The 119,517-nt window shown below is 54.4% G+C and overlaps 3 protein-coding genes across 11 annotated transcripts; 1 reads left to right on the forward strand and 2 right to left on the reverse strand.

Annotated features, from left to right (window-relative positions):
• Positions 1 to 14,263: 14,263 nt before the first annotated feature.
• Positions 14,264 to 63,425, forward strand: KIF21B (kinesin family member 21B). 7 transcript variants are annotated; one of them, XM_054689991.1, is made up of 35 exons: positions 14,264 to 14,395; positions 29,834 to 30,056; positions 30,330 to 30,512; positions 32,584 to 32,733; positions 32,811 to 32,945; positions 33,283 to 33,450; positions 33,765 to 33,880; positions 34,359 to 34,554; positions 35,604 to 35,793; positions 36,759 to 36,822; positions 36,921 to 37,139; positions 37,469 to 37,550; positions 37,928 to 38,045; positions 38,692 to 38,883; positions 40,396 to 40,595; positions 43,103 to 43,210; positions 43,715 to 43,783; positions 44,068 to 44,300; positions 44,445 to 44,592; positions 44,821 to 45,015; positions 45,106 to 45,207; positions 46,304 to 46,469; positions 46,655 to 46,706; positions 46,835 to 46,892; positions 47,639 to 47,859; positions 47,937 to 48,011; positions 49,592 to 49,705; positions 51,352 to 51,390; positions 53,267 to 53,403; positions 54,444 to 54,624; positions 56,412 to 56,576; positions 56,874 to 56,991; positions 57,646 to 57,816; positions 58,268 to 58,467; positions 58,897 to 59,020. In XM_054689991.1, the coding sequence occupies exons 1-35, from the start codon at positions 14,355 to 14,357 to the stop codon at positions 58,994 to 58,996; spliced, it is 4,929 nt and encodes a 1,642-aa protein (XP_054545966.1). In that variant the 5' UTR covers positions 14,264 to 14,354; the 3' UTR covers positions 58,997 to 59,020. The 7 variants fall into 7 exon arrangements, with proteins under 7 accessions (XP_054545966.1, XP_054545967.1, XP_054545968.1 ...); XM_054689992.1 differs by having other exon boundaries at positions 47,654 to 47,859; XM_054689994.1 differs by lacking the exon at positions 58,897 to 59,020 and adding an exon at positions 59,472 to 63,425 and having other exon boundaries at positions 14,265 to 14,395.
• A 1,689-nt stretch (positions 63,426 to 65,114) lies between these two features.
• On the reverse strand, positions 65,115 to 95,286 carry LOC119234710 (maestro heat-like repeat-containing protein family member 7). Its single transcript, XM_037497728.2, has 21 exons — positions 95,130 to 95,286; positions 92,424 to 92,488; positions 91,899 to 92,021; positions 91,700 to 91,779; positions 91,184 to 91,313; positions 90,472 to 90,558; positions 86,404 to 86,511; positions 85,009 to 85,131; positions 83,387 to 83,536; positions 82,483 to 82,637; positions 78,726 to 78,870; positions 78,096 to 78,271; positions 76,265 to 76,402; positions 76,061 to 76,175; positions 72,303 to 72,443; positions 71,613 to 71,789; positions 71,127 to 71,285; positions 70,083 to 70,184; positions 66,553 to 66,655; positions 66,056 to 66,115; positions 65,115 to 65,374 (listed from the first exon to the last, which is right to left on the reverse strand). The coding sequence occupies exons 1-21, from the start codon at positions 95,215 to 95,217 to the stop codon at positions 65,226 to 65,228; spliced, it is 2,574 nt and encodes an 857-aa protein (XP_037353625.1). The 5' UTR covers positions 95,218 to 95,286; the 3' UTR covers positions 65,115 to 65,225.
• Positions 95,287 to 96,847: 1,561 nt separating this feature from the next.
• On the reverse strand, positions 96,848 to 118,588 carry INAVA (innate immunity activator). Of its 3 annotated transcripts, none has more exons than XM_037496607.2 (10): positions 118,560 to 118,588; positions 111,284 to 111,432; positions 110,493 to 110,617; positions 109,951 to 110,067; positions 109,137 to 109,359; positions 104,770 to 104,823; positions 103,199 to 103,409; positions 102,767 to 102,940; positions 100,014 to 100,683; positions 96,848 to 98,563 (listed from the first exon to the last, which is right to left on the reverse strand). In XM_037496607.2, exons 2-10 carry the CDS (start codon positions 111,336 to 111,338, stop codon positions 98,471 to 98,473), a joined length of 1,722 nt encoding a protein of 573 aa, XP_037352504.1. In that variant the 5' UTR covers positions 111,339 to 111,432; positions 118,560 to 118,588; the 3' UTR covers positions 96,848 to 98,470. The 3 variants fall into 3 exon arrangements, with proteins under 3 accessions (XP_037352504.1, XP_037352502.1, XP_054546276.1); XM_037496605.2 differs by lacking the exon at positions 118,560 to 118,588 and adding an exon at positions 117,699 to 117,944; XM_054690301.1 differs by lacking the exon at positions 118,560 to 118,588 and adding an exon at positions 114,125 to 114,308.
• Positions 118,589 to 119,517: the final 929 nt, after the last annotated feature.

Consider the following 119,517-nt stretch of genomic DNA (forward strand, 5'->3'; position numbering starts at 1 on the left):
CAGCTACAGACCTATCTGATGCCAGGGGTCTTAGTACATTCTATTCCCAAAGCACGTTTACACACAATATCCATTTCGTTCTTACCACAGCTTCGCGAGGCTGGTGTCGATTCATTTACCAGATGCTGCAGTGGAGGCGCAGAGAAGTGACGTGGGCGGCCTGGGGTCCCACAGTCACAGAGAGACAAAGTTAGGATGCCCCACCCCACTGATCCCAGAGGTACCCTTCCCACCCACGGCCATTTCTTCACTAAGCCTTTGCCGAAGTCCAGCTTTCTGGCCGTTGCTGTGGAAACCACATGAGTCTCCCTGCAGCTGACTGCTAGACCCCAGGCAGGCTCCCCAGGAGGCCCCAGACCATGCACCTCACACTCTGTGCCCTGAAAACCCACAGCCCAGGTCTTCACTAGTGTTGCCACCGTCCCCCCACCCCCCCATCTCCCCACACAATATCAAGAGCCTGGTTTCTTCTAGAGAAATAGAAGCCACCGGAAGTTTCCTCCCTCGGCTCCTGTCACCAAACTGACAGATTTACCTGAGTTTGTCTCTCCTCCTCCTTCCTGGCAACCCAATGGAAGCCCAGTGTCTCCTCCAGCCAACTTCCCTGATTCTACCCCAGACATTACCCCCCTCCCTCCCACGCACTCCTGGCTCCGCCTGCACGTACACAGTCAAGGTGTTTCCTTCCTAACAGCGAGGTCCTGCAGCAGTCCTGTCTGTCACCTGTCTACCATCTAGCATCTGTCTGTCTGTCTGTCTATCTCTCAATCACCAAGTCTGTTAGTGAACACCAAACTTCTTTTTTTTTTTTTTGAAAGATTTATTTATTTATGCATACAAGAACTGGGGTCCCAGCCAGAGGTGGGGGAGGGGTGAGAAGATTCACCAGAGACAGAGTGGGGAGCAGAACAGGGGGATGGACTGAAACACACTGCTGAGGGGAGCAGGGGGTGAGTCAGGAGAGGTCTGCTGCTCCATGTGGGTGGCTCCCTGGCCGGGGATGGAACTCGTGCTGCAGAGGCTGCGGACAGCTTCATAGGCTGCATCTTAACCCCTTGCACCACCAGGGAGGCCCCTACGAGTGAACACCAAACTTCTTACTTGCTTGTCTCTTTGCTGGCATTGTTATTTCTACTTCCCATTTCTCACCCAGGCAGTCTGCCTTTGGCCTCACCCCATCCCTGAAGCCATGTGCACCAATGTCACTACCAACCTTGTTGCTGCTCCAGGGGAACCCCTTTACGTCCTCATCTTGATCTCTAGGCAGCAACAGCATCCTCCCTCAAATGCCTGCTCCTCTCAGCTCTCCTGTCTCCCTTCTGTTTCCGAGTGCTCCACCATGAAGCTTTCTTGTGTGTTCTCCCCTGGCGTCCTCCCTCTGGGGTTTGGGACTCTTCTTTGATCTTTCTTCCTCCCTCAATCCCTTTCCATCTTCCGGGATGATGCCACCCATTCATACCCGAGTTGCATCTATGTGTTAAAAATCCCCAAATCCGCATTGCCAGTCCAAATCTCTTCTAAACTCCTGATCTCTGTATCCTGCTGCTTCGGGCCCACTCCACTTATATCTCTGACTGATGCCTAAAACTTAGCTTGTCCACAGCCCGCTATGCCTTGCTGCTGCTGAGCTTGGGAACCCCAGGCCTTACTTAAACCCGAAGTCGTGGAGTTCTCCAGGACTCCTACTTCTCCCTCCACTGAGTAGTTCTCAAACCCGTTTCCCCTTGACCCTCATACCTACTTTCCCCGCTAGGTTGGACCTCATTTTTGAGCCTCCAAGCTGGCCTCCCAACCTCCTCTCTTCTCTTCCTTCCAGTGTGTCTCTGACCTTTCTAAAAGAGAAACCTATTTTCTTAGTCCCTCACTTAAAGTCTTCTAAGGCACCCCCAAGCCTTTGGAATATTGTAGAAAAGCCTTGCGCTGCTTATAAACCTGCCCCACCTCCAGCCCTGGAGCTGCTCCCCTATTATGCCCCTCAATCCTGCAGCCCCAGTCAGAGGAGGCTGCTCCCGCCTCCAGAGGTGCTGTTCTCACTCTTTACTCCACCTGACCCAGCTCCAGCCATCTTTGCAATCAGAGCTTTGCTGTTACTCCCTGCAGGGCACCTTTCCTGAAAGCACCCCCAGTGCTGGCCGGCCCAGCAACCTGGTACTCTGTGTATGACCATCACAGTGGGGAGCACAGCCACATTGTAACTGCTTATTTATTTTTGCCTTCACCACATGCTCAGCTCTGTGGAACAGGAGCAAGTCCACCTTGTTTGAAGTTACCCTTGCGATCCAAGCACTGTTCAGCACAGAGTAGTGGTTTGAGAACTGGTAAATAAATGCAACAAATGCTAAGTGTGAGCCCTGCTGTTGGCCCAGGCCAGAGGAGAAGAGGGGGGCAGGTAGAAGGGGGGAGCACTCCAGACAGAACAAGCACGAACTCCACACCTCTGCCCACACATAGCTGCCTCATCTGTCTCCAAATCAATGAACTCATCTTTAAGGGCCTATAAAAGTATTCATCCCATCGGGTGACTGGGAAGATCAAATAGAGTGGCCCATGTGTGAATGTCTGTAAACCGGGGTGTTCGTTTACAAGGGGGACGTGAGCATGTTATATTAATACCTGCCCCGTGAAGATGGCCAGTTGCTGCAGGTCTGTCACAAGTCGCCTACGTGCCTGGGGGCTGACCACGTATATTAGTTATTTAACTCTCTTAAAAAGGCTCATCCTTATTGTGCAAAGATGACTAAAGGACGGTGGGTAACCTGCCTGGGGCCAGACGGCAGTTCCCCAGCTAGTGAGCTTGGCGTCCACATCCTCAGGTCCCACACTGTTTGGGCCTGTGTCTGTCTGCCCAGCAGACTGACACAAGCACACGGATACCAGGCACTTTCCTACCTAGTAATGCTCACCCTTTTGACAACTTTGGGCCATTTGCTGTGCAGCACGGAAGATGTGATTTCTCCCAGTGCACAAAATCTTGCTTCTATCCCTACTGAGCAGAGGTAACGGCTGGGTTTCTCCATAGAGGCTGCAGACCACTCAGATAAAGCCTGTGGAAGGCTTCCGGCCCAGGTGGGAGGGAGGGGACTAGGTGACAGGCCCTTCTCAGCAGGACCAGCTGACGACTGTGTCCCGGTAGGGGTTGGGGGAGCCGCCTTCTGTAGCCTGGGGGCACTGGCCAAGGACAGTGTCTCCTGGTCCCCTTTCTTCTCCCTGCCAGTTCCCTACAGATTTGGGGCCCAGCTGCTGGGTGGAGGATCTGCCAGAAGGGGCTGGGTGTCTCTGGTGGGAGGCAGTGGGCACAAAGCCATATGTCAGGCCTTGGGACTAAGGAAGCCCTCCCAGCAGGAAGGTGTGGAGCAGGGAGGAGCATTTTGGACCATAGAAGAGGGTGGGGCCCATTCCTGCTGAGCCTTCCCAGATGGGCTGAGGGGTCGCTGAAGGAGGGGCGTGGTGCTCTCTGTAAGGGTTTCAGAGCTCAGCAGCCTCTGAACCCCATCCCCCTACCTTTCCGCTGTGACACCAGGCAGTTCACAAAATCATCTTAAGCTTTGGCTTTTCCTTCTGTACATTTGAAACTGTAAAACCTGGGGAAAATCACAGTTCGTGGGTCCACACCTGTGTGCCTACAATTGCAAGACAGGACTCAGACTCAGCGTAACAACAAAAGGGCTTATTTACAAGGGGGTGGGAGAGATAAGGAAAAAGAAAAGCTTGTATGGTCACGAATGGCCGTCTGTCTGACCCAGCATGTCCGCAGTGTCCAGTAGTCCAAACCAAAGCCTCCACTGACAGCCATGTACGTCGAGGCCAGCTCCTTCCCCAGGTCACCGCAGAGGCACTGCCAACGTGGAGCGGCCCTTGACCCCCAAGACTTGTTTCACAGTCTTGCCCCTGTTCTTCTAGCATCTGATCTGGGCAACATGTCACGCCTGACTGGGGGCTGACCACTATGGGACCGGCCACCAGTCCTACTGCTGCAGCCAGTTGGTGACTGGCCCTAGGATGCGTCCCCAAGCTTCTCCCGCCATTGCTTCTTCCTCCTCTGCCATCCAAGTGTGCCCCTAAGTGGAACTTAAATTCCAGCTTAGAAAACCAGGCACAGAAGTGCTTCAAAGGGAAATTTGCTCTCAACACATGGAGCAACATCAGAATCCTGGTATTGAACACCAACGGAAAAGACAAAGCAGTACTTTGGGGTACAGACACTGGAATTGGAAGGCTCAGAGGAGGGGGGACTGACCCCCCAATGGTGACAAAGGAAGTCAAGATCCAGGGCCACAGCCTTCCAAGGTCACTGAGTCACTGAAGGGAGCCAGGAGGAAACCTAGTTTCTCTCAGTCAATCTTCACAAAGGCTACGTGGTGTGTGTGGCAAGGGAAGTGTCTCTGTGCTGCTGTCCTCTCCTGTGGGACAGTGGTAGCTAAAATGCCTGCAGTCCAGTCAAGTCCATTGGAGGCCTGAACGGCATGCCTCATCAGGCCCTGTGCACCATGTATAAAAGAGGTGGCACTTTCACCCCAGTCCTTGATGAGAACACGGGCTCAGAAAGGATAAGTGGATCAGCCAACATCACGGGGAGTGAGCCAGGTGGCCAGCCAAAGCCCCGACACGCCTCCTAGCTTATTTCTTCCTCTGTTGTGAGATCACATGACAATGCCCCTGTGCGCAATCCCCATCCCACTGATAGGGGGGCCCTTCCACACCCTGCCAAGGTCTAGCCCAGCCACACGCAACTCAACAACCCCCTTTTCCTTCACAGCCTCCCCTCACCCCTGCAGTGCCTCTGTCCAACCCAGCAACTTGTCCCTTCTCAGCCAGCTGGTACCCCAGAAGTCTTCTGTGAAGGCCCAGTAAAGGGACATGCTCCTTCCTTCCACTCGTGTGTCCTGACATTTGTCACACTGCGTCATAATTAAGAGCTTACAATTTGTTTTTTCCAAGAATGCACTGAGTGTCTGAAGGGCACGCAGGGACAGATCTTTATCACCTTTGCACCCCCAGCAAGGAAGGAAGAAAGGGAAAGAGGGAGGGAGAGTAGGAAAGAAGGAGGTGATTTCTGGAGACTAAACCTAGTAAACCAATAAGCAATGAGTATTAGCTGACTCATTTGAGATTGCCCCATCCTACCCCTTTCGTCTACAAAATGGCAATTTTGTAACATTTAACCATTTACTATTATAATCTACTCTAACAGGGATCCCCACTGACCCTGGCACCCAAGGGCCACTCTTGCCCCCACCAGCCACTCTCAGAGGCTGATGGTCTCTCCACGGCATCCCATGTCTGGTTCCGTCATCTTGGGGTTTGATCTCCTCCAAGGCCTGGGGGCCCTTGTCTCTCTCTTCTGCCAGCCTAAGGGCTGCCCTCAGTCTGGGGGTGGGGCAGACAGTGGGGGAGGGAGATGGAGGATGGATGGATTATGGGCCTCTCCCTCTCTTCTAATTTTGGTTATGACTTAAAATTCTTTGCTCCACCCGGTTCTGACCTTTTTTTTGGATCCTCCAACTTAGTCTGGAAATTAAAAAGAAAAAGAAAGTTCTTTTCATGCTTCTCAGCATCTTCACCAATCCCATCCAAATTCTCCTCAAGGCAAATGTCCCCTTTGTCAACTCATACAAGTGACAGGAAATTTGAGGGTGGGGAAAGGATACAGATTAAATATGTCAGAGATTATTTCACCTCAGGCCAATGCATAAACTGTCATTTGTCAAAGGGCCTTTGAAGCCCTCCTGAGCCCACCCACAAGATCCCACACACACTGCCTGGCATTACTTACTGTGCCACAAAATCCTCAATCTGGTGGCATTTCTGAATTGCTGGCACTTTCGAGGTTAATCTTGTGTGATTCTCACCACCACCACCACCTCCCTCTCTAGTCTCCAATCCGCACCCCCTCCCCCATCTCCTATTTTTAAAGTGTTAAAAGCTCATTTGCCAGCAGTTTGCTAGGCAGGGTCTGGCTGAGGCAAATAGCTATTAAAATCCCAGGAAATGATGCATCCTTGGGGACTGGAAATCAATAGCTCTAGGCAGGGTGGGGCTGATTTGTTAACTTAATCGGGGAAAGTAAAACTGTGCAAACCTGGGGACGTCATGGTTCGTGGGTCCTCACCAGTGCACTCACAATCACGAGAGGACTCACTCAGAGTGTAACAGCAACAGGTTTTACTTACAAGGGGGAAATTGGGAGAGATAAAAAATGGAAAGCTTCTAAGACCACAAATGGCTGTCCATCCTACTCCAGATAGAGTCTGCAGTGTACAGTTATCCAAACCAAAATCTGCTTGGGAAAGATGGTGCTGTCCCTTCAGTGAGAGCCTGGAGCTGGTGGCACAATGTAAATGGTGGGCCAGGACCGAACTCACGGTGGCACCTGGAAGTGATCACAGGTGGTGTGCGGAGGGAGCCCTGCAGCAGCCAGCAGCCAGGATGTAGAGGTCAGGCTGGGCAGTGGAGGCAAAAGCAACAGGAGACAGGTCCAGAGGTGGTGCAGGCAAAGGCCAGTGGCACGCTGATCAGGAGGCAGTGCCAGAGGATCAGGTAGCGGCAGACAGGAGGCAGTGCCAAGGATCAGGCGGGGTGGACAGCTCTTAGCAACAACACTGGCACAGACCATCGGTGCCAATTAGGAGGTGGTGCTAGAGACAAGCAGTGGCAGACCGATCTTAAAGGCAGCCTTGCTGGAGGCAGGAGCGGCGATCAGGAGGTGGCATAGTCAGGCCAGAGCAGGAGCAGTAATCAACAATCTGAAGCTACAAAGTAGAGATTAGAAGTGAAGCTCTTCCCAGGTGAGACCATCTGCTGCCCCATCTTTCATGACTTGCAGGGTCCCTTCGCTCCTCTGCTTGCTCCCAACGGCAGTGTGGGGTTCAGTTCTCATTGGAATGTTTTCAAAACTGGCACATGTTTCAAAACCCAAACCCCACCAGCTTGTGAAACCTGACCTGCGCCAGAGTGGGCCATTTCACTCAAGGTATGGTGGTGGGGGTAGGGGGGTGGCAGAGCCAGGCACGCTCCACTGTGCCACTGACCTAGGAGCTGTGGAACTCCTCTTAAGGAAGGACTGGGCAGGGTAGCCTCTGAAGCAGAGGAGATGGCTTTATGGGGCCCAGGCTAGAACTAGCTGGGAGGCCCCCTGGCCACCAGGTCTCAGCAGGCTCCCTTGCCCTTCTCTCTTCTCTCCCTGCCCCCAGGCCTGGGACTTCATCTCTTTATTCCTCTCTTCTCTGGCTTTTCCAGCCTGGCCCCCTGTTCCCTCCTCTATGACCTCCCCATCCTTTGGTGATATGCCCACTTTTCCCTCTTGTGTTCTCCAGTTCCTGCCTCTGTCCCCCCTCATGGGTCTTATGGGGCAGGGTGAGGGCACAACTGCCCTTCAAGTGGCCAACACTCCAGTTAACTGTCCCTGATAGCCAGGACAAGTCACCTGCACCTGTGTTTAAACAAAGAAGTTAGAGCAAACCATTTTATTGAGGTATAATTAACATACAATAAATCACGTATTGTCAAAGTACACCACTTGCTTCATTTTTAAAGTTATATATCACTCCGCATCTACATACCAACTGCCAAATTACTTCCTGCTTGCTAATTATCCCTTCCTCTCCCCTCCCAACTCTGTTCCCTGCCTTTCCTGCTCGCACCACCCCTACCAGCACTTTCTGCCCCACCAGATAGCCACTGATCTGCTTTCTGACACTGTAGATTGGTTTGCATTTTCTAGGATTTTGTATAAATGAATTAGACAGCATGTGCTGTTTTATCTGGCTTCTTTCACATAGCATAATTATTCTGAGGTTCACCCACATTGTATCATGTATTGATAGTTCATTCTTTTTCATTGCTAAATAGTATTCCATTGTAGGGTAGACTAATTTATCCATTTGTCTTTTACTGGACATCTGGGTTTTTTCCAGGTTGGGGCCACAACAAATAAAGCTGCTGTGAACATTTGTGTGTGAGTGTCTGTGTGGACATTGAAGCAGGTAACTTCTCAGGGCACCTGTTCACTTTCTCATTTCCAAAGAGACCAGGCCCCGGATCAGCCCTTTTCCTTCTCTGTAATCCAACACAGGATGAAACAGGAAATCAGCCTCCTTGTGTTCAAACTGTCCACCTCTTGTAGTGTGACCTTGGGCAACACTTGATCCTCTTTGCTTCATGGGGGATCACTGGGATCACTGGTTCCATCTGGGAGGTGGTTGTGCGCACTCCAGAGTGGTAGCAAGTGGGATCTCTCAGCACAATGTCCAGTGCAGTGCTCACGATGGTATTACCTAGCCTGTAATTCAGATCTACAATCCAAAATGAACTTCCTCTAAGACCTCCAAGTCATAATCCTAAACCATTGTAGTGACTGTTTCTCAGAGCAATAACTGAGCCCCAAGGGAAATGGCAATTTGAATAGGGTCCATCTGTAAGCTGGGGGTACACACAGGTATGTCCTGACCCCCATCCTAGGCAGGTGATGGCATTAGCAGAAAAGACCCTTGGAATTTTTCTAATTACTCTCAGAGTGGCTCCTGAGAAGCCCTGAGGGATAGGACAACACAGCCAGCCAGAAAACACTCAGCCCCCAAATAGTTAATATAAACTCCTGCTTCTTGAGTCAATCCTCAGGACCCAGCAATATGAAAACATGGAAAAATCTTAGTCAAATCACGGGGTGGGGGTGCAGAAGAAGATGCCAGCAGAGAGGCTGCCTACTCCATGGGCCTCCAAGTAGCCCAGGAGATCAGAAACCAACAAGGACTTCTGTGTGTCTGAGAGAGGCAGCTAGAACCCTGGGCTGTGGCATCCTCACAAACCAGGACTATGAATTCTGGCTCCACCCCCTATTCTCGATGTCTACCCAGTGGGTAGACTATGCCATGGTAACATAAAAGCCTCAAATTCCAGTAGCTTGACACAAAAGTTTATTTCTCACTTATGCTCTATAAATAACATGAGGTGTTCAAATGGGGCAAACCTGAGAGAGAGGGTCTGACCCAGTGGAGCCCTCACCTGCACATTTAATGCAGGCCACCACCAAAAACAGACACATGGAGAGAAATAAAAAGGGTTAACTGAGAGAGTGAGAATAGGGAGACTGGAGAGAGAAAATATGCATTGGCCAGCATGTCCTACCCCAGAGGGCATCCACTGTGCAGAGACTGGAGTCCAAGCTGAAGCCACACATGGCAAAATGGTGGCCGTCCACTCAGGGAAGCAAGCAGGAGCCACGCAGCACAAGAGGCTGCTGGCCTGCTCAGCAGAGACTGGAGGACAAGTGGAAGCTGCCATGTAGAAACAGAACCTCGCCTTTTGTTGAAGCTAGAGCCATACACTTGATAGACAAAAGGAGGAGGAAGGACTGGAGCACAGGGGTGGGAGCCACAGACATAGTGAAGAGCAAAAGGAACCAGGCTGACCAGAGTTCCCTCACTGAAAGTCCCATGGTGGCTCCACAATGCCCCTATCTGCCCCCCCTCACACACACACACACAAATCAACCCCCCAGGGCATCAGGCAGTGGAGTCACTGGCTCAGAGTGTTTTTCTCCATCTGTGTAAGGGTGTCAGTGGCTCATAAAGCTTTGTAAAGGTCAGTTGCGCCCACATTTCATTGGTCAAAGGAAGTCACGTGGCCACAGCTGACGAAAGTCATTGGTCAAAGGAAGTCACGTGGCCACTGTTGCATCCACATGAGGACATGCAGTCGGATCTAATGCCAGGGGCAGAGGCGGAAATATCTGCTGAGCAGCACTAATGACCACTCTCCTAGCTAAGTGACCTCTGAGCCTATATCCTTTTCTGCAAAGTGGGGACAATAAATGTATTTACCTCACAGGTTGTTGTGAGGGTTAAATGAGAAAACGTGCATGACGCCATTGGCATAGTGTAGCCCATGGGTGTGTAAAGTGCAAGCCAGCACCCTCTCCGCACAGCCCACAGGGACCGAGGCTAGGGCCAGGAGGCTTGTGTACAAGAGGCACCCAGCAGGCTCCTTCCTGCCCCCACAAACACCCTGGCTCCCAAGGCCCCACCCAACTGGCTCCCCCTCACCTCCGTGCAACACTCAGGCCAGGCAAACTTCACCTCCAACTGCCCTGCACCTCATTCACACTCATCCCCAAGACTTTCTCTCCCTAGCAGTTGGAATGCTTGCCCAGAGTCACATAGCAAGCAAGTGACAGAGCTGGGATTTGAACCTAGGTCCCATATTTGGCCTCTGATTTATCTTTTGTTATTCTGTATAGACTTGACTATAATCTGAATCATATGTTTGCCTTTAGCCCCAACTCAGATGTGTAGTCTTCGGGTTCTATGTGCAGTTGTGGGAGCTGCTCCACTCCAGGGAATAACAGGGACTGAGCTTTTAACCCCTGCTCAGCCCCGAGCTTACCGGCAACTCTGGACAAGCCTCTACTGCTCTGGCCTCTGTGTCTTCACCTTATCTAGCCATTAGACTAGATGATCTTGGGGGGGGGGTCTTTCCAGCTCTCAGATTCTGTGGCATTGAGAACTGCCCACACCTGTCCTGCCTTTGGACCTAATGCTGTATAGAAGGTATTGCACAGTAGAAGGGTAGATCAAGATTCCATGTTTGAAGGTATATGGAGTATTAATTAAACCCTCACTAACATTGGAAACCAAGAATAGTTTACTGGCTTTTATTTTTTTGAGGACTGATGGGGTGTTTATAATCCATAGCAGTTCTCTTTCTTCCTTGCTATTTTTAACAAATTCTGTAACTAAGTCTGTCTTCTCCTGTAACAGAGGAAGTCAGGCTGAGCCGGCATCTGAGCTAAGATCTCCGAGTCTGTATCCCAAGGGACCCTCTCTGGGCGTCTGAGCTCCTGCTGGCAGGAGACCTGGGCTCTGTCTCCAGGCAGGCATTGAAGGCAGTGGCTGGCTCACCTTCTCCCAAGGAACCCAGCACAGCTTTTGGGCTGAGGCTGGGGGTTAAGACTGAGGTCCAGGACTCTGTACCTCCCACCCCCCAGAGTTTTCCGTCACTGTCAGACAGCTTTGGCAAATGCCAATGCCCAGTGCTCACCCTAAAAGGGATAAAAGTGGAAAGGATTCCAGCTCAGGTCATACAGGCACCACTTGGGGGTTTTCTTTCTCAGGGCTGCTACTGTGAACTGGGGTGTGTCTGAGACAGCCTGGCCAGATGGCTATCCCAAGTTGCTGCTGGAGTATTTTAACTACAGTAGTGTGGGAGCTTCCTGCCTTGGAGAGGAGCCCCCCACCACTCCCCCAGGCTCCCATCTGCCCAGACGCCCACAGCGCCTGTCGGGGAGATGATGGAGGACCCAAGATGCCTGGGGTGGGAGGGAGGGCCTTAATCAGGACAAGAGCTGGGCTCAAGCGTCCATGAGGGGGGTCAGGGCTGAATGGGGTAGTGTGTGTGTGTCTGTGTGTGTGCATGCACATTGGGTGGGGGCGGTGTGCATTTTCTATCAGGCAAAGAGGAAAGGTTTGATTATGGGGGAGATAGGCATAGAGGCAGTGCATCAGGAGAAATTCAGGGTTTGGGAAAGAGGGAAGAAAAAAAGAGCAGCTGGGAGAAGGCAGAAGGAGTGGGAACACTCCAGAGAGAGGAAGCAGTGGGTGTGTGGGAGCTGGACAGAGACTACAGCAAGGGCAGGGCTGTCCTAGGCTTCCTCTGACCCAGTAACCCAAATCTTCCCATACTGTGGTTGCGGCCTCTTTCCTCCCCTCTGGACCCTCATCTGACCTCTGTGTCGTACTCCCTCACCACTGGGCAGCACCACCAGGAGTCAGGGTTCAGACACCTCACTGTTCTGCTGCTCTCTGGCCCAGGAGGGAGTTGCTGAGGTGCTGGCGTAGGGGACCAGCCCAAGGGTCTCCCTGCTCCTCCTGGCTTGACACCCTGGCACAGGGGGCAGGTAGCGCTCTGGTACCACTTCCCAGCAGGAAGTCAGGCCGGTTACATATTCTCAGAAGTCAGAGGGGATCTGAGAGTCGGGGGACCCAGAGAAGTTCAGTGTGGTGGCGGGAAAGCAACTTTGCGGAAAGCATTATATCTGGGCGGGCTGGGCCAGTCCAGCTCCCTCCTGGGCAGTGGCTTGGAAGTGACCTGGGGAACCTGGGACCAGACTCTTCCAATCCTGTGTCTGTGGCTTATATGCTTACATGCAGAGTGAAACTCAGCTTCCCCATGTGAAAAACTAAAGCAATATCAAGAAGCTTAACTCAGCAGGTTATGAGAATGAAGGAGAACAGGCAAATAAAGTACCTTGTTCATGCAGATGGTCCGTAAATGTGAGTTTCCTCCCTCTGGGGAGAGAATGTCGGTGATCTAAGTCAACACTCTTATGACCTTCTGCTCTGGGAGGGTCCCCACTGGCCCCAGAGAGCATCCTCATGGTTCACATGCTAGTAAAAGGTGTGGGATTCCACCAGGACCTCCTCCTTCCACAACCCTACCCTTGGGGCACTGCTGGTGGTGCTCCAGTTTTCAATTAGGATGGGGAGGAGGGAGGTGTTGATGTGCCCTTGAAATTATCTTTGTTTTTGGTTCGATCTTAACAGATAGGGATCTGGGCAGCTGGACAACTGGACAGGGCTGTTAAGTGTGGAGTGGGGGAGGAAAGGGTGGAAGATGGCATCAGCAGATGCATCCCCAGGCCCTATCCCATACCCTTGCCAAAATCTCTGACATGGTTTCATCATCTGAGGGTGATGCAAGAGGATTGGAGTCAGACTCCCCTTCCTCCCTTCCCCCAGAGAGTGTTATCCACATCTGGGGCTCTTTCCAGGGAAGGGAGCTGGTGGAAGTGAGGGAGGGGACAGCATCTGGTGAGGGGCCTGCAAAGGACACCAATGATGGGGATTGGAGGGGTAAGGAGTAGGCATCTGGGTTCAGAGGAGGGGAGATTGACTAGGAAGGGATTGGTGACTTTCCAGTCAGTCTCCCCCATCACTACCCTGTGTTTAAAGTCTCCAGGGCTCCCCTGGTCCTTTACATCCAGATAAATCTGCTGCACTCCTCTCCCCTGTCCACCCAACTCATCCCCAGCCTCTACCCAGGGGCTAAGACCAGTGCCCCCTTTGTTCCCTCCTCTTGGGACAGCTCAGGCCACCCACACTGACCCTCTGCCCCCAAGTCCACAACAAGCAAAGTAAGAGCCAGGCCTAGCAGAGGGTCTTCGTTGGGTCATAAAGGTCAGTGGGGCCACAGTGGTCTAGCAGAAGGGAGGGGCGAGTCTGAAAGGACTGGAGCGAGGAACCAACCAAAAGATGGTTTTACAATGCGGCAGGTTGGAGGTGGAGGGATCTGTAGTTCTAGTAAAATCTCCCTCAATTGGGGCCTCCCTGGTGGCACAAGGGTTAAGACGCAACCTATGAAGCTATCCCGGGCCTCTGCAGCACCAGCTCGATTGGCCAGGCAGACCTCTCCTGTCTTGCCCGCTGAGCAATGTATTTCGGTAGATCTGCCCGTTCTGTTCCCCACTCTGTCTCTAGTGAATCCTCTCACCCCAGCGCCCCTGGACGGTACCCCAGCTGTTGTCTGCATAAATCAATCTTTAAAAAAAAAACCAACCTCCCTCAATAAAGGTTGGCAGATCACTGGAATAAACGCAGAAGGGACGTTTTCCAGGCTTTCAAAATGCAAAGCGCTCGTGGCTGTGCGATGCTATGAAGTGAGACCTAGGTTCTCACCCACGGTAGCCACCCGCTCCCCGGGTGACCTTGGGTAGTTCCCCTCTTCCCGTCCCAGCTCCCTCATTTTTGAAAAGGGGTCCCATCGACGCCGAGGCTCTGCGGCTCTGGGGGCCGAGGCTCCGGCACGGTCAGCTCGTGGGTCCGCGACCCTCCTCCGCCCACTCCCCCCATCCCGACAGTGCCCCAGCCAGCGGGTGGACGCGAGCCAAGAGGTCCCTTTAAAGGCTCAAGTCCCGCCCCTGCTGCGGGCTTTGGCCTTCGATTGGGCGATTCCGGGGGGGCGGGGTCCGGCGCGGCTCAGCGGGGCTCGGGGGCGGGCCCTGGGCCGGGCCGGCCCCCGCCCCCTTTGTTCGTGCAGCGGCGGGAGGTGGCGGCGAGGGTGGGAGGTGTGTGCGCGCGTGTGCCGCGCGGTGGGGAGTGGCGGGTCCCGCCGCGTGCTGTCAGAGAGCTCCGCGCCGCCGCCCGATGGCGCGAGGAGGTGCGCGGGCCCAGCCCCGGGGGGCCTCCCCCGACCGCGCGTGAGCCCCTCTGCCTGCCGCCCGCGAGTATGTCACCTACGGTCGCCCTGGCAGCCTCCGCCAGCAGCGCCCGCGTCCCCGCCTCCCGCAGCCGCAGCCGCTGCCCGGGACAGTGGCCCCCAGACCCCCGCCCCTGATCCACGCCCAGACCGAGCGCCCGAGGACCATGGCCGGCCAGGGGGACTGCTGCGTCAAGGTGGCCGTCAGGTAGGGACCGGCGGCCGCGGGTGGGGGTGCGCTCGGAGGGGTCGGGCTTTGTCTCGCGTGGCGCGGGGCCGGGGGCGCTCGAGCCCGCACCCCGCGAGAAGGGCCCGGCGTGGGCTGGCTGGAGGGCGCTGCGCGATGGCCCCGCGGCCGCGGGGAGCGGCGCCCGGAGGGCTACTGGAAGGGGGCTTTGTTTGGGTGGTAATTTCGGGTCCCTCTTGGGAGCCCTTAATGATCAGAAAATCGAATAAACAAGGAAATCCGGTATTTCACACCCAGCCCTGGCCCAGGCTACAGCGTCTGTGCGTTTCCTCTTGCCTCTCCGTGGGGCTACTGTCTCAAAAGGGCAAGTGTGTGTGTGTTGGAGGGCGGGTAATTCCCTCATCTACGCCCCTCAGACTGTCCCGAGCTCGTGGTTCCGAGGGCTAGGAAGGCAGCCCACCCGCTCCAGGGGCCGCTTCTGCAGACAATGATCAGCGCAGAAAGAACTGGGATGGTAGCTTGGCCTTCCCTGGGGAGTCAGAGGCTTCGGCTTTTCGAGAAAACCCTGCGGGCTCTGTCCGGAAAGGAGATGAGGCTCGGGGAGAGGGGGAGGTGTAGGGAGGTTCTCCCGGTGAGCTGGAAGGGTGTGACCTGGGGGCCACCCTTGTCACTCAGATGGAACTGGGCAAGGGAGGGCTGCGTGGTACTTACCTGGGACTTGACATGATATCCTGACAGAACTGAGGTGGGGGAGGACTTGGATGGGGGTTCTGTTGGGTGGGGTACTCAGGTGCGGGGCAGGAAACACTGCGAAGTTGGGTCCTTTGTTGTGGGTAGAGACCCGTGACACCACCTCTCCCTGTGTTGGTTTTGGGTGTTCTCTTTGAGAGGGCCTGTTGGGTCTGTTAGTGGGAACATCTGGGACTGAGGTCACTATCAGGAGCATCCATCTCTGACTCCGCGCTGTGTGATTTGGGGGCGGGGAGATTAGCAGGTATAGGTCCAGGGTAAGGTCCCTGACTGAGTCAGGTCTTTAGACCCCTGGTCACGGATGACCCAAATTCCAGGAGTCCCGAAAAGTCACTCTAGATAAGGTCAAAGATGACTATGGACCAGCTTCTCCAGGGCCACCTGACCAGCCCTCTGCGGGCTGGGGAGGAGGAGTGGACACAGCTTTGGGGTCAAGGGAGAGAGATCGCTGTTCCTCGCACCCATGGCCCCCAGGCTGCACTCAGCATCATAAAACACAGCCTTGCTGGCCCGGAACAGCCTTGAGAGACAAAGAGGAGCCCTGCAGGTGCCTGGTGGGCTGGCTGGGGCGGGGCCAGGCTGCTGCTGGGGCTGACACTGCAGTAGGATCCAGAGGAGGTTGGGAGAGGGAGGTACCGGGGTGGGGGTGGGAGTGTGAAATGTAAATATGACATCTGCAGCAGACTGAGGGAGTCTGAATGCATCATAAAAGGGAAATGAAGCCCTGGCCCCCACCCACTGTGAACCTGGGCTGGGAGGGGAGGCTTGGGGTTCCCCTCCCATGAGGGCCTTCCTTTGGCCTCCATCTTGCTGGGAAAAGCCAAACAAAGCCCCCCACTCCCGGGCTCCCCAAGCTGGGCTGGGGCATGCTGAGGTGTGGGAAAGCCCCGTGGACTGGCACGTTGTATAGAGGAGTGGGGGAAAGCTGGTGTTCCCTGCCACCACCATCAGAAGCTTCCCTTGCATAGAGGGGCCATTGTGACTGCCCACTGCACCCAGCTCTTTGGGATGACAAGACATCATCTCTGCTTCCACTCACATTGCCCTAGGGGGACCCGGCTCCCCCCACTCCTCTCTTGGGAGTTGCTGATCTAGGTGAGGAGTGGGAGATCTGAACCTTAGAATAGCTGAGCTTCCAGGATCTCCTGGCTCTCCCTCCCCACCCCACCCCCGCCCCCCACCGCAGCGTGAGCGCCCAGCCCGGCACACGCCAGACCTCAATGGGCAGCCGGCCGTGGAAGGCAGACAATGCCTGGACAGAACCCAGCTCCTAATCAGAGTGCTGGGCATAGGACTGGCCCAAGACTGGGACTAGGATGGGAACAGATGGTGCCACTGACTGTAGGGGAGAGTTCTTCATGCTCTGGGATCTCCTCCTCCCCCCCTCCCCAACGGTACCCCTAGAAATCACTCATCCCACCTAAAGAATTGGGTGGTGGGCTGGAGTAGAACAGAGCATTGTGGGAAAGGGCCGAGGATTTGGGATGGCTAGGCGCCTAGCCCAGTGTCAGTTACCACGTCTCCGGCCAGGTTCAGCTGTATTTTCTGACTTTCTGGAAGTCCTTTCTGGTATCTAACTGAAGTGCTTTCTAAGTTCCTATTAGAATAACTTGTGGCAAAACCTGAGTTGGGACAAGAAAGCCAGGAATGAGACAGACTGGGTCACATGCGTGCGTGTGTGTGTTCATGCGTGCATGTGGGTGTGTGTGTGTGTAAAAGAGAGAGTGAGAGAGGGAAATAACTGCGACACTAGCTAAGAAGCCTAGCTGCCATCTGCAGAGCTCTGTGGGGAAAGCCAGTGCTCAGGAGTGTCAGAGGAGGAAGCCTCAGGGCCAGGGGCTATGGGATAAGGGAGAAGGTCAAGGTATGAGCAGATCCTAGGCCTCCCTGGAGTCCGGTGTATCTGTCCCTGAATCCAGGTTAGTTGCCTTTGTTCGAGGAGATCCCAGGCTGGCTTTCTAGCCTGCCCTGTGAGTCCTTTATCCATAATGCCCTGCCATCAGGATGCTCAGCTCCCTGGGCCTGGAGCTGGCCTAGAGGCAGCCTCTACCTGGGGGGATTGCTGGAGAGAGGCGAGGCTGAGCTGTGACCTGCTTCAGAAAAAACAGGCCTGATTAATGCAAGGAGAGGGAAGGGGGGCTGCTAATAAACGTAAGCTGGCAAAGTTGAAATTGGGGAAGTCAAGTCACATGGTCCGTTTATTTAAGACCCTTTCAGGCCCCAGCTGAGTCCCTATTTTGAGATGAGCCCTTGGAGTGGCCTAATCCCCTCCCCCCATTATCTCTGCTGGGCCTCCTTAAGCTTCTGTCCTTCAGTCTGCTGGGGAGGGGAGGTGCTCGGCTAGTCCCACATTCCTCTGTGGACACTACGGGGGTATACCTGCCAGGGACCCAAAGGATCATGTTCCGTTGCACCCCTGCCTGCTCCCACTTGGGTTCTCTAGCTGCAGGTGTTTCCCTCCTTCCAGGCTACTCTGAATTCTTCTTGATCAGTATCTTCTGAATTTTGAATCAAGAGAATTGGTGGCTTGGAACAGAGAGACTAAGGAGACAGAAGAAACTGAGTGAGGGTAATGATCAGGGGTGCCTCCAGAGTCCCACCCTCTGGACTGATAGAGCCCAGGGTCAGCAGTGCCATCCTTGCCACGTGTGCCTGATGCTGTCGAGCTTAGAGACAGGGACACTGAGCCCCAGAAGTAACCTCATGTGGAGACCTGAGGAGCTTGGTGGCCTCCTGATGCAGAGAGAGGGCTTATGTCATCACAAGGAAGTGGAGTGGAGTAACCACAGGCCCCCGGAAACCGGCCCCCTCCACCCCCCACCCCCAGCCTGCCTGATTGGTTCTCAGCTTTCGAAAACCTCCAGAGGAGCATTGGGGTGGGGCAGAGCATGGGGAAGTGGCAGAGATGACAGGAGCCTGGGACCCTGACTCTTACAGCACTGGGGGCAGAGCGCAGGGCTGGTGCTGACACTGCTCATGCTCTGGCTGGGCCCAGGGCCCCTTAGCTGTTTGTCCTTTGAGACCTCAGTTTTCCCTCTGCAGAATGGGAGCAGCTGGCTTGCCGAGGTTTGCTTGTTTGTAAAGAGCAGTGGCTTGCATGCACCGGGAGGCATTAATTCTTAAAGGGTTGACTCCTGAGACATGGAGTATGAATGAAATGTCTTAAAAATAAACCCTAACTTAAAGTGTGTCTCTGGCTTAAAGAGGTGTCTCTGGTTTAAACAGCAGTGACTGTTAGGTAAAATGAAGACGGCAGCCCTTGTATGTATGTATCTCATCTCTATTATCTAGCTACCTACCTACATACCACCTATCTATTTCTATCTCAGAAAGCAGTCTGTGTTGGAAAGGAAACTGAGCTAGCAGGCCGCTGTTCACTAAACACCTACTCTGGGTCGGGCATGGTGCCCACACTGCCCTGCTAGACCCACTGCAGCCTCTGGAGGAACTGATGGCTCCCTGGCACAGATGGGTGCATGCTCATGGTCAGTGAATGGAGTTAAATTTGAACCCAGGGCGCTGTAGCTCCCAAACACATGCACCTCACTCTGCTGTAAGTTGCCTCCTGATTCAGCAGCTAAGTAGTTCTTCGCTGAGCTAATGTCTCAGCTACTTCAGTTACTTTCCTGAGTGGCCATGACCTTGAATATGGGAAAGTTCTTGGGAAGACATACGTGGTGCCCTGGGAATGAGCAGTGAGTGTTATAGGACAGGGAGAGGGGTAGCCCAAAAACCGCAAACCTGCCTATTCTACATGGGTTCTGCCATCCGCCGCATCAACACAAAACATAGGAGACTTTAATGGGAAGGAACTTTAATAAAACTAGGAAACAATACAGGTAAGGCAAAGAGTCTAGTTTCTAAATGAAGCACCCAAAGTTACCCATCCCCTCGTGGGTAAAAGTCCATCCATATGGGATTGGCCCAGAGCAAAGCCCCAAAGCCTGCCACAAGTCTAAAGCATCTTCCAGTGGGACCCACAGAAAAGGGTCACAAACAACCAGACAAGCCCGTAAGGAAAAGAGCAAAATCAACATCAAGATAAAAGCTGCCATTGTCCCCTCCCCACGGGTCTCACCCACATCTGTGTCACCCAGTCCACGACCAAAAGACAAGCGCAGTTTCTTCACGTGTCTCTAGGCTCCATGGGCCTCCTCCAGGTCTCCTGGCTCCATCCTGCTTCCTTCCTCAGTCTCTTCTGCTGCTTCTCCTCTTCCTGCTCAGCTCCACCCTCCCTTGGGTGGGGCAGGGAACCTCCCCCTTTCCTGGGGACCACCCTGTTACATGAGGGATGAGGAGTCAGATTCCCCTTTAGGGGGCTACTTGTCCCCACTATGGGGCTAGCCGAGATCTGTGCTGTTGCCCCTGTGTTTTGGGAACTATTTCCTTCCTTGCCTCTCTCTAGGGGAGGAGGTTATGGGGGAAGCTGCCACTGCTCTGGCTCTTACCCCTACTCCCCGATCCCCCAGTTGTAAATGGCAAAATTCCAGATGTCCTGGGTCTCATTTTGCCCTTTAGACACAGCAGCATGTTGAGGAGATGGGGAGGGGGGAGGTTCTAAGGGGGCCGGTCAGTTCCCTGCTGAAAAGAGGGAGCCAAGCTTGGCCTGGCAGGCCTGGGTGTCCCTTCCTTGGGGCTGAGGGCAGTGGGACTTGGCGGGCGGGGCTGTGAAGCGCATGGCAGGCAGCACTGTTGGCTGCAGCGTCCTGGTCTCCAGAGAACCCCTGTCATCTCTGGCAGCCCTGAGGAACGGAAAAGAGGGAGTACGCGGGTCCTTGCCTCTCTGCCTTCCTGAGTGCGTGCTGAGCTAGAGGCCACCACCCTTTCTCTGGACTGGCTGCTCCTACCTGAGACAAGAGTTCAGGTGCACTGAGGAGCGTCTGCAGGGGGAGCTGGGGACAAGGGCCCAGGTGGTAGAGAGGCCCACCGCCCCCACAGCCAGCCCCTCCAGGCCTCAGCCTGTTGCTCTGCGTTCCTCTGCAGGGAGCATCCCCAGGGCCCATCCCACTGAGCTGTCCCTGCCAGATGCAGATGCCGTCACAGCTCTGGGCGCTCCCAGGGTCTCCTGTCTCCTGGGAGGTCATGGGAAACCCCTGCCAGATGCCCTGAGATGGGGGTGGGGGGGGCAGCGATCGTTATGACAGTGACACTGCTGGAGCACAGCTGAGCAGCACATCCCTGAGCCGGGCTCCTCCCTCTTCCCAGGCCGCGATGGAGGAGTCAGGCCAGGGACTCTGGAAGTTCCCAGACCACTCATTGCTGACTGGGGCAGCCTGGGGTGTGCAGCTTGGTACAGGGACTGACCCTCAGCTCCTTCTTGGGATCCTGCTCCCCAGCTTCCAACCTCTCAGCCCCCATCTGCTTGTGCCCTGTGCCTGGTTTCAGCCATTCTGGAAGGTGCCTCTAGAGCAGCTGAGTCCTCATCCCTGGGGGCATGTGCGGCACTGGTCCAGGGGCCCTTTCCTGCTGAGCTGACTTTCCCTGGGCACTACTCCACGCCAGCGCCTAGGACTCTGGCATGGGCTGAAGGAGAGAAATCAAGGATACCCCCTGAAGGGGGGTGTCAGATTCCTGAGCCCCAGATGCCTAGTTGACACCCTGAGTCTTCCAAGGCTTTCAGGAAGTATCTGCAGTCCCTCCCCATGCTCTCTCAGAGCATGTTCTGGGGCAGAAGTCCGGCAGAAAGGACTGACAGACCCCTTTCACCAGGTCTGCCAGGGCCTCAGAAACCCATGGCCTTTGACCCCACCATACAAAGCTTTCTTGTTTGGGGTTCAGAGCCCCCTGAGGGCAGCCTCAGGAGGGTTGGGCTGAGAGAGGGCCTGAGGGCCAGAAGGAGGTCCAGTGGGAGGGTCACAAGACCCTCCCCACACAGTACCCCAGTGGTTAAAAGGGCCATCACCCCAGAATGGATCTCACCCCTCTTTGAGAGAGGTCTGGCCTCTGTGGGAAGATGCCTTCTCTGGGCTAAGTCAGCTCAAAGCCCCCGGGTGTCTGGGAGCCAGACTCCCCTGAGAGGCTAGGATTTTGCTTCCAGCCACCTTCCCCAGCACTGGCGGGCTGCCAGGGGAGGAGGAGAAGAGGATGCTCATTAAAGGGGGGGGCAGACGTCTGCTTCTGCCACAGAGGACAGCCGCCTTCCTGTGCCAGGGGTGTGGCCTCCAGGGTTCTCCGCTCTGCACTGTGCCGGCTCCAGGTCTCAGCTTTAACTACAGAATAGGAAAAAGCCTTCCCCAACAGACAGCTCTGGCCTGCTGGCAGCTGTTGGGGAGATCAGTCTGGGAGATTCGCTGAGGGGATCATTTTTCTCCAGTGTGACCTCTCCTGCCCCTGCAGGGTGGGTTCAGTGGATGAGCAGGGCTGGGCACAGGTTAGGGTTGCATTTCCCCTCCACCATCAGAGGGGGTGTGGGTGGGCAGGTAAGCCTCACCTATCTGAGCCTGGTTAAGTGGGGGAAATCCCCCCTTGTTCCACAGGGCTGTCATAGCACATTACATGTGTTTGTGTATGTAAATGAGCCTGACACAGAGTTTCTCAAAGTTATCCTTATCAGCCGAGGCTTGGGTATGGAGAATGAGCCCCAGGGCCAGAGGTGCTGTGATGACTGACCTCTGAGGAAGAAGACTCCAGCTCCCAGGCTCTCCTCTCTGATTTAACAATCTTTGCAGGCAGGAAGTTCTTTTTGCTAGCTTATCTAAATCCCTCCTGCTGTAGCCGAGTTCACCTTTGATCTGGCTCTATCACTAATGAGGAAGAGCTGGTCCCAGCAGGCAGGTCACAGCCTGATTAAGTGACTCAATGTGCTAAGCTTACTAGAGGTCATAGGGCTTCTCTCTGTGCCCCCCTCCCCCATACCCCCACACACACTTCCAGGCGGAGACTACAACAGCTTTGCCCCAGTCTCTCCAGTCTGGGATGATGTCCTGTGGTTGGAACAGGCATGCCTGCTGTGGACTGGGCACCAGGACAGGGGTATGGATTCTGGACAGCTTGGCTTTCTCTCGCAAGTTTAGATACAGCAACAGAGACAGGGCAATGACCTTCCGCACTGCTCAGTTCCCCCCCCACCAGCCCCGCTCCCCAACCCTGAGCTGTCCCTTGAGTCTCCTTTTCAGGATTCCAGAAGGGTTAGGGAATCCTGGAGAAGAAATAAGCACATATGGCTATGCCCCCGGCTCCTCCCCAGAACGTTTTTTAAAGTTACATTAGTTACATTGGTCACCCTGTTAGGGGGGCACCCCGTCTTGTATCGGGGCTGCCCTATAACAACCTTATTAGTGGACATACTGAGGGGCACCCCAAGACCCCTCCAATTTGCATACTCTAAATGGATTCTGCCATCTGCTGCATAAAGACAAAGCATATTCTTCATGTGTAAGAACTTTAATTCGAATTTGTGTGAATCGCATAGAGCGAGAGAAAATGATAATGGTTTCCATCAGAACACCCAAAGTTATCGAGCCCCTTATGAGCAAATGCCCAGCCAAACAGAGTTAACCCAAAACGAGGCCACTGAGGCCAGACAGCTGGCCACAAGTCTAAGGTACCTTCTGGTGGGGACCCATAGGAAAGGAACAGAAGGGACCAGACAAGTCTGGAAAGAAAGGGGCAAAATCAAAGTACCAGTCAATATATTGGCTGCCATTGTCAGCCTCCTCACGGGTCTCTCACCCACGTCTCTTTCAAGTGTCTCCTTCCGTGTCCCCAGGTCCCTGGTGCAAGTCCGAGGCCAAGAAGCTAGTACAGCTTCTCTACATGTCTCTCTGCTCCACGTGCCTCCAAGTGTTCTCTCCCAAGTCCTTTCAGCGTCCCCTCCCACTCAGCTCCTCCCTTTATTAGGTGGGGCAGGGAACATGGAACCTCCCCGTTGTAGATTACACTAGATTTGAGGGATGATTCTAGCTAGGTGGCTGGTTCTTCTCAAAGCCTTCGAGGTGGGGACTGGTGAGAGGGGCTTTCCCAGCCTGCTGGTCCCCGGGTGCAGACGTATCACAAGCAGGCAGCTGTGCGGGTGCTACTTCTGCTGAGCTCTCCTGGGGGCATTTTCAGGACTGACAGATGGAAAGGTGGTCTTCCTAATACTTACTAGCTGTGTGACCTTGATCTGAGTTACTTGATTTTTCTCTGAGCCCTCATTTTTTAAAAAAAAAAAAGAAGGATTTATTTATTTATTTATTTATTTATGCATATAAGAACTGGGGTACAGGCCAGAGGTGCAGGGGGTGAAAGGATTCACCAGAGACAGACTGGGGAACAGAACAGGCAGATTGACTGAAATACACTGCTGAGGGGAGCAGCGGGCAAGACAGGAGAGGTCTGCTGTGCCATGTGGGCAGCTCCTTGGCCGGCTGGGGATTGAACTGCAGTCACTGTGGATAGCTTCATAGCGCTGCGACTTAACCCCTTGCACCATCAGGGAGGCCCTGAGCCCTCATTTGTAAATTAGGAGCAAAACCACCCACCTTAGAACTAAGTGACACAGCATCATGACCTAACACCGGCAAAGCATCCAGGCACAGAGGGCCATCTTGCTTCACCTCAGTGCAGTGGTTACTAATTGGGGAAGTTGAGTAAGCAGGGTGTGATGGGGCACCAGGTGCCAGCAAAACAAGTCAGGAATCACAGACCATGCACCACAATTGTGCGAATTTTCTAGGATTCTGCAATAGCTCTGGGTTAGTTAATTTAGTATTACAGCCTATTACCTCTGAGTGAGTAGAGGTAATAGATGGGAAGAGCCTGGGACTGTACCCTTAGGAGCTAATAATGGTAAAGATTTGCGGGCCAGGTCATTTAGGAGCTCAGGGATGGGACCAGCTTGCTGATGGGACAGGACTAATTTCATCTGAGATGCTGAGCAACCACACTGTCTTCCCCAAGGTCACTGGGCTGAGCCCCTGCAGGAGGGGAGGGGGATTGGCCAGCTCTGTGTGATGTCACTAAGGATGGTGGGGGTGACTAGTCCCCCCACCCCCTCCTAAGCCTCAGGTCTGGTGCAGAGCTCTGAGCATCTTACCTTTTGCCAAGGGAGTTTTTTCTCCTTGGCAGCCTCTCATCCCCCAGGGCCTGCCTCCTCCCTATGTCCTCTGTCCTCCCTTCCGCCCTGTCCTCCAGGCTCCCCAAAGAGCCGAGGAAGCGCTGAGCTCAGCTCTTCCCGCAGCCCGGGACTGGGGCTGGCGGCCTTTGTCCTGCCCTCACTGCAAGGAGCTGCCGGGGGTCCTCCAGCGCCTGCCGCTCGACCGCGTGCGCATTCTGCCGGAGGAGGGGGACGGATATTAAAATAACTAACCACATCACACCAGCCCCTGCTCAATTGTGAACAGAGGAAGCTCAGTGGCCTCGCGCCTGTGCCAAGATCCTGCTTCTGAAAAGCTCCCCGCTTCTCTCTTCGCTGCCGCGCCGGCTCCCACCACCGCTCAGCCTGCGGGTTGCCAAGTGGCAAATAGACCAGGCTCTGTTCTAGGAGATTCCGGGGGGTTTTCTGAGCTGGGCTGCCCAGTCTGCCTGGACAGCCTGCCTGCCCTTCCTGCCTGTGGGCCCTGGAGAAGGGATAGAGGGAGGTTTTGAAGGGGTGGGGCTTGGGGTGAGATGTCCTGGGGGAGACTCAGGAGGGCCAGGGACAGACATGACATGATGTGTGGACAACAACACTGTGCTGACAAAGGCAGCTGCCCTGCGGCCACAGTTTGCCTTTTTTTTTTAATTCAATTACTGCATTAAATTATTTATTTTGATTACTGATTTTTCTTTAGGTATACTTAAGTTTTGCACTTGAGGCCAGCGCCTCACTCTCCTGACCCTGGGCATGGGTCTAGTCCACAGTTCCCAGGGTCTGTGATTACTTAAAAGACCTTGAAACTGGTTTTCTTCCCTGATCCCCCGCCTATGCCGGGAGGATCAGGGCCCAGGGCTGCAGTCCAGGACACCCCATCTAAATCTAACCAGAAACTTCCTCCTGCCCCTTATCTGGGGTGAGGTGGGGCTGACTGAGGGCCCTTGCAGACCTCAAGCTGGGTGGGACCTTGAGAGGAGGTTGCTGGAGGGGAAGGGGATGGAGTTCTTAGAAAGCCGATCCTGGGAAGAGGGTCGCCAGATGACACAGGAGGAAGCAGCTGGAAGCTGTTGGGCACTGGCTTTGGCAGGGATGGGTGCCTACCACTGGCCCTTGGGACAGGGTTTGAATTCTCCACTGGGCAGGGTGAGGGGGGATGAGCCCAGGACATGAACCACAAGGTCCACCCTGCTGGACTGTGCACCTGGGCCAGCTCCCTGCCCAGGGCAGCATCTGTGTGAAGGGACGAGGCAGGGCCTGGGGGGCCTCCCTGGCTCTGGCGGTGCTGCTGGGGGAGGAAGTTTGTTCTATCAATTTGGATATTGAGTCTCACGGGCAGAGGCAGCTGGAGTGGTGGGAGGGCCTGTAGGCTGCATAGTGAGAGCAGGAACTGATGCTCAACTTCACTGCATTTACAGTGTGTGGCTTAACCACTCGAGCCTTAACTTTCCTCTCGGAAAATGACGTCCCTAGTCCACAGCAGGACTAGGATGAGGTGTGGCCTATGGCATGTGCCTGGCCCAGCGCTGGCACCTGGAAAGTATCTGGGACATCTTAATTCCTTTTTCACATCCATTCCATTGCTCATTCAAGCCCATTCCTGGGAATAGCACTTTCCCTCTTCTAGTATAGTTGCTTGGGAATTAGTGACTGGTGAGGACCCCTGTTTTCTGTCTCCCAGAGGGTGCCCCCTTTCTGGGTAACACTGCTCCCCCAGCTGCACGCTGCAAAGCACTCCAGAGGGGCTGGCTTGTGCTCTCTGACCACAGAGGACGGCCCCCCCCCCCATCAGGACCCTACATCACATGTGCTGGGCCAATGGAGAGTCGCGGTGGGGATTCATGACTGACTCCACAGCTCCAGCACCCTGGAGTTCCCTCTTCTACATCCCTCTCCCCGGCCGCTCTTCTGCCAGCTCTGCTTCCTGGCACCTCACTCCCTGATGGTCTGGGGGCTGGCTGTTGAAGGAGAAGCCCCCCCTTCTCATTGAAGGACTCTGATGAGTGGGGCTGCTGCTCCCCCTCCCCTGCGCCCACTGTCTCCAGGGATCCTGATTCGATTTCCTCCAATCACCAGTATTGCCATCTGCCTGGGGTAATTAAATGGTATTTGAATTGGATCCAGAAATCCTATCGCAAGCAGCCCACGTGGTAGGTGCTCGCCAGCAAAACTGGAGGGTCCTCTGAGGCTGCCTGGGCCAATCCTCAGTTCACCTGGGGTAACCTGGATGCCCTGGGCAGGAAGTGTAACAGGCTGGGGGGCAGAGCCAGAACTGAGGGTGAGTGCTCCAGCTTCCTCTTTAATGCCTGGGGCACAGTACCACATCTCTCTTCTGAGGTCCCTGCCTGCTCTGTCCCCGAGACTTTGAGCCATCTTTACCCATGGCACAATGACTCCTGCCTCAAAGTGACACTATAGCATGGGGCGTTGAGGAGGCAGCCCCCCCACACAGCCTGGTTCAAACCCCCCTATGTCCCTATCTGTCCCTGACAAATGTGCCATCTATAACAGGAGGGGTGGTATCCACTGTGTGGCAATGTCTTGAGAATCACATTAATAGCATGTGGCAGAGCTGTCCGTGGAGACTCCACCCCTATGGCAAGGAAAGTGAAAGCAAAATTAAACATGTGGGACTACCTCAAAAAGTCTTTCCACAATGAAAGGAAATACTACTAGATTAAAAAGCCATCCTACTGATGGGAGACGGTGTTCACACAGCACACAGCTGATAGGATGTTCATATCCAAAGTCTATAAAGAAGTCACCCAGTTTAACAACAAAAGGACAAGCAGCCAAGTTAAAACCTGGGCAGCAGATCTGAAAAGACAGTTACCAAAGGGGACCTGAGAAGGCCAACAGATATGTGAGAAAATGCCCTCATAACTTTTTTTTTTTTTAAAGATTTATTTATTTATTTATACAAGCACTGGGTACAGTCAGAAGCACGGGAGGATGAGAGAATTCGCCAGAGGGGAGAGCAGAACAGGCAGACTGACGAAATACACTGCTGAGAGGAGCAGCGGGCGGCAGGAGAGGTCTGCGGGCCATGTGGGACCCTCACCCGGCGGCCGGGGATCAAACTGGCGCTGCAGAGGCTGCGGGCAGCTTTGCAACCCAGCGCTCAACTGCTGCGCCACTGGGGAGGCCCAGCCCTCATAACTTTTACTAAGGGCAATGCAGGCCAAATCCACCATGAGATGTTACCTCACACCCATGAAAATGGCTTACACACACACACACACACACACACACACATATATATATATATATATTAAAGATTTATTTATTTATGCATACAAGAACTAGGGTGCAGGCCAGAGGTGCGGGGGGTGAGAGGATTCACCAGAGACAGAGCAGGGAGCAGAACAGGCAGATCTACTAAAATACACTGCTGAGGGGAGCAGCGGGTGAGACAGGAGAGGTCTGCTGTGCCATGTGGTTGTTCCCTGGCTGGCAGGATCGAACTCATACTGCAGTGGCTGGTGATAGCTTGATAGTGCTTGTCTTTAATCCTTGTGTCACCAGGGAGGCCCTGAGAATGGCTTATATTGACAAGACCCCAATAACCAGTGCTGGAGAGGATGCAGAGGAGAGGAACATTAGTTGGTGGGAATGTAAACTGATGCAGTCATTTTGGAAAGTGGTCTGGGCCTACCCTAAAAAACCAAAGAGGATCCCATTTTTGGGTACTATATGAAGAACAGGAAATCATCAACTGAAAAAATGATGTGTTCTTCAGTGTTTATTACAACATTATTTATAATAGCTAGGAAATTGAAACAACCTAAGTGCTGTCTGCAGAGGACTGGATAAGGAAGGTGTGGTATGTCCATGCAGTGGAATACTACTCAGCCATAAGCAAGGATGAAATGTTGCCACTTACTGCAAAATAGAAGGAGCTCAAGGGAATTAGGTGAAGCAAAATCAGTTAGAAAGATGAAGACAAATATTGGACTATTTCTCATACATGAATAAAATAAGGACTCAACATGAATGAGCTGACAAAGCAAAATAATTATGAACTATTGAACACTGACAACCAAAAAAGTGAGGATTCTGAGATAAAAGGAAAGGGGAAAGGAGAAAGGGTCAGAGGGGTAGGTGATGGGAAAAAGATACAAATTTTAAAAATAAAATTAACAACAACAATGAAGAGTTATTAAGTCCGAGCTTAGCTGCCTGGCACATCGGGTGTGGCCGAGTTAGATGTGTTGCTGAGGACAGAATTCTACTGGGGGATCACTGAGATGCCAGGTTCTCCTGAAAAGGCTGGATAAAGTTAGTTGCCTCCTCAGGCTTTCATTCCTGTCAGCCTTCATGGAGGAAGTGCCCTTCCTTGTGAGGACCTATTCATGCCTAAGGGAAAACACTGCGTAGGAAAACCCAGAGGAGCAACCCCAGTGTGTGAGCCGGCCTGGTGTGGCTAACCTCCCGCTGACTGCCCCCTCACTGCAAAGCACAGTAACAGGTTTTGCCAAGAGCCTGCCGACCTGCAGCCCTGAGTGGGCTTTAGGAACTGGGGCAGCCCGGACAGGGGCAGGACGGTGATGGGGAGACCCTAACTCTGTGGCAAGGCCCCCTGGACTCTGGCTGGGTGCTGGCCAGGCCCCTCTCATTCTTTTCTTCTCTTGGTAAATGTTGGCTTAGGGAGAGGGAGGCTGACAAGCAACTCATTGTGAGTGCCCACTGACAGGCTGGCTTGTGTGGGCCCATGTGTGGGCACTAACTGCCCCCCCTCCTTTTACTTTAGGGCATTTGGGAGGTGCTTGCTTCCAATCCCTGCTCACGCATGCTCCTTGACTCACACTTGGTTGCCATGGGGACCTGCCCTGGCGATGACTGCTTGGAAGAGGAGGAAGGGTTGGCTGGATGGAGACAGCTCTTCCATGGCTGATTCCCAACTTAACTCTTATGCCACTTTTCTTCCTCTTTACAGTGGAACCCATAAGAATCTAAGCCACCCCTGTGGCTGGCCTGGCATCCTCCTAGAGCAAATTTTTTACTTGACCTGGTCTGTACTTGGTCTGACCCTCTTGTCCCCTGGAAAGGAAAACCCTTGTGCCTGAGAATGTTCTGGCAGGCTGTAGCATCTGGAAAGGGAACTCCTGAGCTCAAGGACCCTTGTAGTCCCTGAATGCCTTGGCAGAGGCTCCGGTCTCTTCCAGAACTTAACCCTGAGGGGAGAGCCCTATCCTGCTCTTTCCCTCTCTGGGAATCTGATTGCTAGGGCTCCCCACTCAGTTTCCATTCAATCAGGAGTGGGTGTCTGAGGTCAGACTGGCTGGTGCTTGACTTGATCGTCTTCAAGTATATAGAACAATTCTCCTGGCTCCAGTTTCCTCCTCTGTAAAGTCAGGCAGATAATACACACCCCACAGACTTATAGTGAAGAATACAAGAATTCATTTATGTAAAAAGACTCCTAACACAGCCCTGATATAGAGAGGGCTCAATAAATGTTAGCAATTGCTGTTTCTGATGGTGTGGATATTATTATTGTTGATGTTGTTATTGTGCTCTACAAAAGCTGTCATTCTCCTGTGGGCCCGGGGAGAGGGGACTCCTAAGCTTCCATCTCCTCCAGCTTTGGCTGGAAATAGAAGCAGGGAGGGGGACTTCCACGTGGGTGTGACCCAGGATTCTCCCCTTCTGGGCAGGATACGGCCCCAGCTGTCAAAGGAGAAGATTGAGGGATGCCACATCTGTACTTCTGTCACCCCGGGGGAGCCCCAGGTCCTTCTGGGGAAGGACAAGGCCTTCACCTATGACTTTGTCTTCGACCTGGACACCTGGCAGGAACAGATCTATTCTACCTGCGTGAGCAAGCTCATCGAGGGCTGCTTTGAGGGCTACAATGCCACAGTGCTGGCCTACGGCCAGGTAAGCTGTCTGCACCCCCACCAGGGCCCCCCCAACACTGGTCTCCCCCACCTGATGGGAGAGACAGCCCCCTTCTGAGCAGTCAAGACACAGTTTCCCCTGTTGTCTGAGGCTGCTGCATCACTGCTAGTTAGCAGAGGGAGGGCTGTCGTTAGAGGCGTCCACAGGGTGTGATTTGGGGACCGGGAGAGGTTGGGGGTCTCAGGTGGGAGGTGGATGGCAAAGGGTCCAAGACTGGCTGGTAACACCCTGCTTCCATCGTTGCCCGTGCAGACAGGGGCCGGGAAGACGTACACTATGGGCACTGGCTTCGACACAGTGACGTCGGAGGAAGAGCAGGGCATCATTCCAAGGGCCATCGCACACCTCTTCGGGGGCATTGCTGAGCGCAAGCGGCGGGCACAGGAGCAGGGCGTGCCTGGGCCTGAGTTCAAAGTCAGCGCTCAGTTCCTGGAGGTACACTGGTCTCATAGGGTGGGCAGGAGGGAGACTTGGGGGACAGCAAGACAGTGGAAGCTGGGCTCTCCTCCAGAGTGTGCACAGGCCTAAGGGAGCCATGGATGCATCTAGAGGTGAGGAGTTCCCTGCTGCAGGAAGTACCAGAGCAAGAGCTGGAAGATCACCTGCGGGGTGCTCTGAAGGGAAGGGAGGGGGTGTCTTGTATCAAGAGTGTGTGATCTATAGAATCTCATGAAACCCGACTGATGCTCACAGCTGTAACCATGACTAGCCCTGTGACCTTGGGCAAGACATTTTACCACTGAGCCTCATCTGCCAAAGGGGCGGATGAAATCTATTATCATAGGGATTTTGTGAGGATGATGTGGAAGCACATGCGTGGCCCCTGGTCCTCCCCGACCTCAGGGCAGCCTGCCCTGTCCCTTCCTGACTGAGGTCCTGCCTAAATCTCTGACTCTCCCAAAGGGAGAATTTGCATCTGGCCCCGCCTGTTGCTGGGAATGTCAGTGCACCGCAGGCAGGAGTTGTGGCCACAGGGACAGTGAGGGTGGGGGTGGGGACATATCAGCTCTTTGACCTCTGCACCTGGGCTGAGTCCCAGCTCAGAAACCCCAGAGGTGGAATTCCTGCCTGCAGAGGGGCCTCTCAGAGGAAGGCAGGTGCACATGAATACTTCTCCCCAGGCCTGACCTGCACGGGCTCTTACGGGACACTTGAACAACTCAGCATCTCCAGGTTCCTAGTGTCTGAAACCCCAACCCGCTGACATTCCCAGGCCATCTGCTGGGCATGAGTCCCCTGGGTACTCACCCACAAGCCCCGTGCTGTTCCTCCAGGCAAGGGTGCAGCCACACCCTCTGTAGGTTTCCCTTGCCTGGCAGTTATTCACACCAGGGTACACGAGGCGCCTGTCCATCCCACCCAGGGGACCTTGTACTTTAGACCTAGAAGGGTTTTTTTTTTTGCCCTATTAGACTTTTGCTTCTGATAAACTGGTTGTGTGTGTGTGTGTGTGTGTCCTGCTTGTGTATCTCTAAGCATTTTTTGCCCCTTTTTTTTCACCCTTTTTCCATACTGTTGCAATGGAGATCCCCAAATAGTGGGCCAGTTCCTAGAAGATCCATACCAGTGGGTGAACCACAAAGGGTTAAATCATGCCTGTGTCTGTCCCAACAGACAGACAGACACTATGGCACCCACATCTGCACCAGTCCCTTTGATTTCCTCTTCCCCTTCCTGCAGGGGTATTTCTGTCCTTGAAGCCCAGCAAAGCCTCGGATGTCCGAGGGCTGTTCTGCAGCCTGCCCCTCCCCCACAGGATCCGTGGCCTCTGACCCTGCTGCCTCCCCCCACCCCCTTCTTCCCCTGCTCCTCAACCTCAGCCCTTAACTGTGCTTAGGGAAAAGATTTCACCTTCCCTGCTAGCGACTCCAAATGTGGAACTTCCAAAGCTGAGCCCACTGAAATGGGTTGACTGCCCTGGCCAGGGCCCCTCCCCATGTGGTCTCACCAGACTCTCTCAGGAGGCCAGGCCACAGTGGCACACTCTCCTGCCAGCTCCCCTCTTGAGCCCGGAACAAGGCACACAGCACGCTCTCCCCCTGGGAGGTGGGAAGCTGTCGGCACCTCACCCAGGACCATGGGGATCAAGGCACTGCTCCCACTGTCCCCACTGGGCTCGGCTGGCCCTCTCTCTTCTGGACCGACACCCCAAGCCCTCTTTCCCAGTCAGTAACATAACAGGATCTGCCCGAATCAGGGGTACATCTGTCGCATAGCCATCTGGGACCTGGGTTCCTTAGTCCCTGCTAGGTCCTTTGTTCCCCACTGAGACTGGGAGCCAGTGAGTGCTGCTTCTTTAGGGAGGGGAGGGCATCCTCAGGGTGGCTCTGCCCAGCGCTGCTGCCCTCCTGCCTCTGTCCAGTAGAAGGATGAGGAATCCAGAACCCAGAGAGGCACCCAGAGCCTCAGCTTCCACATCAGCAAGATAGAGTTGGTTCATAAATGTGACAGGGCCCCAGGCCGCATGCCCAGTAAGCCCAGGAGCTGTGTCCCTCCCTCCCCCCAGCTCTACAATGAGGAGATCCTTGACCTGTTTGACAGCACGCGGGACCCTGACTCCCGCCACCGCAGGTCCAACATCAAGATCCATGAGGACGCCAATGGCAGCATCTACACCACGGGTGTCACTTCCCGCCTCATCAACTCCCAGCAGGAGGTGAGCCTCTGGAGGGCCCAGCTGGCCAGGGCTGGCACCACAGCCACCCGGGTCCTCACCTCCACCTTCTTCCCCAGTTGATCCAGTGCCTGAAGCAGGGGGCCCTGTCGCGCACCACGGCCAGCACCCAGATGAACGTGCAGAGCTCACGCTCACACGCCATCTTCACCATCCACCTGTGTCAGATGCGCGTGTGCACCCAGCCTGACCTGGTGAGCAGCGGGGCCCACTGCATTGCGGGGGTTTTTGGGGGTGAGACAAGGAAGGCGCCATGGCTCCAGAGCCAGAGCACTCGGGTTTGGGGCTTGCCACTGCCACTCGTTGGTTTCCTCTTTTCCTGAGCACGTTACCTGGTCTGCACAATGGGGTGTCGATACCTCTGTGGTGTGAGGATAGCGAGCAGCAGGCGTGCAAATATCGAAGGCTGTCGGATGCTCCGCATGTCCCAGGGGCAAGGTGCCCTGCAGTCTGCCCTGACTCTGCACCCGAGTCCCCCAGGCGGCATGACCACAGGTGGGGCAGGGAGTGAGATGCTGACTTCTGCTGTAGGTGAATGAGGTGGTGACTGGGCTTCCCGAGGGCACTGCTCCTTCGAGTGAGTACGAGACGCTCACCGCTAAGTTTCACTTTGTGGACCTGGCTGGCTCCGAGCGGCTGAAGCGGACGGGGGCCACCGGCGAGCGTGCCAAGGAGGGCATCTCCATCAACTGCGGCCTGGTAGGCAAAGGGTGGGCCACCAGCCCCAGCGGCCAGCGCAGCTCAGCTTACCCTGCCAGGCTACCTCCCCGCATCATCCTCCTTGGGCCTCCTGCTAGCTGCTGGCCAGTCCAGTGTGTCACCATAGTGACACCTTTGACCCTTCACCCTCGCCTCTGCCCCCGACATTCCAATGCCCCCAACCTTAACACACCTACCTAAAAACCCTCACCAGGGGCCTGAGGGTTGCTGGGGCCAGCGAAGTGGGTGCATACGACTTGGGGCTTATGTCGTACCTACTCCCTCCCTCCCTGAGTGTCGGTCTGTTTCCGCAGCTGGCCTTGGGCAATGTGATCAGCGCCCTAGGGGACCAGAGCAAGAAGGTGGTACACGTGCCCTACAGGGATTCCAAGCTCACTCGGCTCCTCCAGGACTCACTGGGGGGCAACAGGTACCCAAGGATTAACATCCAGGGGAGGGAGGAAGTGCAAGTTTGGAAGGTGAGGGCCTCAAGAACAAGAACACTTCCTGCTTGGGCTGCAGGCAGGGGAGATGGGACCTTGCAATGCCCCCCTCAAGCTTCCCAGGTCAGTGGTCAGACCCTACACAACGGGGAGAGAGAACCCTAAAGGACGTGATAGAGCCCAAATGGGATGATTAGCAGGGGAATGCAGGGCTCACCCTGTCGCTGAGCAGAGGACTCGGGTGATAACACAACCTCCCTACCTTGCCAGCTGCTCTCCCTGTGGTCCCACTGTTGGAATGGACACCCTTGGCCAGGTGGCCCAGGTTCTGCCCTGGGAAATGTCCAGGTCCTTGGGGCATTAAGGCAGCAGGGGAATGGGTGGGAGCAGGACTCTGCTCTGGGGTGATGCTTCTGGGGACTGACTACACCTCTTGTCCTCACTCCACCCAACTGCAACCCTCAGCCAGACCATCATGATTGCCTGTGTAAGCCCTTCGGACCGAGACTTCATGGAGACGCTCAACACACTCAAATATGCCAATCGGGCACGCAACATCAAGAACAAGGTGGTGGTGAACCAGGATAAGACCAGCCAGCAGATTAGCGCACTGCGGGCCGAGATTGCACGCCTGCAGATGGAGCTGATGGAGTACAAGGCGGTGAGCACCCCGCACCTCCTCACCCAATCTTCACCCACATCCGGAGTACCAGCTGTGGTCAAGGCATGATGCTCAGTATTAGGCAGTTCACCCAGGTGACAGAATAGTCAGAGCCCTCAGGGTCTTAAATACTAAGTGAGGGGCAGCATGCTCAACTGCTATTACATAGCCCTTTCACGCAGGAAGATGCTCTGCTGGGTGTTTTTGTGTCTGCTGAATGTGCTGTGTTGGACCAGATGTGATATAGAATAAGAGTTGATGGGACCACATGATTAGCCCATTGTGGCAGAGAGAGTTGGCCCTACTTATTTAGGTGGTCAAGGAGGGCTTCCTGGAGGAGGGATATGGATTTTGAGGATGAATATCAGCAAAAGGAGATGGAGCAGGCATTCTAGGATGCAAGCAAACATGTACAAAGATGCATAGGAAAAGGGAAATGCACAGAGATAGGGTGCTTTTGGGGAACTGCCCAGTTCCAAGTGACTAAGGCAGAAATCACTGGCTTGCAGCCCATGACCTGAGAGTGGTGCATAAATGGGTTTTGGTTTGGCTTACCCTTTGTTTTAAAAGAATGCAACAAAGTTGTCAACTTCTCTGATTATCAGGAAGTTTCCATTTTTCTTGAACAAAATGAAAACCTAACAACATATGACACCAAGCTGGCTGGAGTGGCAGAGTGGCTGCCCCTTGTAGACTAAGTCTGTGACCCTATTAGCTCCAGCTCCCACCACTCCCTATTGTCTTACATGCAAACTAACTTATTTATGCCAATTACTTGGGCCCTCTAAGGTTTTGACCCTTGGTTAGCTCTTGTGGAGGGCAAGGAAAGCTTGTGGGAGGTCTGGAATGACTGTCTACTAAAGCCTGGGCTTTTTTGTTATCATGTAAAGCCATGTAAGGTTTTTAAGAACTGGGGAATGAGCTGTGTTTTGGGAAACCTGGGGCCGTAATGTCATGTGAAGGGAAAGGCCAAGCTAGTGGCCGGGAGGAGTCTCGCCACCCTCTTCTCTCCCTGGGACCCGACTGCTCTGGCCCACCCCTCCTCCCAGGGCAAGCGGGTGATTGGGGAGGATGGCTCGGAAGGCTACAGCGACCTGTTCCGGGAGAACGCCATGCTGCAAAAGGAGAATGGGGCCCTGCGCCTGCGGGTGAAGGCCATGCAGGAAGCCATTGATGCCATCAACAGCCGCGTCACCCACCTAATGAGCCAGGAGGCCAACCTGCTCCTGGCCAAGGCCGGTGAGTTGGGGTGCACCAGCAAGCTAACAGGAGGCAAACAGGCAGGAACCCCTGTCGCATCCCCACCCCAGGATGTGGGTGAGCTGGGTTTGCCGATCAAGTCACACATCAATTCATGTGTGCATTTCCCCCAACTGATTTGAAAACATTTAATGATCAAGTAATCGTGAAGACATTCTCCTTATGTAATGTCTTTATAAAGTGAAAGATTAAAATCCTTGATCTCACTGAACCCTCCATCCCTGCTCTCTCTACCTGGTGGAAGGCACCTCCGGGAGAGCCTGCTGCACATTTCTCCACACCTTAAAACACACATTGCTTTTTCTTTTCTGTATTAGCGATCCTCTGTATTGTCCTGTGGTTTCCCTTTTTCACTTAGCACTATGCCTTAGAGATCTTTCCAGATTAAACACTTACACCTCCTTAGTTCTTCACACCGCACGGCCTTCCACACTTGATGAGGCGTAAGGTCATGTAAGAGGCCTCTGAGAATGGACATGCGGTGGTTTTCCGTTCCTCCCTGTCACTAGCAGCGCTTACCCACATTGCCAAGGGCAGGTCTTCCTTTGGTATCTTTTTTTTTTCAAGATTTATTTATTTATGCACATAAGAGCTGGGGTACAAGCCAGAGATGCAGGGGGTGAGAGGATTCACCAGAGACAGAGTGGGGAGCAGAACAGGCAGAGTCACTAAAATACACTGCTGAGGGGAGCAGCGGGCGAGACAGGAGAGGTCTGCCTCGCCATGTGGGTTGCTCCCTGGCCGGCCGGGGATTGAACTCGTGCAGCAAAGGCTGCGAATTGCTTCGTAGTGCGGTGCTTAACCCCTTGCGCCACCAGGGAGGCCCCCTCTTTGGTATCGTTTTTTGGAAAAGGCCCCTTCGCCAGCCCAGCGGAGCCGCGGGGCAGACCTCCAGCCTTCTGCGGAGGGTCCTTGGTGTTAACGTTTATTGCTCCTCCTGCCAGGCGACGGCAACGAGGCCATTGGTGCACTGATCCAGAACTACATCCGGGAGATCGAGGAGCTGCGGTGAGTGAGCCCCCACTTTGGGGGACCGCTGTGGGGGCTTGGCCAGGCCGGGGCCGAGGGCAGTGGGGTTCACCCGGCTGCTCGCCCCTGTCACACAGGACGAAACTCCTGGAGAGCGAGGCCATGAACGAGTCTCTCCGCCGAAGCCTCTCTCGGGCCTCGGCGCGGAGCCCCTACTCTTTGGGGGCGTCTCCCGCTGCACCGGGCTTCGGGGGCAGCCCGGCCAGCTCCATAGAGGACGCGTCCGAGGTGATCCGCAAGGCCAAGCAGGACCTGGAGCGGCTCAAGAAGAAGGAGGTCAGGCAGCGCAGGAAGAGGTGAGGGCAGCGCTGCCGCCTCCCTGGAGAGCCCGAGCTGCCCCCGGGAGGCCTGCACCCAGGAAGCAGGAGAAGCCTCTGGCGACAGGGGCTGCCCCAGAGTTACTCCGGATCTCACTGAGCACATTTGCTCCGCTTTCTCCAGTGAGAAAAGGAGAGGGAGGCTGAAGACCAGCCGGGGTTATGCTGGGTGGGAGCTGAAGAGCAGAGTCTCTAGACCAGGGACCCAGAGGTCGGTGCCCCTGGGCAAGAGCAGTCCTGTCCCCGCCCCCCACCCCCAGATGCTCACGGTAGCCCCCTGACCTGGCCTACCCTTCACCCCTGGGCAGCCCAGAGAAGGAGGCCTTCAAAAAGAGGGCGAAGCTGCAACAGGAAAACAGCGAGGAGACGGATGAGAACGAGGCTGAGGAGGTGAGGACCCCCCACCATGCTCATCCCTGCTCCTGCTGGGTGGGGGGCCCTCGACATCCTTGTACAGGGTGGGGGACCGCAGGTCTACATCCAGTGATCCTGGTGCTCCCTGTGGCGGTCTCCAGGCCCCACCTCACCCCAAATGGGAGATGCCGGGTGGGGAGGCTCTCCCAGAGGGCTCTGCCCAGGTTGTTGGGGGAGGGGCCTTGGGGGGAGAGGGTTCAAGGACCCCAATTGCTGCCTGCCCTGTTCCACCCTAATGACATAACTGAGGTGCTGTCCAGTTACGCCTCTTCTCTGAAACTCCCTTTCCTGAGGCCAGCGCCCCCTGGGGAGGAGGGGGAGCTGGCCCACTCCTGATGGAACTTGGTGCCCAGGAGGAGGAAGAACACGAGGAAAGTGGCTGTGAGGAGGAGGAAGGGCGTGAGGATGAAGATGAGGACTCGGGCAGTGAGGAGAGCCTGGTGGACTCGGACTCAGACCCTGAGGAGAAGGGTGCGCTGGGCTGGGGTGGGTTGGGGTGGGTGGGGTCAGACCCTGCTGAGTTCTCAAGACAGTGAGTGTCCAGGACCGGGCCCTGCCCACCTGCAGCCAACAGCAAACTCGAGTGGTGCTGATCATGGCCACAGACCTGTGCTGAGCGCTCAATGTGCCGGGCACTGTGCAAGCTCACCAGTGTCGTGCTTGGCTCTCCCAGGCCTCACTGCTCCCCCACACCCCTCCACCATCAGTGCCAGGACCCTTCTCTCTGGCACCCTGGAGAACAAGCTCAGAGAGGCTTCATGCCTTCCCAACATGGTGCATGCAGAACTGGAACACTGGCCTGGCTAGTGTCGAAGCCCCTCTTCTAAATGGGGATACTGCCCCGTGCCTCCACCCTGCTGCCATCTCTTGCCACAGCCCTGGAGGCCCTCTGTCTTCTCTCTCTCCTCCCAGGCAGGGTCCCCTCACCTGGAATTTGGCTTCAGGGCCCAGCCTTGCATTTTTGGGACTGTTCTTTAAATGTGTCACCCATCTGGGATTTATCCTTCTCTCTAATGGTGGGCACTGACTGGTCATGGCTGACCCAGGGGAGGCCCGGCCTCGCCTCGCCCCCAGCCTCAGCCCCCAGCCCTGGGTCAGGCCTGTCTCTGCTCCCCAGAGGTGAACTTCCAGGCAGACCTGGCTGACCTGACATGCGAGATCGAGATCAAGCAGAAGCTGATTGATGAGCTAGAGAACAGTCAGCGCCGTCTGCAGACCCTCAAGCACCAGTACGAGGAGAAGCTGATTCTGCTGCAAAACAAGATCCGGGACACCCAGCTGGAGCGGGACCGTGTGCTCCAGAACCTCAGTGAGGCCCGCACCCGCCCCGAGGCCCCACCCAGCAGCCACCCCGCTGCGGGCTGCCCTGCTCTTCTGGGCAAGGTCCCTGACCCACGGTCTCGCCCCTAGTTCTGTGCTCCATCGTAGATTCATCACTCTTCTTGTCAAGTAACTGTCCTGTTAACACACCAGAGTGCATGTGTCCCTGGCCACGAGAACATGACACGCTTCATCCTTTCCCCGTGTGTCCATGGCCTTGGGCTTTCCCTTTGACCCTCTTCACAAACCTGCTTCTCACCATCACTGCTCCTCAGCCCATTCATTCTGTTATTCATGGACTCATTCAGCAAGCTTTGTTGAATCCGTCTATAGAGTAGATGTCATCCTAGGTGCTAGAGATAGATGTTGGAGCGAGGAGTCCTAGCTCGTGGAGTGCCCGTCCTGTGGGGAGGGGTGTGTGAGTCAGCTGACCCTGTGCCATGTCTGGTGGTAGTGAACATTGTGGAGAAAGGACAGCAGCAGGAGAATGGCTGTGGGCTGGAGTTTTAAATGGCCATGGAAGCCCTCGCTGAGAAGGTAACAGTTGAGCAAAACCTTGAAGCAGGTGAGATAGTGCTGGACAGGATGAGCGAGAGACGAGCGCTCTAGGCAGAGGGAACAGAAGAGGCAAAGGCCCAGGCATGTTGGTGGCTGGGCCAGGCGGCTGGAGCAAAGGGGCCAACAGCTAGAGATGGAGGAGAGAAGCGTGAGGCCAGGGTGTGCTGGTCGCTGCAAGGACAAGGCCTATTCTCCAAGGGAGGTGAGGAGGGGTGGAGTTCTGAGGGCACTTTTAGGAAATCACTGAGGCTGCTGTGGAGGAGGCTGGCAGTGGAAGCTTGAGGCCAGCTAGATTATTCCAAAGATCTGGGCGAAAAGATGATTTGGATAGGAGGTGGGGGGGAGTGGTGGGTTTCTGGTCATATTTTGAAGGTAGGTAAAAGGGTTTGTTGACTAATTGGGTAAGGGGAGATGTCTCCAGAGTGGGCTTCTGGAAGGAAGGCAGTGATAGTCACTGGAATGGGCAGGACTATGCAGGTGTGGAGTGGTGCTTGGGAGTCAGGTTTTTGCCTGTCTGTCTGGATGTCTGTTCTGTAGCAGCTCAGGTAGGAAAGGTCAAGGGGGGGCATGAGTCTATTCCCTCTGCACACATCACTGTGTACTCTTGCTGGCTCTTTCTCTACCTTTGGCCCTGGTCCTGCCTTCACTCATGGCTCACAATACAGCCAGCAGGAGTGGCTCAGGCCTCTCCTGGGAAGCCGGTGACAGGGCCTCAGAGGTCTCAAGATGAGGCCATCCCCTTCAGGCCCATAGCATGTCGGGAGGGGCTTTGCCCATCTCCTAGTCTCAGCCCCTCGTTTAGATGAAGAAACAGGCAGAGGGGGTGTGGCTTGCCCGGGGTCCTGCAGCAAGACATTCCGGAACCCAGGCCTCTCTGCCCTGTCTCGGCCCCAGCCAAGAGGACACATGGGGACATGGCCCTGACCACCCCTTGTGCCCTCAGGCACCATGGAGTGCTACACGGAGGAGAAAGCCAACAAGATCAAGGCAGACTATGAGAAGAGGCTTCGCGAGATGAACCGGGACCTGCAGAAGCTGCAGGCCGCACAAAAGGAGCACGCGCGGCTGCTCAAGAACCAGTCACGCTATGAGAGGGAGCTGAAGAAGCTGCAGGCCGAAGTAGCTGAGATGAAGAAGGCTAAGGTAGGAGCTGAGGGCTGAGGAGTGGCTGAGGGGTCGCCTTGGGTATCTTTAGAATCTGCTTATGCATAAAAAGTAATCATTGCTGTCATTGTGGATGAGCTGGACACCCAATATTGCCTGCATTGACCCTGGCCTGGTCCTGGACACTGCCCAAGATGAGCCACCTTCCCCAATAGAGGGGCCAGTGCTTGGAGCAATGCTGGGCAGCAGGTAGTCCAGCCTGGGGCCCAGCATGGGAGCTGACTCAGTGCTGCCCCCTGTGGTGGGAAGATCCATTACATTTGCCTCTAGTCTGAAGCAAGGATGTGAGGCGTCTCATTTGTGCAGCCTTTGCAAATAATAACAATAACAATAATAATAATAATAGCATCATTTGAACACTTAGCTTTGATCAGGCTAGACTAGCCACCTAGCGTGCTTGATCATATTCATGCCGTAGGAGAACCTCATCAAAGAAGCGCTGTTGTTTGTTATTCCCATTTTGTGCCTGGGGAAAATGAGAAGCTACTTCCAGTTACCAAGAGGCAGTGGTGGGATTTGAACTCAGGTCCCTGAGTTCCCAAGCTGGGGTGCAGTCTGTGTGGTACAATGCCCTCCTTTTTACTTTGTCATCACTCAGAGTACTCTAGTCCCTGGGGCCTGAGGTTCCCTGTTAGGGTCTGTCTTCAGCGTTCAGGTCTTCTGCCTGTGGTGTCTGGTATGTTTTTGTTCCTGCCTCAGGCCCAGCAGCTCCATGCTCCCTATATGTCCCTCCTCTCCTGGGCCTTCCTGGGCCTACACAGGAGTGCCCCAGCCCTCAGGCCTTGGTTACCCCACTCCACAGCCCTGGGCCTGGACCCCCTTGCAGAACCTGGCACTGCTGGCAGCCCCAGCAAGCGCCAGAGAACTGGCCTTGGAAATCAGGACCCCCATGTGTGAGGCTGATGGGGTGTGAATGTGGGACCATGAGCAACTGTGTGCAGGGGGCGGAGGCCATGCATGATGGTGATACAGGTTCCTGGGATGGCCTCTCAGCCAGTCAGCCTCAGCCACCTCTCCTGGGCAGGCTTTTTGTCCAAGCCTGTGCCATAGGCCCAGGGCCTCCATCAGCCTGAGCAGGGTGGAGCAAGCACGTTCCCAACATGCTGGGCTGCTGCAGGAGCCTGTCTTCCCTCCTCCTCCAGTGTTCCGCCACTGGGGTGTTGAGACAGAGCTATCAGGATGAAGCTCAAGGGACTTGGAAAGCAAGTGCCCACAGATCACCGATCTCCTGGTGCCCTCTGGCGGTGTAGCAGGGGAGGCACTCTGGACCTGAGGTTCCCCAGGGTGGAGTGAGTGGCAGCTGGCCAGCCTAGGGCCCGCACTCTGGAGAGCTCTGAAGCTCCCTGCCTGAGGCTTCTGCAGGGTGACCCCAGCCTGACCCGGCCCTAGTAGGGATGACCCTAGTATAGAACCTCATGAGGGCGGTTCTCCTAGAGCTCTGAGGCCTGGAGAAGTAACAGGAGGCCCAGAACTCACTTGAATCCACTCAGAGGATCCATGCATGTTCCTGTGAATGGAGGGCAGTGCTGGGGCCCCTCAGTCTGGTGCCCAGCTCTGCCCATCTAACCATGCTCTTTTAATCCCAGCTAGAGGTCGAGAACACCCTTGGGCCACCCCGGGAGATGTTAGCTTGGTTTCAGTGTGCAGCTGAGGTTTCTAACCAGACACATGAGAGCCAGGGTCTGGGGATCCCCCACCGCAGTTCAGCTTCATGATCCCAGTGATTCACAGAACTGAACTGGGTGGGGCCCACAGTCACTAGGGGCTCGGGACGGTACGGGGGATACTTCCTTCTTCAGATCTGCAGAGCAATGCTGGCCTCAGGCTCTGTGCCCATTTCACCCTGACATGTGCCTGGAATGTACCCACCCCTGGAATGCCCTCAACCTCCACTGTGCTGCCCTCCTTGGAGCCAGGCCACACATCTGAAGCTGGCAGCTAGGTGATACCTGGCACCTGGGGTTTGTGTGCAGGTCCTGGGAGCAAGATTTTCCGTCCACTCTTGACCGAGGCTTGGCTTGTTCTTCAGTCCCAGAACTTGGGGAGAACACTCATTCTGGACCCCAAACTCCCAGCAGCAGCAGGCCCTCCTCTTCTCTCTAGTTTCACCATAATGGAGGCTCTGGGGGAGAATCTACCCTGCCAGCCCAGCTGTCAGCTGGAGAAAGCAATGCTCCAGGCCCAGGGCTTCCTAGCTTCTGGCGGCGCAGGCTAAGCCTGGAATGGTGGGACTCAGGACAGTGGCTTTGGGTGGGGTCACCAGGGGCCATGACACTCAGGGCAGTGCGGCCGGGTTGGGCCTTGCACATAGCTGGGCTGGCAGTGAGGCCGCTGGCACTGGTGATGGGCCAGCTTCAACTCTTCGGGCTGGCTCCAGGCTCCTGGCAGGGTGTCATTCCTGCCCACGTCCTGAGAGCCAGCCCCTCCCTGGAGGGCGTGGGCCCACTCTACCCAGCCCTGCTCACCACCACCCCTCTGCGTGCTAGGTGGCCCTGATGAAGCAGATGCGTGAGGAGCAGCAGCGGCGGCGGCTGGTGGAGACCAAGAGGAACCGCGAGATCGCTCAGCTCAAGAAGGAGCAGCGGCGACAGGAGGTGAGGGGTGGCCCTCAAAGCTCCCCCAAGCCTTCAGCGCCCAGCCCCAGCTCCCCTGAGTGCCTGCCCTCCTGACCACCCTGTGTGATAATGGGGAGCACAGCACAGTGGCCGGGAGGGGGGCCCCTCCAGGCATCTAGTCTGTTCAGAGTAGGGTCTCCAGCCCCAGCAGAGGACAGGAACTTGCCCAGAGTCACCAGCCAGAGCCAGAGCCAGAAACCTACAGCCTCTGGTCCTACAGAGAAACCCCAGTGGGGCCCAGGCCTGTCCAGGATCCCTTGTTCACTCAGGGGGGAAGAAGCAGCCCAGGGGATCACCCTCTTGGAGACATGGGCCTGCCCTGTGACCTCTAGGAATGGAGCAGAAGTTGGGCCCCTTGGTCAATGAGTGTGGGCTGCATGAGAGTCACCCTGAGACTCTGCTTCCACCCGCAGAGCTGCAGCCCACCCTCGTCCCAGCGCAGGCCCATGCTAACTGTGGGCCTGGCCCTCTTCTCTTGCCCAGTTTCAGATCCGAGCTCTGGAGTCCCAGAAACGGCAGCAGGAAATGGTCCTGAGGAGGAAAACCCAGGAGGTGAGCAAGGCCTCCTGCCGCACCTGCTAGGCCCCAGCCACCTCGCTTCTGCCAGAGCCAGGAGGGACAGGGCGGGAGGGGAGCAGTCCGGCCCAGGACCTGACTCTCCCATCTTTCATCCAGTGGGCACTTTGTGTGAGGCCTGTTCCAAGGCCTTTTTCAGACTGAGGAGCTGAGGGGAGGGGCAGGTGGCCAGCTCTGGTCCCTAATGCCTGACCTCTTCATAAGAACAGCTTTTGTGTTCACACAAACTGAGGTCCCTTGGCCCTTCTCTTGACCCCCAGGTTTCTGCACTGAGGCGCCTGGCCAAGCCCATGTCTGAGCGGGTGGCGGGGAGGGCAGGACCAAAGCCCCCCATGATGGATTCGGGGGCTGAGGTGTCAGCCAGCACCACCTCGTCTGAGGCCGAATCAGGGGCCCGCTCTGTCTCCAGCATCGTGCGCCAGTGGAACCGCAAGATCAACCACTTCTTGGGGGACCACCCCACACCCACTGTTAATGGCACCCGTCCTGCTAGGTGAGGAGGCCTGTGTGGGTAGAGAGACTGGGGGAGTGTGGCCTTGTGCTGGGTCCCCGTGGCATCAGCGTTGGGTGGGGAGCCCCACAGAGCCACAGAGATTGAGAGGGGTCACCCCCAACTGCCTTTGCCTCTGTCTCCCAGAAAGAAGTTCCAGAAGAAGGGAGCCAGCCAGAGCTTCAGTAAGGCTGCGAGGCTCAAGTGGCAGTCCCTGGAGCGGCGCATCATCGACATCGTCATGCAGAGAATGACCATCGTCAACCTGGAGGCCGACATGGAGCGGCTCATCAAGGTGGGCCCAGCCTCAGGAGTCTGGGGCCTAGGCTGCCCTGCCCTCCCATCTTCTCCTCCTGCCCACCCGTCCATCTGATTTCTGTTGCTCTTTAGACCTTTCTGTTCCCCTCCCTCTGCTCTGGAATCCAGAGGTGCTGGGAGGCCCCCAGGGGCCTGGCCTGTCTGGGGAGGGAGCTGTGTGAAGAACTGGGCAGCAGCCTGAATTCTCACCTCCATCCCCCCCAAGAAAAGGGAGGAGCTGTTCCTCCTACAGGAGGCGCTGCGGAGGAAGCGGGAGCGGCTCCAGGCCGAGAGCCCAGAGGAGGAGAAGGGGCTGCAGGAGCTGGCCGAGGAGATTGAGGTGCTGGCCGCCAACATTGACTACATCAATGACAGCATCACAGACTGCCAGGCCACCATTGTGCAGCTGGAGGAGACCAAGGTGCCCCGCTGGGCGGGCTGGGGCAGGAGGGATGTGTGCAGGGGTTGGGGCAGCAACGGGTAACCAGGGGTCTTTGCCTCCTGGTCCCAGGAGGAGCTGGACTCCACAGACACATCAGTGGTCATCAGCTCCTGTTCTCTGGCTGAAGCCCGCCTCCTGCTGGACAACTTCCTCAAGGCGTCTATTGACAAGGTGGGTGCCTGCTCCTGTCCTGTGCCAGTGGGTGTGGGCACCTGCGTGATCAGGCCTAGCTCCCCTGACCTGCGTCATGGACAGGCTAGGACAAGCTGCTTCTCCTTCCCGCCTCAGGTTCTGAGGCTATTAAAGCCTGGGTAATGATAATGCCTAACTTGTGGCTGGTTACGTGGCTTTAACAAGATGACACACCAAGGGGCTTGGCGGGGTGCCCTGTGCACAGCAGGGCATCTCAGCAAGGACCCTACATGGCTGGCCTGGCTGGAAGCTGAGAGTTCAAGGAGAAGTGTGTATATGGATGTTGGGGTGAGGCACCCAGGAGGTTACACTGGATGCCGGGAGTCCCTCGGCCTGTCCTGGGCTCCTCCTCTGACAGCTGGATGGAGGGTGAGCCCCTGGGGCCTGTGGTCTTTGGGGACAGACCCCACCTGGTGTGGGTACATGTAGCTCTAGAAAGAGGTGGGTGCCCTCCCTGACCCTTCACCCTGTCCCCATCATCTCCGCTCTGCTTCATGCCTGAGGGGAGAGAGTAAGTCTGTGAGGGCTGCTGTGACGGGCGGCAGGCCTGGGGCTTCGGCCACACAGTTTTCTCACAGTTCTTGAGGCTGGATCTCAAGCAGGGCTGGCTTCTCCTGAGGTGTCTCTCCGTGGCTGTAGCGCCGTCCTCGTCCTGTGTCTCCACAGGGTGCCCCTCTGTGTGCCTCTGCATCCCGGCTTCCTCTTCTCATGTGGATGCCAGTCCTGTTGGCTCTTGACCCCACCTTCAAGGCCCCATTTTGCTATAATTCCTCTTAGCCCTGTCTCCAAATACAGTCACATTCGGAGGTTCTGGGAGTCAGAGCTCCAACATAGAGTTTTGTGGGCACACACTTCAGCCCCAAACAAGGCGATGTCCTAAGGTGACCCCCACTAACATGTGTATGTAAAGAAGTTAAGGTGCATCTCAGGTCAGTGACAGGTCCAGGGTGAGTCTGGGAGTTAGTGGGGAGCCCTCCAAGGTGCCTCGTTAGGAACAAGTTGTGTGAGGGCAGCAAAGGGGGTGCCCACAGCCGAAAGCTGGGAAGGGTAATCCCAGGCCTTTCTCTGTTCTCAGGGGCTACAGGTGGCCCAGAAAGAGGCCCAGATCCGGCTGCTGGAGGGGCGGCTGAGGCAGACAGACATAGCGGGCTCCTCCCAGAACCACCTGCTCCTGGATGCCCTGCGTGAGAAGGCCGAGGCGCACCCCGAACTGCAGGCCCTCATCTACAATGTGCAGCAGGGTATGGGGGTGTGGGCTTAGCCCCTGCAGCTTCTACTAACTCCTGGCGCTCCCAGGCCCTGATCCCCAGGACCACTGCCACTTCCCTTGAAACCCCCCTAAAGCCCCACTCTGGTCCTGTGGTGAGAGGTGGGAGGAGGCCATCAGCTGGGGCCTCTCAGCCTTGCACCCCCCTCCCTCCCACAGAGAATGGCTACGCCAGCACGGACGAGGAGATCTCAGAGTTCTCCGAGGGGAGGTGAGTGTCCAAGTCGTGAGTGAGAGGCTGGCGCCAGGGTTGAATCAGGATTTGGGGGCTCTTTAGGACCCCTCTGAAGTCCAGAGCATAAGCTCTCAGAATCCTGTCTCCTTCTGCTTCTTCTTTAGCTTCTCCCAGTCATTCACCATGAAAGGCTCCACCAGCCATGATGATTTCAAGTTCAAGGTGAGCCCCACTTGAAGCATCCAGTAGGTTGCAGCCCAGTGGGCCTCCCCGAGCTGGTCTAGCCTTGCTGTGGCTGTGCCCCAGCCCTCACCCCCAATCTCAATGCCATATTGCCTCTAGCTGGGATACAAATGCCAATAAGGATCTCAGCTGGAGTTAGGGGGTGCCCAGAGGTGTTCCCTGTACAACCCATTATATTTGAGGTGCATGGAAGGTGGAAGTGGCTGAGTCTCTGCCTGTTGATGTTATTGTAGTCCTGCTTTAAAGCATCCGCCACTCCCTGAGCCAAGACGTCCCTCATGCTGAGTCAGACTAGCCTAGATCGCTGGTCTAAGTCTCTGGTTGTTCTGCCTGCAGATTATTGATTGAGCAGTAGGGGAGTCAGCAGTGAGGAGAGCCGTGTCTGCATTGAGGGATCAGTTATCAGACTGAACCAAGAAATAGGATTTACGTGGGGAGGGGCGGGAGCCCTGCAGGCTGAGTACAGTGAATTGTGCATAGTTTTGGGGTAAACTGCAGTGCTGGTGACCAGCAAAGAGCTCAGACTGGGCTCTCTGTGCTCACCTGGTCCGAATAAAGGCAGTAAAACCATTCCGCTGCTTGGGATGCTCAGGAGCCTTGAGACAGGCTTTCTAGGGCATGTCTGCCTGGCCCTTCCAACAGCTCCTCAGCCTTAGTCCTGGGGCACCATCTCCTGCCTGAGAATGCCCCCAGCTCCCCCGGATCTGCCATTTCATCCACCCCAGGCCTTCCTCTCCCAGGGTGAGCCGAAGCTGTCTGCCCAAATGAAGGCCGTGTCTGCGGAGTGTCTGGGTCCCCCGCTGGATATCTCCACCAAGAACATTACCAAGTCTCTGGCCTCCCTCGTGGAGATCAAAGAGGATGCCGTGGGCTTCTCCGTGAGAGACCCCTACTACCGCGACAAGGTCTCGCGCACCATCAGCCTGCCCACCCGAGGGAGCACCTTGTAAGGAAGGGAACCAGGCGCACGCGTGAGGGTGTGAGGCAGTCGAGGCTGGGCCTCACCTGACCCTTCTGTTCCAGCCCCCGGCAGTCTCGAGCGTCAGAGACATCCCCTTTGACCCGAAGGAAGTCATATGACCGAGGGCAGCCCATCAGGTGAGAGCATCTTCTGGAACCTGCAGTAGAGGCACTGCCGGTCTAGCTGTGGGGTGCATGACCTGCTGCCCTGTCCCTCTGCAGATTGCTGGGCCTTCTCAGCATCCCCCCAGGACCCCTTCCCTACCCTGTCAGGCGTGGACTCAGCAAACGTAGTCTCCGTCTGCACCTTGAAGTGGGTGGCCAACCCCACTGACAAAAACGTGTGGCTGATGTTACTCCTGCCACACCTCCCTCTACCCCGCATCCCTGCCCCACCCCAGTAGCTATAGTGGCCTGGGCTGGTCGCGGTGCTGATAAGTTTCAGCCTCTTCATGACTGTGCATCCTTGGGACGCTCTAGCCCTCTTTAAATTCTGGTCATGGGAGAAGAATATACAAGTTTAAAGAGAAACCAGAGAGGTGATTGGGAATGGTGGGGCATGGCTCCAGGTGCTCAATCACTCAGGGCCAGGCCCCACTGCGCCTCTGGGGGGCAGCGGTTCCAGGCACTGGATTTTCAGAGGGGCTTGGTGGCATTGCCCGGGGCAGGCAGCTCATGGAGAAAGAGCGGGGCCTCAGCATCCCCTTGGCCACCTGCCTTGCTCCAGCTCCCAGCCTGCCCTCCTGTCCAGCACCTGGGCAGAGGCCCATGCCAGTGGCTTCCTTGGTGGGAGGAGGTGCAGAGATATCCTTACCTGTAGGACCTGCAGGTAGTCACTTCACCTGTGAGCTGAGAGCACACACCTGAGTCACAGCCAGGGCAGTTAGACAGAACTCACAATGATGCTCCATTGGGAGGAGGATCCAGGCTAAACCTAAAGATATTTCCAGAGAGAAGGATCTTGGGGTGTCAGACCAGGGTGGTGTGGCAGGTCATAATCTTCCCTGGAGAAGCAGCCAATTCTCACTGGAAGTAGTTATGTTCTGTGAAGTCACTGCAAACACCGAATTCATGAACACTGGGCCAGCACTCCTGGGGTACAGCTTAGGCTCCTGGGGGCCATCAGCTGATTAACACGCAGCCTTGTTTTGTGTGTGCTTCTGTTTAAAGCCACTTTATTGAATATGTATTGGTGATTCACTAACACTCATTAACACTGACCTCTCAGTCAGTGGCACCGGAACTCACATCTGATTGAAGCTCATCTAACGTGTTTTCTCCAGGAAGCTCCTTCACTCAGAAACACCAGGCAGCACTATACCCGGGGGCTATTAAAGCGAAATCACCAACAAAATGCCCAAAAGTGTTGCATTAAGTGGTCCATGGGAGGGACACTTGTTTATAGTTTGGGAGCTGAAGCGGAAGCCTTGATTGACCTCAGCTGGGAACATGCTCAGTTTTTTTATTGCTCTCCTCATCTCCACACTGACCGCAGAGGCACTGCCAGTACCATTCGGGGATGACAGATACACTTTATGAGTAGATGAATCCCCAGATACAAGATCCGTGGGTCAAGGGTTTAAGAATAGCATCTGGGAGCTTACTCCAGGGTTGGGCTTTCAGATCACTGCCCTCAGGCCTAAGCCAGAGGCACGGGGGCCTAGGGTGCCACCTGGGGGGTGGTCTCTCACGTGCTGCTCTCTATGCCCACTCTCCAGGTCCACAGACGTGGGATTCACACCCCCCTCGTCCCCTCCCACTCGGCCCCGCAATGACCGCAATGTCTTCTCTCGTCTCACCAGCAATCAGAGCCCAGGGTCGGCGCTGGACAAGTAAGAGCCAGAGCAGGCTGGGGGGCACCGACGAAGGGAAAGGTGTCCAGGGGCTGGGGCAGCCAGGCCCACCCTGACCGTGCTGTTCTGAGCCCTCCAAGGAAGGAGTTTGGACCCACATCTCCTGGTCTCTGCCCTGTTCATACAGTCCTCTCCGTGGGCCCTTCCCTCCCCGGCGCGCACTGGGGGCTGAGAAGAGGGCAAGGGAAAAGCCACAGGAAAGGGGTCAGGGGCAGCCCAGTGGGATGACTGTGCAGTCAGGTGCCCGAGAGTCCTCTCCAGAGCTGCCCCTTGAACCCGCTGCTGATTCTCGCTTCCTGGATTCTGCTTTGAAGCTCCCTCCTTGGTGTCAGCCACTCCCCTCCCGCTGCAAGTGCCTCCATGGCCCGGCCACCCACTGCTGACCTCCACATGCAGGGCCGCTCGCCCTGTGCCTGCAGCTCCTGCTGCAGGACCGTCGCCGCTCAGAGGCAGCAGGTATTAGCAGCAGGCCGTGCACTGAGAAGGCAGCCTCAGCCTGCACCCTGCTTCCCCATACGGGATCCCACTTGAACTCTCCATCAGTGTGAGAACTGTCTTCCTCTCTTTTTTATAAGAGGAAATGAGACTCAGAGGGGCCCGAGGACATTCACCAGAATCTGGCGGAGCTGGATCAGGACCAGGGCTTCTGACACGCCGGCGCTTTTCCTACCAGCAAGACTTTGGCTTGGGAAAGAGGGTGGACCCTGTCTCTCTGTGCTCCCCTGCGTGCTCCCTCACTGCTGGACCCCAGCCTGGCCATTTCCACCTCTTTGCAACCCCCAGAAGTCTCCCTTCTGGGCTCCCTAAAAGCCTCTCTGCTGTGAGGGAGGACAGTGCTGTCCTTCAGTGCCAGCCCTATGCCCAGTGCCTGCCTACAGTCCCTCCCCACAGAAATGCCCTTTCCTGGGTCAAAACTCTGCCACTTCCCCAAACCTACATTGTCACTGGCTCCCATTGGGGTGGAGCGTCCCAAATGTGGCCTATACCACCCAGGGTGCCCCCACCCCCTGTGTCTTTTCAGTAGGCAGGTCCCTTTCTCAAAGCATTGGGGTCAAGTTCTGGCCATGCCAGCCAGGTGGTCTTCCAAGCCCTTCCACTAGTGCAGGGCCAGCTCCCGGGCACAGTTCCGGTGGGCTCCCTGGGCACAGCTGGCTTGGAAACTAAGTCAGCCACCAAGAAATTGCTGGAAGTAGTTCTCCCAGAGAGGGAGAGAAGCAGGCTCAGTTTCCTTTGGCCTCGGGGCAGGCATAGGCACTGCTGGGTGGAAGAGGGTGCCCCCACCTGTGTGTTGGGGCAGCTGGAGAGCGTAGAGCCAGACACCAGCCATAAACCATCCCCTGGAGTGTGGGGCTGCTGCTCCCCCATCTCCCTGTGGTCCCCTTTTCACTCCTACCCTCTTAGCTGAGGGACCCCTGGTGGCCTGCTGTAGGGGGTGTCCCCAGCTTCCAGGGCAGCCTGCCCCCTACTCTCCCTTAGTGCCCTCATTCCTCTACCTCTCTCCGCTCCCTTGAAGAGAATAACCCGCCCTCTGACCTCCCCACGCTGCTACCGCTGCTGCCTCTGCCGCTCCTTCATGTGTGTTTTCCTCTCTCCCCCTAATCCAGCTAATTTTCTACCCTCCCCAGGTCTGATGACAGCGACTCCTCTTTGTCGGAGGTCCTGAGGTACACACAGACTCTCTCGCGTGTGCTCCCCAGCTCACTCTGTCTCCTGTCTCTCTGCCTCTCGCTGTACCGCCTCCCGCCTGCACCCTGCATCCACAGCATGTGGCCCCTCCTCCCTCCCTGCCCCTCTGATCCCAGTGGCTCTCCTGAGACCCCCTCCTGCCCCTTGGTTCCTCCCTGTCAGGGTTTCCGCATGGCCTTGGACTGCACCCAGCGGCCCATCTGGAGCTGGGGGCTTGGGAGGGTGGTGGCTGCTTATCACGGGCTTTGTTCTCTTCCCCCCAGTCACCTGGCAGGGAGGGGCGGAGCGTGGGCACCTAGGAGTGGGGGGTCTGGGGTCAAAGCTCGAATCTCATGGAAGTACCAGGCAGATGGTGGTCCTTGGAGGATGCTGATGGCTGTGCCCAGCATCGCGTGGCCTGCTCAGCTTGTGCTGGGGCAGGGGTGCGCCTCGGGCCTTAGCCCTGACAAGGGCACTCTGCACTCCAGGGCCCAGGAATGCAGAAGCCACCCCTCCCCCAGAGGCCAGTCTCCCCAGCTAGCCCAGCTGTCCCCACGGCGAGGAGCCTGAGCCCCTTGAGCTCAGAGCTCCTCCAGCTCTCCCAGCATGCCTGCAGCACCCCACACCTCCCACCCTGGGTGGGGGGCACTTCTGCAAACCCTCGGGAGGGGGGAGTGCTGCCACCCTGATGCCAGCCAGCACAGCAGCCTCTCACGAGGATACTCGTTCCCCTGCCATGCTTGCTCCACGGTCCTGGGCTTCTTCCCGGCCTCATCACTGGGCCCAGACCCGTGTCAGAAGTGGGAGCCTTGGGGGGCTGCTCCCATGTGTGACACATGACTGGCAACTGGAGCTGTCGGGTCACCATCCTCACAGGCGGGCCTGGCTAAGCCCCGGGGGCTATAAGCAGCGCTATGGGTGGGACACTGGCCACATCAGCACCCTTGGCCCCTCATTCCTGTTAGAACAGCTTGTTCTCTGGAAGAGAACTAGGACGTGTCTTCAGACCCGCACTTACTCAGCAGGGCTGCTTCATTCTAAGTGCCCGCACTGAGAACAAAACTCCTCCAGGAAGCTGGTGTGTCTCTGCTCACTCAGCATAGGCTTCAATCTGCCCCCAGAAGCTCCCTGGAAGAAGAGGGTATACTCCAGGCCTGTGTGGCCTCATTCTCTGAGGACCCCAGAATCCCTTAACCGGGAGCTGAACTGGGGTTGCCTCTAGCAATTCAACCTCTTGTAAATGGCAATCACAGGTTTGACCATGTGGTACACATGGGATTCTTGGGTAGGAGGCTGCGTGAACGTGTGTGCATACATGTACATGTGTGCATGCGGAAGTCTCTCACTTGGGAGCTGCCAGTCCCAGAGGGTAGATGGATGTGCTGGACTGGTGTGCTGTGGGGGACAGCCTGAGTGTCCTCCTGTCTGCACTCTTCACCTCACCTGGGTTCTCTGGAACAGCATGGAGAAATCGTGGAAGCTGCAGGAGCAATTCCAGCCCCTGGGCCTTTGTCCTACCCAGCGGGCACCTGGGGGCGTCTGCATCTCGGGATCTGGGTCAGGCGGTCATGGGTGGAGCACTCCGTGGCAGGACCCAAATGTACTCCTCAGCAGTGCCTGGCACAGGGCTTGCCCCCCAGAGGTGCTCGGGGGGAGGGGCGACTGCAGGTTGCTGTCCGGGGCGGGTCTTTCCCATCTACACTGCCTGTTCTCGCTCTCAGACCTTGGTAGAGCTTGGCGGGAGTCTCTGGAGTCTCCTTCATTCATCCTTAGTCCTCTCTCTACTTGTCCCCTCTCACCTGTGTGCCTCCCTCTGCCTGGCCAAGGGCTCCCTGGCTGACACATGTGCTTCCTGTGTTCCTCTCTCCCGGGAAGGGGCATTATCACGCCGGTCGGCGGAGCCAAAGGTGCCAGGACAGCCCCGCTGCAGTGCGTCTCCGTGGCTGAGGGCCACACCAAGCCCATCCTCTGCCTGGATGCCACGGATGAGCTGCTCTTCACAGGGTCCAAAGGTGGGTGGAACCCAGACTGGCCACAGTGGAACCCAGACTTGCCCAAACTGGCAGGGCTGGGTCCTCCCAGCCATTGGCTTCCTTCATTGGTGGTGGCAGAGGCTGCTCCCCAGGAGTTGAGGGTGTGGGGTCGGTCACTCACTGTCAGCCTCAGGTCTCACCTTGGCTCTGAGCTTCGTCCCCGGGTGCCCCGGCCACGCCATCCCTCCCAGATGACCTGTGGCTCCACCCAGCACTTCCTTCCAAACCTCCCTCAGAAGCTCCAGGAAGCTTCTCAGGTCCACTCACCCCAGTCCCCTGACCACACCTGCTCTTCAGTCCAGCACTGACATCTAAGCACCTCTGTGGTGGCGGCATCAGGGCCCCACCAAGTCAGTTATTCAGTCGCAACAAAGTCAGCAGAATTTCACCAGTAGAAAGAATGGTTTTGTAATAGACACACTAATACGAAAAGAACATATCCGTACACCACGTGCACCTGTGTATGTTCACGCAGCTTAACAACAAGGACGCGTTCTAAGATGCACGTTGTCAGGCAATTTTGTCTTTGTATGACGTCATGGAGTGTTATAGTTACAAACACACACACACACCAGAGTAGCCTCCTGTTACCCAGGGGCCACCGTCGTGCACATGTGCAGCTCGATGTCAGCCAAAACGTCACAGACTTCGCCTGACGGCGGGAGGGAGAGTTGCCACTCTGGATGAGTGATTGAGGCCCTGTTTCTCTCTTAAGATTGGCTTCCTTTTTGTTCAGTAATTTTGTCAGCAATTAACAGTTGTGGGAACAGGCACCAGAGCTTAAGAATCCTGCCTTAGACTGGGACACCTTTTTGGTGCTCACAGAACTGCTGCGAACCCTGATCTGAACTCCCCGATTTCTGTCCCCAGTGTCTGCTTGCGCACACGGCATGCCCTTGTCCCCTCAGAGCGGTGGCTTCCTCTAGATCTCTGGCCAGCTCGACAGCCCCTGTCGGGTGCGTGTGCATTGCCTGCCTGTGACTTCTGCCTTCCCTCCCCTGGGGCTCCCTGTCTCACAGACCGCAGCTGTAAGATGTGGAACTTGGTCACTGGGCAGGAGATTGCAGCTCTTAAGGGCCACCCCAATAATGTGGTCTCCATCAAGTACTGCAGCCACTCGGGACTCGTGTTCTCCGTGTCCACCTCCTACATCAAGGTGTGGGACATCCGGGACTCAGCCAAGTGCATCCGGACCCTCACGTAAGTACTCCCCAACCTCGCTCACAGTGGGGGACTGAGTGCCAGCCCCAGCCTAGTGACCCAGGAGGTGCAGCCCTGTCTGGCTACGTGGGCACAGAGACCCTTACGGGCTGGAGGTTTGACTGAGGGACAGGTGAGATCTGCGGGTTGGGGGACAGTGTCTGAGGCAGTAGTTTGGGTAAACATTTACTTGCTTGCCTCCCACCCCTGGGGTGTGACGAGTGTGGCCCTGTGTGTCCAAAAGAGGGCAGGGTCATAAGGGGAGACTGCAGGTGGCAGTCACCTCCACAATGAGCCACCAGAGGGGTCCTGACCCCTGAGCCTGACTGTCCCAGGAGACAGACATGTGGGAGACCCAGCTGAGATGAAGCCCCCCTGGAGTTGTTTTTTGGCATAAGTCACGCTTATCCTATGCTTACAGTGTGAAGCCACAGTCTAGTGTTAATGTGATCCTTAAAAAAAAGGAAATAGAGGGCCTCCCCGGTGGCGCAGCCGTTGAGTGCTGGGTTGCGAAGCTGCCTGCAGCCTCTGCAGCGCTGCTTCGATCCCCGGCTGCTCCCTGGCCACTGGAGGAGGGTCCCACATGGCTCACAGACCTCTCCTGCCGCCCGCTGCTCCCCTCAGCAGTGTGCTTCGGTCCTTCTGCCTGCTCTGCTCCCCGCTCTGGCTCTGGTGAATTCTCTCACCCTCCCGCGCTTCTGACTGTACCCAGTGCTTGCATAAATAAATAAATAAATAAATCTTTAAAAAAAAAAAAGGAAATAGAATTTTTGGGGCATTGGAAGTTCTGTGCGATACTGACGTCCTTATCCCTCTGCCAAACCTATCAAATGCACCAGCCCCAGAGTGAGCCCTACTGCCAGCAGGACTCTGGGTGACGATGTGACAGTGTGGGTTCACCACTGGAGCAAATGTTCCCCTCCCTGTGAGAGGGGTTCGTGTGTGTGGAGATTGGGGTGTATGGGGAATCTCCATACCTTCCTCTCAATTTTGCTATGACCCTAAACTACTGCTCTGAGCGATCCAAGTCTTTATTTTTTTTGTATTATCATATTATTATTATTTTAAAGGTTAACAAAAGCTTTATTTACAAGGGAAGGGGAATGAGGAAATGTACAACTCAGGGAGAAAAGAAGGAGATAAATTCTTAAATGCATCCTACCCGTTCCGCTAACTTGGAATCCCAAATGACCCACCGAGACCAAACCTGCCTGGCCAAGAGCACGAGCCAAGTGTGCGCGACCCTACTAACATGGCTAGTTTTTATTTACAAACAAGAGAAAATGGCTGCTTAACTCCACCCTTAGGTCCTCGCAACTTCCCTTTGGGGATCCTGGGATTTGTAGTTCCCGGTGTCTTGATGGAGTGGGGGTGGCAGAGATCCAAGTCTTTAATAAATAAAACAAACCCAAGACAAACAGAGTAAGTAGAACGGATGTTATCACTCTTCTTTCAGGGGAAGAACGGGACTCAGAGAACTTAGGTGGTCTCCTCAGGGCCAGGTTTAAGCCCAGTCTTAGAGCTTAGCCTTACCATCTCCCAATGCCCCTGTCCAGACACGTCAGGGGCAGGAACCTGTCTCTTGCTCGGACACAGTGGGGCTCCCACCCTTGGCCCCACCTCAGTGCATCAGAAATTTCCAGGAGAAGCTGTTGCTCCCCTCTGTCAGTCAGGGAAGGCTTCCTGGAAGAAGTAAGTGGGCTAGCTGACAGAGTTTCCATTGGTTTCCTGGCCCCAGAGAATGCACTGCTTTGATACCTGGCCTTGCCTCTCCTCCTCATGGGCAGGTCCTCAGGCCAGGTGATCTCCGGCGATGCCTGTGCGGCGACATCCACCCGGGCAATCACCAGTGCTCAGGGTGAGCACCAGATCAACCAAATCGCCCTGAGCCCTTCAGGCACCATGCTGTACGCCGCCTCAGGCAACGCCGTCCGCATCTGGGAGCTCAGCAGGTCAGTGAGATGCCTGGGGGCAGAGGGAGGGCCTGGGGTCACCAAGAGAGGGCACCGGCGCCCACTTGGGATGACCCACAAGGCTGACACCCTCAGTTCCTCTGTTCCCCATGCTGTTGGACTTGGGCCTCCTCCTCCAATGTACAGCACCCCATGGACACTGGGCCGCTACGTCCAGGTTCTTGATCAGCTTTGAGGGAGGGAGCGTGCCCTGCCAGGCGTCTTCATTACGGGCCAGGCCTCCACCACAGGCTTCCTCTGATCTACCCGCCCACGCTGCACCTCTCCCCACCACAGGTTCCTACCCGTCGGCAAGCTGACCGGCCACATTGGCCCTGTGATGTGCCTGACGGTCACCCAGACAGCCAGCCAGCATGACCTGGTGGTGACCGGCTCCAAGGACCACTATGTCAAGGTACCTGCTGCTGCCTCACCCTGCCTGGCTTGGGCCCTCCTGGGCCCTTGTTTCTCTTGCTTTCCATTTCCCCGGGAGTACTCATGAGAAATATCAAGACTTCTAGGGATTTCTGTGCAGAGCCCAGAGAAGCAAGAAGCTGAGTTCAGAAAGTAATGATGTTTTATTTTATAAATGGTGAAAAACTAGAAAAAGAACCGCCTAAGTATCTAAAGATAGAAAAACAGTGAATTACGTTAGGGACCCTCCGCTGGGGAGGATGCAGTGTGTCTGTGCACTGTGAGACAAAGGGGGGAACACCGCACTCGTTTTATTTGCTGTCGACACACAGTCAGAAGCTGGACAGCAGCATATCTATAAGAAGGAAGGAGTGGGTGGCGGGATGATGAATGTTTTCACTTCACATACAAGTAATGTTATATTGACTGCACTATATAATCACACCCCACACCTGCCTTTCTCCTGAGAAACCGTCTCCCCACACGCCCAGCCCTCTCCCCCATGGGAAGGGTCAAGACGGGGAGCCTGCTGAGCTCCCGGGCCGAGGCCCCTGCAGGAGCCCTGTCCTGCCGGGGAAGCACCCACTCTGGGTCGGGCCTGGGGCTGGGCTCAGGGCGCCTCAGTGCTGTACCCAGGCACCCCTTCCTCCTGTAGATGTTCGAATTGGGCGAGTGCGTGACGGGCACCATCGGCCCCACACACAACTTCGAACCCCCGCACTACGACGGCATCGAGTGCCTCGCCATCCAGGGAGACATCCTGTTCAGTGGCTCCCGAGATAATGGCATCAAGAAGTGGGACCTGGAGCAGCAGGAGCTCATCCAGGTGCAGTGGGGAAGGGGAGAGTGTGGGCTAGGGAGGAGGTGCCCAGCCCAGGCAGGGCCTTGGGGACCTGAGGCCAGAGCTCCCCAAACCTGCTCATGCTGCACCCTTATCCCCTCTGGGCACTGCCCCAATCCCTCACTGCTGCCTGCCCTGACTCAAGCCCCCAATATGCAGCTGCTTCCAGGCAGGGCACCCCCCACCTCACCAGAGCATTCACATTTTCCTCTGACCTCTCTCAAGGCTGAAGGGCTCTCCAGGGGTGCAGGGTCTTAGGATGAACCTGGGAGGGGGTCCTGGCAGCCCCAGCATGGGCCAATCTGGCCTGCTTCCTGGGAACCAGAGGCCTGCCTGCCACTCCAGAAGCAAGGGGCACCAGCTGGCAGCCTTTCTGTCTGTGGGGTCCTCTCCTGCTTCTCCCTCCCCTGCCCTCACTGGCCTGCTCCTCCTGCAGCAAATCCCCAACGCACACAAGGACTGGGTGTGTGCCCTGGCCTTTGTCCCGGGCCGCCCCATGCTGCTGAGCGCCTGCCGTGCAGGCGTCATCAAGGTCTGGAACGTGGACAACTTCACGCCCATTGGGGAGATCAAGGGCCATGACAGCCCCATCAACGCCATCTGCACCAATGCCAAGCACATCTTTACCGCCTCCAGGTGGGTGCCAGGCTCAGAGCTCTGCTTTTGCTCCCCAGCTACTCCCTGGTGTGGGCAGGGCAGGCTGGGGAGGCTCAGGGCCCCTGCAGCTGTCCCCACAGCTTGTGCCAGTCTTCACGGAGCACCAGCCCGGGGCAGGGCAGGAGGAAGGTGCTGGGCCCCGGGGAACAGCTCGCCCTCTGTCTCCAAGCACTTCCGGCCTCTCACACAGCAGTCTCCACCCCTGCCGTCTTAGCCCACAGAGCAGCCCGCCACCCCCTCCGCCACCCCCGCCACCACCCGCTCCAGCCCCAGCGCCACCCGTCCAGGGGACGCCCCACCCTCTGGAGCTGCTCAGCTGGGTCTCTTCTTTTTCCTCCTGTTCCGACCATGTCCCCTCTCCTCCCTCTCCTTCCTCCCGCCTCTCCTCGCCTGCCTCTTCGCCCACAGTGACTGCCGGGTAAAGTTGTGGAATTACGTCCCTGGACTCACCCCCTGCCTTCCTCGCCGAGTCCTGGCCATAAAGGGCCGCGCCACCACCCTGCCCTGACCCTCCTCGTCACCCCGCTCCCCCCTCCTCTCTCATTCTCCCCTCTTTCCTTTCCCTCTTTCTCCACTTCGATCTGAGCTGCTTCTTAACGGTATGAGATTATTTTACTCCTCCTCTCCCTTCATAGCCTGCCTGGCCCGGCGAGATTGCCCTGCCTGCCCCTCTGGCTCCCATCCTCTTCCAAGCATGCACCGTGGGACAGCCCCACAGGCGAGGGATGCCGGGTAGCAGGAAGAGGGGCACAAAGCCGAACAATGAGAAAAGTCCATGATAAGGGTCTTTGGGGGCCTTTGAGACCACAGGTCCTCATCCTCTACCCAGCACCCCCACCCCTGCTGTCCACCCTTGTCTGAAGCAATGCCTGCCCCTCAGCCCAAGGCACATGTGGGGAGCTTGGGGTCTCTGGCCTCTCCTTGACTTTTGGGGGTAGCCAGCCAGACTCCCACAGGCTGACGTGCCCCTCTCTGTCCTCCAGTGACCTGACAGTGAAGTTCTGGAGTGCACGGCGGTTGCCCGGTGGCCCACCCTAGGAGTGAGGTCAGAGGATGGCCCAGACCCTCGCCAGCGGCCTGGATAGCACAGAAGGGGAGCCCTGGGGGCCAAGGGCGTGGGCAGGGCGTGGCCCTCTCCGCTGTCCTTCCCTTGACCTTACCATGGGATGTTGTGTCCCCAGCCCCTCCCTGGCCTCTTGGGGAGAGAGAAAGAGGTTGGGGAGGAAATTAAGCTGTGAAGCCAAAGGGCATTTTCCCCTCTCATTTCTCTTCCCACAGCTCCTTGGCCTACCCCAACTGGCCACGTTTTCTCCTGCAGACCTGGCCATGCCCGTCCTCGAGGCCTCTGGTCCAGCAGAGGGGCCCTGTCGGGGAGGTAGCAGCCCCAGCCCCACCTGCCCCTCTGGTGACTGGCCTCCAGGCCCCTCCCACCCTTCTCCCAGCCCAGCCTCTGGAACCCCTGCACCTGCCTCTGAGCCCAAAAAATTAGTCCTCAGGTAACCACGGAAACCAGGTGTAGGCAGCTGGGCCCTGCAGCTGACCCTCAACCCCTTGGGCCCCACAGCCATTCCCACTAGATCCCTGCAGTTCCCTGGGGTCCCTTTGTGATGGGGCCAAAGAGGAACTTCTGGGAAGAGTCCTTTGGGGATGGGGAGGTGTTCAGAAATACTTGTTATTTATTTTTTAATTTTTTTTTTTAAATTTTTTTTTATTTTTGCCGTTGCCTCCTGGAAACTGACTTGAAGTTTCTTCCCACGTGTTTTTCCCTTGGCTCTTGGAGGCCTGGAATCCCAGAGGGAATCCATCCTCCTCGCCCTCTGGGGCCTCCTCCTCTCTTTGCTTGCAGAGGAGGAAAATGCCCCCTTGGACTCTCTGCAGCTTGGCCTGTCCCGACATTGCTCCCAGGGACATGTAGCGCCCCCTGACCTCTAGGCCGCCTGAGCTTCAGTGCCTTCCTCCATCCCAGGGCCTGGTGCCCGTGCTGGGCAGCCTTACACCAGCCATGCCCACGGCACCACATGTGTCTTCTCCCTGCACTGTCTCATGCCCATTGCCCTGAGAGGGCGGGGAGCTCTACCGCACAGCCCAGGGCCAGGGAGCCCACCCCCAGGGTTCTGCATGGGTTCCTAAGGAAGCAGCTCAGAGAACTATCTGCTAGGAGGCAGCCTGGCTGGTGAGGAACCCCACCTCACCCCAGTGCACCCAGATCTTCACCCTGACCAGGCAGGGAATCCCTTGAGCTTTCTCTCTGGTTATTCAGGAGACATTTTCAAGCCTTAAAACCGGCACAGGGCAGGGGGGCCCTTCCTTTTGGGAGATTAATGGCCCAGAGGGCGTTCACTAAATTGTTCTTGGGGCTGCAGACAACAGCTCCAAGTACACCCTGAATGGGTGTTAGGGCACTTCCTGTTGGGGTAACTCTGAATTTACAAGAGTGGCCTCTGGAGGGGTCCCCTCCGGCCCTCTGTCCCAACCTTCCACACTGTTTTTCCATTGCTGACTGGTCTTGTGCTTCATGGCCTGTCTGGAGGCCAGGAACTACAGCTACGTTCAGAGGGCACCGGGACTTTTGGACTTTGTGCTCTGTTTCTGTCCTTGGAACCTCTCCCTTTTGGCCAAGGCACTCCCTGTTAGCTCTGTGTGGTCCCGGTGAGAGGCAGCTGCTGCTGAGGGCTGAGCGCGGCCTCCTGGGCTCTGCCCCCTGACGCTGAGAAAGCTTCCTGCTCTGAGTGGCCCCTGCTGGACGTGGTACCCGCAGATGTGCGGGAGGACGCACCCTCGCCGGCTGATCTCCTGGAGCCTGGGTCGGTGATGAGGACTGGGAATCCCTCCTGTAAACCCTCCCGGGGCGCCAGCAACTCCCTGAGCCACTCAGCAGCCAGCACAAGTCCTTCCCCTCCCACCCTTCCCACCGAACGGAAAAAGCTTCCACCTCGTGACCTGTGAGAAAGAACCCCCTGCATGACTGTTTACAAACTGTATAAACACAAGACTGTGTGTCCCACGGGCCGGGCGGCTGGCCTGGGGTGGCCGCGGGGCAGCGAGGCCTGTTCCTGCACAGGTGTCATGTCCAGGCCACGAGAGGTGCTCACGTCGCCCGGCTCTTCTGTTCTGGCGGGTCAGCTACCTCATGGCCGGCCGGCTCTGCTGTCCTGGCGAGTATTGATGACTCTAAACTTGAAGCCCTTTGGGACCCCAAGCCCCTCCGAGCTTTGGAGTCTCTGCCCACCCTTTCAGGGATGTCCAAGGTCATAGTTAGGGGCAGGCCCCTAACTCCACTCGCTGCACAAGCCCCCTAAATGTTGGAAGCACAAGATGGTGGTGGTTTGAGCACACTGGCAAGGTCGTGGCGGGTGGCCCAGGGGCCTCAGCCCAGCCGCGGGGTCCGAAGTCAGACTGAGCTTGCGCACATCTCGGGGGTCCTGCCCTCTCAGACCAGGCCTTGGCCCATGGCTTGTCATGATTCTGGGACTCATAATACTTACTCTTCTGTGCCCTTCCAAAGACTGGAGGCTGGGCCGCTTCTGAATGTCATGGGCCCGGGAGGAGTCACCTATCCAGACCCCTCATCCCAAATCTTGAAATGCCTGAGTCCAGGCTGAGTCCGACCCTATTGAGCCTAAACAGCCTGGACCCACATTTCCAGTATCCCGGGCCAAGCCCCTGTGAATGCTTCTGAAGCTGATTGGTTCCCTGGAGCAACAGTGTCTTCCCTCCCACGGACCTCGGGCCTTCCTCACACAGCCCTGTATCTGGCTCTGCCCTCAGTATTACCAGGTCAGTGTTTGCGGAGTGACCAGCTCCTCTACGGCAGCCAGAATTCCCAGGGGGGCAGCTGGGGCTGCCTTTGGAGGTTGCCAAGGAAGGAACAAAGGTTCAGAGGCTGTGGCTGGCACACCCAAGCCTTCGAGGTGGGCTTGGTGCCCTCTTCGGGCCCTCGGGAAGGGAACCCTGAGGACCCAGGAGTATCTCCCCGCCTTCCCGCCCTCACCATAGTTTCAGCCTAGGAAACCTCCCTCCTTAGTCGTCCAGCCCACTGCCCCGGTCCACCCGGGGCTGCTGTGCAGCTCGAGCAGAGGGCAATTCTAAGCACAAAACCACTGTAGGGAAAACTTCCAACACCACGTGAGGTGGTGAGGACGCTGGCAGGCAGGTGGCTGTGAAGTCAGAGGTTCCACTGTCCCCCATCACAGAGTCCGTCCTGACTCTCAGAGCCTCCTCTTAGGCAGTTTGGGTGGACGTGGGCCCCCCTGGGGCGTGCCACCCCTGCCCAAGTTGGGTGTGTTCACCCTGGGGTTTGTGTGGGCAGAGCCTGCCCTGCTAGGGAGCGAGTTCCTTCCCAGGGTGGCCCGCACCTGTGGTATCTGTCCCTTGCCATCCCAAACAGGAAATGCCTGCCACTCCCTGAGCTTGGCACAGCCTCCCAGTCCAGGCTCAGGAGCCAGGCTTGGCCAGTGCCCCCCACAGGCCTTTGTGGGCCTGGCCCGCCTCTCCTGGCTCCCAGATCCTTCATGCTTTCTCATGCGCGACAACAGAACCTAAGTTCTGTTCCTTCCAATTTGGTTCTATCCCTCTTTCCCACCCATCCCCGGCACTCAGATGAGTGTCCAACCCCTACCCCACCCCAGGCCAGTCCTTTAAACCCATGTCTCAAGGGCCTTGCAGAACCGAGGAGTAGAGAACAGCCCTGGAGGAATCGGGGCTACCCGCCCACCAACTCCCCTCGCACCACACCCTGCTCAGGCTGCAGGGTTTCGTTCAGCTCCTGCCCTTCACTCTGAGTCTAGCACAAGGTGTATATATGTTTTGTATCTCTGCCAATGACTGTACATAGTGTATGAAAGTTATTTAAGCCTCATGCTGTACATTTATGTTGTTAGACTGGATGTTTGTGTTCTAAGAAGTTGTCATAAATAAAACCCAAATGGCCATTGTCTCTGGTGTTGTGGCCCCAGCAGGGGATGGCCCCTCCCTGGGGAGGAGGTGGCAGTGGGCAGGACAAGCCTCTGGGCTGGGCCAACTGTGGAGATTTTCCCAGGTGGTGATTCAATTAGGAGACAGTGTTGAGGGTGGCGTTCTCTCAGGACAGGTGCAGTAGACGAAAGAGGTTATGAGCAGTTATTGAGCACCTACTGTATGCCAGGCAGTTTCAGGCATTTTTCATTGGTGCTTCTCTGCCCTGTGTGACAGTCATGGTCTCATTTTCTGAAATGAAAAAAGGCTCCGGGAGGAAACCACTCGTCCAGGATCACAGCGAGTAAGAACAGAAGCAGTTTGGGGCTCAAACTCTGGACCCATCTCCTTTCACTGACATCCAGAGCCATATCCGGGCCTGGAGGATGCTGTGCCAGCTGCCACTAGCTGTTTCCCTCCCCTGTCGCTTGGCAGAGAAGACAGGCATGTGAGGGAACGGCTCTCTGGCCGTCCTGACTTGGTTTCTCCGTCAGTGCTTTTCATCTTTAAAATGCACATTCCCTTTTTGAGGACCACAGATCACTTGCCGTCCTGGCGCCTGGAGGCCTCTGGGGGTCACCTCTGTTTTCAGCAGCAGCCAAGGTCATTTTGAAAGCTTCGCTTCCAGATTTTCGTATGATGAAAATGGCAGGGTTTCTGTTTTCCAAATCTAAAGTGAGTTGCTTTGTCAACCTGCACAGTCCCTGCCGCTCATCTCAGCCCGTGACCACTGTCAGCAACCAGGGAGTCCCAGGAGCGTAGAGAAGGCAAAAGGCTTCTGGGGCCCCAAGGGAGGCTTCCTGAGAGGTGTCTTCCCAGGAGGCTTCTGATCCTCAAATGGAAGGGCCTTGACAAGTTGAGGGGCCCCTGGGCCACCACTGAGGTACATAAAAGTGGGCAGAGTTGCCTGAACTCCCCAAACTGTTCTGGGGAGCTCTGGTACCTCCCGCCCTGGGAAGTGAGGACAGTTGTTGTGGCCGGTTGACTCAGCCCCACCTGTGACCCTCTCCCTGCTCTGCTCTCTGTCCCACCAGGCCCATCCTTGCACAGCATCCTGCCCTGCAGGACAGAGTTCGCTGGTAACCACAGAAAGCTGACAGCTGGGCACTGCCAGCTGCAGGCTGGGCGGTGTGTGGGTGGACCCGGGAGACAGGCCAGGAGATGTCAGGAGCCAACTTGTCAGGAGCCGCCCTGGAGCCAACTCCAGCCGGCTGGCTCCTCCTTGAGACTCTGCCCCTACCTCCCCACCCCCCAAGGGTGTGCCCCCAGAGGTGGTTTTTCCAAACTCTGGTCACCCTGTCTGTGTCTTTTAAAGATGCCAAGATACTTAGGGGTGGGGAGGCAGGAATGCTGGGCTAAGGGATGTTGCTTTTAATCTTTTAGCATGGGATGGTGGCCTTTGTCCTAATTATAGGAGTAATATCTGCTTATTATAGAAAATTCATAAAACGGGTTGAGAAGGAGAGATCCTGTTTAGAGAAAGTTTAGAGAAAGTTCTCCCAGACACAGGCACTGGCCCGTCTCAGGACACAGAGCTGGGTGGCATCTTAAAGATAAATCCAAAGCAAGTTCCTCCCAACCCTCTCAAGGGGAGCACAGCTCCGAGCTGGCTCTGCCACAGACACCGAGAACTGACCCGTGTGGCCAGACAAGGAAGCACCGACTGCCCAAGTGCACACCTTTTATTAGAAATGTCCCGCTGGGCCACATCCTCACCCTCAGTGCAGGACTCGGGATCCTGGTGCTGTCACGCACCCAGGACAGAGTCACAGAGTAGACAGGGCTCAGAAGCGGCTCTTTCGAGACCTTCTGCCGCAGAAGCAGGAGGTCGAGGTCTGGGCTGGCATCTTCTCCCTTGCTTCCAGGATGTAGAGGGTCTGTGTTGCAAGGCAGCTGATGGTGGGGTCAGGGTCTGTCTGCATGTCCCTGAGGGCTGGAACACAGAGATGGCACGGGTGCTTTGGATAGAGTGACCCCGTGGGCTAGGCAGGAGGACCCTGGCCCCACCAGGGGTTCAACAGAGGCTCGCAGACAGGGGCAGGGCAATGGGATGGGGGCGGCGGCTTTTAAAAGAGAAGCAAGAATTCCTGGGAGCCCATACTGCTTGGCTACAGCTGCCACAGGCTCGGGGACTCCAGGCTGGCGGCCTCTCCTCCTCCTGGGTCCGTCCTCTTGCCAGAGAACAGCCAGTCCTCTGACTTCAAGAGCCACCGCCAGGGACTCGGCCAGCGCTCAGGAGCCCGGGGGTGTGGGATGTGGTGTGCGAGAGGGAAACGGAGCGTGGGGGGGACCGTGGCACCGAGACGCCTGGGCCACAGCTCGGCCATCCTGGGGGCCCTGGGTGTGTGTCCCTCCCGCAGAGACTCAGAGGAGGTGTCCTGACCGCTGAGCGACTGGAGCTCAATGGGGAAGGGGGTCACAGAGTAGACAGAGGGCAGGGGGGCTCAGACCAACACCCCAAATCCTAAATGCCTTGGAGACAAGCCAACCTCTTCGCTCCTTCCAGAGATCCTTTTATGAGCCCATCCACCCATTCTGGCTCATTTCTGAGTCTCCCCTACCAACACCTGTACCTTTAATGGTGGAAGGAGCAGGCGATCGGGGTGCGGCCTACCTGAATACTCCGCCTCAATGTCGCTGACATCCTCCTTGGACAGGGTTTGGATAATCTGGCCTATGGGGGCAAAGAGGGCATCTCAAGAACCACAAAGGACCAGGAGCCCTGGCTGTTCCTGCTCTGGTGCTCCTTCCCCACCTTTGTCTCCCAGCCCCCCTCACACATACAGAGACTTGCCCCAGGAAGTCTCAGGTACATTCCCTGCCCCCAGGAAGGTTGGGCCAGCGAAGGGAAGGACCACACTATTCCAAAGATGCTCTCCTGGGGTGACGTGAAACTTCCCCCTGCAGAGTGGCACCCCTGACACCCTGCCCTTGGGAGCTGCCTCCCCAAGACATGACCTACCCCAATCAGGAGCTTCCTGCAGGGGAGGGACACAGGGGGAGGCAGCCCTCGCTCCCCTGCCCCCGGCATGGTTACCACATGCCCCTGGGCCCTGGGCCCTGGGCCCTAGGACAGGGATGGGCACTTCGAGAAGAGGGGAGAATCCGCACCTGCAAACCACACGGCTGCCTGGCGGATGGTGGGCTGGGGGCTCTTGAAGAGGGTCACGCTCTGCTTCAGAAACCAGGAGGCTCTGCTGGTCTCCTGCTCCAGCTGGAAGACAGGGGTTCTGTTAGGTCAGTCTTGAGCCATCCTCGCAGTGCAAAATCTGTCCAAAATTCCTACACCTCCAGCCCCTCCAGGCCCTCCAGCCCAGCTCCTGAGGTCTTATTCCACCACGAAGCCTTCCTGGATTGACTGAGCATGGGGGTCACGTTTCCTGGGGAGACGAGAAACACATGGATAGTCCAGCATTGCTCACGACTATGATTCCTCCTGAGAAACATCACATCGCACTCACACACCACACACCGCGCTGCACTGGCCGGTCTATTGCGCGATGTCACACGCGGGGTCCGTCACTGTCTGGAATGTCGTTGAGCAGGCAAGACCGTGGTCTTCCCAGGCTTTGGCTCATACATTTCCCTCATCCCCAGCACTAGAGGAGTGACCCCTTTGTTCAAATATTGCTTGTGGATATATTGGCTTAAAAGCTCTAACCTCACAGCCTTCTGCATTATACTTCAAGAGAACCAGTCGTGTCCGCAATTGAAACAGCCTCGCAGTCACACATTTTGAATCCTTCCTTCCCCACCTGGGGCTGCGGCCACTTTCAAGTCATGCAGGCCTCCCTCTTGAAAGTTCAGAGGATGAGTGTCCTTCCAACCCAAACTCCATCTCCTGCATCTCCTTCCAGCTCTTCTCCTACCCTCTTTCTTTCATGCTGCAGTCTGAATTCTTCAATGAGGAGGCTATAGCCTCTGTGCCTCGGTGACAAAAATCAAACTTTCAGTGGGATGTGTCCCACAAACTTTACAAATGCAACAGATACAAGATGGAGCCACTCTCCCCTCCATACCTGTCCCTCTTGATGCACACCTGACCTCAGTCCAAACACCAGCGTCCACCCACATCAGGGACTCAAGAGTCAATCTTTACCTTCACCCTCCATATCAAATCAATCTCCAGGACTGGCTAATACCTCCACCGTTTGTCTCTATGACCTCATCCTTTCTCCCTGACCCCTCTCAGGCAGAATCATGATCCTCCCTTGTGAATGTCTCCTCTGACCTGCAGCCTGGTCACCTGTCTAAATGCATGGCTAACTGCCCTTGCTTAGAATACATGGTGGCTCCCTACTGCCCACAGCCTCAAGTTCTGCTCCTTGCAGTGCCCAGCTGCCTGCTTCCTGCTAAGAGCTCCTGTGCCAAGACTACACACTGATAGTCCAAGAGTCAAATCCAGCCTACAGATTTTTTGGTTTGCTCCTCAGACCATGTTTTAAACATTGCAAAATATTTGCCCATGTAAATATGGGTGATTTCACCCCCAAATGGGATTTCCTGCTTCTTTGAACAAAATGGGGGATCTAGCAATGCACAGTCTGCTTTCTCTCAGAAGCAATCAATTCTCAACTAGGACTGTACTGTCCCAGGGAGGACTGTGGAACTCGGTTGTCAAAATGATGATGGGATCCACCAATTGCTAATTCCCATTGCATAATTGTGTCAAGCAAAACCTGTCTCTACATGAAAACAAAACAACTATACCAAGGCCTTTTAACCCTTGACTGTGCACATTTATCAACAATACTGTCCTGTCCCCGATCAGCACTTTCCCGGGCAGAGCACAGGGAAACTGAAGTAGCATTAAATCAATAAAAAGTTGAATTCTCTTTTAAAGAAAAGAACCTGTTTCTAATTATCTGTGCACAAAAGTTGACTTCATCTTTTATATAAGCACAGAGTAGCTGTTCACAGTTCAAATATGCGCTGACTTTTCCAGTAGCATCTATGATTAACAGGTGTCCCGTCTTACTGGGCCCACTTTATTGCATTTCACAACTACTACTTTTCTTAAAAAAAAGCAGGTTTGTGGCCACTCTGAGTCCAGCAAGTCAATCAACGCCAGTTTTTCCAACAAGTGCTCACTTGCAGACTCTGTTACATTGAATCAATGTGCATACTTTTTTTTTCTTTTATAATAAATTTTATTTTTATATTCCCCATACAATTGCAACCCCCCCATTCTGACCCCAATCCCTCCCCTCCCCCCCCACCCCCCAAAAAGTGTCTCTGGTTCATAGTTTTTTGTTGATTTTGATTTTCACTTTCTTATAGTTATTCATTTTCCTGGTCCCTTATTTAAGTTTTCTAGATTCCTGCTATGAGTGAGACCATCCGGTATTTTTCTTTTTCTTTTTGGCTTATTTCACTGAGCATGATCCCTTCCAGCGCCATCCATGTTGCTGCAAATTGCATGTGTTTATCTTTTTTGAATGCTGAGTAATATTCCATGGTATATATGTACCACATCTTCTTGATCCAGTCATCTATTTTTGGGCATTAAACCTGATGTTATTGCAAACCTAACTTACACACACTGGGAAACCAAGATATTCCTGTGACTGGCTGTATTGTGATATTTGCTTTACTGCAGTGGTCTAGAACCAAACTCACAATTTCCCTAGAGAATATCTGTTAATGCAAAAAAGACTGGACTTGGTTTTGTTTAGAAACTTTCCCAAACTTGTCTATCACTTTGGAAGTCCCAGCACCAGTGGCCACACTTCTGTGGTATTTGCGTCCCCAACTCAATGATTCAGAAACAATCCACATGTGTAGCAGGGCCAGAGATCCCACAGAGAGTGGGGAGGGGTCAAGGGCGCCATCGCGTGCTCTAGGGGACTTCATCTATATTTTTATTACATCATGCAGATCATGTCATGCTGCTGAGTTCTATTGTGATCTGTACATATTTACACATATCATTTTCTTAAAAGTTATTTCATTTCTCCTTTGGGATTAGACTTTTTAAAAAAAAAATCTATGTGAGTAGGTGATATTCCCTGTGAACTTTATTTTAGGATAGTAAAGGGGAGAGTTTAGAAATACGTGCCCTGATGAGGGTGTGCAGTGTCTGCAGGGTTCTCCTCCAGCCTGCTCAGTCCCATTCCCTGGCCGTGTCCCCTGCATGGCCTTGCGGGCTTTCAAGTTTTCTACTCTGTTCTGATGATTTCAAGCTACTTAAAGCTCCCCCACACCAGGGTTTTCTGTTCTTATTTCTTTCTCGGGACCAAGTTCAATGACTGGATGTGTGCAAAGCCCCTGGAGCAGAGTGTGTGGCAGCACGTTCCAATTGTTCTCTTTACTAAGTTCTAGCTGGCCTTCCATTTTGCCCTCCAGATAACACCTCCTCCAAGAAGCCTTCCTGGATCTCCCAGAGAGCTGAGAGTCCCTTCTTTGTACTACAAGGTATATCCTGTCTTTTAGCCCTTATCAGAGTTATTCTTTCTATGTGAGCCTAGGCCCCCAACTTAAACGGAAAGCAGTGGGAGGGCAGGAGCACGTATAGAGACTGGACATACAACAGACACTCGGTGCCTGGCTCATTGAAATTGTAAACCCCAGGAGATGCAGGAAACGAGCCAGCTTGCCTCCCCACGCATTGGAGCAGGACAGGGAGAGGACTGCTGGCTTACCAGAGCTCTGAGGATCGTCCACACATCTTTCTCGGCAAATATGGTTTTGAGCTTGGACCAGCCCAGTATGGTGGCTGTGTGGCAGAGGGTGGGTCGGCAGATCTGGGGAGACAGGAAAGTTCAGCTTGAGGAGTTATGGAAGCAGGGATGGGAAGAAACACTGAGGGGCACAAATGTAAATGGCAGGCAGGTAAGCCCCAAGGGGATGGAAGACACTGGTGAACCAGAGAACCCAGGTTAGGAGAAAGGCAGGGTCTTTGAGGCAGTTTGGCTGTACTAGCCCCTCTTCCCACTAATGAGAAGGTTACAAATGCGATTGTGATGATTTCCCAGGTGCTCCGGTGCCACACTAAGATCGGGGCCAGGCAGTGCTGCCCCTCGTCTACCGCCCGCAGCTTCCCACCTCCCAAAACTTGTCTCTGCTAACAGCTTTCACCAAGTCTGTCACTCCTGTAAATCAGGGTGGGCTCTGTAGGTAACACTGCCACTGAGCCCCAGGCAGGGACTCCGCCCCACAAAGACAGTGTCCCCACTCGGCGGGTGGCTCCGAGCATCTTCAGCTGTGCCTGCAGCGTAACCAAGGCAACCTGACCTGTTGGAAACTGGGGTCCGACCCATGTGGCGCCAGTCACTTGCAAGGGCACCTTTTCTCAGCCTGAGTTCATGACCTGAGCTCGTGGGCTTACAACTGGGGCCCCCATTCTAGAATGCAGGCTCTCCCTGTCCTGGCCCCACAGTGCCCGAAGTGGGAGCCTCCCTGCCTGGAGAGCCCCATCTCCATTGAGTGGCAAAGGGCTGCAGAGAGCAGCTTGGCCGCTGCTGGCGGCCGGTGGAGAGAGCCAGAGCCGGAGAAGCCGGTGCCAGCATCCACCCGTCTCTGCCTCTTACTGCGATGCTCCAAGGTCAGCGACAAGAGGCCTTCTTCAGCATCTTCCCGTCTTGCCACGGTCCCTTCCTAAGAGCTTCATGTCCAGCGCCTCATGTCCTATGAACTCCCAAGGGCGCTGGTGGCTGAACCTCAGTCTCTGTGGCCTGACCTCTCACCTGAGCCACATCGGCATTCACGTCCACCAGGTGGAGCACGAGGACGACTATCAAGTTGAGGACCTGGTGTCTGAGGGGGAACACCAAGACACTCCTCTTGATCTTGTTCAAGAGAGTCCCATAGATCTCAAAGGCCGTCAGGCGCACAGTCTCTGAATCCTGGGTAAGAAAGACACACACCCACACCCCAAGGGGGAACACTCTGCCTCTGTCCACCTAGTCACCAGGGACAGGCAGCCCCCTGAGCACCACCCCACCCCCTGCGTGCTCCTGGTTACACTCTGCTCCCCCCATGAGATCCACTCAATTCTACAGCATCAGGTTCTCCCATGTCATCTCCCCATTCACCCCTTTATAATCATTACACAAGAGAATTAAGCGGCTGGCCCCCAACAAGTGGCATCAAAGGCATTTCCAGATAATTCTGCCCAATTCTTTTATCTTAAGGACTCTAGAGATGGGAAAGGACCTGGCAGGGGACTTCACCTCTTCGAAGAAGGGTGTGAGGATGAAGGAGATCTGCGTGAGGAAGGAGGAGGAGTGCTGCCAGGTGAGGTGCTCCACCAGACACCGCAGCGCCAGCAGCGTCTCCAGGACCAGGTTGCTGCCCAGGGTGTAGCAGCAGTTGAGCACGTAGGGCTGCAGGAGGGACAGCTGTCGTGCCTGCGGGCGACATGGCTACTTCAAGCCAACCCCACCGAGCAGAGCTGGGGGTCGCAACGGCTCTTTCATCCCAGAACTGCGTATGGTCCAGGGAGAAAATGGTTAGCAGTAGCACAAACAGCCTAAGGCCTTCAGAGGGCACCTTCAGGGCTCGTGGGGCAAGGGGAGGTGGCAGAGGAGACCTCCTCCGTCCACTACTTCCATGATTCCCGGGTCACGGCTTGCATCTTCCCTGGTAATGATGCCCATCTCCAGGAGACCAGGGTGGTCTGGGTCTAGGAATTAGAATTAGTGTGGTGTATGCACCGAAGGACCCACTTTCCTGACCTGGGGGAGAAGGCATGAACCCTCAAGCCCCTGATCCCTGTCCTCCGCGGACTGGCTTCAGAGGACCTGCTTTGTCGGATTCTGAGCGTGGTCTATCCGTGTGCATCTGGACGCACTGGCCCTCCAGATCTATCTATCCCCTCCCGAGCAATATGTCTGGGGAGCAGCCCCACCCACCCCCCTCACCATGTTTCCATGCTTTGCAAAGATCTGCACTATCTGCAGCAAGAGCTTCACCGTGGCTGGCTCCTTGCACTTGAACCAGTTCCCCAGGATGCGGACAGTGGTGTCATCCACAATGGCCGCCACATGCGGGCATTGGAGCAGCTGGAGGAAGAAGGAGAGAAGGACCGAGAAGATGTGACAGGAGAAAAAATGTTCGTAACTCTGGATCTAAGTTCCTACTCATGAATAAAGAAATATTCTTCAGGAATTAGAAGAACTGGCAGAAGGCCAAAGCTTAGCTGAAGGGTAACTTCACACCCTGCTAGTCTAGAAGACATTCATTCATTCTCCAAGTTTTCCTTCGGTGCCTTTGATAGGAGAGATGTAGGGGATAAAGGCACGGAATGCACACTGCCCTTGGGACTCCTAGCCACTGGGTCGGGAGCAGATGTCTGTCCAAGGAGCACTTGGTCAACTTTTCACGGCATTAATGATGTTGCACAAATGAAAATCAAGTAAAAAATCTTTCAAATGTGTTGATTAATGTAGGGAAAGTTTATGAAAGCGGTTGAGCTTGAGAAGTTTGATGAGAAATTCAGAGGGGAAGTGTGTGTGTGTGTGAGAGAGAGAGAGAGCAAGAGAGAGAGAGAGAGAGAGACATGGGGAGAGGTGGGTGGAGCAAAGCAAAGATAAAATGTTAGGACAGAATTGAAGGAAGGGCAGTCACCCAGCATGAGAAGTGTGGGCCATGAGGACATGTTGGGCAGGACAGATGGTCTGGGAGACAGACCGGGCACTCTATTTTTTTTTTTTAAGATTTATTTATTTTTATACAAGAGCTGGGCTATAGGCCAGAGGCACGGGAGGGTGAGAAGATTCACCAGAGACAGAGTGGGGAGCAGAACAGGCAGACTGATGAAATACACTGCTGAGGGGAGCAGCAGGCGAGACAGAAGAGGTCGGCTGCGCCATGTGGGACCCTCACCAGCCAGCCGGGAATCAAACCCGTGCTGCAGAGGCTGCGGACAGCTCCACATTGCTGCATTCAACCTGCTGTGCCAGCAGGGAGGCCCCAGGCACTCTCTTGAAGTTACTTCAGCGCAGGTAGGACCAGGATAGAGCGGCAGGAGTGGAGAAGGGTCCGCTTACCCCATCTGTTAGATTTACTGACTTCTTAGAGGGGAGAAAAGTTGAGACAGTTGCCTAGCAGAACGCATTTTTAAAGGGAGAGGACACTCAGGCCCTTATTGAGGGACCGTGTAGCTGCCTTAGGGGCCATGATGGCCACAAGGGTGAGGTTGAACAAGCAACACTGAAGGAAATGATCTTATAGACAAGTAAAAGCCACGAGACTCAGTGGGGCAATGCACAGAGGTGCTGCAGGAAGGCAAATCCAGATCACAAAATGCACGTGCAATGCTCCAAATCACCAGGAGCAGGGAGATACAAACCCAACCATGAGACACTGCTTTCCACCCACTGCAGGGACAGCCCACTAAAGACTCTAACCCTCATTGTTGGAAAAGACAGGGAGGGAGGGGCCACTCTCCCTTCACTGGCAGAAATGTGAATTGCTACTGCTTCTGTGGAAATTATAGATATGGGTATGGATAGAGAACTAGAGATTAGCTAGAGATAGAGATAGATAAAATTGTTTGACCGTGGAGAAAAACAGGAAAGATATATATTTAGTGGCTTGCATATGAGATACCAGGAAGATGAAGGGGTGGGGTGTAGGGCTGATAGGGTAAAAGGGAGAAGGCAGAAATGGGAAAGAAGAAAAGGCTACAATAAAGAATAACACACATGATTTCATTTGTATATTTATTAAACATCATGCGTGATTTCATTTGTGTATTTATTAAAAGCATGTGTGGTTTCATTTGCACATTTATGTTAAGGAATTCATAGTTTCACTTGTTTATTCCTGTAACATTATATGTGTATATATGTTATTTAAAATAAAATTTAAAAAGCAGCTACTCGGCGACACGCAGCTGATGCACTTCTGTGTGTTGCGTGTGTGTGTATCTGTGTTGTTACGTGTGGTCCTGACAGCTAGGAAGTTCCCTGAGCAACGTGGCAATTTTTGCCCATCTTTGATTGGCAGCCAGGCAGATTAGCCAGCCGCCTAATTTACTTTACTAGTTGAACAAGTTTCTTAAAGTCTCTGAACCTCAGTTTTATCCTCTACAAAATAGAGGTAATCACATCTTTTGCACAGAATTACAGTGAGAATTAAAATAATTGAGCACTACTGCTCCTGAGTGCCCTGAAGAAAAGCACACAGTCCTTCCTGTTTGAGATCTTTCTCCTTGTGATGATCACAGGGATGCGAGCAAGGGCAGCAAAACAGCCTGTGCACGACTGGGAACTGTCACTAGACTTTCAGAGCCTGTTCTCTCAGTTATACAGATCTTGACCCGCTTTCTTAGCTGGTAGCGAAAACCTCATTGGTTCTCCATCTTGAAATCACCTGGGCCTCCCATAATTGCTGAGTAAGGTGTGCCCAACGCCCTACCTGGGTGCTGGTCCCAACTTTCTGCTAATCACGTTAACTCCACTTTCCCTTTGCAAATCCAAGGTGCGGGGGCTGCAGATGAGTGAAGCCCCATTGCATGTCCACTTGTTTACTTGGCTGTTATGCATTCAGGGGATCATCTAGAATGGGTCTCAGTCTTAGCTGCATTTCTAGAATGCAGCTTTGAGCTGGGAACTTCTAAAATAACCCATGCCTAGACTCCATCCTAGGCCAACTCAAATAGGCAGGAGTGGGAAGGGAGTGAAGTGGTGTGGCCTGAACATTTTTCAGTGTGTCAGAGGAGTCCCCTATGCAGCCAGAGCGAGCACCACTGTTGTAAAGAGACCGACTCACATTCCATGGTGTCCCACCCCAGGCTTGTACCTTGTAGAGGCAAAGCTCAAGATGGTAAATTCTCTCAAACCTGAGACCACGCACCACCTAACTCACAATTGCTTGAAGACTTCTGGGCCTCGCGGAAGGTGCCCTGAGCCCAAGTCTCTGCAGGCAGGTCCCAGGAATCTACATTTAACATCCTCACTGGTGACAGGAGGTGCACATGGCAGCCGTGGAGCTCAGGCATCCCTCCCACTCTGGGTTTGGAATCCACATCCCCACATCCTTAGCAGGAGCCCACACAACATGCCTCGGAGAACATGTTGTCAGCACCTCCGTGCCAGTGCTCATGCACTAACACCTAGCCGAGAGGGCCTTCCAGCCAGGCACCAAGGCCCTGGAGCCTGCATAAAGACAGGCAATGGCATGACATTTTATATTTCAGTACCAGCACTGTGCTACCTTCTATCTGTGTGGTTGTGTTTGGAAGCAATACCATCCCTGTTGTTTTTTTTTTTTAAAAGCCAGGTGTTGGGCCCCTCCCTGGTGGCACAAGGGGTTAAGTCTCAGCACTATGAAACTATCCGCAGCCACTGCAGCACGAGTTAGATCCTGGCCAAGGAGCTACCCACATGGCGCAGCAGACCTCTCCTATCTTGCCCATTGCTCCCCTCAGCAGTCGATTTCAGTGAATCCACCTGTTCTGCGCCCCACTCTGCCTCTCCTAAATCATCTCACCCCCACCCCCCGCACTTCTGGCCTACACCCCAGCCCTTCTAAATATAAAAAATCTTTTAAAAAACCAGTGTTCCCCAACCTTCCTATGGAGCAGCGACAGTAAGTCAGCCACCCCCTCCCAAATGGCCTCTTCTGGGTGTGCCCATGGGCATGTCTGCTGGTTGGTCCTGCCCTGACTGCTCACCTCGGTCAGGAACACCAGGGCTGTGAAATGATTCGTGTAGTCCTGTCTCTGGAGGATGTTGATGAGAACACTGAAGATGGGGCGGTTGTGCCAACAGTTCCTGATGACCAGGGCCCTGCAGCGACAGCACAGTCTCCAGCGTCAGGCTGGGGCTGCGGAGAGGACCCGCAGGACAGGAGGACCCCCAGCAGGGCCCCAGCTGACCTGGCCAGCTGAGTGACTCCTTCGTAGTGTCTTTCAGGACTGGTGAGCAGTTCCCAGCCCCCGACTTTCTGAACATAAGACACATGGTCCCCATAACCCGTGCTTCTCATCAACATCTTCAGGGCCTCCACGGTACAACTGTGGGGGAGGGGAGAGAGCAGACAGGAAGTCACCCCAGTGCGCCTCTCCCTCTCTTGTGACCTGCCTCTTACCCAAACCGCTCTTGGAAACATGGACCTCTGGGGTGGTGGGAGACTCCCCTCCTCCCCCAGGCTAACAGCTTATGAATGAGGCAGCCGAGGCCAAGAGCACCGTGGCTTCCCAGGAGACGGGATATGTAGGCCACATCTGTGGAGTTAGCTGGGCTTTTCTCTGTTGTGTTGATTTCCCTTTGGTTTAGAACCTCCACATCAGCCACAGTTAAAGAGTCTTTTCTAGAAAGTCCAGTAGGACTTGCTGAAACGCAAGCATTGATGAGGGTGTAGAGGAAGAGGAGCTTGTGCACACTGTAGGTGGGAAAGCATATTGGTGCAGCCACTTTGGAAAATGGTATGGAGGTTATTATTACTTTTTTAAATAAAAATGACAGATGATCTAGCTCTTCTACTTCCAGAGATCTGTCTGAAGACTCGGGCCCTGCCATGTTCACTGCGGCATGCTCACAGCAGCCAAGCTGTGGAGACACCTGCGTGCTCAAAGACCTCAAAGACAGGCGATGGACAGATGTGGCCCATCCACCAATTGAACGCTACTCAATTATAAAAAGCAAAAAGTGGTGGCACAGGCTTAAAGTCTCAGCACTATGAAGCTATCCGCAGCTACTGCAGCACGAGTTCGGTCCCCAGACAGATTGCTGACCCACATGGCACAGCAGACCTCTCCTGTCTCACCTGCTGCTCCTCTCAGCAGTGTATTTCAGTAGATCCACCTGTTTTGCTCCCTACTCTGTCTCTGGTGAATCCTCTCACCCCCCGCAACTCTGGCCTACACCCCAGTTCTTGTATGCATAAATAAATAAAAATAAAATCTTTAAAAAAAAAAAAAACAGGGCCTCCCCAGTGGCACAGCGGTTGAGCGCTGGGTTGTGAGGCTGCCCGCGGCCTCTGCAGCACTGGTTCGATCCCCGGCCACTGAGCGAGGGTCCCACATGGCGCGCAGACCTCTCCTGCCACCTGCTGCTCTCCTCAGCAGTGTATTTCATCAGTCTGCCTGCTTTGCTCTCCGCTCTGGCTCTGGTGGGTTCTCCCACGCGCTTCTGACTGTACCCAATGCTTGTATAAATAAACAAACAAACAAATAAATAAACAAATAAATAAATAAATAAATCTTTAAAAAAAAAAGATGAACTCTTGCCATTTGTGATGATGTGGATGGAACTTGAGGGGATTATGTTAAGCAAGTAAGTCAGAAGGAGAAAGACAAATACCCGAAGGCTTCATGCATGTGGAATATAAAGAAACAAAACAAATAAACACACAAAGCAAATGCTTGGATTCTGACAACAGAACTGAGGCCCTCAGAGGGGAAGTGGGAGGGGGGGCATATTGGGGGTCAGGTACCCAGTGGACAGTGATGGGGGGGTTATTGGTGCTTCAAGGGTGACATACATTGGAAGAGGTGGACACCTGTACCCCTCAATCACGCACAGTGATATAAGCCAATGTTACCTTAACAGCAACAAGAGATTTGTTGACTGGTGTGGGGGGAGTGCACTCAGTGCCCTGGGGGAGGCGCAAGAAGGGTGTTTGGAAGCCACAGGCTGCTTGAGACTAGGTGGGTGACTGTGCCCTGAGCACCGTCACGAGAAACCCAGGCCCAGGGGCTGAGGTACCTTACAGGGTCCATCCACTCAGCATCCTGCTGCTGCTCCTGGAGCGCTTCAGTGTCCTCTTCAACCACAAGAAATGAGACCCGGAACAGCAGGGCCGTGAACAGGGAGGGGAACAAACTCTGCACCTCCATCCGCCGACTCGGTTCCAGAAGGAGTTCGTGGATGGCCCTGGTGGCCTGAGGGAATGAGAGTGGGGCATCACCATCTCTCTCTTCAGCTCTGGCGTCCTGTCACCTCGAGGGGCTGGCCCAGTACAAGAATGGCTGCTGGAGCAAGTGAAGCCTAAGCGAGTGAGCCGGGAAAAACCCAGGGCAATTTCTGGAATAGTCAGTCTTCTTAATTACTCTTATAACTGTAGCAGTTGTTGTATGGTCTCGCTTTCCTTGAAAGCTGACTGAGGACAAGGGTGTTTGTCCCCCACCCCTGGCTTCCCCAGGGAGAACTACAATGCCAGTCCTCAAGAAGACAGAGTGAACTACAAAGCACTGCCTCCAATCCCACCCCAACACTCTGCCCTTAGAATGTTCACCCAAACACTGATTGAGGCAGAGGCTCTAAGAGCTTGGATGGGGACCAGGAGCCCACGCCCAGCACCCATCCCCCAGCCCCCCGCTGTGGGCCCCTCCATACAATCAACGGAGAGAGCAGAACTCTGGGGCACATCTCCTGGTCCCTCGGTTCCTGGTGCGGAGTCAGCCTCTGCAGCAGGTGCTCCATGATCACCTCATAGCCTTTGGGGAAAGATGCCAGGATCTCCCAGGGCTTGCGAACCCCTCTGCAGAAGGAGAACCCCACATTTTACCCTCCACGGGTTCAGAATGCTCCAGGAAAGGGGCCCTCGGCAACTTTCCTCAGGCCTCCAGCACCCTCATTTGCTGGCCGCTGTCCTCATTGCCCCTCTCTTCTTACTCCCCTTCCCTGATCTCTGTCATCTCACACCTTTAATAATAAACTACTAGAACTCAAAAAAATGGGGGAAAAAGAATTCCAAAAAATGTAAGTACCATTTACAATTTCACTCAAAATTAAAATACATAGAAAACTAATAAGGTTAGATCTGTGGACTGAAAACTATAAAAGAGTGCTGAAAAAAAAACCAGGGGAGATCTAAATAAATGGAGAGATTTGCCACATCTGTGGGTTAGGAGATTCAATGTTGTGGAGACATTAGTTCTCCTCATACTTATCTATAGAGGCAACACCATCTCAATAAACATACCATCAGGTCTTTTTTTTTCTTTTTTTTTTTTTAAGAAATAACAATGCCACATAAACATGTTAGCACTACATGGAAAAGCAAGGGAAATCGAATTGTCAAATTGATTTTCAAAAAAGTGAAAAAATGGGAGGACACAATATGTAACTTTGAGACTTAAGTTACACTGTTCAAAGCAGTTTGGTGTTGGTGAAGAATTAGCACATACAGAAATGAAGCAAAATGAACCCACAGAGATATGGTCAATTATTTTTTGATAAAGATTCAAAGGCAATTCAACGGAGAAAGATTAGTCTCTTCAACAAGTGTTGTTAGAACATGCAATAAGCTCAGCCTAGACCCATTCCTCACACCTTATAAAAATTAACTAAAAGTGAATGATAAGGGCCTCCCCGGTGGCGCAGCGGTTGAGCGCTGGGTTGCGAAGCTGCCCGCGGCCTCTGCAGCGCCGGTTCAATCCCTGGCTGCTCCTTGGCCACCGGAGGAGGGTCCCACATGGCGCGCAGACCTCTCCTGCCGCCCGCTGCTCCCCTCAGCAGTGTACTTCAGTCTTTCTGCCTGCTCTGCTCCCCGCTCTGGCTCTGGTGAATTCTCTCACCCTCCCGCGCTTCTGACTGTACCCAGTGCTTGTATAAACAAAACAAACAAACAAATAAAATAAATAAATAAATAAAACATGCCTCTATAAAAAAAAAAAAGTGAATGATAAACCTACATGTAAAAGATAAAAGCACTAAAACGTCTAGAACAAAACTTAGGAGAAAACCTGTGGCCTAAAACACATTCCATGGCAGAAAAAAAAATAAATTGGACTTCAATAAATTAAAAACTTGCTCTACAAAAGATGATCTTAAGAGAATTAAAAGATAATGCACAAATGGATTAAATATTAAAAATAATATATCTAACAACAGACTTATGTCCAGAATATATAAAGAACTCAACAATAAAAAAAATTCTTACCAAGGAGTGGGTAAAGGATTTGGACATTTGACCAAAGAATGGCCATGAATACATGAAACGATGGTCAACATTATTAACTGTAACTAAATTAGGGAAAAGCAAGTTAGAACCACAATGAGATGCTCCTACATACTTGCTAGAGTGGCTGCCACTTTTTAAAATAACAATAGCGGGCCTCCCTGGTGGCACAAGGGGTTAAGCACAACACTATGAAGCTATCCACAGCCTTTGCGGCATGAGTTCAATCCCCAGTCGGCCAGGGAGCAACCCACATGGCACAGCAGACCTCTCCTGACTCGCCCGCTGCTCCCCTCAGCAGTGTATTTCAGTCAGTCTGCTTGTTCTGTTCCCCACTCTGTCTCTGGTGAATCTTCTCACCCCCTGCACCTCTGACCTGTACCCCAGTTCTTGTATGTATAAATAAATAAATCTTTTTTTAAAATGAAAAAAAAAATAACAATATCCAGTGGGGACAAAGATACAGGCAACCAGAACTCTCGTATATTGCTGGTTGGAATTCAAAGGCTATGGTGGAAAACTTTACTTTTTTAAACATTTATTTATTTATGCATACGAGAGCTAGGGTGCAGGCCAGTGGTGTGCAGTGCGGGGTGGGGGGGGGAGGTGAGAGGATTCACCAGAGACAGAGTGGGAAGCAGAACAAGAGGAACTGATGAAATATACTGCTGAGAGGAGCAGCGGTCGAGACAGGGGAGGTCTACTGCACCATGTGGGTCACCTCCCTGGCTGGGGATCGAATGCGTGCTTCCATAGCTACTGATAGTTTCATAGTGCTGAGACTTAACCCCTTGCTCCACCAGGGAGGCCCCATACAGTGGAAAACTCTTATCATTGAACACCCACTTTCCATATTGCTCAGCAATCCGATTCCAAAAAATTCATCCCAGAAAAATGAACTAATGTTTATACAAAAGCCTATATGCAAATGTTTACGGCAGCGTTACTCATCAGAACCAAAATTGGAAGCAGCCTAACAAGCCATGGCACAGCCTGCAAAGGGATGCTCCTCAGCAATGGAAGGAATCCACATGCTGATCCACATGACGAGTCCCCACGTGTTACGCCAAGTGAAAGAAGCCAGACCCAGAAGCCTTTATAGTGTAAGATTCTATTTATATGACATCCCAGGACAGCCCAGACTCTAGGGAGAGAGAACCCATCAGCATGACCAGGAGTTGGGGAAGGAGTTGACTCCAGAAGGGCAGCACCAGGGAACTTAGGGGAGCTGGAATGCTTTGTATCTTGATTACCTTGGTGATCATGATAACTACGCATTTGAGAAAACTTGTAGAACTAAACAGCAAAAAGGAGAATTTTACTGCATGCAAATTAAAAAATAGAACAAAGTTTTAAAAAGGAAATTATAGCACAGTATCTCCAGACCACATAATATTAGGCAGTCATAAAATTATGCTTACGAGAGCATTTTAACTTGGGAAAATGCTATGATGAAATGTTGAGTAAATCTATGCAAGAGCTTGATTATACATGCTTTAAAACCATTTCTATATGGAACTCAAATTATAAAGTATACCCAAGAGACAGCAGAGGTTGCCATTGGGTGGGATTTGATTTTTTTTCTTTTTCAAATTTTTACATGATTCTAAATTTTCTGCAATAAACCCGTATTACTTTTATAACAACTCGCCCCCAAAATAAGTAAGGAATTTGCTAGTATTAAAAATATGAGACATTTTAAGAACACGCAGATTGACAGGCTGCTGGGGCTGCATGGTGATAGAGGGAAACTAGACTTTCAGGAGTGATCATGTGGTAGGGTATCTTGAATTACAGCACCTGAGATGTATATGTCTATGCATCAACATTACCGCAATAACAATTTATTTAAAAATAAAAAAATATATATGGGGCCTCCCCGGTGGCATAGGGGTTAAGTCACAGTGCTACCTCTGTGATGGCCTGAGTTCGATCCCTGGCCAGGGAGCTGACCCACATGGTGCAGCAGACTTCTGTCTCACCTGCTCCTCCCCTCAGCAGTGTATTTCAGTCTGCCTCTTCTGCTCCCCACTCTGTCTCTGGTGAATCCTCTCACCACCCCTGCCCCTGGACCTCTGGCCTACACCCTAGTTCTTCTATGCAAAAATAAATAAATAAATATAACAATACTAGTAAAACTCAAGCAAGATGGTTGGGGCTTGTCAGTCTGGAGTTGACTGGGTCACCTACCTTTGCGACTCATCCTCCATCCTAAACAGGGTCAGGATAACTTCATCGGTGTAGGTGTGGGCCAGCGAGTAGAAGAACTTCTGTATGGTGGATTGGGCTGCAGGCTCAGTGATGCCGTTCATGTTGTAGTAAATGAACTGAATGATGTCCTGCACCTGCGTGGAGGAAGGTGCCCTTCAGTTCTAAGAGCTTATTCACAGTCTACTCTGAGGCAGTTGCATGGCCTTCCAGGCCCTGGGATGTGGGAGGGGAAAGACCCAGGAATCACTCATAGGACTTATTTTGGAGGTTGCGTGAGCAAGGTAGAAGAGAAAGCTAAGCCATTAAAATGAGTGAATCCATCAACTCCTAAGATCTTCAAAATGATATAATAAAAAGGACAGATAAATTATGATGTCTTATTTGTACTGAGATTCAGTTTCACAAAGAGAGACCAGAGTCTCTGCTTGTCATCTCTTACTGTGTCTCATAAGGTCATGTATGTATGCACGTGCATGTACATGCTATAGACATGTAATATCTGTGGGATCTACACCTCTGTCTTGACAGCGCATTCTCCTACCGGAATGAAGAAGGCGTCCACAGATCTATACAAATTGTCTGCAAGCAAGAGGGATGACTGAGGTCTTTCCTGATGCTAAGAGTTCAGAATATCCTCGTTATAGGAGTCTATTCTTCTTCCCTTCCTGGGTAAGAAGGAGGCCAGTGGCCAGCCCTTCTAAGGAAAGTCCTTTTATACAACTGCATATAGCGCTTCATTTAACCTCTTTTTTCTGGGTTAATTAAAGGATTGTGAATCTTTAAACCCAAATCAGTAGGAAATAAAACAGAAGCAGCCCTGAAACAATAGTTAGGAAGACTCCTTAAGTTGACCTTGACCCATTAAGTGCCTCGGGGCTGCTACCTTCCCAATCTCTGGTACAGAGTGCTTCATGAGCATCTTCAGCATCTTGGAAGCCCCCCAGATGTCATGAGTGTTGGCGCTGGTCATGGTCTCCAATGATACCATTATCACATCTGCTCTCTCAATGGGTGTCAGGTATCTCTTGAAGAACTGAAGAAAGAAGAACAACAGCTTTCTGTAATGCCAGTGTCCAACCTGGCATTGCCCAAAGCTGCTGGTTGCTAAAGATACCCATCAAGCCGGGTCTAGTGTTGACTGGCTGGTTCCTGGCCAGCACCTGGCTAATCTACGGTATAAGGCCAAGTTCAAGAGTGTTGCCAACACTTAAGTCCCCAGGCAGGAACAATGGCCCAGATAGCATAACACATAGCACAATGCAAAGGCACTTCTATTTTGAATTTGGACCACAGCGAGGTGAGTCCATGGGAAATGAATCCTTATTTCTAGTGAATTTACAGAGTTCCGAAGCAAGTAGTGACTTCTGGGGTGTAAAATAGCTATGTCCCATGTCTCTGAATCTATAATCCAGTGAAGCCCATTCACTCAAGCAATGTTAAGTTTCAGTTCTGTGCCTGGTTCTTTTGCTGGGAGCTGGGGAAAATCATAGACAAGACATCCACCGCCTTGATGTCCAAGAACTTGTTGTCTGCTCAGGACAAGGAAACAGGCAGTGATGGTGCAGCGTGAAAAAAGCTAATGCAGAGCCTCAAGGGGCTTGAAAGTTAGACTTGAAAGACTAGAGAAGGCTCCTGGGAAGAAGTCCCCCTGGAGTGCATACCTGGTGAAAAGAGCTCTGGCAGAAGGAACAGACTGCAAGAAAGAGTCCCAGGCAGAGGGAACAGACTGTGCAAAGGCCTGGAGGGCAGAGTTCTGTCTGGCTGCCATGTCCTGAGAGGAAGACGTGGCCAGGCACAAATGGGAAACTGAGGCAATATGAGGCAAGAGAGCTACTGCAGGGGGTGATCCTGAAGGGCCTCAGGGGTTATGAAAAGTTTGGACTTCAGGGTAAAAATAAATCTGATGGGGAATAATAATAGTATCATGATTTTTGTATTTTAGAAATTGCTCTCTGGCGTTAGTGCAGAAAATGGTGTGACGGGGAGCACGGGTGGGAGCGATCCCTGGGAGGCCACTGCCATGATCCAGGCCAGAGGGGAGGCAGACTGAGCAGGGCAGCGTGTGGGGCTGGAGCACCGCGGATGCACCCAGGAGCTCCTCCGGAATGGACAAGTGTGGGGCTGAGCTGCATGTGGAGAGTGAGGGAGGGGAAAGGGCCAAGGATGATTCTTGGATTCCTGGCTGGATTGTCTGCCGCTGACTTTGACTGGGCCTGGGAACACCATCCCTAATGAGCAACGTGCCTTTGCTGAGTGAGTAAAATCAAACTAGGCCACTAGGGTAGACTATACCTCTTACAAAAACTCAGGTGCCTCAAAGTTCAACTCCAGGGCAGGTAGGGAAATGGGCCCTATCTCTCCAGCGTGCTGACTCTGAGATCTTGAACTTTGGGGCATGTGCTTCTGTGGGGGATTACTCCTCTGTGGCCCCAGCCAGGCCCTGACCCTCTTTCTCCACACCATCCCCCACCCAATGTTCCCCCATGGGTGGGTGGGGAGGGTTACCATTGTGAGATCCTGTAGGTTGGCAAACCATTCCCCACGGAAATGCTTCTGCAAATCCTTCAAGATGGTCTCTGTTTTCTGTTTCACACCTCCAATCCAAAAGCAACAATTAAGGGGCAGGGCCTTAACAGGGAAAAAGGAACACCCCTCCTTGAGTCCCCTCCAAAGCTCAGAGATCAGCAGGGCTTAAAGGGTAGAATGAAGTTTGCCCAACAGAACAGGCAGAGTTCCCCAATGCCAGGCGGATGGGAGGACAGGGAGGGGCTGGGGACACAGTCTGGCCCACGAGCAGCTGCCCTTCCTGTACCCCGCATCCTGTCCCTGCCCAGCTGGGGTACACCCTTCTGGAAAGTACCCGCTATTGAATCACAGAAAGCCAAGGTTTCTGAAACTCCCTTTGGGGGGTGGTATATGTGAATTCCCCTGGCACCCCTATAAATGCTTCTGGTTGTCGTTTATCTGGGTTTCCTGGGACAGAGAAGGTCCACATCAGGGATTCCCAAATCTGCTCCCTGAGAAATGATGCTCATTTTGCCAGTCCTACTCCCAGCAGTGGGGACAGGAGGCATTGAGCACCCAAGATGATCTGATAGGTGACTGTAAACGGAGTTCCCTCTTTCCCAGGAGAATCTCCTGGAATCTCTCAAAACAGCAATGAGTTTGGAGTTCATTCTGATAAAGCATATTTACTCCAGTGCCCACAAGAGAGAACTGCCCTTTGATGCCTGACACAGGGCAGGCCTCACTGCCTGGCGCCTGTTGCTCTTGTTGCAGGAGTGCCCCAGGCCGCGGCCACGTGGCCATCCAGACCTCCATCACTTACTTCTGTGAAGCACAAGGATTTTGAACAAGTAATGCAAGGCTTCCGACGCCCCGGAGCTGATCTCACTGCTGTAGTTCATGCAGAAGATGCCCAGGAGGCCCATTAGCTTCCCGCTGATGGAGAACTCCTCCAAGTGCTGCCAGGAGGAAGCTGGTGACCTGAGGGGGCTTCCCCCACCATGACAATCACACCCCCACCCCCACACACACATCGGCCCTCGCCTCACCCACTCCACACTCTGTCCTGGCAAAGAGAAACCTCCCAAGTAAGTACCCAGGGGAGCGGGGCAGCCAGACCCAAAAACACACCAGCCAATGCAAAGTTGTGAACCTAGCTCAGCCCTCTCAGAGCCCCAACAAGACTGGGGGGTGTCCAGCCAGTTGGAGCTTCCTAGGCCAAGGACAATATCCCTTATGAACAGACAAGGCACTAACGCAAAAAAAAAAAAAAACAAAAAAAGCTGCTGTGACCACCCTCCAGTTGCCCCCAGGAGAGCCACAGGATCCGTCAGATGCCCCATGGGCAAATAGCAAGGCGCACTGGGCCTGCCTTACCCTGCCCCAAGCTCTCACCTTCAGTTCAGGGAAATTGCAAATAAACCTCAGCAGTCGGGCAACAGTGCCCAAGGCCCGGGTCTGTTCATGTTCTTTCTCTGACTCCGTTAACCAAGGCAAGAGGACCTGGAGAAGGAGCAAAGCGACTCCACCAGCACCTTCTGTGGAAGCAATGCCTGTCCTGCCCCATCTGGAATCCACAGCCCGAGAGACAGAAAGACACACAGGTGGGAGCTGCGGTAGGTCCCCAAGTGCAAGGCCCGTGATCTTGGCAAAGCAGGGGCGTGACTGAATGTCTCCTGCCCTTCACCTACTACCCTCTGAGTCTTTTCTACAAGGATATTAAGGACAATGCTGCACCCTGAAGGTCGAAATGCAAAGCAGAGGGTGAGGTGGGGGCTGGGGTTAGGTGGAGGGCAAGGGTTCTGATACAGCAGTGAAATACACACCCCTCCCCACCGCGGAGAGAAACACTCTTCCCCACCCCAAGTCTAACAGATCATATGTTTTAACCAGCATCTTGCTTTTTCCTTGCACTCAAGGGCAAAGGGACTTGCTGCAAAGAAACTTCAAAACAAAGCCAAGCACAGAACCATGCAAAGACAATGCTGAATCACTGCCCAGCAGATGGTGATAAAAAGAAGCCAACAAGGGGGCCTCCCTGGTGGCACAACGGGTTAGGCACCGCACCATGAAGCAATCTGCAGACTCTGCAGCATGAGTTCAATCCCTGACTGGCCAGAGAGAAACCCACATGGCGAGGCAGACCTCTCCTGTCTCGCCGGCTGCTCCCCTGAGCAGTGTATTTCAGTCAGTCTGCCTGTTCTGTTCCCCACTCTGTCTCTGGTGAATCTCTCACCCCCCACACCTCTGGCCTGTACCCCAGCTCTTATATGCATAAATAAATAAATCTTTAAAAAAAAAAAAAAAAGAAGCCAACAAGGGCCTCCCTGGTGGCGCAAGGGGCTAGTCTCAGCTCTGTGAAGCTATCAGCAGCCACTGCAGCACAAGTTCGATCCCCGGCCAGGGAGCTGACCCAGATGGGGCAGCAGATCTCTCCTGTCTCACCCTGCTGCCCTCCTCAGCAGTGTATTTCAGTCATTCCACCTGTTCTGCTCCCCACTCTGTCTCTGGCGAATCCTCTCACCCCCCCGCACCTCAGGCCTGCACCCCAGCTCTTGTATGCGTAAATAAATAAATCTTTAATAAAACAAGAGAGAGAGAAAAGAAGTCAGCATCCACCAATCACGAGCCACTCGTGCCACAAGACCAGGTGTGCTGGCCCCAACCCACTTCACGTCCTTGTAACTCTAGTTAAATACCCCCATGCTCTGCTAGGAAGCAGAACGGTAGTTTTTCAGACTCCAGCCTGCTGCCTTCCTCCATTGTCGACAAATAAATAAAACTTCTTTCCTTTGCCTCAAAACTGTTCTTATTGGCAGAGGGGAACTGAGACTGGGAATTCCGGTGTCCGTTCTCCCGGCAGCATAGCTGCACAGACTCCTCGCTGCTAAGCCAGTGCCAGGGCGCAGTGGGTGCTGAAGAATGTGACCAGTCACTCCTGGAGACTCATCATAATACCCCTAAGGGCTGCACTGGCAGGTAGCTGTGTGTAAAGACTTACTTATCCCCCAATCACCCCGCGAGACAGGCCTTATGGTGAAGGCTGACGTCCCTCGAGGTAGAACAGACCTGCATCCCACAGGTGTCAACCTTTGGAAAGTGCGTCCTGCCTTCATGGCTGCTGGACAGTGCCCTTCTGGACGGCTTTTCTACTGGAAAATTAAATCTTACTATGGCTATTCATGGGGCAAAAATAAAAATAAAATAACTAAACTGATACCCAATACAAAAATTAATTCAGACTTGATCGCAAACCTAAATTTGAAACTTACAACTATAAGCTTCTAGGAAAAAATATTAGAGAATTTAGGTTAGGCAAATAATTCTTAGATCAGACAACAAGCATATAACCATGAAAGAAATGATTTGGACTCAATCCAAATGATTATCGGCTACTCTTTAAAAGACATTTTTTTTTAAAAAGCCACATAATAGGAAAAAGCACCTACAGATCACATATCAGACAAAGGAATAGATAATATTGAGACAATGAGAATGTACCTTGAGGAGATTTTGCTAAGGGAAGACACAGGCTAAATCAGACAAAGAAAGGCAAGTGCTGTGTGATTTCATTCATATGTGGAAGGTGAGGAAACAAAGCAAACAAATAAAACAAGCCCTTAGATTCTGGCTACAGAAGGGTGGTCATCAGAGGGGCAGAGGAAGGGTTGTGGGTAAATCAGGTAAAGGGGGCCAGCTGTATGATGTTGAATGGAAACTAGAACTTCAGTGGGGTTGTAACATTGTATACAAATGTTGGAATATAAATCTACACATCTAAAACCTGTATAATGTTAAAAACCAATGTTACATCAATAAAAATTTTATTTCATTTTATTTTTATTTGTTTGTGCATACAACAGCTGGGGTATAGGCCAGAGGTGCGGGGGGTAGGCCATGAGAAGATTCACCAGAGACAGAGTGGGGAGCAGAACAGGTGGAATGTCTGAAATACACTGCTGGGGGGAGCAGTGGGCCAGAAAGGAGACGTCTGCTGCACCATGTGGGTCACCTCCCTGGCCGGGGTTTGAACTCGTGCTGCAGTGGCTGCTGATAGCTTCATAATGCTGAGACTTAACACCTTGTGCCACCAGAGAGGCCCCCCAATAAAAATTTTAAATGAAAGAATTCCCCAAACTGGGAGGGTGTAGGGGGAAAGCATTACTCCTTCACTATTGGTGGAAATCTAGTTTGGTGCAACCTCTATGAGCAATGGTATGGAGATTCCTTAAAAAACTAAAAATAGAAATCCCATATAACCCAGCAATACCACTCCTAGACATTTATCCAAAGAATATGAAAGCACTAATTTGAAACTAATGCACCCTTGCATTCATAGCCCAATAGCTGAGACATGGAAACCACCTAAATGCACATCAGTGGATGATTAGATAAAGAAATTGGCATGTGGATACTGGACGAAATACTACTTAGCTGTTAAAAAAAGATGAAATCTTGCCTTTTGCTCCAACATAGGTAGAGCTATTTGATGCTAAACGAAATAAGTCAGAAAGTGAATGACAATTTGGTAATTACCAGATGGCTTCTCTCATATGTGGAATATAAATAATCAAAGCAAACAAACCAACAAGTCACAACATAGATAACTATTAGATGCTGTGAAAAATAGTGTGGTTACCACAATAGTGTGAGAGGAATGTGTTCTGCTGATGGTGGAAAGACAGAGCTCGTGGTGGGTGAGGTGGGTGAGGTGGGTGGTGGGTGAGGTGGGTGGTGGGTGAAGCTGTACTCCTGAAAATTAGACAGTATGTAAATCAATGGTAAATCAATAAAATTTCATTTAAAAAAGAATCCATGTTCAAAGAAAGCCTGTACAAAAGTAAATACTTTTGCAGCAGAAAGTAAATACTTTTAGCAGCTTTATTCATAGTCACCCCAAACTGGAAGCACCCCATATCTAATGTTTTATACCCAATTATATTACCCTAATGAATGACCATCTTGTTCACGAAAGTTAGTTTCAAGTGACTCTTGGCTAATTTCTCCAGCTCAAACTCACCCTCATGTATCATAAGTACATCTGAAAGGCCCTAAGACAGTTAAAGGGAGTGTCTGGCAGTGCTGGGCACCACCCCTGGGAACAATGTTAAAGAACAAGGAAGTAGACAGGTGGGGAGCCTGGAGGTCCTCTTCAACAGAGCAAGAACAACTGCAACAGGGGTAGCAAAATTCCACACAGACGTAAATGCTGCTAAAGTCCAAATGCCCAAGTTCTAGAAGGGAAGGAGTCCTGAGCTATGTGGCTGAGGTTCTCCCAATGCAATGCCCAGATGGTGGAGATACAGGAATTTGTCCAAGTGTGTTTCTTATGCACTTTGAAGTTTGAAAGCCATGGTGTTTGGGCTAAAATGACACCCAGAGCACCCTAACATTCCTCTGCTTTCCTCCCAGCATGCCAAGTTGTCCCAGGGCTTTGGCTCCCTGGTTTCCGCGACCACTCACCTCCAGGAAGTTCTGCAGCGTGATCATATCAGGGTCCATGTTGTCCATCAGGAGAGCTTGTAACATTTCGTCTAAGGCCTGCGTGGTCTGACAAGGGAGGGGGCATGGGGGTCGATGCATGCAAGCCATGAACCAGCTCCAGTTCCTGGGCACTCCCCACTCTCCCACAGACCCCTCCTCATGGGGAGGGGAAGTGAGGGCCACCCAGCTCTGCAGCCCCATGACCTCCGCACTGCGCAGCCACACTCTGACCCGCCCTAGTGCTGACCTGTCTTGACCTCACTGAAGCCGCGTCAGAGTCAGTCCCAATCACAGGCCAAATAGTGAAATAGTGGGCAGTTCTCCCCAACACATACAGCCCCCAGGGGACTCTCCCCATTAGAGATCTGTTCTGTTAGATTAAGGAAACTCCTTTCAAAGCTGAAAATTCTTGGGATAACTTGCTGAGTGACTGCATCCACTCTTGGGTTTTATCATTAGACCATTTCCCCCTAAGACTCAGGCTGTCACGGAATTAGAGGGGTGTGAGCCTTAGTGAGGGAAGGGCATGAACAGGTGGCGCTACTCGGAGCAACATGAGGTCCAAGGGGCTACAGGCTCCAGGAGGAAGTGGGGGGTCAGAGGAGAAAGGGGCCAAGGTGCAGGGAACAGGTGTCCCAAGACAGGCCCTCCCTGGTGACCCCCCAGTGGGCGGGGACTCCATGGGGATTACCTGGATGTAGAGACTGACTTTCTCCTTCTGGTCGAGGGAGGGGAGGGTTAGCGGCAGAGGGAAAATGCTGGTGATAGCAGCGCTCGCCAGGTTCACTTTCTGGCATAAGTAGAATGGTGGGTGCACCTGGCTGGGGAGACAGGTGAGGGACAACAAGAGAGTTTGGAGGCTATTTATAGGGGTTGGGTTATGTTTCTAGAACATTCTCTGTTGCTCTCAGAGGCATAGGAAACAGTGTCTGAAAGCGCAAATGCTTTCCAACAGCCTCCTTGTTGGGGAAGGCAAATCCTCATTCTGTGGGGAGGCTTCCCCACACTGAATGTTCTAATAGGGTTCTAAGAGCAAAATTGGGGATACTCCCACCACTCTGGATATCGGTAGCTGAGGGGACAATCACGGGGCCCTACCACCTACAGCTCAAAAATCAGGACCCTAAATGTGGCCCATCTCCCCAACCCAAATGTTCCCAGCATTAGAGACACAGGGGCTCCGAGGGTGTGGGAAGCAAGGAGGAACCTCAGGGCCACGATGCAGAGCATAGCTTTCACACGCACGCTGCTGACCAGGATCTCAGTGGACTCTTCGAGGATTAGTGTCTAGAGGGACCAGGAAGAAATGACAGTGCTACTGAGAGAGAAGCCACCGGCTTCAGGCCTGGGATTCATCATCCTCATCCCTCAATGACCACTCCCAGGAGTGCCTGGGTCTCTCTCACCTCAATTCTCCTGGCCAGAACAGCTTTGGGAAAGTAATCATTCATATTGCCATGTGCCTGGGCATGAACAGCGCCAGTCAAGATCTCCACAGCCTTCAGGAACTTCAGCTTGTCAAACTCGGACTAGGAGATAACAGACTCCGCCATGAGCCAGGCCTTGACCCTCAGCTCTCCTATGAGCCACACCCAGGGCTATGCCCCAGGTGCTACCTCTCACACCCAGCACACATGATTTCTTCAGTGCAGTCCCTCTGCACCCTGGACTGGGTTTCATCATTGTCCTGGTCCTCCTATAGCCCCCTGTGGACTATGAGACTAGAAACCTATGTGGAGGACCCTTTGTATAGGAAGGGAGCTGACAGACACCCTCTCTGATAACCTGGCCACTAAGATTGCCCATGTCAGGAGGAATTGTAGGTGGATTCCCAGCCAGAGCGAGTATTCAAAACCCAAGGAAGCATGAGCTCTCATTTTTCTCCCTACTTTTCTCCTCAATTCTTAAAAAGTTCCAGATAATTTCCTTACCACATATTGTTGAGCTAGAAATTCCAAAATGAGCTGACAGGCTTCTCTTTCAGATTGGTGCAATCCTGCAAAAGAGAGGTAGTCAGCAGGAATTTAGCTGATTCTATGAGATGCAATAAAAAAAGAGCCACCTTACCATTCTTTGCCAAAAAAGACCCAGAAACCACCTGCATGCGATGTAAGTGTCCTGCTCCAAAATCCAGTTTCTCCAGGCCTGTGGCCACCTGGCGTGGATATTGGAAGCCAAAATGATAAGGCAATTGCATTGGAACTTAGTTTAGTGATTTTCAGTGTCAGCCATGGCCATGGATGGAAGATTATCCATGTCACCCCCCAGATGCCACAAGTTAGTGTAACTGTGCTAGAGAAGCTCTGAAATCCCTGAACTTGAGTGGACTGGAAGCCCCAGATCAGCAGCGGAACCTCCCTTGCCAGCTGGGCTGATCTAGCCCCCTGGGCAGCTCTCCCAAGCAGGGACTCAGGTGTAGACACAGAAGCTGAGGAGGCTAAGAATAGAGACTGTTCATCCCCAGGGGTGTGGGAAGGAATAAAGCAAGAGGATGGAGAAGGGGGTAGTGGGGGGACCAGAAGCAACCAAGGCAGAGTGACCTGAGTCCTTTGCACAGGGCCCGAAACAGAGCACCCGGGGGTGGGGCTCAGAGCCAAAGCACAGCAGCAAAAACTTCAACTGCCTGAGTTCAAAGCCCTGTGACCTTCAACAAATTAAATTCTCTCAAGTTTCCTTTCCCTATCAGTACAGTAGGGGAGATGACAGTGTCTCTCACCGTTGTGAGGATTAAGTGAATTAATACATGTAAGGAGCACTCTGTGGCAAATGAAATATCTCCAAGCTCAGATCTGTCATCAGCATGGGGATGATAATCACAGGACCTGTTATTATTATAATGAGGTTTAAATTAATTCATTCCTGTAAAAATTTCAGACTAATCCTGGGCTCACAGTAGGAAATCAATCAATTCTCCAAGGATGAACTGAGCTCTTTCTATGTAAAAGGCATCTTTCTAGGTAGCGCTTACAGGCAGAGAGTTCACATACCAAGTGCTTCCTTCCAGGAGCTACTGCTGCACATCCTTCTTATCCTTTGCAATTACTCATGTAGATTTGCAATATCCACATACACAGAAGGTCAGAAAAAAAGTTAATTGACTTCGCGTGGTCTTGAAGGATGTGTCATGCAGGTATCTAGGGAAAGAGCATTCCAGGCCAAAGGCACAGCAAGTGCAGAGGCCCTGAGTCAGGCCATGCCTGACATGCTCCGGGAGCAGCAGGAAGGCCTGTGTGCTGGCCGTGGAGGAGCAAGGGTGAGGTGGGGATGACAGTAGAGGGGAAATGAGACAGGTGTGAGGGCCTCCTAAGGCTCTTGTGAGGGCTATTGTAAGGGCTTTGGCTTTGGCACTGAATGGGATGAAAGGCCTGCGTGGGTTTTGAATGAGAGCGGCACAGCAGAGTGGTCTTGACTAGGAAGGACAGTAAGGGCCTCTCCCTTAGGGTGGAATCTGCACATGCAAACCAGCACAGGCTGCACACATTGTGACTAATCATCTGTTTTCCTTAAACTAAAATGTTTGTTTAGAACTGAGATTCCTGCACCGATGATGCCTGAATGAGTGCTGGACCTTGACATCAAAAATTAACCAAGAGCACCAGAATGTGCCAACATCAAGATAACTGGGAAACTGATAACAAACTCTAGAGGCTGAACGTGATGAATACCAAGAATATCAACTATGACCAGCAGTTCTTATAAACTGATTCAACTATGATTGGCTGTTTGCTGATGACTGTTCTTGTCTAATTCATCATAAAAAGACCAGCTTGCGATGAGATAGCAGAACAGCCTCTTCAGGGTGCTGTGCCCTCCGTTCTCGCAGACCAATGGCCAGGGGGTTGAAAAATCAAAGCACTTCCACATTCTTGCCTCTGCTTATTGGCTTTTTGGTAGTGCCAGGCAGCAGAAGCCAGGCCTATTCCCAGGAACAATCTGAATTTATTTACCGAGACTGTTGTGGCTGATCAGTAGATAGCAGCTCCGAGGTGGAAGTGGACCATGGTGGGGGGGCACATGACATAATCCAGGGAGAGATGGTGGTGGCCCAGACCGGTGCAGGGAGGAACAAGTGGTCAGATTCTGTCCCTATCTTTCAAGTAGAACTGAGGGGAATAGGAATGAACTAAATGGAGTATAAAGGAAGTAAGAGAAAGACAGATGTCAGAATTTTTAGCCTGAGAAACTGGAAGGACTGAGCTGTCATTAACTGAGGTGGAGACAGGTTTGGGTTGGGAGTGAAGGCAGTTCAGTCTGGAACCTGTTAAATGTGAGTGGTCTCGGAGGCATCCAAGTAGCCATACAAACAGGCAGTTGGATGGAAGAGTCTGGAATTCAGCGATAGGATCAGGAACACAGATTCCCAAAGTGGGGGTCACTGGCAGAGAGATGGCAGCTAGAGGTGGACTCTGGCTCTCCTGACTGAAGCCCTAGGTAATGTCCTAGGCCCCGCCCAGCTCCCCGGCTTCTCAAAGGCCACTCTGAAAGGGGACAGGTATGTAGCACAGAGCTGTGAAGGGGCACCCAGCAGGCAGCCTGTCACCCACCCAGTGACACCTCAAGCACAGGGTGGGCTCGCCATCACCTCTGAGCTGGTGCAGTGAGCTGAGACACAGCCAGTGGCAGGACTGACAGCTTACCTGTCAAGTTAGGACTCCAGGATTCATGGTCAAAGTACTGTGCAAAGGTGACTCTGTTGGGTTTTTTCTTCTTAAGCTGTCGACTCATTTGCAAGCTCCAGGCAGTAGCCTGCAGCAACCAGGCCAGAGGTGAGTTGCTCCCTAAGGGTGCAGCTTCTCCGCTGTGGTGAAAGTTGGGGGAGCAGGCCTTGGCCACAGGAAAGGGTACTGGCTGAGCAGTGCCGGTGCTGGGCCCGGCTGCCAGCTCCCCTTGCCTCACACCTCAAGGGCCCGGGTGCATCCTGAACTCCCAGGCATCTCAGTTAGGGCTGCCCCTTCTTGGGGAAATTTCACACTCAGAGGTTATCCCCCAGGTGAAGTGTTCATCCCTCTGTGATAAACTGGAATAAACTGTTTCTGGGAGGCTTACTGCTGAAACCCTACAGCCCCTTTGTACCTGAGGCTGCGCCCATTTTCCAATTCACAGGGTCATTCCACCCTGTGAGAGTCAACATCGAGTCCCCACAAGTCTGACTCTCCCAGACACAGCCCAGGGCAACCAGGAAGAAATTACTGCCCGACCCTGTTCTGTCACTGCCCAGTACATTGGGCCCCAATCCTGTGCATCCCATTGGAAACTCCCTGCAGCCTCCCCTACTCCCACCCCCACCCCCAGCTTTTTTCTCCCCCTCCTGTTAGCGGGTCCCATCTGTCCTGCTGTGAGGAGGCGCTTCTTCCTCAGACAGGTGTTCCCTTAGAAACTTCTTGACACTTGATCAAGGTCTCCCTAGGCCTAACTCATCACAACTCTCAAATACAGACTCAGGGCCGCTATAATCTGTAATCCAGTTAGGCTAAAGATGTTTAGGTCTGAGACCAGGGTGCCTATAACTTCTTCAGAAATCTCTGGAGTCTCTCCTCCCAACCCTCTCCACCAAGAAGGGAGTGAGCCAGGCCTGAGCCAACAGGGCCCCTAAAGCCACAGATGCCCAGGGTCCTGGGCAGAGCACTCAGGGCAGGGCTGGAGCCGCCCCCAGCCACTGTTGTCCACCCAGACCTTCAGGCCCTGCCCCTTCCTTTGCTGTGGAAGGGGACTGCCAGCAGGGACCCCTTTACCTGACACGCTGGCTGCCTCAGCCAGGACACACGCCTGGGGGCTGCAGGGGGCGCTGTGTTCCTGGTACTGGGGCGGCCCCTGCAGGCTGGCAAGGAGGTGGTCCCAGTTGTAGGTCCCCACTCTGACCCCTCCCCTATGGTGCTCCGTAGAGGGAGGGGTTGCAGGCAGCCCTGCCCAGAGGTGGGAAGAGGCCTTACAGGGAGCTGCTTTCCCCTCCCCCTCCCTGTCAGCCAGCTGCAGAGCAGCATTTCTCGTGAGTCTCCTCCACTCAGGGCATCAAGAGCTCCCCAACAGGGAGACTCCTTGCCACATTTATCACCAACCATTGACCTGCCAGGCCCAGCTGAGGTTTCCACAAAATGCCCTGTCCTTGGGGAAGTGCCCCCAGAGCACCACTCCTGCCCAGGGGGAGGCCTGAGAGCTTTGGGGGTGGGGGGGGGGTGGCTGCGCTTACTTCCATTCTGTCAGGGAAGCAGAGCCAGAAATTCCCCTATTTCCCCAGTGCCCAATGGCCTGGTCAGAAGGGCTGAGAGGCCAGACCACTGGGCCACTCTGGGCAGGCAGCCTGTGGGCTGGGCAGCTTTGCTTAGTAAACGTGGCACAAAAGAACCCTTCATCAGTTTGACCAATCACAAAGGACAGACTTTATTGAAGCATTTGGCACTAAAACCCACCCAGTCCTGGCCCCACGGCCAAGTACACACCCACTACACGGGCTTTGCACAGGCCCAATAAGTTAATATACAGGACCCTGGGGTGTGGGGGTGCTCAGGTGCCTCCTGGCTCAGCCCGAAGGCTCTGGGCTGCTGGGAGGATGCTGGGGAATGGGCTCAGAGACAAGGGGGGAGAAGAAAATCATCAAAAATAGGCCATTCAAACATGAGGGGGGCAGGGTCGACCCAAACAGTGGGGGACTACAGGATGTGGTAAGAGCCCTGTAGAGAAATGCAGGTGCTTCCCCTTGGGCTTCCCTCTCCTCCCTCCAAGTCCTCTGGTGGACCACCCTGGTCTCTCCCTTGGCCCCCTTATGTAGCTGGTCACATGGCTTTCTGTCCAGCTGGGAGAGCCACCCCTCTGGGGGCATCCAAATGACTGGAGCCCGAAGCTACACTCACAGTCAGTGTCCAAGCCAGGGGCGCTGGGAGGGGGAAACGAGACTCCAGCTCTCCCCAACCCTCCAAGCCCCCACTCAGCAGCCTTCTCTCTGAAGCAGGGATCGGGCAGCAACAAGGGCCTGGGACGAGAAGCTGGGGCTGCCAGTGGTCACAGCGCAAGCTGCTTCCAGACCACTCACGTCCACATGGCTGGGACAGCTGACGAGCGCCCTTAGGAGTTGTGTCTGCACAGACACAGATGCAACCCCTTCATGGAAACCCACATCTCAGAGCAAAAGCGTCCCCCCAGACAACATGCCACAAAAGTGGTGCCAATCCAAAAATATGACTAAAGTATTGGTCAGAGTGAAGGAACTTCAAGCCTCCATGAGGCCCAGAGAAGATGGTCCCAGGGGGAGCTGCTCTCCAACCAACACCAGGCCCCATCCCTGGGCCTCCTGAGTCAAAATCTTGGGGGGGGGGGCCTCGAACTCTAGGTTCAGAGGTCTGAGTGGATGCTGGGAGCCCATAGGGCAGAGGGAGGGAATAGTGACTGGGGGCCCCTACAGAGGATTTATAGGGCCAGGAAGACTTCCACCAGGGCATACTGACCTTTAACCTTCCACTTGGTGTGTGCATCACAGAGCACATTATAACAAGTGAGGAGATTCTCCCCCAGAGGGGGCACCCTACACCACCCAGAGACCTGGGACACAGGAGTGATATGTATGCGCAACGGGCCGGGAGGGCCAGAAACTGTCCTCCAGGGAAGTTCTTGGAACCAGGGACGGGAGCATTTAAGGAATCCTGTGTGGGCTCCCTGCTTCGCGCACCCCAGCCCACTTGTCTTGCATAAGGAGACAAATGCTGTCAGGCAGGCCAGCCCTCAAGTCCAGTAGGCCAGTCTCTGGGCAAAAAAAATTATCATATTACAGGGATCTTGAGGACAAATCACAAATATAAATCCTCAGTCCAGGACTTCCAAATAAAAACTGGTAATAAAAAAAATTCAGCTCCAGGTCATCGACCTGCGATGGGGGAAGGGAGCTGAAGAAGGCACTTGGGGGCAGGTGTCAGCCCCAGCCCCGCTGAGACAGTCCTTCCTGGTAGCCGGGCCGAGGCACTTGGGGCACAGGTGACCCTGGCCTGGGTTACACCTGGCTGATGATCTCGCCATTCTCAGGTACAAAGACCTGCACAGGGGCCCCCTCGGGAGATCTCCGCAGCACACACACTGTAGGTACCTGCCAGGGTCAGAAAGAAAGGAGGTGGGTGAGCAAGCCAGGTAGAAATGTCCAGACAGTAAGCCCGGCAACACCATCCCTGACCCTTAGGATGCTGACCGGAAGCAGCCCCCGCCTCTCCAGAAGGCTCTGACCCTCATGGAGCACCCTCATTCATTTCCACTCCAGTTTGCTTTGGGGTGGAACAGGCACCCTGACCTCCTCCTCCCCCTACTTTCCTGAGCTCAATTCTCACCACCTTCCCTGTCTGGCAGGTTGGGATAGGCTAGGCCTGGGCCAAGGACAGGTCCAAGCTTGCAGGAAGGGAAAAGCATGTCAGCTGGAGGGTGCGGCCTGGGGACCGGGCCAGGGTGCCAGCTGCAGCCCAGAGGACTGGGGGTGGGGGAGGAACATGCAGCTGGGAAACTCGGGGCTCAAAGGGGCGGCCTGTTGGTACTCCTGGAGCATGTCCCTACGTCCCTACAGAGCCCTTCGTTTCCGGGAGAAAGAATAAAGAAAAGGGACTTTTTATTCTTTAATAAAGAATATTTGAGGACAAATCACAAATATAAATCCTCAGTCCAGGACTTCCAAATAAAAACTGGTAATAAAAAAAATTCAGCTCCAGGTCATTGACCTGCGATGGGGGAAGGGAGCTGAAGAAGGCACTTGGGGGCAGGTGTCAGCCCCAGCCCCGCTGAGACAGTGTGTGTGTCATCTCCATTTCCAGAAGGAAGAAACTGGGCTTCAGAAAGCAGGCCACCTGTGTCAGGGCAGCATGCCCCACCAAGCTGCTCCATGCTCTGGAGTCCCAGGGAACACCACTTGCTTAGTACTTACTCTGCATTGTGCTAATGATTTTACATGTACTAATTCATTTACAGCTCTAGTGGCCCTATGTGATGGGCTCCTTACTAGTCCCATCTACAGAGGCTGAGCAGAATTGATTAACTTGTCCAATCAGGCCTTTGTAAGCAGCAGGTCTGAGACATGAACCTGATAGTCCAACCTCAGGATCTGTTCACTTAACCATTACGTCACCCCTCTCCACGGCTGCCTAGTGGGAGAAGGACAAGGAGAAGCTGACTGATGAGTAATCACGGACTCTGGCTTCTGCAAACACAGTTCCAGACTGACCCTTTGCTGTGGGTCCTCAAGTCAAGATATTTGGGGGTTCATTTGGACTTTTAATGATGAGTAGAGACCAACTATGGCGCTATTAGGGAAAAAAAATCTCAGCTATCTGGGAAGATCATCTCCAGCAGCGTATGTGGGTATGTGCTCTTGAGCTAGACAGGCAGGCAAAATTAGGAGGTGCCCCAGGGGAGTGGGGTGTGGCTTCCACCGCCAAGAGGAAATGGTTTTTCCCCTGTTCTTCCGAGCTGGGGATTACCCAGGCACCCGAGGGCTCTCTGCCCCCGGCCCTGCTGGAGTCGCTGCCCTTTCCCTGCGCGCAGGCCTGTGACCATACCTGTGTCCGCGGCCCCAGGGCTCGCGCGAAGCCGTCTCTCCCGGGGGGCAGGCTCCGGACGCGGAAGGCCCCTTGGCGGTCCAGCGAGTGGGGCCGGGCGCTGCGGAGGCGGGCGCGCTCGTGCCAGGACTTGAGCTCCTCGGAGACCGCGGCCTTGCTGAGCCCGCGGCCGGCCGGGCTGTCCTTCAGCGAGGGCGTCCGCACCACGCGGCTGTGCGAGGGCACCAGGCGCTGGAAGCGCAGGGCCGCCCCCTCGTCGTCGTCGTAGGCCGGGGCCAGCGCCGCGCGGCACAGCTCCCACTCGCCCGACGGCAGGAGGCCCTCGGCTACCATCACGTAGCGCCCGGCCGGGAGGTACCCGGGGGGCAGCAGCAGCTGGGGGTGTTGGGGGACCGCGCCCCAGGCCCCGCGATGGCGCGGCAGCTGCGGGGGCGACAGAGGTCGCAGGAAGGAGATGTCGGGGCTGCTGCTGCCCGGCGAGGTGGGGTGGGAGATGCTGGAGACGTCGGAGCCGCTGTCCTCCGAGCAGGAGTGGTAGGCGGGGTGCGGCAGCGGGGGCTGAGTCGGGGGGAAGCAGGAGGAGGGCACCGTCACCGTGTAGTGGGTGGGCCGGCGTCGCGGAAAGGCGCTGCGACCTCGGCCCTCGGGTGCAGCCCGGAAGGACTCCATCCTGAGGGGGGAGGGAACAGAGTCTGGGGGACCGAAATGCCACCGAGGGGGGTTGGAGAGAATGGGGTAAGGAGCACTACCCACTCGCGGGGGTCCCAAATAACCTCCCCCAAATAAAGACACCCTCCTGGCCTAGTGTGTGTTTCAGGGCCTCCCCCCCACAGGCCAGCATGGCTCCGACCACACCTCAGTGGCTTGGGTGAAGTGGGCACTTCAGCGCCACCTATTTTCAGGAATTCTAGTTTCACTGAGTTCAGTGGCATTTCAGCCACAGAATCTGTTCAGGTCGACATTGTCAGGTATCTAAGGGGAAAGCAGGAAGCGTCACATGGTACAGAGGGACTAAGTGTCCAGCGATGATGCAAGGAGAGACGTCAGAAGTCAATCCTGCCAACACTTTGGTCTGAGACTTCCTGCCCACCCACCCCAGTTTTGAGGTGGAAGCCACTCAGCCCGTGTGCTCTGGCCTGGCAGTGCTAGCTAGGAGAGGGCCGCCAAATGCAGACTGCCCCCCGACCCCCACAAGCTGGAACGGAAATCCAGCCTTAATATTCTTCCCATGAAGGGAACGGGGTGGTTTTGTCTTCCTGGGGGGGTTGGGGGGGGTGGAGATGCCTTTAACTAATCTGCAAAGTGTCTGTAAAATGGCCCTGGCAGTAGGTAAAACACAAAAAGCACTGCTCCACTGGAGAGCGGTGGTCACAGTCATATCCGCTCCAGTGTGGCCTGACGAATGAATTTAAACTGACAGCAGAAGCAGGGAAGACTTGATGGTGCCCAGAGCCTCCCTGGGATGTAGCTAACATGGCCTGTGCTAACTCCATCTCGTAAACTACTACCAAGTGGCAGAGGACTTGGGGGGCAACTGCTTGTCATGCTGCATGGAATCTGTATTTGCAAATTCTCCTACTGCTGACGTTATTGATAACCTCAAAATCTACACAGCATTTTCAGGTCAGCATTTTCGTGGTCATTTGCAGCATGAGTGTAGTGATGAAAAAATGGGAGTTGCCCGACGGGCCTGTTCCCAGGTGAGGTTGAGCAAGGCTGTTTTCAGCTGTTGGGCTATAAAGAAATGTCATTTCCACAGTCTGTTCAGTGTCACCTTTTCCATATTATTGTGCTTCATGTCAGTGATTTCACTAGTTAAAATGGCCCCAAATGTCGTGCTGAAGTGGCTCCTAAGCACAATTTAATCTGACAGAGGATATGATGCGCCTTATGGAGAAAATACGTGGTAGGGGCCTCCCTGGTGGCGCAGGGGTTAAGACGCAACCTATGAAGCTAGTCCGTAGCCACTGCAGCATGAGTTTGATCCCGGGCAGGGAGCAACCCACACAGCACAGCAGACCTCTCCTGCCTCGCCTGCTGCTCCCCTCAGCAGTGTATTTCAGTCAGTCTGCCTGTTCTGTTCCCCACTCTGTCTCTGGTGAAACCTCTCACCCCCCCACACCTCTGGCCTGTACCCCAGTTCTTGTATGCACAAGTAAATAAATCTTAAAAAAAAAAAAAACGAAAATACATGGTAGAAGAGCTTTGTTTGGGCGAGTGTTTACAGTGCTGTGGCCATGAGTTCAATGTTAATGAGTTCACAATATCTATCAAATAAGGTGTCTTTAGCCATGAACTCACAAGGTTATATATTAATCAGTAGACTAAAATGTTGTGACCAAAGGTCTCAGAAACCTAATTTCCTAGGAGCAATGGTTCAGTGTTTACAAATTCAGTATTTGCGGTGACCACAAATGAATGAAAGCTGACTGCACAGCAATTAAAAAAGTGAATTATGCATTGTCAGTGACCGATAATAGCAATTACAAGCGATTGCAAAAATATCTGCCAAGATGTTCTCTTGCTGAATGCGAATATGGCAAGAGGAGAAAGCTGGAATCTGACTGTACAAAAAGACAAAACTGGGGCCTTTGGCTTTGCTAGTTGTGAGAGATAACCTGGGAAGGGACCCTAAGGAGAGGCCACGGCACCAGCCCTGGCTCACACGCCTGTCTCGGAAGCCACCCCCCTCCAAATGTAAGCTGCTCTCGATGGGAGGGCCCCCTGCATCTTGGAGGTGGCCTGTCTCTTACCTCAGGGATTGTGACTGGCCCCTCCTCCCTTGCATCTCGGGGGTGGCCGGGGCACTGGTCCGGCCCTGCCGCTGGCTGGGAACACTGCGGACAGGAACCATTTGGTAGGCGGGAGGCTCCACAAGCCACAGGCTGGAGGTGCAGGGTCCGTCCTGGGGGGTGGTAGCCGGGCTGCTGCACGAGGATTGGAGACAGGTCAGTGGCACAATGCCTTCATTCAGGGGCTCAAGTTTTACAGAGGGATGGGCATAGGGGAAGGGGACTCCAAAGTTAGTGGTGTGACATACCAGCACCAGTAAGAACTAGCAAAGCTCACACCTGCACCATCACACAGCGAAGGGGAGGGCAATCTCTCACAGCCCTGCCCAGCCTGTGGCCACCCCCGACACAGTTCCCACCTGCCCCCCACCCCCTTTGCCTCCCCACCCTGACCTGGACTCGCTATTAGGTTCAGAAGACTTCCTGGGCTTCTCATAGGGGTGATCCAGGCTGGTCTCCTTCCAGGGGCTGTTCTGGATGGGGGCACGGTCCAGGCCCCCAGTCTCAGGTCCCGCTGGCTGCAGCCCTTCAAGGCTCTGAGGTGGGAGAGGCCGGGAAGGCAGAGCCAGGGACTCTGGGGAAGGTTTTGGCCCTTGGCATTCCTCTGCAGGGGTAAAAGAACCTGTGAAGGCAGTGCCTGAGGAAACAGCCCGGCAAGAACCTTGGCAGCCTGAGCTTGGCTGCCCATCCTGTCACTCCAGGCCATGGCTCCAGCCCCAGATATTCAAAAATCTTTCCCTCTTCTTTGGGGCGTCCCCCTCCCTCCCTCCCAGCCCTATTTTATACCTTCCTCTTTCAAGAGGTCCTCCAGATTGATTTTCCTTGGCTCATCTTGTAGCACTCTGCCAACCCACCTTCTAGCCTACATCCACGATGCCATGTCTGCAGTAACCTTCTGTGCACCTACTTTTCTTGTCCATGCTGTCCATATGCCCTATTTCTTTTTTTTTAAGATATTTATTTGTGCACACAAGAACTGGGGTACAGGCCAGAGGTGTGGGGGGTGGTGGTGAGAGGATTCACCAGAGACAGAACTGGGAACAGAACAGGCAGATTGACTGAAACACACTGCTGAGGGGAGAAGCGGGCGAGTCAGGAGAGGTCTGCTGAGCCATGTGGGTAGCTCCCTGGCCAGCCAGGGATCTAACTCATGCTGCAGTGGCTGCAGACAGCTTCACAGGTTGCATCTTAACCCCTTGCGCCACCACCCTATTTCCTGATTGGCCAGGGCATGCCTCTGGGCAGGACTGCACTGCCTTCTTGGTCCACCTTGAACCCCATTGGCTCTTAAGCTATAGATTCTTTTCTCCCCCAGTGCTACTTTTTTAAAAAGGGCAGTCATTGGGCCTTCCCAGTGGCACAAGGGGTTAAGTCTCAGCATTATGAAGCTATTGGCAGCCACTGCAGCATGAGTTCAATCCCCGGCCAGGGAGGTGACCCACATAGGGCAGCAGAACTCTCCTGTCTTGCCCGCTGCTCCCCTCAGCAGTGTATTTCAGTGGATCTGCCTGTTCTCCTCCCCACTCTGTCTGTGGTGAATCCTCTCATCCCCCACACCTCTGGTCTGCACCCCAGCTCTTGTATGCATAAGTAAATAAAATAAATCTTTAAAAAAAAAAGAGGGCAGTGATTGTAGCCAGATGACTCTTGGGCTGTGGCAGGGGCATACTGGAATAAAATCTCAGGGCAAAGGCAGGGTCTCCTGGGGCCCACTCTGCTTTCCCATCGCTGTCAAAATGTCTGAGTTTTTAGCATGAGAGAGCGCCAGGATCCACCCCACCCCACCCCCACCCAAGCTGTATGTAATGATGGGCATCAAGCAGGAGCAGAGGCCCTGCCTTTACTTGCTCACTCCAACTTCACTCCCCATTTTAAGTCCTCCTTGGCAATCTCTGCCAAAGAAAGCCTCAAGGTCTTGCTGGAGAAGTCCAGTCCTGGCAACTGTCCCGAAACCAACATCTCACCTTCCTCCAGGAGCAGCCCATCTGACAGGGAGCTGTCATCGGAGGCACTGAGCTCTGGGAAGGCAATGGGGAGAGAAGAGGTGATAAGGAAATCAACCCACAGATATGGAGAACAGGCAGTACTGGGCATCCAGGCCTGCCGTTTGACCCCTCCCTGATAGGATCCCTCACCAGGAAACACTCACTGTGTGTTCAATACCACACCAGCTGTGAAATTTATTACTTGGAAGTAGGAAAAAAAGTCAGAGGTTAGGAACCAAGAGACAGGAAACCTGATTTTAATCCTGGCTCTGCCATTAGCTTTGCAACCTTGAATAAATCTTTTCAACGCTCTGGGCCACAGTTTCCCCTTCTGCGAAAAGAAACCAGGGCCGCTTCTAGCAGGGTTACCTGGCAGGGGAAGGGAAAGGCAGAAAGCCATTCTGGGAGACTCTGGGGATGAAAAGGATTTTACTAACTTTCTATAGTCTTCTGATATCCTAAATACAACTCAACTCTAAGGTTCCAAACCTTGCCAGTACCAAGAGCAGTGCCTGGTGGGAATCTAAGCCATGGGGTTATGAGGTCAACCCCTCAGGATCTGGCCTCCTGCAGAGGGAAGGCCTTCCACTGAGGAATACAGCAACTCCCCTGAAGGAAAGGAGATGTGACGTCTCTGCCTGGGACGGCAGCCACTGGGACCCAAGCAAGTCAGAGGGCACTTGTTTTTGCCATCACCCTTGAGCAAACTGAAACCTTCAGATCTGGAGAATAAACTTAAGGTGACCTGGATGGAACGCACAAAGCATTTCCCATTGTTTGAGACCAAGATGAAGAATAGTGAACAATAGCTAATATTTCTGTTGTGCCAGTGCTTTCCTAAGTACATACATGTAAATTCATATAATCCTGATAAACAACCCTACAAGGTAAACACCATTATCATCTCAGGTGACAATTGAGGAAGCAGAGGCTTGTGAATACCGCAGCCCAGGTTGAACCACCAGCAGGCTGCTGAGTCACAATTCACACCCAGACAGTCTGACCTGACCGGAGTGGGGCTCCTAATCAGCACCTTCATCTGCTCGCCTGTTGGCAAGCAACTACTACATAGGTTTTTCCCAAAAAAATTCTAAGAAAAATAAATAATTCCAAGCACCTCAAAATCTTTTAAAATTGGAATTGGCAAACGAAAGGTCCATGGGCCAAACCCAGTTAACTGGCTGTTTTTACACACTTTAATTGAAACACAGCTAAGGATTTGTTTATATAACAGCACAAAGCCTAAACTATTTCCTCTGGACTTTTACGGAAGCTGGTCAACCTTTGCTCCACCACGTAAATGAAATAAAAACTTAAATGAGGGGACTCCCTGGTGGTGCAAGGGGTAAAGTCTCAGCACTTTGAAGCTATATATGACCACTGCAGCATGAGTTTGATCTCCAGGCAGGGAGCTGACCCACATGGCACAGCAGACCTCTCCTGTCTCACCCACTGCTCCCCTCAGCAGTGTATTTCATTCAATCTGCCTGTTTTGCTCCCCACTCTGGTGAAGCCTCTCACCCCTCTCCCCCATATTTCTGGCCTACACCCCAGCTCTTGTATGCATAAGTAAATAAATAAAATAAATATTTAGGAAAAAAAACTTAAATGAAATAAAAATTCACCCAGCACAGTTCTTAACGCGTAGGGCATACTGCCAGCCCTCAGTGTACTTGGCTCACACAGGCCTGTGCTTTGGGGTTCTCTTAATGAATTCTGGTTCCCTGCCTCTGATCTTTTACAAAAGCCTGCAGAATTAAGACTTTTGTGTCTTGCAAGTTGGGGAGCTTGTGGAACTGTTACCACCATGTCCCAGGGATGGGCCTGGGCCAGGGCCGCATTGCAGTGGTCTAGAAGACCATCCCCAGCACCCCTGGCCTCATCAAAACAAGCAAATCCAGTTCCAAAGGCCAAAGAAAAAGCAACACAAGGGGGAAATTGGGGGCCCACAGCCTTTGTAGAGGCAGGGAGTGCAGGGCGCACGTGGATCTTGGAGCTGCTCCGCTGTCTGGGCCACACTGCCCCCACCTGCCCTGGGCCCAGCAATGGTAGCAGGATACCCCATGTGAGGGGTCACACACCCTGGGCATCTGCAAAGATCCAACACAAAAGCCGCTTGTCACAAATTTAAAACTCAGTTCCTCAGTGACACGCGTGGCTAGTGGTTACCGACATGGCCAATGAAGATAAGTATTTCCTTCATTTTGTAAATTCTACCAGGCAGCAGCGGGCCCTGTCAGTCAACAAAAGCATTCGGAGCGCCTCTGAGATCTGAGGTGTGAGGTGGAGGGTGCCCCCGCCACCTGCAGAGCCAAGCTCACTGTCCTCACTGGGCACGATACAGGCCAAGACTGAATGACCCTGTGTGCAGGCCCGTGGTTGGGGTGGTCTTTTGCTTTTCCTTCTTTCTTTTTTTGGTTTACTTATTTTTTATTTTTTTTAAATGAAAACACCTTTCAGCTACCAATCACTACTCCCTCTCCCCATCCTCCTTTCAGGGAGTGCACAGCTGGGAGGAGCGGCCCAGAACAGCATCCGGAGCTGCTCCTCCCGCTAATGCAGAACCTCAGACCAGCGACCAGACAGGTTTTGCGGGTGCACAGAGCAGAGGCTTCTTCTCTGATCTGGAGGTCAAATGTCAGCAGCCAAGCCAGCTTCTCTCCCCAGCTCTGGCTTCACCTGACTGAGTGCCCAACTTTCAGAACCTCAGCCTCTTGCCTCCCACAGAGGACTAAGCCCAAGCCCCGGGCAGGTCCTGGCCTGTCCCCTCTGCCAACAAGAAGCACTATTGGGTCGTGGCTGAAGCAGTGACACCCCCTCACCATCAGCTACCTCAGCACCTGTAGGCCTGCGGACAGAGGAGGCTGCTGAGTTGTGGGAGGCTACTGGGGACACAGGAGGGGCTGATGCCAAGTGGGGCCTGGGGTACATGTCACTCCCCTGCAGCTCCCTCCTGAACAGAGCAAGTCTGCCCTTGGGACTTCTGTGACATGCCAGTTGCTGCCCTTCAAGGGGAGGACTAGCTGTGGGGCCCTGGGGCAGGATGGAGCATGAAGGATGTCTCTCCCATCAGAAGCTCAGGGGCCAGAGTGTGACCTGCAGCCAGGCCAGGCCCAAGCACCGAAGTCAGCCCTCAGAGCCCAGGCTAGTTCCAGCGTCTCCTGCGCTTACTGGGCCAGCTGTTACAGGAGGCATCTCCTCTCTCATCCTCTGCTCCAGGCTGCTGGAGGTGACATGTGAGGTGTCTGGTCACTCCCTTTCTACCCTTACTTAGAGACTGGGTGGGACCGGGGACTTCTAAGACCTCACCTGCCCAAGGCACAGGCCACAGGGACCAGGAAGGGCTTTCTGGGTCTGTACAGTGTCCAAGCAAGTGAGGAGAGCGGCCTAGGCAAATAGCCGATCTGAGGTCCAGGGCTTAGAATCCAGGGGTGTGGAGAGGCAGGCAGGCCTCAGATTCAGTTCTGCCCCAGGACCACCATCTATTTCCTTCTCTTGTTCCCTCTTGTGCAGCTTGCAGGGTCTGGGGCCCCTAAGGGGCCTGGTGGAGGGGCAAGCCCTGGGCATGAGACTGAGTCCTGAGCTTAGCTGGATGTGGGTTAGGGAAAGAAAAGCAGGGCTCAGAACCACTTCCTGGAAGGTAACCTGGGCTGGACACACTGATGTCCACTGCTGGCTGGTGCTGGGCCCCATAACCACCGGTCTCTAAACCATGGGCTACAGGACTAAACTAGCAGTGCAAAAAGGGCAGAGAACAGAGTGGAAGAACTCCAGTCTTGACCAGGGTGATTCCAGATTCTGAATGGACTGTGGCACTGGCCCTGGCGGGGCTGAATCTCAGCCTCAACATCCACAAGTAGCTGAGGGCCCTGAACGATCGCACTGCAAGGCGGTGACTGACTCTGTACCAGGGGACCCACCTGGGCTCACACAAGCCTCACCCAATTAGCCATCTACCTCCTGCGGCCTAAAGGCCCGGAGGACAGACCTTAGACAGCCTGGTTAAATAAACCCTTGGAATAAACCAAGGCCTAGAGAGTGCCTTCTGTCCAGGAAGTCTTGAGGTGGTGTATTTTGAGGAGGTTATGGAGGAAGGGGTGGGATGTTTTCCTAGGGGAAAGGGTGAGGAGACTCACTGGATGAACAAGCCCTGTGCAAAGGCGTGTTGGGGTTGCAAGGGTAAGGGTGGTGTGTAGAGGTGGCCCAGGAAGCAGGAGCTGATGTGGAACCTTAAACACGGTAGTGGATATATGCAGTGCCTTGGGGTGCCACCGTCCACCACCCCACATAAGCCTTCATGGGGCCGCCTGGCTCAGGACAGGAGACCCTCGTGGCTGCAGGCTTACCTGGGCCCAGGTGGAGAGCAGGGGCTGGAAGGGGCCCACTGTTGCGCCGCTGCTCCCCCAGGCACCGCTGCAGCTCCCGCAGCTTCTTCTCCTCATGCAGCAGGGCTTGCTTGCGCTGCCGGCGGGCCTGCCTGCTGAGGTTCCCCTCCTTGACCAGTTGCCGCAACGCCTCGGTGATCTTCAGCTGCAAGGCAATCTGCTGCTCCAGGCTGCTCAGGGGGTCCTGAGGGCAGGGGCAGAGTGAGGCATGGGAGAGGCAGGTGGCCCACAGAGAACAGCCCTGGACCCTGGCCCTATGCCTGGGGAGCAGATGGCAGCATCCATGGATGGACAGAGGGTGGAGTGGTGACAGGTGCCCAAGAGCAAACTTGTCAGCCTGGAAAGCTGGCACAGGCACCCTCCCAGCAGGCAGGGAAGGGACCTAAGTGGGACACTTTCCCTCCTGACCCCAAAGGCCTAGGCAGGCCAGCCCAGAGGGACGACTGTCATGCCAGCCCCACGCCCTTCTTCTAAGCCAAGAAAGAGGAGGACAGCCCCAGGGGCCAGAGGAACCTGTCTGAACAGGCCACAGCCTCTTTGGGCTGGTGGCTGAGCTCTCCACTGATCTTCTGCCCAGTGGGAACTGAAGCCAGTATCCTCCCTAGAGGCCCAGCCCTGGGTCCCTGGTCATTTGAGCTACACATGACTGGGCATCCTTTTGTAGATGCAAAGCCCAGCACCCCGTTGGGTGTGGCAGAGTGGAGAGGAGGCGGCGGGACTCAGCGATCTGCCTTCGGGGAAGGAGGGCTGACCTCGGCTTCCTGAAGCTCCTCACCTCCTTTTGCCAGGCCTGCTCGTCCAGTGTGTAGGCCGCTCCAATCCTACGGCGAACCTTCGGGGCCTTTTCCCCTGGTTTGAGGGGATACTCTGCCGGCAAGGTGCCCGTCAGCTCCTGTGGAGGAAGTGAGGTCAGGCCAGGCCCCTGTCTACTAGCCCAGCCCTCGCCCACCCTCCACCTGCCCTGCATCTTCAGGGTCCCCTCGACACCCCCTCTGCTTCTCCTGCAAGTCTCCTGCTCAGCTTCTCCAGAGATCTATTCTGACTCACGTGCACTCCCAGCTCCCCTGGCCCCCTGCAGTCCTCCCTATCCTTCCTCCCTGTGCCTGAACCTGGTCAGCTCTGCCCTCCATGGGTGGGCTAAGGCCTAACGCCCACACACAGGGAGATACTCTAGGCACCTCCAGAAATTGATCTGATTTCCAGAATTCTCCCAGGAATGGGGTTTCCTTCTCTCAGTGCAACATCCCAGAACATGGCCCCAGGGCTCCTCGGAGTCCCTCTGAGTTTATGTGTGCCAGCCGGGCATCCAGGTCTCACCGCCTCCCTCACGCAGAGTCTCCTCAGCTCCTCCAGGCAGGCCTCCAGCCTTTCCTCCAGGGCCTTCTGCTGCTTGCGCACGGCATGGGTCAGCTCCTTCACTGGGGACACCGGGCTGTCGGGGCCTGGGGAACAGCAAGGGCACAGACTCAGACGCCAAGGCCAGGAAGCCTCCCTCAGACACTTCATGATCGCCCCTAGGCAAACACACAGCCTCCTGCCAGCCCGCAGACTACAGGCTGTGGCTTGTGTCGTGACCACAAAGAGCCACGTCTCCTGGCCGCCCAAGGTGGCGACATCCCAGCTCAGAGGGACAGGCTCCCCACAGGGGATCTGAGTGGGGGGAGCACCACACGTCACTCCCTCCCCGCCCTCTGCCCACTGCAGAGCAGTCTCCTTCCTGCCCCTTCTCCCCCTCCCGCCTTCTGTCTGCTCTTCCTCCCCCACAGCCCCTCCCCAGCTCAGGCACACCCACAGGCCTCCCCTCTGCTCCTCTGTCCAGACCACACCAGATTAGGCCAGCAAGCTCAGGTCAACTGGAGACAGGACCTTTACCCCAGCCACCTAAGATTTTTCTACTTCTTAGTTATCGCTGGGGCCAGCTGAATACGGCAGATGCTTCTTCCAGATAGACTCCAGCCTCCAGGCCCTGCCCAGGGAGGAAAGCTGCACTTCCAGGAGTCCAAACAGGCTTCTCTGGCCCTCCCTCCCCCCACCCCCTTGTCCCTCCCTAGATCCTGGCCTGGGGGAGTCAAGCAGGGGTCCAGGTGGGGGATTCCCCAACCACTCACCAGACTGCAGGATGATGCCACTGTCGGTGTCGCTGACCTCATCCTTACTCTCCATGGTGGATTTCTGGGAGGGGGGGGTGCAGCCTGGGGTAGGGTGACACCGTTCCCAACCTTGGCCAGGACTCGTAGGTGGCCTGGAGTTTCCCCAGCTTTTAGGGAACAATAACAACAAAGCAGTTATGTCAACCTCTTTTTCCAAACAGAGCTAAGGAATCCAACATTTGTGGTGAGGGGGTAAGGAAGTGAGGACACTGTTTTGGGGGGCATTCTAGGGCAGGGGGTTTTTTGAGCTGAGGGAGCTTCTGAGAGAAGCCTCACCAGCAAACCTGTCTTCCATGGATTCTCTGGTACCCCAGGTCCACAGAGACCTCTGGGCCCAAGGTGTCACAGGACCCAGTGAGACTAGGGAGAAAGACAAGGCAAAGAGCAAAGGAAGGATGAGCAGAAGGGGATGGGAGAAAGGGGCAAGAGGACAAGGCCAAGAAGGAAAGGAAAGTAGGACAGGGACGCCGTCCTCATGGGACTCGACTGTCCTATGGGGCTGACCATCATCGGCCTGAGAACCTGGGGGGCCTGTCCTCCTGCCGCCCAGGGTGAGGGCACCTTCAGGAATGGCTGGGCACTCAGCCAAGGCCTGGGCTGCAGTGCCTGAGCCCAGACTACCCTGCTCTGTGGACTGCTGGGAAGGCAGTTGCCAGAGAGCTGCCAGAGCCCAAAACAATTCCCGGGCCACCAGCTCTGCCTGGGAGCCCTCAAGGGGGAGTCAGGCTGAATGCCAACACCCCACAGTCAGGGGAACCCAGAGAGTGTGTAGGGGGGGCAGCTGTGCAGGGTAGGGGGGAGGGTGATTAGAGTAGAAGCTGCCAGAGGCCAGGAAGACCGGCCCTCTCTGCCTCCCTGCCTAGGGCCGGCAGGCACCTGGGTGGCACAGGTACAAGCCCAGTTGTGTGTCAGCCCAGCTGGGCACCAGTCGCCAAAACAGCACCTGCCACCCGCCCCCTCTCTCCTCAACCAACCCACAACCCTGGTCAGGGTCCCAGCGGGCCAGGACCGGGGCTGGCAGCCCTTGGCTGGAGCAGGGTGGGGAGGGGCGGGCTCAGCGGGCCGGGGCGGTCTGGAAGGAGAGCCCAGCCACCTCCTCACTGAGTCAGCCCATTGAGCAACAGTCCAAAGGTCCTTCTGAGTTTCTGTCTGGAGCTTATCCTGCCTCCTTGGGGCACCGGGCCACAGGGTGGGGAGGTGGGCTCCGCCCCTCCGCCGCCCCAACAGGGGAGAAAAGCAGGCCTTGAGAAAGCTGAGCAGAAAGCAGGGCAGGGAAAGGGAGGGGACTGCTGCCAGCCACAGCCCATTGCGGGCCTCTGCCTGTGGAGACCCAAAGAGCAGAACAATGGAGAGCCTCCCCAAGTACCAGGGGCAACAAGGAGCAGCACCACCATGACAACAATGTGTCCCTGCACTCAGAGCTTCAGTTCTCCAAGGAAATCCAGAAAATGCATGGCAGAACTTTTAAAAAGTTTATGTGAGGTCTTTGCAATCATACCAAAGAGAAGTTGGTCATAGGTTCTGGGGATCCCAAACAGGGAACTTAGGGTGAGCTCCCTCCACTGGACCCGGCCCTCCCCACCTGCACAGTTGCTTTCCTTCACCAACCTGTGCACCTCTGACCCTTCCAGAAGCCAGGGCAAGGTCACACCGAGCCAGCAAGCAGGCGGTGTCAGCTGGCACCTCAGCCTGTGCTTTGGATGAGGGAAGGAGGTCATGTGGGATCTATTAATTAGTCACACTTGCTAATTAATTATTAACCACAAGGAGTTGCCTTGGGAAGTTGTGACCACTCACCCCTGTTTCTCAGGAGCTCCTTGCCAATAGTAACGAGTGGGAAGTTACAGAGACAAAGGAGAGGGTGCCAGTCCCCTCAGCACGCCCCCCTCTCCTCCAGTTCCTTGGCCCCATGTCAGCCTGGCTGCTGGCTGAGGCCCTGGTGTTCCGAGGTCCTGACCTAATATTGGGCCCACTCTGGATAGCTTGCTGTGCCAAGGAGCGCAAAGCGGCTAAGAAGGGAAGGCAGGAGCCAAGATTCAAGCCTGCTTTCCCTACTGCCCGTGACATGTTAGGGAAGTCACGTCGCCTGGCTGGGCCCCTTTCTTGCAGGCACAGCGAAGACTGGACAGCTTCTGAGGCCCTCCCCGCTCCCTGGTCTGAATCTGAACCTCTGGGCAATGTTAAGTTGAACAGGACACCCACATAGCCACTGAACGGACATTTATCTGTCCCCGCCCCGCTACCCTCTGGTTGTGGGGACCCTGCCCCACAGCCGTAGACCAGGCTCAGCTCCCACCTCCCAGGCCACAAGCTCTGGAGCAGGACACATTTCAGGCATTGCTTTTAATAATGGCAGTTCAGAGAACACGTCCACCTCCCCAACATGGCAGGCCTCCGGGCCCCCAGACCCTTAGTCCCGAGCGAGGGAGCAGCCAGCAGCAGCCCAGTCCTGGATCCCAGGAAGCAGTTCACCTGACTGAACACTGCCGTCAAGAGGGAAACAGCAGTCCTCTTTTCCTCTCAGGCTCCACGGCCGATCCTCCCCAGCAAAAATGTGCCCCCCAGTCAGGTCATGGCCCTCTCATCCTTCCTTTCCTTTCTCCTGTAGAAACTGAGGCCCGGCACTCCAGTGGCAGGCTCCTCACTTGGCCTCACCAGCAGCCCCCTCTCATCCCTGTACCCTGGACACAAGAGGGGGCTAGTGCTGATTCTACAGCCTGGGCTCTGACCACCGTGTGGGCCCCCCTCTCCTAGCCAGCCTTCCCCGTGACTCCAAAGACCCACTCTCAAAGGCCTCACCTGCTTCTAGGTTTTGTTCCAGGAGTCCGGGAAACGCCCCCTTCTCCCAGGTCAGGGGGCCAAGGGGCGCTGCATGTCACCTCTGGTGTCCGGGGCCCGTGGCTGGCTGCCCTGTGCTCTCCGAGCTGGCGCCAGTTCTCCACACACCGATGGCCGTCCCTTCCCTGTCCCGCCTGCCGCGTCCCTCCCAGGCTGCTGGGGCAGGGGAGCCAGGTTGCTTGTTATGACTTGAGTCAGAGGGGAGGAGCAGGTGAGCAAGTCCTTCCCTGAATTAATCCTGCCGACAGGCAGCTCCTGGGCCTCTGCACTTCCGGACACAGCGCGGGAAGCCAGGAGAAGGGGAGGGTCCCCATAGAAGAACCCCAGAAGGCAGCAGGGAGTATGTCTTCATGGCCTCAAAGGGCCCATGTGCAACAATGAGCTGTGAGGTACCCAAGCACCCTCTTGCTCTGACCCTGGCTGTCCTTACTCAAATAGTCACTGCCTTCCTGTGCCTCGGTTCCCCTTTTCAAAAATCAAGACAAGCCAGGGCCCCAGAAGTAGAGTGAAGGGCCCCTATCCAGTCTGGAGTGGGGGTGGAGTCCACAAAGCCTGTATGAGATTATCTCAGGACATCCTTTCCCCCTAACACATGGAGAATACCAGCAAGAAATTTATAAGTGACCAGATTGGTCATTGCTCTCCCAGCGTGCTGAAGTGGAAACCCGTGCCACATCAGGATTTTGAAAACCCCAGGCAAGGCAGAGATACTGGAAGGGGAGGCAGAGACACTGGAACTCCAGAAGGGGAGGCTCTAGAGCCTCAAAGATTAAACTGTTCTCTCTTTTTCTCAGACATCACCCCGCAAGCTCAAGGCCATCAATTCCCATCCCTCAGCAGAGTTCACAGAACACTGCTCTGTACCCCAGTGCCAACCCTACTCCCCAGGAGGACACTGGGACCCCAGGCTCTAAAGCCACTTCCTAAATACGAGGGTCCAGAGACCAAATGGAACTTTTTCTTTACAAAAGCTAAGAGTCCAGTCTCCCACCCCACTGACCCCCAAGCAAATTGAAAACTGTCTAGAACTCAGACCACTGGGGGAGTGCACTTGGGTCACGGATTATCCATCCCCACCAGCAGGCCAGAAAACACAGGACTATGCTGCAGATTAAAGACTGCAGGGGCCTCCCTGATACGCAAGGGGTTAAGCACCACACTATGAAGCAATCCGAAGCCTCTGCAGCACTAGCCAGGGAGCAACCCACATGGTGAGGTAGACTTCTCCTGGCTCACCCCCCTGCTCCCCTCAGCAGTGTATTTCAGTCAGTCTGCCTGTTCTGTTCCTCACTCTGTCTCTGGTGAATCCCCTCACACACCCACACACACACACACACCCACACCCCCCCCCATCTCTGGCCAGCTCTTGTGTGCATGAATAATCTTTAAAAAAAAAGACTGCACCCCAGACTTCATCCCATCCCCACCACCCTCCTCCCACTGTGCCCCCTTGCCCTGGCATCCTGTTCCCTCCACTTAAGTCTGGATTGCTTCCTCCCCAGCCCTGAAAGACCATCCCTCCCCCACCCAGCCCCATCCCCCAGCTCCATTCCCCTTCCCTCAGGGCTGGGATGGTGGAGGAAGAGTTCTCCACCAAGGATCTTTGAGGAACTGTGTCACTGCCCTAGACCCAGCTGCCCCCTCCCCTTCCCCTGAACCCCCATTGCTCCTGCTCACAAATCTAGTTCACCTTCACATTCCTGTACACTCCCTCTTTCCAAACAAAGCTAGCCCAGAGTCCCCCAGGTTGACCAACCCCTTTTCTCCCTTGGATAAGGAGCTTGCTCTGGGTTCCTGAAAAGCCCAAAGTCCTTTCCTCCCAACCCCCTCCCATGACTCTATAGGTTTGTCGAATTCTGTTGTCACGTCAAACAGAGAGGAGTTGACTCTGCACGTAGCTGACACCATTCCTCCACCTTGCCCATCCCCCAGCTCCAGGTGAGGGATGATGGGAGTTTCTAGAATCTGCTCACAGCACATTTTTAATGCATAAAATAAAATTAAGAGAATAACTAAGAGAATCAATTATATTGAAATACATTATATTGAAATTTTTTAAAAAAGCAGCACTATAGATGCTTCTTTATTAACATTAAAGGGGTAGATGCTTCATAGAAAACAGCTGTAACAGCTTCAAGGGGATATGGCGCTATCTAGGAATGCTTTTGATGGCAATGTCACAGGTACTGCCAAATTTCCTTGCAATGTTAACCTTCTATTAAAGGTTGGAGAAAATAAAGATGTCCTCTTTTTCCCATCTAAGGTCAAGAAACCTCTGAATTCTACCCAGATGCTTTGGTGCCCAGGGACCCACTTACAAACCCCTGCCCTCCACCCCCTACATGAGTTCTCAGCAGGGAGGTAAAGATGATCAATCCAGTTGTTTGCACTGACCTGCTGGAATTCTAGAAGATCCTTTGCGCCCTCAAATCCACAGGCAACAATTCTCAGGCCAGCAGAATGTTAGGTTTGCAATGGGACTGGCAAGCCAACTGGGATCCTCTGGATCTTGCTTGACTGTTATGCCATGCAACTCAAAATAGCAAGGGAGGTGCAAGCATTCCAGAGGCCCATCAGAATTTGGGGTTCAGTGGCCCACTCCATTCAGTCTAGGTCAGGGGGCTGATGCTCCAAAGCCAAATCCCAGAGTATCATGACCAAGATGACTGACTGGTGAGGACATGGGGTTTCCTTGCACAACATTAGGGTAATCGAATTTAATCTCTAAAAGGAGAAAAACTGCATCTCTTTAGAGTTTACATTTCCTGCAGGAAAGTCCTCAAACAGAAAGCTCTACGACACCCTGTAGCCATCCACTCTCCAATATATATTTTAAACTTCTTTTTAAAGTTTCTTTAAGTTTCTTTTGATAGAGGAGAGTGGAAGTTCCTTAAAGCAAGGGCCTCCTCCTGAGGCTCCCACCAGCCCCCAGCCAAGTCAAGTCTCCTGAAATCTCACTTAATGTATCAATGAATCAATGACCAGCGCTACAGCCAAGAGCGGAAAAAGACAGAAGGGAAAAGCCCGGACCCTCCAGGCCGAAGAGGGGTGGGGTGAGAGACCCTTCTCTGTTTTTTCCTCCACTCTCCTCCTTTCCTACAGGGAAAGGTGATCACCTCCAGCATCGATGGTGGAATGGGCTGGGACCAGGGGAACTCCACGATAGCCTGGAATGCACCCTGAAGTCAGACCTCTCGGCTTTCCTTAAAAAGCCCCTTTGTCCTGTCCACCCTGCTCCCCTCCCCCAGCGCGCCCTCGGCATCTAGCGGCCCAAGACTTTGCTCCTTTTGTTTGACTGCTTTCTGGCTTCCCGGAACCTGGTCTGGGGACCCACAAGCAAAGGGGAGGTCGAAGGAGAAAGGTTGAGGAGCTGGGAATATGCATTTTGGGTAGGAGTTTGGAATTCTCACCCCCTTTTAAAATTTATCTCCCCCCCTTGTAGAGCCCCCCCTTCGCTAAGGCCAGAGACGGGGGTTCAGGGGTTTGATCCCCCCCAGCTGGCCCGCGCTGGGTCTCCCTAAGTTTTCCCCCTTACCTGTCCCATGGAGTTCTGGCGCCGCCCGCCTGCCCCCGCGCCCCCCGTTTCTGCCTCGCAGCTTCAGGACCTGTTTGTCCAGGCCGTCTTCCCGCTCCCCGAGTCTCCCCCTGGCCTTCCCGCCCCGGAGGTATTTCATTTAACTTCGGCATTTGCAGCATCCCAAATGTTAAAGATCCCTAGACATCTGTCCCCTGGGGCGTACCAAGGCCCCGAGGAGAGAGGGGACCGGCGCGAGAAGGGACTCGAGACCCCGGCCCCGGAGTCGGGGCGGGGCCGCCCACCGGGCTGATGGGGGGCCTGCGGGGAAGGGTGTGGTGCGGGGGCAGCCGTCGAGGGGCGAGGCGGTCCCGGGTCCCCGCTTCCGGACGCCCGCCTGCTGGGACCCCCCCGGCGCGGCGGGTTCGCGCAGCCGGGGCGGGAGGCGGCTCCGCGCTGGGTCCGGGCGAGCCGCCTTTCATCCGCGCGCGCCGGCCTGGCCGCGCCGGCCTCCATTCCCGCGGACCCCCGGGTGGGCCCACGCCAGGCGCTGGGGGGCTGTGGGCGCCGCGCCCCTCCCCCGCAGGCCCCCGCCTCCTCGGCCTCCGCCCGGGTCCCCTTAGGCCCTGCTGCGCCCCGCGCCTGCTGCGGAGCCCCCGGCGCGCGGGCAGAGCCGGGACCGCCTCCCCGGCCCCCGCCCCGGCCCACTCCGCCGCCGGGCGCCCGCGGCTCCGCTCCGGCTGGAGAAGGAGAGCAGCCCTCCGGGCGAGCGCCCCCGCTGCTTCCTGCGCCCGGTGTGTCCGTTCTTGGAGTCCACCCATTCATCACTCACTCGCCCGTCACTCTCGCTTCCCCGCTTTCGTTTGTTCATTAAACACTTACTGAGCACCTCCAGTGTCCAGCACGGGCGATCACAGTTCGCTTCCTTTCCTGGAGGAGGCCCCAGGTCGACAAGTAATGCAGCCGCCGCAGCAGCAGCACCAGTGCAGTAAGGACCAGCCCGGAGTCAGGACAGGGGAGGCGTCTGCAGAACCTGGCGGGAATGGGGAATGCCTGGGGAATCCGGAGCAGTGAGGAGGAACTTAAGGCAGCTGCTACAAAATGTACAAAAATATAATGGCAGAGGAGCATAGTAGGTTCTAGAGGCTGCAGGGAACTCGGTGTGGGATGAGGAGGAGGGAAGGGAATGGCAGAGACATGAGGCCAAAGTGCCAGGCAGGGGCCCATCATGAAGCAGGGCAGCTCCAGGTGGGCCCCTGGGATGGACACTATAACCAGGGTCCCCCTTCTCCATCCACCAAGCCCTGCCCAGGCTCAGAGCTGGGCTGCCTAGAAAGGGTGGCTGTTTCTAATTTGTGCAAAGGCACTGTAGAAGCTACACTGGCTGAAGAGCCTTGGGGGTAGCTAAGAATTTCAGAGTTTTGTCCTGAAATTGAAGAGAAGGTATTTGTATTAGTCAGGGGTCTCCAGAGAAATGGAACCAATGGTTGGTTGGTAGGTAGATAGGAAGATAGGTAGGTAGGTAGGTAGAGAGAGAGAGAGATGTAGACATAGATGATAACTTTTTACGGTACTTTTTATGCAGTTGAGAAAGTTGACAAGTCCAAAATCTGCAAGGGGAGCTGGCAGGCTATAGCCGCTTGGTTTGAGTCCAGGGCAGCCAGCTTACTTGTAGAATCCCCTGTTTACCAGGGGAGTTCAGGGTTCTTTCTATAAGGCCTTTAACAGATTCCATAACACACACATCTGCTTAACTCGGAGTCTACTGTTTATTTAAGTGTTAATCTCATATAAAAAAATACCTTCACAGGAACATATAGAATAATGTTTGACCAAATAC

Source organism: Talpa occidentalis, unplaced genomic scaffold (assembly GCF_014898055.3).
Source record: "Talpa occidentalis isolate TD23 unplaced genomic scaffold, MPIMG_talOcc4v2.1 talOcc4.8, whole genome shotgun sequence".
NCBI classification, from domain to species: domain Eukaryota; kingdom Metazoa; phylum Chordata; class Mammalia; order Eulipotyphla; family Talpidae; genus Talpa; species Talpa occidentalis.

What these genes read in the sequence shown, in the direction of transcription:
- KIF21B (XM_054689991.1), top strand. Translation starts at nt 14,355, where the DNA reads ATGGCCGGCCAGGGGGACTGCTGCGTCAAGGTGGCCGTCAG. An exon ending in GCTCTTCACAGGGTCCAAAG is followed by an intron (nt 53,404 to 54,443) that starts GTGGGTGGAACC and finishes CCTGTCTCACAG; the next exon opens with ACCGCAGCTGTAAGATGTGG. An exon ending in CGCATCTGGGAGCTCAGCAG is followed by an intron (nt 56,577 to 56,873) that starts GTCAGTGAGATG and finishes TCCCCACCACAG; the next exon opens with GTTCCTACCCGTCGGCAAGC.
- INAVA (XM_037496605.2), bottom strand. Translation starts at nt 117,859, where the DNA reads ATGCTGCAAATGCCGAAGTTAAATGAAATACCTCCGGGGCGGGAAGGC. An exon ending in GCCAGAACTCCATGGGACAG is followed by an intron (nt 111,433 to 117,698) that starts GTAAGGGGGAAA and finishes GTTCCCTAAAAG; the next exon opens with CTGGGGAAACTCCAGGCCAC. An exon ending in CCCTGGGGCCGCGGACACAG is followed by an intron (nt 98,564 to 100,013) that starts GTATGGTCACAG and finishes TGACCCTGGCAG; the next exon opens with GTACCTACAGTGTGTGTGCT.
- LOC119234710 (XM_037497728.2), bottom strand. Translation starts at nt 95,217, where the DNA reads ATGAGTCGACAGCTTAAGAAGAAAAAACCCAACAGAGTCACCTTTGCA. An exon ending in TTCTGCTCTCTCCGTTGATT is followed by an intron (nt 78,272 to 78,725) that starts GTATGGAGGGGC and finishes TCATTCCCTCAG; the next exon opens with GCCACCAGGGCCATCCACGA. An exon ending in GGAGTCACTCAGCTGGCCAG is followed by an intron (nt 76,176 to 76,264) that starts GTCAGCTGGGGC and finishes CTGTCGCTGCAG; the next exon opens with GGCCCTGGTCATCAGGAACT.